Source organism: Lampetra planeri, chromosome 1 (assembly GCF_965212315.1).
Source record: "Lampetra planeri chromosome 1, kcLamPlan1.2.h2, whole genome shotgun sequence".
Lineage (NCBI taxonomy): Eukaryota > Metazoa > Chordata > Hyperoartia > Petromyzontiformes > Petromyzontidae > Lampetra > Lampetra planeri.
In genome coordinates this window covers 17,706,414-17,850,592 of record NC_136107.1, presented here as the reverse complement: position 1 = coordinate 17,850,592, position 144,179 = coordinate 17,706,414, and the positions used below count along the sequence as shown (strand labels likewise).

Below are 144,179 nucleotides of genomic sequence, written 5' to 3'. Positions count from 1 at the left end.
TTCAACTTCAAATTACATTTGAAACTCAGAATTTTTGTTCAAGTGTACGCGCAGTTGATCGCTCTAATTTGCACACCGAAAGTCATTCATGTTTTGTGCGCGTGTGTGATGCGTTCTACTGCCATTGTATTATCTGTACCGGTTGTGCCGTGACGTTGATGAAGGACCTTGCCATTCATAACTTGACCGTGTACACAGTTGTTTCTGGATTGTTTTGTTTATGTAACAGGACCCTGCGGGGTGGGCTGGTAGGAACGAATAACCAAAGAATATAAACATAATGTATTATTACACTTGTTTAGCCAGGAAAGCCCCACTGAGTCTAAAGGTTTTTGTAGGGTCCTGCCAAGTGTTTGCAGTAGGGGGCGATGTTGCTACACCGAATCGGACGATACGAAGGGAGAGTGTGAGGCCTAGTTCTAGGCTTTAGGCCTAGCTGTAGGCGTTAGGCCGATGTGAGTTAATTTGTAATTTAAATGTTTTAATTATTTATGTAAAAGCTTTAAATGTAAATGTTTCTATTTAAAAACATCAGGGAATGTAACATTGTAAAACATTAACTCACTTTCACACACGCGGGGGTACGATACGAAGGGAGAGTGATAGGTGTAGTCCGAGGCTTTAGGCCTAGCTGTAGGCTTTAGGGCGCTGTGAGTAAAATTTGAATTTAAAAGTTTTAATTATTAAAAGTTTTAATTTAAAGCTATCTCAGGGAATTATAAAGGAATGTTACACTTGTTTAGCCAGGAAAGCCTAATTAATTTAAATGTTTTAATTAAAAGCTATCTGAGGGAATTATAAGGGGATGTTACACTTGTTTAGCCAGGAAAGCGTCACTGAGTCTAAAGGTTTTTGTAGGGTCATGCCAAGTGTTTGCAGTAGGGGGCGATTTTGCTACACGGTCGGACGGATGGTCGGACGGACGGACGATATAATCTATTGTAGGCTGGTCCACTTCGTTCCTACCAGTATTATTTGTGTTGCTATAGTAACCAGGTTTCCACGGTGCCGCCAGGTTCCCAATCGAAAATTAGAATTTATTGCCCGATAGGTTTTACCTGTGCCAAAATAACCTAAACCCCAGCCTTACCCCTCACCCTATAACGACAGCACTCTAGACATATCCCCTGTCCGCTTCAAGGTGCCGATTATCTCACGAAGCGTTACTTAGACGCATCGCTAGAAGGGATGAGGCCGAGGAGGGGGTCTTGAGTTCAACGCAACGCACCCTTGTGGGGCGATTCCTCCAATGAATCGCGTGGAAAGTGGTGATCAACAACTGGGCGAACTAAGCCTTCAATTCGCGACCCGCACACCGCAAAAAAAAACAGATAGCGGGCGCTGTTGTTTCCGGCGCGATGGAGGGGTTGAAAACGCTCCCCCGTTATGTAACAGCGCTGGGCAGCCCGTTCTACGGTTGGGGGTGACGTCACCATCGTGCCGCACGTGCTGCGCTCGCCACTCAACCGGTTGATTGGATTATAATGGGAAGGCCGTCCTACAGACGGGGTCACGTGACGCTCGCCTGACCCTCGTCGGCCATCAACTCACGTTGACCCTCACCACTCACCGGTCATCAACTCACCTCACCCTCACCACTCACCGGTCATCAACTCATCTCACCCTCACCACTCACCGGTCATCAACTCACCTCACCCTCACCACTCACCGGTCATCAACTCATCTCACCCTCACCACTCACCGGTCATCAACTCACCTCACCCTCACCACTCACCAGGCATCAACTCACCTCACCCTCACCACTCACCAACTCACCTCACCCTCACCACTCACCGGTCATCAACTCACCTCACCCTCACCACTCACCAGTCATCAAGTCACCTCACCCTCAACACTCACCAGTCATCAACTCACCTCACCCTCACCACTCACCCGTCACCAACTCACCTCACCCTCACCACTCACCAGTCATCAACTCACCTCACCCTCACCACTCACCAACTCACCTCACCCTCACCACTCACCAGTCATCAACTCACCTCACCCTCACCACTCACCACTCACCACTCACCAACTCACCTCACCCTCACCACTCACCAGTCATCAACTCACCTCACCCTCACCACTCACCAACTCACCTCACCCTCACCACTCACCAGTCATCAACTCACCTCACCCTCACCACTCACAAACTCACCTCACCCTCACCACTCACCACTCACCAACTCACCTCACCACTCACCAGTCATCAACTCACCTCACCCTCACCACTCACCGGTCATCAACTCACCTCAGCCTCACCACTCACCTGTCATCAACTCACCTTACCCTCACCACTCACCACTCACCAACTCACCTCACCCTCATCCCTCACCACTCATCAACTCACCTCACCCTCACCACTCACCAACTCACCTCACCACTCACCACTCACCAACTCACCTCGCCCTCACCACTCATCAACTCACCTCACCCTCACCACTCACCCGTCATCAACTCACCTCACCCTCACCCTCACCACTCACCACTCACCAACTCACCTCACCACTCACCACTCACCAACTCACCTCACCCTCATCACTCACCACTCATCAACTCACCTCACCACTCACCAACTCACCTCACCACTCACCACTCACCAACTCACCTCGCCCTCACCACTCATCAACTCACCTCACCCTCACTACTCACCCGTCATCAACTCACCTCACCCTCACCACTCACCACTCACCAACTCACCTCACCCTCATCACTCACCACTCATCAACTCACCCTCACCACTCACCAACTCACCTCACCACTCACCACTCAGCAACTCACCTCACCACTCACCACTCACCAACTCACCCTCACCACTCACCACTCACCAACTCACCTCACCCTCACCACTCACCACTCACCAACTCACCTCACCCTCACCACTCACCACTCACCAACTCACCTCACCCTCACCACTCACCGACCATCAACTCACCTGATGAGACAATGAATGTGGTATCCGGTGCAGGAGTTTTTGCTTTGTGTTGAACCGATGCAGCTATCGAAATAGAAGATCCAATTGTCAACGACACTCGAGGGGAGAATAGTGTTCGGTTCTTACCCGACGGACAATTCACTAGACAAATGGGTTAAAATGGTGGCCCAAAAATCTTGAGAACCAATGCAGAGCGACACGCTATTTGCAAATATATGCAGAGTGCCACTGCAGATTAACATCGCGTGCCAGGCCGCTACGTCGAACGCGCACTTTGTTGGATGTCGTTACATAATCCGTGTGTGTGCATGAATTTTTTTTCCCCAACTGCCTTTTTACAAGACGGATCACGAGAAATCGCCGCTGTGAGGAACGAGCGACGAGCGATGTGTGCGAGGATTTGCATTCTGGCGGCGAATCTCCTGTTCAATGGACACGAGCCATTCTGAGGATTTTCCACATTCCTATGGGGGGGGGGGACAAGTTTATCCACAGGGCCACCACGTTTGACTTCCCCCGTCAAAAGTGGTACTTATTGTAATGTTCCTGGAGGAAGAGGAATAATTTAACAGTAAGTAATCATGTAATAACAGTCATAATTTTATGATATGAATTATTTGATTTGTAACGCGCCTCCTCCGCATAGCATTCGCCCACTCTCCAAGATGAAGAACGACTCAGAAGAGCGAGAAGGAACCATGGCAGGTGCCCAAGTTCACCCTAAGTTCGGCGGTTCTTTACATATTAAGGTGTTATCAGCACAATTAAATAAGTGTTAACGTGTGACCAGATGGAGCTCAGTCCACACTTGTCGCTGCACCATCTCGTGCTCAGCCAGGGTAGGGCAATCTCGACTCCCACGGGAAAAGAGTTGCGTGACATTTGTGTGATCCACCAACCCTAACTGCCACCACAATGCTAAATTAATGGCGCAAACCACCACCGCCCCGAGACATCGTTGATGGATTGAGTCAACCCCACACCAGGATGTGACCTCGAAACTTTCCGATTGAGAGCCACTCGCCCTATAGCTGAATACCCCCCACCCCCCCATCACACATTTTTTATAATTGGCAGAGGCAGCGAGCAATCGATCCAAGTGCTCAGACATATACATTCAGGACCTGACCTCAACAATATTAAATACATCTTCAATTAAGCGGTAGGCTTGAAGGCGGGGGTAATGGTGGGGGGCGGGTCAGAATATTGAGCCGGCACCCATGAGAACTTGGGTTCAAATATGGGTCTAAGCCACCCGTGATTAAGCCCGGTTTTGTATGTATATGCAGTGTATCAATTTGGATGAACTAAGAGTTGGAGGCACATCCTTTATTCCGTTCCATATAGTCACAGGGGATAGCTACACGTGGTACGTACGCTACCCGACCAGCAACGCCGGGGAGGTGAAGACGAGGACGGCGGCAGCACGACGAGTTCCTTTCCCAGACAACAGCCCTGACTGAGTGTCTGGGCTGTCTGAGCCTCCCTTTTATCCTCCGCCTTCAGCCACGCCCCCTTCTCGTATGGACGATTTGTTGGATGCTCTGGCGGGCGCGTGGTTCTTATCCACCCTTGACCTTTTGTCGGGTTTTTGGCAGTTTCCGCTTGACGAGGCCTCAAGGCCCAAGATGGCTTTTCGAACACCGCAAGGGTTGTTCGAGTTTAACCGGCTCCCGATGGGGCTCCATTCCGCGCCGGCCACTTTTCAGAGGTTCATGGAATTGGTTTTGGCTGGCCTCTAGTGGGATTCCTGCCTCATCTACTTGGATGACGTCATTGTTTTCGGCCGCACGTTCGATAAGCATTTGGATTGCCTGCGGGCTGTTTTCGTTAAGATGCGTGCGACCAATCTAAAATTCAAGCCCCAAAAATGTCATCTGCTCCAACAATCTGTTCGATACTTGGGCCACATAGTCAGCGAATCGGGTATCGCAACAGACCCCGAGAAAACTGCTTGCATTCTCGGACGTGGCCGACCCCCACCTCGGGCCAGCGAGGTGCGCAGTTTTACCGGCTTTGCCTCTTATTATCACCGATTTGTCATGGGGTTCACGGCTATAGATAAACTTCTCCACGCCCTGACAGCAAAGGGCCAAACATTTCATTGGGGGGAGGAAGAGGAGGCTGTGTTCCATTCTATTGGGCTGGTTAACGCCCCTCCTCTGCGTTATCCCGAATTTTCGTTGCCGTTCATTTTGGACACAGACGCCAGTAATACCGGCATTGGTGCGGTGTTATCCAAAGTCGTAAATGGCGTGGAGCACATGGTTGCATATGGCAGCAGGGTGCTATCTCCGGCTGAGCAGCGGTACTGCGTAACGCGCTGGGAACTGTTGGCCATTGTAGTTTTTGTGCAACAATATCGGCCATACTTGTATGGGCGACACTTCGAGGTGCGCTCCGATCACGCGGCGCTCCAATACGCGCTGCGTGTGGATCAGCCCTCCAGTCAATTGTCACGCTGGCTCGAAATCCTGCAGGATTTTTCATTAAATGTCACATCGTAAGGGTTCTCGCCATACTAACGCCGATGCCCTATCGCGATTGCCAGCGGCCGGAGAGTGCGCTTGTTTTTCTGGCTCGGGTCGTTGTCGACCGGCCGGCTCGACCTCCCCCTCCCCTCTCGTTGCGTCTGCCACGGACGCGATGGGGGGGACGGGCGACGTCCTTGTTGCACGGGATGCAACTTTGGGGCTGGACTATGAGTTATGGGGACGCCGGCGTGTCAAGGAGTCCGCCGATGGCATGGCTCCGCGGGGTGTTAACTCGTTTGTGCTGCGGGGAGGGTTGCTCATGTACTGGGACAGAGGATTGCGCCGCTATGCAATTGTTGTCCCTACCACCCTGCGTGGCGAGGTTGTGTGAGCTGTGCATAAACGGCTGTTACACCTCGGAGTGCAGAAGACGCTGGTAGCTCTTAAATTAGATTTTTATTGGCCAGCCATGGCCTCCGACGTCGAGAATCTACTTAAAGGCTGCGTGCAATGTGCCCGGCGGAAGCCACCGGCGAGATCCTGTTGCCCTCCAATGCAATCCATCCAGGTGTCACGGGTAAATTAAATTGTTGCCCTCGATATTCTCGGGCCGTTTCCTACTTCCGCACATTCCATTCCAACAAACAGCCTCGATCGGCTCTCGGGACCTTTCTTTTATGCCCCTGAGTGTGGCCTGGCTCCGCCCTCGGTCACGCTCCCTTCTAGATCCTACTAGAAGGGTCTGGGCCACACATCACGTGACCCTCTTACCACCTTTTGGCCCCCCTCATTATCCTGTCCTGGTCACGTGCCCTCTCGGGTTCACCTAGACTCTGACGTCCTCAACTGCCCTCTCTTTGACTGTCACTAGAACCATGCCCCCTAGGGCCCCTTCCATGCCATACATACTCCGGTGCCAGAGAGAGGCTCTAACACGCACAGTTGCACTCTTCTCTCAGTAGCTGGCGCTAAACGCCATAGTGACCCAATATACGTCACTACATCACCCCCCCCCTCTTTATTAACACAGCCATCCCGGCTGATCACTGTCCCTCAATTAACAGAAATCTGCCTCCAAAAATTTTCAGTGGAACAATAAACAACCAACAACCGTCGACCGAACAATATATACAATTACAGAAACGGGACACGAAAACATGTTCTGTGAATGTACAAGAACTGACCCAACCTCCAGACAATATGTACAACCCTACCCCTGTATCTCTCCACAACTGCACCATCACCAATTGAGAGTCGTGGGGGTAGAGTGTCTGATGGTACAAAATACCCAGGCAGATGCTTAGTTTTGGTGGGGCTGATGGTAAGGCCCCACCTCTTAGGGGCACTCTCCAGGTTCAGCAGCAGCACCTCCAACTCCTCCTCTGAGTGAGTAGCAATCACCAGATCATTGGCATACGTAACATGGTTGACCAATAGGGAGCCATCCCTTGCCCACACCCAGGCATCGATCAGCCTCCCATTGTATCTGTACCGTCGAAGGCTTCACGAACAAAGTGGTCTAAATATATTTTAAATAATGTGGGACCCGGAAGACATCCCTGTTGCACCCCCAGGTAAACAGGGAATGGCTCCGACTCAGGGCCACGTAGTTTTACCCGGGCCTGCCCACCATCATGAAGGTCCTTAATGATTGTGAGCAGAGTCAGGGACTCCGAAAGCACGAAGAGCAACCCAGAGCCCAGGCCTACTAATGATATCATAGGCCTTGAACAGGTCAATAAAGCAGAGGTGTAGGTCTTTTTGGAATTCTCTACACCTCTGCTGTAGCAGACAGACAGGAAATATGGCATCTGTGCAGGACCGCCCTTTCCTGAAACCACATTGGGGCTCCGCAAGCATCTCCTCAGCGTAATTGGCAAGGCGATGTTGAATAAGCCTTGCCTGGGCCTTTCCCGGCACACTGAGGAGGGAGATGCCCCTGTAGTTGTATAGCATCAGAAACGCGTATGCACACACCGCCTGTATCCACTTACCTGCAGTTGCAGCCAGAGGTCTGTAGGGTGTGCTAGCCTGTACAAGGGGATAGAGAGAGAGCCGGACCCTAGTGAGGCTGGGTTCCCCTGCCCTACCCCAGGTGGGGGGCTGGGGGGGGCCCTTCCAGGATCCTCTGGAAGGTTCCAGAAAGGGGGCGGTACCGGGGGCAGAGAGTCCCCGGGAGGTGTATAAAAGGGGCACCTCAAGCACAGCTCGGGGCAGTGCTACGGAAGACGAAGACAGAAGACCAGCTAGGACCCTGGGACCGCGAGCTCGATGTCCTTGTAAGGACCGGGCCGAGCTTGGACCAGTGTTCGAGACCCGTACCTTGGCTGGGTCGGGTCAGTTAGCCTCCCCTAGGGTACAGTTAGCAGGAGGGCTGAGAGCCAGGGTTACTAAGTGTGAGGGCACGCTTTCCCGGAGGCTGTACCTCCCGAGATAGAGCTCGGGGCAAGCATCTACACTATAGTGTAGATGCTCTCATACTCTGATGGTGCATTGTCTTTGAGTTGTGCGCCTTTTGGCGTCTTCTGGTCCAACCCATATGAGACTAGGCTCTAAGGAAAGCTGTCTCGGGTGTGGATCAATCAACTTTAAGGACAGTGCACATTATCAGAGTTATGTTCTTTTGTTTGTATTATGACTGCAGGTATTGCGGTCTATGCAAACCTGACTCCTTGTAAAAAGGTGTCAGTTTTGTTGCCAGATAGAAGGGTAAAGAACCAATTATCATATTTTTACTGGCAAATGAGGTTCCCATAGTGTATCACAACTCATCATGATGATTGGCTCTGCCGGTCCTGGTTTATAGCCAATGGGGGGAAGCCTAGGGGCGTGGCCCTGACGTAATGGAAAGGTGACAGCTGTAAGTAGGGGATTGGTTCTGCTGGCCTGGGCCACAGCCAATGGGGAGACGAGTCAGGGGCGTGGTCCCGGCAGCTTACGAGGGGGCCTGGAATATTCCATGCGAGGCTAACCAGGATTGGGGGAAACGTACCACGTGACCCGGGTATTAAATATAGGTGGAGACGAACGACACGTGATCAGAACGGGAACGAACAGAGGAAGGGGGCCACGCGGGAGCGGGGCTCCGGGTTGCCACGTGGCGGTGCGTCTCTCTCTATCTATCCCTCTCACGCTGCCTGCCAGCAGTGTGAAGGAAAGCTGTAATACAAGTTCAAAAAAGTCAAAGTCAAAAGTCACTTTATTGTCAAGTGTGTTACATGCATAACATACAACACAGATGAAATTACAGTCCTCTCTCTTGGTCCCACGGTGCAACCAAGCAATAAAAAAATGAATCACAATTAACAGACATAAATAAACAATAAACAATCGGCGATCAACACAAGATAAATAATCAAAAATGTAATAGACTTAAAATAAACAACAGTCAAGAATAATAAAATGTAAAATATTATTTAAATAAAGTATTTAAAGAAATAAGATATTTAAACCGGTGTCGTAGTGCGATGTAGTGCAATGTGCAGTCCAGAGATCAGGATGTACGAGTGAATGTGTGTGTGGGGGTTGGGGTCAGGGGGCAAAGGGGGGAGGGTAGGCAGAGGGGGGGAGTGATGGTAGAGCAGGGAGGGAGTTGAGTCTCCTGACAGCCTGGTCAAAGAAACTGTCTTTGAGCCTGCTGGTCTTGGCCCGAAGACTCCGCAATCTCCTCCCTGACGGCAGCAGGCTGAAGAGGCTGTGAGATCGGTGGGTGGGATCACCTGCAATCTTGATTACTTTGCTGGTGATGCGGGTGTTATAAATGTCCAGAAGAGGGGGGAGAGAGACACCAATGATCCTCTCAGCTGCTCTCACTATACGCTGCAGAGTATTGCAGCAGGACACGGTGCAGGTGCCGTACCACACGGTGATGCAGCTCGTCAAGATGCTCTCAACGGTGCCTCTGTAGAAGGTGTGCATGATGGGGGGCAGGGCTCCTGCTCTTCTCAGTTTGCGGAGAAAGTACAGGCGCTGTTGGCCTTTTTTGGCCAGTGATGCAGTGTTGTGACTCCACGACAGTTGAATAAAAGACGGATTCCAGAAGTCGCCTCAACGACCTTTATTACATATAGATAAACACATTCTTGCCGAGGGAGCTGGTAGGAACGTTGGGTTGCTCGGTCAATGGCCAGGGTCAACGACGGCGTGGTGTATTCCACAAATATGGCCGACTGTCAGGGCGGGCACAAGCCGGCGTGAGTAGGTTAAACGTTGAGTTTTATAAGGGCACCACGGGGTGACCAGCCCCTTCCCACCCAGCCCCTCCCCACCCAGCCCAACCCCTCCCACCCCCCACCCTCCCCACCCATCCCCTCCCCACCCTCCCCTCCCCACCCATCCCCTCCCCACCTTCCCCACCCAGCCCCTCCCCACCCTCCCCTCTCCACCCAGCCCCACCCCTCCCATTTGTGGATGCACGACGGACGGACGGACACAATAATCCCCTGTAGACTGGTGGAACCAGGTGGTTCCTACCAGTATAAGGCGATATATATTAAAGAGATGACATGTTTGGAGGTGTAAATGCAACTACTCTTTTGATATCGCGTTCGCACGCAAAACAAACGCACTCTTCAATGTGTAATAAACGACTGGACCACGATGTCTGGCTCAGTGTCCTTTATTATTCGGTTCGTGCTGTACACCCACACGGCTGTCTTTACTCTGTAGCTTCTCCACGGTGCTGACTCCAATGTCGGCCCGATCCACAACAGCAGCTCCGCTGCTGTTTCTCTCACACAGCCCCCCTTGGCTGTACTCTCTGCTGCTCTTCTCCCTCCGCAGCTCTCACAGCTTCTTGCTGTCTCTCTCTCTCTCCGCAGCTCCTCCTGGCAGCCACACCGCTGCCTCTAACACGCAGCCCTCTCTCTCTCTCTCTCCGCAGCTCCTCCTGGCAGCCACACCGCTGCCTCTAACACGCAGCCCTTCTGGCTGTCTCCTCTGCAGCTGCACACCACTCCGCAGCTTCCTCTTCTCTTCGGGGTTGGCTCCCGATGGCCGTCGGCGCCCCCCCTCTTCTCACTCTTGCCCGCGTGGCCTCACTCTTTCCGCTCACACCCCGACTGCCTTCCCCTTCCGGTTTACCCGCTTAAGGCTCCGAACCTTCCCCCCACGTCACATGACTCCACCCCCCGTGACGTCACCTCCGGAAGGTCGCTTACGCCCGCATTACAAATGTATAGAGAGCGCCTTTTAATCAAGGTGCTTTGCAAAATTTAAACGGTTCTTCTAAAAGCGCATGTTTTCATAACGCGAATTGGATAGAACGCGATGGAGTGCACAGAACTTCGTCGCACGAGTAGGAACAAGTGTAGCATCACACAAGGCGGGGATGCTGCTGGATGCTTCGAGATGCCTGCGTACGCATCCCACCTCTTTTCGCGGACTGTGCTTTACCCTCTATTATTATATATGATTTATTATAACGCGATTTTTCCACAACACGGTGTTCTTCGGGAACGCAACTACCGCGTTTATAGGAGAACACACTGTACTCGATCTGCATGGGAGTTGAGTGCAAGGCATGAGGAATGTGTGGCCGCGATAGAGGGGTGCGTAGGGGTTTAGAAAAGGGGAGGGAAGACGTGGAGGGGCGGGTAGAGGGAAGAAGACGATAATGGGCGATGGAGAAGAGGTGAGCTTTGAGCGAGAAACGGAATGAGGCTAAGGAGGGCGGACTGCGTAATAGACACGGAACGTTCACAGGCTGCATGGTGGACAACAGAGGACGGTGCAGCAACAATTCCTCGTCGTTCTTGTACTGCACTGCTCCCGGCGCTCTGCTCTCTCCCCGGCGTTCACCAAACCACACTGGCTATCGTAGCGGGCACAAGACGAGGGCGATGACGCATTGCCCCCCCCCCTCCACTGAATGCCCGGGCCGTGGCACGTGCCCGTAAGCGCGCACGTGGCACGTGCTCTGCGGCCTTGCGGCTCGGCGGTTAAAACGCGCTTTCCAGATCCTTCACTAGATATCCCTGTACGCTCCATTAGCGTAAACAAAACATGGACGACGTCCGCACCCACAGGGGCGTTAGATGTCGAGTGTGCAGGCGGTGCAGCTGCACCTGGGGGTTCACGGTTTCCGAGGAGCCTGGAGGGCTGGGTCGGGGGGTTCGAATTCGCGTCTCCACCGTCTCTTGACTTCCAGAAATGTATACTCTTAGGTTTTTTCGGTAAAGTCACGTAGGTAAAAAATTAAATTAAAATTAATAAAAGTGTAATGCGGGCGTAAGCGACCTTCCGGATGTGACGTCACGGGGAGGCGGAGCCAGGTGACGTGGGTGAAAAGGTTGGGGTCCTTAAGTGGGTAAACCGGAAGGAGAAGTCAGTCGGGGTGTGAATGGAAAAGAGTGGGGCCGCGAGGGCGAACGTGAGGAGGGGGCACCGTTGGCCAGCGGGAGCCAACCCCGGAGAATAGCAGGGAGCTAAAGGGTGGTGAGAAGCTGCGGAGAGTACAGCCAGGAAGGCTGTGTGTTAGAGGCAGCGGTGTGGCTGCAGAGAGTCGCAGGAGCAGGAAGGCTGTGTGTCGGAGGCAACGGTGTGGCTGCAGAGAGTCGCAGGAGCGACGAAGAGAGAGAGAGAGAGACAGCACGAGGCTGTCAGCGCTGCGGAGTAAGCAAGAGGGAGAAGAGCAGCAGCGATTACAGCCAGGGGGGCTGAGAGTGAGTAACAGCAGCGGAGCTGCTGTGGGGGCTACAGGAGCGACAGAGGCCAACAGAGGGGCTGCTGGTGGAGAAGAGAGAGACATCGGAGTCAGCACTGTGGGGACTGAGCAAAGAGGAGACAGCCGTGTGGGTAATACAGTACGGACCAAATAAAGGACACTGAGCCAGAGATCGTGGTCAAGTCTTTTATTACAAAAGTAAAAAAAACACGACGTTTCGGAGGCAACACAGTCTTCAGGTGGAACCGTCACAGCACGATTGCTGTATCAAGTAAAGAGAAATTCCAAGAGCATCTCTTGAGGAAGGCCAGCGTCTCGAGAAGCTGTGACTTCTTGTCTCGTCCGTAAAAACTCTAACAGATAGGTGAAATTCCTCCCCGTAGAGGGTATTAATTCTAGATTTGAAGCTTTCGTGACTGCAAGGATTCATACTCTTAGGTTGTTTCTTCCACCTGAAGACGGAAGCTTGTGTTACCTCCGAAACGTCGTGATATTTTTTTACTTTTATTAATTTTAATTTTATTTTTTACCTACGTGACTTTACCGATAAAACCTAAGAGTATGAATCCTTTCAGTCACGAAAGCTTCAAATTCCAGAAATGTGGTCGCGTATTTGTTTGCTTAATAGATTAAGATCAAATTGGTGTTTTCATTTTGAATCGATCAATCCACATATGCATTTTAAATCAATAGAGGCGTCATTATCATTAGCAGCAGCAGCCATGATCAGTCCGCTGCTGGATGAAGGCCCTCTTCCCCAAGCCGTCCCCATCACTCACAGTTCCCCTATGCGACGACAATCCACCTTGCGCAACGACACGAGAGGTGATCTCATCGCTCCATCTCAGCGGAGGACGCCCTCTCAGGCGTGTTTCCCTTCCTTTGGTAACCACTCCGTGGTTAGTCTCGAACACCGGCCGTCATTCCTTCGAGCTTGATTTCCTGTCCAAGCTGACTCATGTGTATTAACAGTCAATAATTGTGTCTACAACGTGTGCAAGTTTTCTCATCCACGTGTTTCTCTTCCTGCCTCTCAACGTAATTCCAAGCATGCACACATCATGCTTATGCAACTTTCACTTTGTCAACCATTGCCTTTCTCCGTCTGCACGCTTCTGCTCCGTTCTTCCGAAATACCATTGAGGCCTGCGTCTGGAAACCACCCAGAGCACCACGTCATAAAGAGCGCCACGTCAGCAATACGTCATGAAGAGCAACACGTCAAGAAGAGTAATACGTCATGAGCAACACGTCAAAAGAGCAAAACGATTGTGTAGAAGATGGGCATGCTAACCAAAACTTTAACACGTACAATAAGCCACACAAAACAAACACACAACTTTAGCAAACGGCAATTGAACGGTAAAGTATAACGGATGAATTTACGTGGACGTTAGTGTTCACGAGCGCTCTTCATTAACATTGTCCAAGTGTAATTAATAGACGACTCAGGCGTAGAGAACTTGGATTGGAGGTATCTTTAGGGGACATTACACAAGCGATGAGCGCTTTGGCCCCGTCACAGTGCAAAAAAGCGCGTGTTCTCTAACTTGGCACGCAAATCCATACATGTGCGTGTCAACCCTCTGTGCGATTATCTTTCCTAGAAAGCGAAGCGCCAGCGAGGTTCTCTCAACCTGCTTCAATCCAAACCATGTCTGTCTCTTGGTATTTCGTGGCTTCTACGTAGATGACCCGTGTTCAGTTCGAGTCCGCCTGCCCAATACAGGCGTGGACGGACGCTCATTCCTCCTGGACGGCTCCGAGCCCAACATTGAACGCGTGTGTCGAGTTTGTTTTGCTGCTGTTGTTGTTGTTTATGGTGTTTGTGCACCACAGCAGCAGCATCACCAGATAATTAGTTTGAACTATTTCCAGTGTGATTCTGCGTTAGTAGTGGCGCACAGGCACAATCAATGAGGTCCCAAACACGTTCGTCAATTACACCGCCATCAAGAGATCCGCTCTGAACAAGTGCCATTGTTTTAAAGCTTTCGTGACTGCAGGACAAACACCTCGGCCGTGGCAGATCACTGTTACAATTCAGTGGGCTCACATGACATTGACTTCTCCAAGACAGAGGTTCTCTGCAAGCCATCTGGCTATCATGAGAGATTCGTTCATGAGGCGATCCACATATACAAACACAGAGACAATTTCAACCGTGAAGATGGATTCTGGCTTAGCAATCATTGGAAGGACGTAATAAACCATTTCGGATCTTAACTGATTGTGTTCACGTTTATGGTGACTTTCAGACCGCGTTCCACTCACTGGCATTGTATTCTCCGCAGGGAATGGATTCTTTGCTCCGCTGCAAGTTTCCGTCACCACTCACCCACTGACACGACGGTCAATGGTACAATGTATAGTGGCAGATGGTTTGGCATTTGTGTGCTTGGTGCAGTGTGCAGAGTGATGTATGGTGTCGTAATTATATAGTAGATGTGCAGCAGTGTGATGCACGTTGGGGTGGGTAGAGTGATACATGGTGTTATATTAAAATGGATAAGGCAGTAACTGCAGCAGCAGCAACTGCGGCAGCAGCAGCAACTGCAGCAGCAGCAGTAACTGCAGCAGCAGCTGCTGCAGCAGCAGCAGTAACTGCAGCAGCAGCAGCAACTGCATAAGCAGCAGCAACTGCAGCAGCAAGTGCAGCTCCCTTTCATGCTGTTAATCCTGCATAATGCACATGCATATGTAGTACTAATCACATTCCTGCATTTCCCATAAATATGCTAAATTCCACTTGATATGCAAATTCCTTTGTCTAGGCGCCCAGCTTATATATGTAATGTAGTAACTCCACGGGAGACGACTTCACGGGTAACACACTCTTTATTTTCTCAAACTTGGTTACAGGTGACTAACACCTACTTCGTATCTCGGGTGACAAACACCCACTTCGCTACTTGGCGACTAACGCCCACTGAGTTACTCGGATGACCAACATCCACTTAGTACTCGGGTGACAAACACCCACTTAGCTACTTGGCGACTAACGCCCACTGAGTTACTCGGATGACCAACATCCACTTAGTACTCGGGTGACAAACACCCACTTAGCTACTTGGCGACTAACGCCCACTGAGCTACTCGGATGACCAACATCCTCTTAGCTACTTGGCGACTAACGCCACTGAGCTACTCGGATGACCAACATCCACTTAGTACTCGGGTGACAAACACCCACTTAGCTACTTGGCGACTAACGCCCACTGAGCTACTCGGATGACCAACATCCACTTAGCTACTCGGCGACTAACGCCACTGAGCTACTCGGATGACCAACATCCACTTAGCTACTCGGCGACTAACGCCCACTGAGTTACTCGGCTTCACTAGGTCTTCAGCTCCGTCTTCGGGTCTTCAACTGGGTAACTCTCCCCGAGTGCTCTCGCGCGTCCCCCTTTATACCCCACCTGCGGACGTCGCTGCGAGCACCCACTTATTCGACCAATCGCCGGGTGCTGGCTACGATCCTCTTTTCCCACATCTCATCGTGCCTCACCACTCACTCCGCGCCGCCTCGTCATCTGTCACTCCCGGCGCGCGCGTCCACACCACGCCCACAACGCGTGCCCAACCCCGCACCCCGCGCCGCCCCGTGATCCATCACTGTCACAGTCGGCGCACGTCAATACCACCACTGAGCTACTCGGATGACCAACATCCACTTAGCTACTCGGCGACTAACGCCCACTGAGTTACTCGGCTTCACTAGGTCTTCAGCTCCGTCTTCGGGTCTTCAACTGGGTAACTCTCCCCGAGTGCTCTCGCGCGTCCCCCTTTATACCCCACCTGCGGACGTCGCTGCGAGCACCCACTTATTCGACCAATCGCCGGGTGCTGGCTACGATCCTCTTTTCCCACATCTCATCGTGCCTCACCACTCACTCCGCGCCGCCTCGTCATCTGTCACTCCCGGCGCGCGCGTCCACACCACGCCCACAACGTGTGCCCAACCCCGCACCCCGCGCCGCCCCGTGATCCATCACTGTCACAGTCGGCGCACGTCAATACCACCACTACATATATATGCTCCAAGCTCGTGTGCTGTTTCATTCAGACTCTGTCGCCTCGACGGACCTGGTTTTCACCTGAGGACGGCTGCTTGCGTTGTGGCCGAAACGTCATGAGAATTGTTTTATTATGTTTTATTTTTATTATTTTATTACTTGCCTTCTACGTGACTTTACCGAAAGAACCAAGAAGAAGTGCCATTGTCCGAAACGTCGCCCACAATACATTATTTTACTCTTATGCGGCGGGGGGGGGGCGACATTGTGGGTGAATTGTCATTCTTCAAAGCGGGCCTCTTTGGAATGAAGAAGGGTCATTGCACCGAAACGTCGCCTTTTTACCGACGTTCCCTGAAGTGGCAGTGCTATTGACGAACGTCGAGCGAGAGCGACACCTGGCGGTGGAGTTGGAGCTCTGCGGTTCAACAGCGCAGGGGGAGTCGCGGATAACGGGAGCGCCACGTGGCAGCCCGTACCTGCGACAACGTGGCAGGACCCTCCTGAAAACGAGTCTTGAGACTCGGTACGTTTCCCCACCGCCCCCCGTGAGTGAACAACCCTAATAATTTGTTATTTTCTTTCAACCTCTCTACGTGACTTTATTGAAAGACCTAAAGAATACGAACCCTAATAATGACAACAAACAAGACCATGATTTCATTTGAGAATCGACTTTATGTTCATCATTTTGGTGAATGGTGGCGCCTCCGGTGGTAAAATAACTAATTACTTTTCAATTTTTTTTCTAATCACGCCATGGGTTTATCTGACTACTTTATACCAGGCTGGTCAGTCCGCTGTTCAAGGAGAGGTCCAAGACCGGTTTACAAGAGGAATCGGAACTTGAGATCGCCGGGTTCATAGCGCAGTGCACGAACCACTCCGCCACCGCTCCTCACTACATCACAACGCATACAAAGACCCTCCGCATAGCCTTAACATACTTTTGGGTAAAGTGCTGTTCGTGACCACCTATGAAGGTCGACATCACACGAAGGGGTGGGTGGCTAGCACCACGCGAGTCTCGATGTTTACACGGCGCACCAGGTACTTATTTGTGGCTGAGTCAACCTCGGGGTGGCCCAGGGCCGGTGCAAATAGTCGTCACTGGCGTTGGTGGCCGTGAACGGGAATCAAAAACCTGGTCGCGGGGTCCGTAGCGCAGCGCGCAAACCGCTACGCCACCGCTCCCCACACTCCGTCAATAATCCACACACAACATTGACTCGTGCACACGTGATTCGATGCATGTTCCACGAGCGTAATGATTAATCGGTTAAGTGTTCGCCTATTAATCGGTGCATCGTTCCAAGCTAAGGTTGTTCATATTATCGGCATGATTGGTAAACGAATAAAACAAACGGTTACCGGTTTCCGCACACGTAGAAATGTACTGCGATAAACATTAAGTGTTAACTTTTTATTTTTACTGAGAAACGAGTGGAGAGCTGTCACAGTGGTGTAACGGTTAGAACACCAAGGTCGGCAGTTCGATTCCATCTCCCGGAGCTGAAGTTGAAACAATGTGCCACGTTTCTTTAATCCACCCAGCAGTCCACCGCAGTTTCGTGGTCTGGTGAGGCAGAGTGGTGGGGTACGTCCCCGTCTTATCCGAGATGTCTGGTCAGCGTGGAAGAGTAGACCAAAGGCCCTGCTTAGAACTCCCTCTGGTGGAGGCCGTTCCGCCAGCAGGGGTCGTGAGCGCGACATTTTAACGGAAGAACGAGAGGGCAAATGTGTTGAGTTCGCCGTGTGGCTTGTACGATCGCGCGCGCCATTCAGCGCGTTCATTCCTAAAATTCCGCTCGAAACGATTATAACCGGTTACTAACTTTCGGAACCGGTTACAACCCCAAATACAACCCCCACGAGTCCACGTGGCACGGCGTTGGCAATAGAATTCCGCGGAATTCCCCGCCGTTCTCCGTGCTCATCGTGGGGTTGTCGAGTTCGATCGGGCTGCACGCGCCATTCGACGCTGTCCAGACGTCTCGGAAGAGGTGGGAGTTACCCACACTTAGTCCCCACCAAACGAGACCTGCCGATCAACTAACCGTGGTTGTGCCCATTTGTACTGCGAGGTCATTGGAGCTTGAACATATTAAAGGATTTTCCGTAAATATAATGTATTGAATATTTGCAGGGAATGGGTCACTGCGGAATGTCCTGGTGACGACAAAATGTGCGGTCAAACTGTAATTTTAAAGAATAACTTGGAGGGGGGGGGGATAAACTAAATAGATGCAGTTTATTCCATCACCTGTTTTGTTTATTTAAATAAAAATGTGTTTGTCATCTGCTGTTACCTGTTGCTGCTGCTATGCGTGTACAAGTAGCCCTGCGTGTGATGCGGCCCTCGAACTATTTTGGTCAAAGACAAAAACAAAACAAAAACGGCTCTACTTCTTCTTCTTTGAAAGGTTTCCGACCCCTGTGCTCGGTGGACAGACACGGAGGGCTTTAATAAACGTGAACGTTGTTTCAACTGCCGCGCCCAGAGGTCGAAACGAGCCGGCGACCTCGGTGTGCTAACGAATACCCTAACACCCCACCGTCGTTCACCACCAAGTGGCGGTGACGTCACCATGCCAGGCTAGGTGCACGCTACCGCTACAGTTGGAGGCGGTCACCCCACCAGCAACAACGGAGGGCGGAGGAGCGACGCTCGTGATAACGAACGGGGTGCCGGGCAGGTGGTGCCAGCACATGTGGTGCATCTGTCAGTCATCTCGGTAAGTCAACCCATGGCACCTGGGCTCTGTTCCGTGATCTCCTGCCAGCGGGCCTTCACACGCTTCACGTGGCCTCAAGGTGCAAACTAGCCTTCTGTGGGCAACCACACATTAACACACACACACACCTCGGCCAATTCTGTAACTTCAAAAGAAGCATTAGCAGTGCCAAAAGTGGATGTACGCGCTAGAATTATAAACACGGTGTTTGGTCGAACATTTCCTTTTATATGACCTCATTTTTTTTTATGTAAACCCCACTGAGCCAAATTGCTCTTTTTCAGAAGCGACCTGGCCACAAATGATAGCGCAACGAAGTGGCTTATCCTGTGGACATCTATAGCAGCCAAATACTCTCGACGCATGTTTCTAAATGTGGAGGGAAAAACCCGCGGACCCGGATAAAAATCCACGCGACCACGGGAGAGAGAGAGAGAGATACGCACACTCCAAATATACAGCAGGCGTCACGGTCGGGATTAAACACACGACGTCCTGTACACCAGGCGAGGTAGTTGACATATCGTCACCGTGGCGCACCTTAGTGCGATTATGACGATAAATATAACTTGCATGGTTTGGTTCGAAAGGGGTCGAAGGAGGGGGGGGGGCATGGCTCACGTGGCTGTGGATCGTTTAAAATGACGTTAAAGTATATGTGTCAATGATCAGATATCTCACGCATTCAGGTTACCCGCCTCGAGCCACTAGATGTCGCTACGTTCAACGCAGTGGTTTTTAAAACAAATTACTACGTACCAGACTGAATTTGATTTTGAAATCGAATCGCCTATCTAATTCGCGACAATGCGCGCCGAATCGTTACACCGCTAAGTGGACACCAACACAACTCAACAAGTGCGTCAACAACAACATCAACACAACGCAACACGTGTTTCAACAACACTGCCTTTAATGGAAAACGACATGCAGTAGATATTTAATAGTTGACGTTTCGGCACATTCACCCCCTCCCACCTCCCATGTATTGCAGTGTAATTGACGAATGTGTTGAGTCGTCTGGTTAATTGTGCTTGGGCACAACTGCCAACGCAGCAGCAGCAGCATCTGGACATTTGTGAAAAAGGGCTTCATAGCTCGTCGGATTTCCCCCCAGGTTACATACACACCATGATTCTGATCTCCAAGCAATTTGTTGAACTTCCAAAGTGCGGTTCGTTCGTATTATTCGTCCAGGCGCTGTGTTGTTTTGGCTCTTCTTCGTTCGTTCTGTCACTGTTGAGTCACGTACCCAAACGTACACAATTGCAAAAAAAAACGAAATGTGCACGTGCAGATCGAGTGTCACATTTATTCTTCCGCACGAGATGGGTAACTGAACATACTTCACCGCGCTGGTCAGGGCGGGTTTGTGAAGGCAGCGAGCGTAGCAAAGAGGTGCAATAATGACTCTGAAAAATTGCTTCATAGCTAATCGGATTTCTCCAGGATACATAACGATTCTGATGTACACAGTATTTATTTATTTACGACACTTCCCATGACAAAGTAGGCCCCGTATAGTCCCGCATACATCGCTAAGCACGATTACCCAAACTTACACGCACGATCCAGTGCTTGTATCGCGTGCCTCTGAATCCCCTCTAATTGTCAATCGGTGCCTTCAACGCGCTGGATCACAGCCAATAATAACAACGATCATAATGACGACACTAATGTGAGCAGCACCCGTTGAGCCTCTTTGGAAGCACACTCAATACTGTTGACGTGATTCCGAGCCGAGGGACGCTTTTAGATCGTTTTGATGTGCCTGATGTGACGTGTCATTGTCGCGTGCACTCGATAACATTGCCCAAGAACCAAGGCCAACGCGGCTCTGCCAACATTTTCCTGCCAGAGTGAAACCCCGAAAGGACATCTGGTCGCTAGGAGGTGCTCTCACCCTCCGTTGCCTTGGGCACGTTGAGCGCACGATAAGCATCACGATCGTGAGACGCGCAGCCATGGTCTATCCTCTGCTGGATGAAAGCCTACCAACGATATCCGCACTTGCCCGAACAATCTGCTTTCGGCTACACGCGGGAGGGGGGGACTTTGTACACCACTGCCAAACGCAGCAGCAGCAGCACCCATCACCAAATTCATTTCTGGGCACATCTCTGCCCCGGTTTGAGCACGTGGACCTGACAGCAGTTGTCACCGTTGCGGCACACACAGCAGCAGCAGCTGCTGTCAATACCGCCGCGAGCCGTGCGGACTCCCCCCTCCCCCCCCGCTGACAGACGAACACGAAGCTCCGGAAACCAGGTGATGGACAGGAGTTAGTGACACCTGTAATTGTTTATCCGCGCGCAAGGCGCTGCGTCTTTCAAAGGGACTCAATGAAAAGTGATCCCACGTGGCCTTTCGGGCTCTGCCACTCCCCACCCCTTCCGCCCCATCGTGCGTGTATCGGTGTACGTGCAAGGCACATATCGAGGCTCGCCCAGTGGTGGGTGTAGGGGAGGGAGCAGAAGGGACGGTTGCACCCCCGCCCCCAACCCCCACTCTCATCAAGACAAAGATCCTCCGTATAGCTTTCACAGACTTTTAGGGCAAATGCCGTGAGCGAGTAGAACATGTGAAGGCCGGCATGGCACACGAAGGGGTGGCCGGCCAGAACAACGCGCGACCGCCTTTGTCTCCCCAGTGGCGATGTTTACACACAGCACCCGGTACTCATTTGATGCTGAGCTGACCTAAGCGAGGTCCCAGGGCCGGTTCAGATACTCGTCACTGGTGTTGGTGGCCGTGAGCGGAAAGCGAACTCGGGTCTCCCGGTTCACCCACCACCCCTCACCCCACCCGCCCCACTCTCCCTAAATGTTTTGTTGAGCGTTTATTTCATTAATTTAGATGTGTTCCATAAAACTATTTGAAAGTAAATGATTATTGATGGGGATTTTTTACTTGATGTAAAATTCGGTGGCGCAACGCCGTCTTACAGTGAGCTTTGGAGGAAAGGGTTGGTGGGTTACGTAGAGATTCGAAAGAATCCAACACCCACAGTTGCGTGTGCTGCGAAATGGTCAGGAGACGGTCATGCATAAAGTTAGTTCGTGAACCCGCCTGTTAGGACCTTACAGAATTAGCTCTTCTTACGCGTAGTGCATTTTTCTCTGGACACTCCAGTTTCCTCCGAAGGCTAAACACTCCTTAAATGGAATTGACCAAACATCCAATACAAACATATACAAAGGAAAGGGACTATTGAGACTAATCCAGGCTTTCCTTAGTAAATAAACGATATTTTTTTTGTATGGACCTGTCCTGACCTCCGCTTCACCGACCCGCACTGACTCAGCGTGGTGAAGTATGGTCGAACAAAACCAATCGGCATGGAGAGGCCTACATCCAGCAGTGGATTGACAAATTAAAGTAAATTATTACAATGTTATCGCTGAACTTAAGAACAACCGAGGTTAAGCGAAGGGAACCTCGTGTGGTAGATGAAGGCGAGTCAGCATCATCAGCCATGAGCCATTCACTGGCAGATGAAGGCATCAGCGATGAACAATCATTATCTAAAACAATCAATAAAATAAAATAAGTGAAAAGAACTAACAACTAAATTAAATCATGATTTAATTTAATTGTTTTCATTTATTTTATTTCATTGATTGTTTTACCTACGTGACTTTACCGAAAAAACCAAAGCGTATGAATCCTTGCAGTCACGAAAGCTTCAAATCTAGAATAATTATCTAACCGTATTGTGGACGTCTTTCTTAAACTCTTTGGCAATGCATACTAACGCTGCGAATATTGACGCAGCCATCCAAATGCTGCCAAACAAAGAAGCCACAAGACCGCGTGCCAGAGATGTTCAGGTTGGCGTACCGCGTGACCGCGAGGGATGGCGACGGCCTCTGGAGGCCTTCGACCAGCAGTGGATAGACCATGGCTGATGATGATATTGATGATGTTGATAATGTGGAAAATGGTAAGCACGCATGCACAGTAGTGGGTGACGCGGAAGATGGATATTGAAACTCTGGTGTGCACGTTGTGGGAGGGTACGTTGTATCTGTGCCTCGTTTGTTACGCGTAAGAAGGGTGGCGGTGAAACGGGGTCGTAGTGGTGAGTGGCACTGCTCTTTGCTCGTGGCGAACTCAAATCGAACTCAAGTCGCTGGATTCTATAGGCCTTGCGGATCCCTTTATGATTGTTGTCGTCATTATTATTAAGCATGAGTCAGTCACGTGTGGTGTGTTGAGGGCTTCATTGTGCGCTGACAGAATTGCACGACCTTTTAGACCGGACACGTAATACTCCGGTATCATAAAGCTCGACGCAGACTGAAAAAACATTGCGGGCGAGTTCGTTGTGTAATTAGTGTCAACGCTGTCTCGAGGTGCATGCGTGATATTCCTCCACCATTGTGCTTCAAAGAGGAACACACCCTGCCTCTGCCCTATGTATACACAGTATAAAAGGTAATGGCATTTGGAGGTATGTGTGTGTGTAATTACGCTCACTACCAACGAGATCGGCGAATATTGAAACCGGTCCTGTGCCTCCCCTAGGTCGACTTAGTCGTAGACTAGAACCTAGTGCGGTGTGTAAATATCAGCGCTGGGGCGACAAAAGCGTCGGGGCGTGGTGCTGGCTACCCACCCCGCCGTGTGCCGTTCCTGCCTTCATAGACGCTCGCTAACAGCACTTGCCCCAACAGTCTGCGTGGGCTACACGGAACACCTTTGTTTTATGCAATTGGGCGTGAGGCTGGCCCAACCACACCGTTCCAAACGTTATAGGTCCTCGATAACAGCACATGCCCCAACAGCCTGTGTAGGTTATATGGAAGACCTTTGTTTTTTTTAATGAACACGCGCGTGTAACAAAGTGCGTGCAAAAACCACGTGTGTATGTATCATGCATGTGCGTGTGTGTAATTACGTGTGTGGTATTGTAGTGGTTAGCGCGCTGCACTACGAACTCAGCGGCCCGAGTTCGGTTCACAGCCACGAACAGTGACGATGATCTGAACCGGTCCTGGGCCTTCCCTAGGTCGACTCAACCTCAAATGAGTACCTGGAGTACCTGGTGCGGTGTGTAAACATCGCCACTAGAGAGACAAAAGCGGACGGGCGTGGTGCTGGCCACCCACCCCTTCGTGTGCCGTGCCGGACTTCATAGGTGCTCGCTAACAGCACTTGCCCCAATAGTCTGTTAAGGCTATACGGTGGATGTTTGTCTTTGTGTTATACTCTGTACGTTAATTTGCAATTATACCCCTTGCATCCGCGTGTATGTACGAGTGTGAATGTGCTCGTGAAGGACGCGACTGGACAGTTGGAAGCAGTCGCCCTCCAACAAAAACGGAGGGCGGCAGAACAACGCTCACAACAACGAACAGAGCCCTGGACGGTTAAAACGCAGACATTTGGCATAATGAGGAGCACAGGTGGTGCATCTGTAGTAAGTATTCAGGAGGTTTTGACGACGGGGTCGGAGGCACACTTATTTATTAACACCAACTTGTGTACAGTAACGGGTACACACAGTACTTAAGGGGTTATCGTCCCCTTTACTCGGCTAACAGGGAGACACAACATCTAACCCCGCTAACCTAAGCCCAAGTCCTCCACTACGGAGCTAGGGGAGGCTACCTATCCCAGCCCTGGTCAAGCTGGGATCCCGGCACCCTGAGTCTCCAGACCGGCTCTTATAAGGACGTCCGTCTGGGCTCTCGGGGCCACGCCACCGGCTTGCCCTGGTCGGCCCTGACAAGGACAGCGAGCCAGGGGAGCTCCGGGGCCTATTCTAGCGGGTCTTCAGTCTTCGCTGGTTTAAGCTGATACTCGACCTCGAGCACTCCGGCTCACCACCTTTTATAGTACTCGGCCCCCGGGAGGGGCCCGTGGGGGATGCAGGTGCGGACGTCGGTGTGAGCACCTCCTCTCTGTACGGCCCTAACCACGCCCCTTGTGTTTGTTAGCCATCCGCTCCCATACACAATTACACCTCTACACATCTGCCAGTCATCTCAGTTGGTCAACCCATGGCACATGGATCTGTTCCCGTGACCTCCTGCCAGCGAGCCTTCGGCACTTCACGTGGCCTCAATGTCTGTCCACCGAGCCTGGCACAAGTGCTGTGGTGACGTCACCACCAATTTGTTCCGAACGGCGGCTGACCCGGTATATGTTTACGTACTCGAATGTAATGCCCAGTTAGCTATGGATTTAATACAAATGTAATGCGGGCGTAAGCGACCTTCCGGATGTGACGTCACGGGGGGTGGAGCCATGTGACGTGGGTGGAAGGTTCGGGTCCTTAAGCGGGTAAACCGGAAGGGGAAGTCAGTCGGGATGTGAGCGGAAAAGAGAGAGGCCACGCGGGCGAGAGAGAGAAGGGGGGGCACCGACGGCCATCGGGAGCCAACCCCGAAGAGAGGCGGAAGCTACGGAGTGGTGTGCAGCTGCGGAGAAGACAGCCAGAAGAGCTGCGTGTTAGAGGCAGCGGTGTGGCTGCCAGGTGTGGCGGGAGAGAAGAGGGAGAGACAGCACGAGGCTGTCAGAGCTGCAGAGAGGACGAAGGAGAGAGGAGTTGCAGCGAGTACAGCCAAGGGGGGCTGTGTGAGAGTAACAGCAGCGGGGCTGCTGTTGTGGATCGGGCCGACATCGGAGTCAGCACCGTGGAGAAGCTACAGAGTAGAGACAGCCGTGTGGGAGTACAGTACGAACCGAATAAAGGACACTGAGCCAGACATCGTGGTCCAGTCGTTTATTACACTGGTGTCGGAAGTGCAACGGCATGTCGAAACAAGTGAGGAAGAAAGTTAATCCGGCGCCTGCATCGGCTTCTTCGTCCGACGACGACGAACTCCCTCCAACCACGGATTCTGTTGGGGTGGTGGAGGAGAGCCCTGCTGGGGCGAGCACGGGAACGGGAGTGGAGGATGTCGGCGCGGTGGCGGGTCCGTCGACATCATCAGACGCTGATCAACGATGGCAAGAGATGGCGGTACAACTGGAGGCACTTAAGGACGTCCTGACGCATTTATGCCATCTCGTCGCGCCAGGGACGATGGAGGATGCAGTTGGTGCTCCGCGGGCCGCCACGTTGCCTGTCCTGCCGCCGCCATTGGCCACGCGGCAAGAAGCCGCCATCTTGCACGCTCCGCGGCGCCAAACCGCCATCTTGGCCACGCCGCGGGCCGACGCCATTTTGAATTTGCCACCACAACCACCACCATTGGAAGACGGCGGGAAGAGGAGTCGGAGTCCCCACCTTACCACGGTTAAAGAATTTTCCGTCGGTGGGGACTGGAGCGCGTTCGCCTGCCGCTTCTTGGCGGCGGTACGCACAGCAAGATGGACCGATGCGGAGGCTTTGGAGGTGTTGCCGACTCTCCTGGACGACGAATCTGTCCGATTTTTTCGTTCCATAACGACCGATAAGAAGGCAACTTTATGTGGTGTTTTTCAAGAAATGGCCGACGCTTATGAGCCACCAGATGATGCGCATCGGCGATTCGCTCAACGACAACGAGCACCAGAGGAGTCGCCCGTGGCGTTCAGGGGTGCGGTGCTGGAGCTGGCCATGGCAGCTTATCCTGAGACGCCACAGGACCTGCTCGAGCCTCTCATATTAGGGAAAATGTTGGAGCTGTCTCAGGATCTAGGGATCCCCATGTCTGTGTGTGGGCATGAGAAGCTAACTTCCCGGACGGCCGCTAAGTGTCTCGATGCGCAATTCAATCTCCGTCGCTGGAAACAAGTGACGGCGTGGACGGGGGGGCCCGTCAAAGAAGGGGATGCGCTGGGGTGGAACCCTGCGCAGGCTGTCTACGTTCCGGATGACCGGGGCCCTCAACAGCTGACGGCCACCTCCGCTCCATGGACGGGACGCGGCGGGCCGAGGCCGCGCGCGGCGCTACCGGAACGGGGCCGTCAGGAGGCAAGGCCTGCGCTTCGGCGCAACGATGCCGAATTATTTTCCGCTGCGGGCGTAGGGGCCACTACGCCAGAGACTGCTGGGCCCGCTTCCCAGCTCCGCCGCAGCAGGAGGCCTCGGTACCGGACAAGTCGACTAAAGATCCTCCGAAACAGGCATGTCGGCACGCACCAGACACCCGGCAAGGCTTTACACCTCACCCATCGCCTTCGTTGCGCCATCCTAATGTTGTTGTTAAAGAAAGCCCTTCGACGGGGCCTTGTCGCTCGGTCACGCAATGGCGCAAGTTGGCACGGAGAGTCGTCGCGGCCGCTACGGGTTCGTCCACTGTACCGGGGTCTATACAAGGGGTGGACGTACGCATTTTGGTCGACTCCGGCGCGTCTGCGACTATTATTTCGGATGTCATTTTCCATCTGTTGGGCATCCCGCCGGGGGCTGTGCGTCCGGTTTATGGGTCGTGCGTCGCTGCGAACGGGGGTAGCATGGGTATCGTGGGCCAGGTGGATGCTAAGATATCTATTGGGGATGTGTCGGCCTCGGGCGTTGTGTTAATATCGAGATCTTTGGCGGTTCCTTGTTTGTTAGGCACCGATTTTTTAGCTAAGATGCCCATTTTGATCAAAATCAATGAGAATTGTATTGAACTGCCGGGGGCCGTCAAATCTCGTTTCTGCCGTCGCCCTGGGGGCGACCTGCTTCGGCCGTACAAGTGCAGGCGCTGTCCGTCGCATCTGTGGACATCCCACCTGGTACACAGATGCTTATACCCTTGCGGTATCGGAAGCCCCTGCCTGATCGGCTAGGAGCAGTAGGGGTCTTGTTGTCACCGTCCGCCACGATAACAACCGGGTTGGCGTTAGTGGGGGCACAGACCATCGTCCGGCCGGATCAATTACCGTTTTTGCAGGTGCTTAATGCGGGGGGGGAAAACGTCCGTGTTCCGGCCGGTACGGTTGTGGAACATGCCACTACGGCGTTTGCGACGCATGATTGTCCGCATAGCTGCGGAGTGGTTGCTGGGGTTTCCGAGCCAAGGGGTTCGGATAATCGTTGGGTTGCTGACTTATGTGACGGAAATTCTTCCCTGTCCATGGAGCAACGTGGTGCGCTGCGTAAAATTGTTGTTGACATATTCCGATGTGTTCAGCTCCGATGATTTGGATTTGGGCCGCACATCGTTGCTTTACCATCACATTGAGACGGGCGATGCTGCCCCTATTCGATTAAATTCGCATCGGATGAGTCCTGCGGAGCGAGAACACGTGCGGGGGGCAGTGGAAGACATGTTGGCTGCGGACATTATATCGCCATCTAACAGCCCATGGGGCGCTCCGGTCGTCTTGGTTAAGAAGAAGGATGGCAAATTGCGATTTTGTGTTGATTTCCGGAAATTGAATAAGATATCGGTGGCAGATGCGTACCCCCTGCCGCGTATGGATGACTCCCTCGACGCATTGTCAGGGGCTAAGTTCTTTTCCACACTGGACCTCTCTTCGGGATTTTGGCAGCTTCCCCTTTACGAGCCCTCACGGGAGAAAACCGCATTCCGTACGCCGCAGGGGTTATTTCAATTCAACTGTCTCCCGATGGGATTGAATGCGGCCCCTGTTACATTTCAAAGATTGATGGAGCTCGTTTTGTCGGGGTTGCAGTGGGAGACGTGTCTTATATATTTGGATGATATTATTGTCTTCAGCCGCACATTTGATGAACATTTGACGCGGCTGGAGACAGTGTTCACGAGGATGCGTTCTGCCAAATTGAAATTCAAACCAAAGAAATGTCACCTACTGCAACGGTCCGTCCGCTATTTGGGGCACATTGTGAGTGCTGAGGGGGTGTCCACGGATCCGGAAAAGACGGCGTGCGTCCGGGATTGGCCGACTCCGGCCACCGTGGGGGATGTTCGGCGGTTTTTGGGATTTGCCTCGTATTATCGAAGATTTGTGCCGGGTTTTGCGACGATTGCGAGGCCCTTGCATCTCCTTACGGGTAAAGGACGGAAGTTTGGTTGGGAACAGCCGGAGGAGGCGGCCTTTCGGAGTCTGCGTGATCTATTGGCCACGGCCCCAACATTGGATTATCCCGATTTCGATCACCCATTCATTCTTGATACGGACGCGAGTGACACGGGTATTGGGGCGGTATTATCACAGTCTAAAGGGGGTGTAGAGCGTGTCATGGCGTATGGTAGCCGAGTCTTGTCTCCTGCGGAAACCCGCTACTGTGTCACTCGCAGAGAACTATTGGCGGTTGTTTTTTTCCTACGGCAATTTCGACCATACCTCTACGGTCGTTCTTTTATTGTGCGTACGGATCATGCGGCCTTGCAATATGCCCTTAAAATTGACCAGCCATCCGGACAGTTGGCACGTTGGTTGGACACGCTACAGGAATTTTCCTTCCAAATTCAACATCGGAAGGGAGTGCGCCATGCGAACGCTGACGCACTTTCCAGATTACCGCGGCGCGCCCCTTGTAAATGTGAGTCGGGGACGCATAGGTGTTCGCCGATTCCAAACCCCCCTCAGCCGCTTACGTTGGCCGTCGAGAAGTCGGATACTCCGATGGAACCGGGACCGGCTGACGGGGTTTTGAATCTGCCGCGGTCTGTCTGGATCCGGGAACAGATGATGGATGAGTCGTTGGTGTCCTTGCGGAAGCGGTCTGCTAGGGACAATGGGAGTCCGAGTACGGCTGTGGGGCCGCAAACCGCTCTCCGAGATGGTCTGCTTATGTGGCGGGAGGGGTTCCAGGAACGTTGGCGCCTGGTGGTACCAACGTCCTTGTGATTCGAGTTGATTAGAACTCTCCATTGTGACACTCTCTTACATTTAGGGGTGCAGAAGACCTTGTTGACGTTGCAATGTCATTATTTTTGGCACGGCATGGCGACAGATGTCGTAGGGCACGTGCGCACGTGCCCTGCGTGTGCACGACGTAAGCCGCCGAAACATCCTTACGTGCCGCCTCTCCAGTCGATTCAGGTGTCTCGAGTCAATGAATTGGTGGCACTGGACATATTGGGACCTTTTCCACCATCGGCGAGGGGTAATAAATATTTGCTGGTAGGGGTTGAGTACCTCTCCCGTTGGCCGATGGCCTGGCCGTTGCCCGATCAGTCGGCCGCGGCCATTACCGACGCCTTTTTGTTTGGGTATATTATGGACAAGGGGGCGCCTGAGAGACTCCTCACGGACCAGGGCAGGAATTTCTCTTCTAAATTATTGGCAGAAGTGTGCGCGGGCCTTGGGACTAAGAAAGTACGGACATCCCCATACCATCCGCAGACGGATGGCATGGTTGAACGGCTGAACAGGACATTGTCTGCCATGCTTTGCCATACCGTGAGTGAACAACAATCAGATTGGGATCTGCACATCCCCGGAGTGCTTTCGGCGTACAGGATGACGCCTCATGCGGCTACAGGGTATTCGCCGTTTTACCTTATGTATGGTCGGGAAAACGTACCGCCGGTGGATGTGCAATTGGGAACTGGGGTGAAGGGACCTCGTAAACCACTTCCTGAATACATTCAGGACACGGTTCGCCGAGTCACGGAGGCGCGGGGGAATGCCCGCGTGGCTACGGCCAAAGCCCAGGCCCGGAACGAGCGATATGCGCGACGGTCCGAGGGGGAGTGCCCCTGGAAGGTTGGGGACCTAGCCTGGCTTCATTGTCCACAGGTACGTCCGGGAACCTCGCCGAAATTGCACAAACCCTGGCATGGTCCCGTACGCCTCATTGCGGTTCCCAACCCACAGTCAGCACGCGTCCAAATTGGGTCTCGTCGCTGGGTTGTGCATACGTCGCGCTTGAAACCATATGTTGCTCCCTTACATGATGCGTCATCCCCCAATGTTGCCTTGCCGGGGTCTGTTGCTGCTGACTCTCCCCTGCCTGCGTCCATTGATCTTGCTAGAGCGCCTGTCGTACCTGTTCCAGACAGGCCGGCCGTGACATTGCGGGGGACGAGGGGCCCTGCTCGGAGGACGCCTGCCAGGTCTGCGGGACCTTCGAGCCCTGCAGCCCTTCCGACCCAGCTGCGGGCACGGTCACAGGACAAGCCCAAGACTAATTCTTTAGGGACACGGGACGTTGGTGGACTTCCAGCTGCGGCAGGGGGATTACCCCCTGTCATTCCTCGACTTTCATTGCGTTCCCGTTCTGCAAGTGGGCCGCCGACCGTCCGGGACGGGCCGGCGACCCGCACACGTTTCAAATCGCTTACGTTTCGTTGATTGTTGCTGTGTTTTATCTTTTTCTTACAGTTGTATTTATTGCATGCTTTTTGTACGTTCGTTGATGTTAATTGCGTTGTTGTTGTTGTTCTTGCTGTTACATTGTATGCTTAGTGTCCTTTAGGGGGGTAGGTCGATTCGCCGCATTACGATTGCTATTGGTCAGCCGAGGTCGGCTGGGATTTTTCTACGGGGGAGGGTGGTGTAATGCGGGCGTAAGCGACCTTCCGGATGTGACGTCACGGGGGGTGGAGCCATGTGACGTGGGTGGAAGGTTCGGGTCCTTAAGCGGGTAAACCGGAAGGGGAAGTCAGTCGGGGTGTGAGCGGAAAAGTGAGAGGCCACGCGGGCGAGAGAGAGAAGGGGGGGCACCGACGGCCATCGGGAGCCAACCCCGAAGAGAGGCGAAAGCTACGGAGTGGTGTGCAGCTGCGGAGAAGACAGCCAGAAGAGCTGCGTGTTAGAGGCAGCGGTGTGGCTGCCAGGTGTGGCGGGAGAGAAGAGGGAGAGACAGCACGAGGCTGTCAGAGCTGCAGAGAGGACGAAGGAGAGAGGAGTTGCAGCGAGTACAGCCAAGGGGGGCTGTGTGAGAGTAACAGCAGCGGGGCTGCTGTTGTGGATCGGGCCGACATCGGAGTCAGCACCGTGGAGAAGCTACAGAGTAGAGACAGCCGTGTGGGAGTACAGTACGAACCGAATAAAGGACACTGAGCCAGACATCGTGGTCCAGTCGTTTATTACACAAATATGCCGAATTTGCCAAGTTCGACAGATTGCTCGCAAATCACTAAATTGGGATTACAGAGAGCTGCATCGCCCCCCGACTGTAAAACGACTGCATGCTATGTCTGTGGAACACGGAGCCTTCGTTCGTGATAGCGCTATTAGAATGACGCAAATACCTGCTCGTGTACGTGTGTGTGTGTTTATTGCGTAGGGAGCGGTAATGTCACGGTTAGCGCGCTGCGCTATGAACCCAGCGACACGAGTTCGATTCCCGCTCACGGCCGACACCAGTGACGATTATCTGAACCGGTCCTGGGCCTCCCCTAGGTCAACTCAGCCTCAAATGAGTACCGGGTGCGGTGTGTAGTAAACATCGCCACTAGGGAGACAAAGGCGGTCGGGCGTGGTGCTGGCCACCCACCCCATCGTGTACCGTTCTGGCCTTCATAGGTGCTCGCTAACAGCACTTGCCCCTACAGTCTGTTAAGGCTATATGGAGGATCTTTGATCTTTGTTTATTGCGTAACACCGTGAATATTTGTGTCTATGTGTGTTTTTACCTTGCGTAAGTGTGTGCGTTTGCATTACCCTGTATCAATATTTATGATACCCGATGTGTGTTTACGTGTGCGTGTGTGATACCTTGTGTGTTTGTACTACGTGGGGGAACGGTAGTGTTGTGGTTAGCGCGTCACGGTCAACATCAGTGACGAATATCTGAACCGGTCCTGGGCCTCCCTTAGGTCGACTCAGCCTTAAATGAGTACCTGGTGCGGTGGTATAAACATCCCCGTTTGGGAGACAAATTTAGTCGGGCGTGGTGCTGACCACCCCCCCCCCCCCACCCCGTGTACCGTGCAGGCCTTAATAGATGCTCGTTTACAGCACTTGCCCCCAAATGACGTTAAGGCTACACAGGGTATCTTTGTCTTTGTCTGGGTGTATGAGTGGGAGTGGGGGTGTGTGTTCATTTTTACTCGGAGCCGCAGAGTTCCGCCCGCACGGAGCGTGTTTTGAGAGCCGCGCTCCACGGATCCGCAATAAAAGCGACGCGCTGCCTCCCCGTGCCACACAGACGCCGCGTGTGTTGTGGTTGCGCGGTTCCGCCTCACCACCACCACCGCTAACACCACCGCCGCTACCACCACCGAGACCACGAGCAATATCACTTGCACCACCAGCATTGCCTCCGCTAACATCACCACCACCATCACCGCTAACATCACCACCACCAATATCGCTATCACCACCAAGACCACGACCAATATCACTTGCACCACCACCATTACCTCCGCTAACATCACCACCAACTGATGATGCTACTGCCGACGCTGCTGCTGCTGCTGCCTCCGTGCGCTCTTGCGGCTGGGCTCGCCTCCTCCGCTGCCCACCACCAGCACCACCTCTCCAACGGCGCTGCCCCTGCTGCCCCACCCCAGCCTCCTGCTGCTGCTGCTGTCTCTTCTGCGGGACTCAAGAGCTCTTCCTCGGCTGCCCGCGTCGCCGTCGGCTCCCTGCTCAACATCACCGATAACCGGGCGAGCCACGGGGCGAGGCGCGGTGCTCTGCACGATTTCGGTGAGCGCATGGAGGAGCACTGCCGTCAGGATGGATGGAGCGCATAGGCGGAGTTTGATTTCTAAATTTTAGGGGGGGGCAGGGGTTCGATTTGTCCCTCACATTAGCATTCAAGGGTGCGTATAACGTGTTTTATTTTAATTACAAGCTGCTGAAAATAAATTAATAAAGGTGTCTAGTTTTGGTGGAGGATTGGCCCCCCGTGTCCCCCCCCCCCTCAAACTCTGTCCATGATGGGGCGGCTGATGCGGCTCGGACGGCCGTCCCGAGAACCCCTCCCGAGAATATGTAGCCGAATATCTGGAAACGAAGCAAGCTGTGGAGGCTGATGGTTCGTGATCATCTTTTTGGTAAGGTGGTGCAGACCGTCCGAGGAACGTGGTGGCTTTTTTTTGTTTCGTTTCTTCTGCAAACCCAAACACCAATCTTGCGTGAGACGAGATTGCCATTGATACGTTCGTTGCCGTCAAAAAGATATCGGAAGCTCAGCAGGTTCCATACGGCTTCGTACGTGGGGGGGGGGGGGGCTGAATCCTGGTGGATTGCAAGGTGTTGTCGGGCGTGCGACTGCACGGTGGCCAGGAGACGTCAATGAAACCAATGGGTTCAGCGGTAATATAGACTGAATGCACGCACGCATTGGAGCTGTATATTGAACATATACTGTGTCTGTGAGCAGACTTTGAGTGTCACTTCATTCGTGTGCGTGGCTGTTTTTTTTCTATCTATGGGTACCCCCCCCCTATCCCTCTTGCATGCCAGCTACTCGTTAATGATATTGGTCAGAAATCCGACCAAACCTGTGAATGCAGGACTCTCTTGAAAAATAGTCCTTCAGACTCGGTGTGAAAAACTGGCATCGTAATTGTTACTTGAAACTACATTGCACTGGATTTGATTTTCAGCCAAGTATCACTTTGGCCCACCATCACCCAGTCAACTCGTGTCCTCTTGTGGCGCTGTGATAGCAGCATCGATTGCATGTCGGTCACGATTTATTTGACCATCGGACCTTGCTTTCTTCCAGTCAAAATGAACCTCCTCTTTGACACTGTACGACGCAAATCGTTGAAGTGCATGCTGTAACTGCAGTACAATCGAAGTTGTATCCTTATGTATGTATATTTATATTCCAGTGTTTTCCCAAACTCCATGCCTCGTGACACACCGCGATAGAAGTGTATTCGATCTACTCAAACTTGTGTTTACACGCTACACGCGTCCGATGATTGCTCAGCAGGGCTCACGTGGCGTAGGTAACGCCGATTAAAATGAATGTCGACATCACGCGTGCACGTGTGTGTTCCATGTGACGCGGATAAAGAGTTAATTCAAGCTCTACGTCACGCGGGGCGTATTTAGCAATCATCGAGCGTGTGCAGAATTTAGCGACTCGATTTGTATCTGAACAGAAGTAAACAAATTATATTGCGATGCTTCTGCGTTGGCAGTGGTGCACAAGCACAATGAAGAAACTCAACAAAGTCGCCAATAACACTGTGGCATTAAAAGAAACATATATTTAAGAGGCACCGTTTGAGGCAATGGTCCTTCTTCATAGCACGTCAAGTGTAAGTAATCACCGTCGTAAATTCATTTGAAACGTGTGAAGTTATTTTAAAAATATATATAACAACTTCTAATTGACGTTTAATGTCCTCGTGCGATTACCGTGGGGACGGTAAGAGCGGCATTGGCTCTGCAATGACGTCGCTGTAGTCACCAGAGCGTGCCCTGAAGTCACTGGAAAGTGACTTTTCCCTTCTCATGAACAAAGCCATCAAACAGGTGACGGGCAGCCCGCCGCAGTGAGGTCACGAAGAGAGTCACGGTGGCTAGGAGATGTTCACTACCTCTCCTGGTATACAGCAGGTCGTGAGTTCGACCCCGACCCTGACGCCTCTATATATTCAGTTTGCATATTCTACCCGTGGTTGAATGGATTTTTCTCCACATTTAGAAACAACGTGCGTTTAGAGTATTTGACAACGATACATTTCCACATGGTAAGCCACGTCGTTTAGCTATCATTGTGGCTAGGTGGCTTCTGAATAGCTCAGTAGGCCTCACCGCACCATCAACGCAGCGCCAAACGCAACTGAACACCCACAAAACACGCGCTTGGGGTAACAAGGAACGTGCACAACGGAAAATCGACGGAAACTCCTCTATGTATGTTTGTGTTTAAAAAAAGAAACCCACACACACATCAACTATGATATCGCAAGAGAGAAATCTAAAGCAAAGAGTTTTTGTAAGCACGGAATTTATACCCAATGGCTGCGAATAGGTAAACCATTAACATATCAATTTAAACAACGGTCGTCAGAAAATAAAAAAATAAAGTAAATTATTTTCAGGCCCCTTGGTGTAAACAAGTACAGTCTCCAACTTTTACTATTCGCTTTGTCTCTCGGGGCTATCTATTCACGTGCTATGAAGAAGGGCTATTGCCCGAAACGTTGCCTATTATATTTATATTATTAGCTCTGCCTGAAAGTCACTTTACAGTAACTGTCGTCAGTTGTTGTCTGTCGAAACCAAAATGTACCCTCGAGAGGAGAGGCTGTCTGGGGTTCCCTCTTAGCAGCGGCCCTTCCACCAGCAGTGGCGCAAGCCAGCAGTTGCAGGGCTGTACCTTTACCTCGCGCGTGTGCGCGCGTGTGTACGTACCCTGTTTGCAAACGTCTTTAACGTCACGCACGAGTTGTGGTTACATCCGCCGCTGTTGTGCATTACTCCGCAAGGGACGACCGCGACAACTCGAGTTCGCAAAGCCTTATGACCGGATCACCCGGAATGCGCGCCTCATCGTCAGGTCTAGGAAGCTAAGCGGACTCTTTGTACAATGATTTGGTCGGACGACCACCATGTACACAAAGATCGTCGTAGGCGGTTTCGGGGCTATGCGGTGGGCAGCAGCAGAGGGCAGCCCAGAAATATCAACTGTTGCGCTGTACTGCTATGCTCCCGGGTGGGATTATGCACCCCCTGCCTTCACGAACCCGCACTGATCCGCGCGGAGAGGTTTGCCCAAACGACCCATCATGAACGACGCGGCGTGGGTAGGTCTCCATCCACTTCTTAGGTTTTTTCGGTAAAGTCACGTAGGTAAAACATCAAAATGAATGAAAATAAAATAAAATCAAAAATCACGACGTTTCGGAGGCAACACAAGTCTCCGTCATCAGGTGGGACCGTCACAGCCAGATTAGCTGCATCAAGTGAGGCAATGATTCAAGATGTAATCCCTTAAAAGCGAGTTGAGGGGGGGAGGAGAGGGAGGGGGGAGCTCATCAGACTATGGTAGCCAATGAATGGAACGTATCGGGAGGGAGGGGGGGCGAGGCCAAAAGGGTGGGCGACGGCGTGCAAGCGATTGTGCGCAAGCGGCTAATTACTGCACACGCCAACACAATGGAGCGATTATGCGCAAGCGGCCAACTGCCGCACACGCCAACACAATGGGCAGAGAGGGGGAGGGAAGCTCTAATACACATGATAGACAAAAGAACGAAAATGCCCATGTTAATACCAATGCTGGCTGAACAATGAAGAGAGTACTGTTAAAAAATAACTGGGGATGTTAACACTCGGTAAAGTAAAGTAAAATAGTGCCTGTCAGATAAGATGGTCCAAAAAATTGTAATTAAGTCTTTTTTGCGTGGTTGATAACATATTTCCAATGATTACTAAGTTTGTACCCATCATCACGGTTGAAATTATGTCTGTGTTTGTATATTTGTATGGCTTCGTGTACAAACCTTTGATGGTAGCCGGGAGGTTTGCAGAGAACCTTGGTCTCGGAAAAGACAATTTCATGAGAGCCCACCGAGTTGTAGCAATGATCGGCAACGGCAGAAGAATCAGTTCTGCCGTGTTTCAGATCTGACTTGTGCTCGCGGACACGATCAGATACATGACGTTTCGTTTCTCCAATGTAGCAATCACCACAAATGCAACTCAATTTGTAGACTCCAGGATACTGTAAGTCAGGAACGACATCCTTCACAGATGGAATCAGATCACGGATTTTATGCACTGTACTGAATCGGACTTGGATCTTATATTTGTTTAGAATTTTGGAGATCTTTTTGGTCACGCCAGCTATGTATGGTAACGTGATGGTTTTGGTCGGAGTTTCATGTGGCTGTTTCTGTGTGGTGGGAGAGACAGCTTGGCTGATAGTACGGTCAGAGTATCCGTTCATCCTGAGGGCCCGATGTACATGTCTTAATTCACCAGTCAGGTGGTGTTTGTCAGAAATGCCATGGGCTCTGTGGTATAGCGTTTTGATGAGAGAATTCTTTTGAGATGGGTGGTGGTGGGAATCCGGTTTCAAGTAGGAATCTGTGTGGGTGGCTTTTCTGTAGACAGAATGTCCCAAGGATCCGTCAGGCCTCCTCTCAAACAGAATATCCAAGAATGGTAGTTTCCCGTCTTTCTCCACTTCCATGGTGAATCTGATGGATGGGTGTCTGGAATTGATGTGGTCCAAGAAGTGGTTCAATGCTGGGAGGCCATGTGGCCAGATGACGAAAGTGTCATCCACATACCTCTTCCACAGGGAAGGACGTAGGGTGGATGTCTGGATGGCGTCTGATTCAAACTTTTCCATGAACATGTTGGCTATAACTGGTGACAAAGGGGAACCCATAGGGGTCTCCATCCAGCAGTGGAGCGATTTAAGTCGACAGTGCAGGGCAGGTCGTTGCTGGGCTGCTTTTCTTCGGTCTTCCTCTCACGTTAGCTGTAGAGGAACACGCCTTCCTTCGACTATTGAGAGGGGGGGTGGGACGTGGGCTTGGCAAGGGTACGTCGCTAGAAAAGGATGGGCGGCAGATGGTCGAGACTAACGTTAGAGTGGCAGTCAAAGGAGGGAAACGCGCCAGAAGCCACTTCTACCGTGACGGCAAAGCGATGGAATCAGCAGGTCGTGTGCAGCGGAAGCGGCGATGGTTTTTGCATCGAAAAATCGTTACAGTTGGCCCTGGTTGGGAAAGATGTTAGGGGGGGGGGGGCTTCATCCAGCAGTAGAGTGATAATGGCTGCTGCTGCCGCTGATGATGATTATGACCACGTATAAGACACGTGCAGTCGTACGAACATTTCATGAGCCAACGCTCTAAACAAAAACTCCCAACACGTTCGTTCCTAACGCTGCCTCGCAAAATATATAATGCTATCACTTGTTATTTTAAGTTGCTATAATGTCGACAGGCCATTGCCAGAAATGTCGCCGATTATACGTATTTCGCGTTAAGGCCACACCGCGTTATTGACGAATGTGTTGACCTCATTTTCGTTCGTTAGCCGTGCTTGCGGCGCCACTGCCAAACGCAGCAGCATCAGCTGCGCCAGATAAGTCGTTTTACGTCCAATGACGACGTACAGCCCCACACGTTGCGGATCGGCGTGAACAGAATCTCACGTCGAAAGTGCAGACGACGTCGAGCGAGTTCAACGGACGTGCGTGAAGTTTGCGACAGTCATCGGCGATTCCGCGGTAACGGACATTGTCCAAGAACTAACGCCGTGACGTTTGACTCGGCGTAGACATATTCACGACAAATGACGCACGTGCGTAGTCGCGTGTGTGAACGCGTTGCGACTATCAGTATCTGAATTATGTTCTGGATAAGCCTGCGTATCATCGCTGATGATGTGTTCCGGTGTCGTTCTGTGACCGTGGAATTGGCCCTATGTCCAGATAGAGTATATTTGCATGACGTGCGGTGTGCATATACCCAGGGAAGCTTCGCTGGCATGTTTGGATAAATATACGAATTAGTATTTGGCTTCCCAGTTAAAATGAAACGCTGAGCCAACGTTTGCATATTGTAGGAACTATGGGACCAACGTTCCACGTTTACTGAATTTCGGAAGGAAACTGGAGTCCATTCATCTTAGCGCAATGCACAAATGAATATGCACGGAGCGTGACTGAACAATACTGACCATGCTCCCCACACCTCCTGCAACCCCCACCACCCCCCACCCCCGCCACTCCCCTACTTAGACAAAGCCCATCTCGGCTGCCGGGAACTGCGCTCCACCAAGTACGTATCCGACGGCGACTGCACGAGCGTGACTCCGGTGAAGGAGGTGGTGTGCGCCGGGGAGTGCCTGCCCACGGCCCTGCTGCCCAACTGGGCTGGCAGCAGGCACTTCTGGAGGCGGCGAGGGGGCGAGGACGGCTCCGCGTGGCGCTGCGTGGCGGAGCGCTCCCGCACGCAGCGGGTCCGACTGATGTGCGGCAACGGCGAGACGCGCACCTACCGCATTCAGGTGGTGGCCTCGTGCAAGTGCAAGCGCATGGGGCGACAGCAGAACGCGTCCGGCGAGCCCGTGGGCCAGCAGTCATCAGCATCATCATCGTCGTCTTCTTCTTCGTCGTCGTCTTCCCCGTCGTCATCGTCGTCTGCCAATGAGCCTCCCTCGGGGCGACCGGCTCCGGGCAAGAAGGCGAGAAGTTTACTGTCTGGCAGCAGTAATGCGGCTATCGCGTGGGAGGCGCCCGGATAAAATGCGATCGTGGCGGCGGAGCCGACAAACGAACTATTGATTTTGTTGGTAATACCGGGGATGGTAGTTGTGATTGGCGCAGTAGGGGGCACAGGTGGTGCATCTGCCAGTCACGTCAAGTCAGTCAAACCATGGCACCTGGGTCTGTCCAGTGACCTCCTGCCAGTAGCGAGCCTTCGACATTTCGCGTGGCCTCAAAGTGCACATAGCCTGGCATAGTGGTGAACGGCTGTTGGTGGTGGTGATGATGATGATGGTTGCGTTGGAGAGAGAGAAGCTCGCTGCGACGGATGGAGCCGAATAAAATGAGAAGAAAATGTTTTATCAGAACTTTTCCTACGCACTTTTATAATTTAAGGAATCTTTCGACAGATGTATTTAGAGGTTTATCTTCTTGGTTCTTTCGGTAAAGTAACGTAGAAGGGAAATAATAAAATAATAAAAATAAAACATAATTAAATAATTAATGGTATATTATTATATTATTTTATTCTATTATTGTATTATATTTTTTTTATTATATTATTATGTTATTTTATTATGTTTTATTTTTATTATTTTATTATTTCCCTTCTACGTGACTTTACCGAAAGAACCAAGAAGATGAATCCCTGCAGTCACGAAAGCTTTAAATCGATATTTAGAGGTTTGTTGAGCTTTTCGTAATGTGTGATTTATGGTACTGAGAGGTTTTGTACATCTATATGTATTTCTGTATGTATACCGCATGTATGATAATGTTGTTATATATTATAAAACTACATTATAGACCAGTGTTCATGTTCTGTAGGTAAGTCACTGCATTATACACAGCGTTCATGCCATTAAATCTGTAATCAGTAAATAAAGTGTGGGTGATGATGGAATTTCTTCTACATATGTTATTACTTACTCCGTACTGGTGAAGTATGGTCAAACAACCCCGAAAATATGCACGGTGCGTGGGGCGGCACCTCATCCAGCAGTGGATAGAGAACAGAGTTGCACGTGTACACACGTACATTCGAGTCTGTGAAATCTTAAGTTAGCGGGGCTTAGATGAGCCACTTTGTGAGATCATATGGTGGCTGACGATGCAAAAGCCCGGTGATGGAGTGACAGCCAAAAGGAAAGGAGAGATTGCGCCCCCGAGATCGTGACCACTACGGAGACGGAGCAATAAGTTGAATTCATGCGCAGGAGTCAGATGGATTGTGTAATTCACATGACCGTGAGGAGAGCAAGGCGATAACGTAGCGTTCATCCAGCAGTGGATCGCGTCAATAGATCATGGCTTGTAATGATGATGGCGTGGGGAAGTCTTCGTCCAGCACTTGACAATGATGATGATTACGACGAAGAGATTGGCGTAGGGATGTTTTCATCCAACAGTGGATTGACAAATGGTTCATTGGTCAAATCACGCAGTCAACCACGTGTAGAGGTGTAGTGGGTGACATCACGTCACGCGCGACCGAGGAGAGAGTGGCGTCGCGGGACGTGACGTCAGGCGGGCCGTGGAGGACGATGACGTCATGCCCCAGGGGGGTATTTAAAGGGGGACCCGGGATGGAACAGGGGTAAGTCGGGGGTAGGAGTGGGGACTCGGGGAGTTGATCCTCACACGAGGCTAGGGGTGGCTGCTCCGCCCGACCAGCCGAGGTTGGGGGTGGTCCCGGGCCGGGGCAGGGTGGAGAGGCGAGTTAGCCGGGGTGGAGGGATCCCAGTACCTTGTCCCCTGGGGGAGTTATTGGCTAGGGGGGTGCTGGTTCGGCGTAAGCCTTATCCACCTGGCGTAAGCCCTGAACAACTTGGCGTAAGCCCTTAAATAAACGTGGCGTGAGCCCCTAACAGCAACCTGCCTCGGAGTCATAAATTGCACCTCAACACACTGACTAATAAGCTTCTCACCAAGACCTGACGCACATCCACCGAATGATCAGCAAGTCCATGGCACACGAACCAATGGGTCAGTCATCAGGTGACCAGTAGGCTCGTCACATCCTAACCAACGTGTCAATAAACCACTGACCACTGGGCCGGTCACCCAAACCAGTAACTCGTTGACCAGTAATCCGGTCAGCAAGGATAACACCAATGACTCATAACACACTTTATTTAACCGGAGACTCATTTTCAAGAGGATCCTATATTTGGAGGTCTCTTTGAGAGTTTATTGGTTTATATGCTCAGTAATTAATGATTATATATGTCGATGTTTGAGTATCTGGCTCTGTGTGTAAATATATGCGAGTTGATGGCACTCTGCATTTAGCAAACCCAGAGAATAAGTGATAGTCACGAATTCGTGTTCGGCAAAACGCGTGATTGAGTACCATACCGCCAAACCCAGTTTCATTTCATTTATTTGGTATAGCCCTGTGAGCCATTCGGCTCTTGAATCGGGTGCAACCGCAACAAACAAAAAACAAATACATCCAGCAATGGATCGCGTCTGCTTGAAGCGTACCTATATACACCGGAGTAAAATAATATTCACTAATACCCCGGTTTACGTCTGAGGTGCGTTCCTGAAAGATGCAACAAATATCGAAACAACATGAATCAAATCAATTTACGGGGTATAGGTGGAGACGAAAGCCGATGCGACGAATACGAGAAAGGACGGACGATGCTGTTAGCGATGTAAATGTGGGTTGAGGTGACGCAAATCAGGTAGCGGTGTTAATAAAGTGACGACGTGTTTGAGAAACCACGTTAAAGGGGAGACGTAAATCAGGGTATGCCCGTTCAAGCAGAACTCAATTCTGTCTCCACATACACGTGGCCGCCGATGAGAGACAACTCCCTATTGGTTGGAAGTCACGGGTTTTGTTTCAACTGTGATCAGTAAACATCTTCCTTCTCACCGTCAAGTGCTACATCTCCTCCTACTCGTGCTGCGGCCGCCTTTGCGTGTCTCTCAATGCTCAGAAGTTCAAGTTATCGACCATGGTGTATGCACTGCTGAATGAAGGCCTCTCAACGGTAAGTCAGTCATGGGGGTTGTATGGCCATACTTCACGACTCTGGTTTGTGCGGGCTGGAGAATAGGGAGAGAAGAAGGAGAGGCATGCATTAAAATATCACTTGCCAATGATGTGAGCCGTGGCTGAGAATCAAACTCAGAATTTTCTTTATTCAATCAAATTCCTTCCATTTTTAGAGACAAATGAATCCACAGATAGCCATTGCACAATAACAGCATTTTAATAAGTCACTTTATTTAACCAGTTACACAGTGTATAAGCAAACAATACGCCTCATTTCCATATTTGTCCCTCCACGTAAAACATAAGTCTAATATATTTTGAACACATCCATTCAGTTTAACTGACTTTTAGAACCTCTTCTTGGTTCTTTCGGTAAAATCACGTAGAAGGGAAGTAATAAAATAATAAAAATAAAACATAATAAAACAATTCTCACGACGTTTCGGCCACAACGCAAGCAGCCGTCCTCAGGTGAAGAATGAAACACCACCAAGCTTGGAGCGTATATTTAAGCTGGGTTGGAGGGGGGAGGTGGGAAGAAGAGCGCCTTAACAAAATTATTTGCATATCAAGAGGAATTTAGCATATGGAAAATGCGTAGGAGGTGGGCGGGGGGGTTTCAAATTAATCTTATGCCCGTGCATTGTGCAGGATTAGCAGCATTATACACTGTACCATTGACCGTCAATGGTACAGTGTCTAATAACAAATAGTATAACATTTATATGCTTAATACAATGTACAAAGTAATATATAGTATCGTAATTGTATAGTAAACATATAGCAGTGTGATACACATTAGGGTGGGTAGAATAATACATAGTGTTATATTAAAATGTATAAGGGTGGTTTATAGCAATACAGTATATAATTTAATGTTGGGTTTGTCTATGGCAGTATATTGTACGGTGTAGACTCGTGTGATGTAAGAGAATAAAGTTTAGATGGAAGCATATTATATAATTTTTACGACGTAGAATTGTAATGTATTACTTACTGTTAGTAACTCAGCTTATTGTAGAGTATAGTAAGTATACTGATGATGCTATGTAGTTTATACTTTAGTTGTTTATGTAGTTTATACTTTAGTCTTTTACTTGGTTGTTTAGTAACTGCAGCTACATACTATTAACATTCCTTTCCTTGGTTAATGCTACCCCCCTTCCCCCTCCCTTTGATGCTGCTAATCCTGCACAATGCACGGGCATAAGATTAATTTGAAACCCCCCCGCCCACCTCCTACGCATTTTCCATATGCTAAATTCCTCTTGATATGCAAATAATTTTGTTAAGGCGCTCTTCTTCCCACCTCCCCCCTCCAACCCAGCTTAAATATACGCTCCAAGCTTGGTGGTGTTTCATTCTTCACCTGAGGACGGCTGCTTGCGTTGTGGCCGAAACGTCGTGAGAATTGTTTTATTATGTTTTATTTTTATTATTTTATTACTTCCCTTCTACGTGACTTTACCGAAAGAACCAAGAAGATGAATCCCTGCAGTCACGAAAGCTTTAAATCGGGCTTTTAGAAGTCACAATTTCAGCAGCATTAGTTCAACAAAAGTATAATCAGGATCGGTTTAAAAATCCAGTGTCTCATCAGCAGTCAGGCTCGCTTGAACCATGCATCAAAAGGGTTAGCCTCCATTAGTTTTCAGACGCATTTTCAGTAGGGTGCTGTATTGGTTGTAGGCGTTTGAAACGTGGGGGGAAATCGGAGTTCTCCACGCATACGAGGGGAGGCGCACGCTCAAAGCTGCGCACAAATAGATTCAAGAATCCATGTCTGTACGCCTAACAACTCCACGCCGACAATGCATGGCTATTCCCAGGAAGTCTTCCACCTTTGTACCAACCAGGCTCAAACACTGCTCGGCTTACGTGGTCTGGCGTTGATGGTGGGTAATGGATGCTTTGGTGGTGGTGGTAGGAGCCTTTGATGACATAGGAGGTGGTGACGGTGGACAGGTACATAGTATAAACTAATGTTGGTAGTGGGAAGCCAGGGATGATGATGGTGGTAATTTGTAGTCATTGTGTTGGTTGGTGGTGGTGAGAGATAATGATGATGTAGTAAGTGGTGATGGTAGTGGTGGTTGAGATGTTGGGTCCGCTCCTTGGGTTGGGTCATGTATGTATGTACAGCACCCAACCCAAGGAGCGGGAAAGGGAATCGAGTAGATTAGAGACTAATCCGTCATCTCTTGCAGTCATCATCAACAATGAAAACTGGTAGTGTTCTGCCCTACGGCAGATATGGGGTGTGTTTACACAGGAACTTCCTGATATGATGGTGTTGAGTTTGGTCACGTGACCAGGAAGTTACGAGTTAAGGGTCTCTAAGTCACAAGGCCAGGCAGGGGTGTCGGCCATTACACAGAGTACAAAATGGAGGCACAATTAGCGTCTCAGTGAAGATGGGTGCATCTGTTCATTGCGGAACTTTAAGAAGCATTGTCTGTAAGTTCATGTATGTTCTTATAATACTGGGAATGATGTTATAATGCTGTAAATGCCTTTATAATGCTGTTAAATTGTTACGAGGAATATGGGCCTAGTTAACAACGAAGCCTGCCACATGCATTATTGTGAATGTTATTTGTAGTTGGATAAGTCGAGCCAGATTTATCCCCATGTAACTTTAATGCATTCTTGAGAGCAAGGATGAAGAAGTATCTCTTCCACAGGTCAGTGTTATATGCAGCACTGTACATTTAGGCTGCAGTCTGGTAAATACATAAAGTGACCTTATTTAACACATTAGCTTATTCTCTTGTATAGCCATTCAGTGCTAATGTAGGTGCCTGGTCCATCCACGACCTATTGTTGAGATTCATATTATCTAAGACAATGTTATGATGCTGCAGGGTTCATTAATTGTATTGATATTGTAAGTATTAACAGTTGCTGTATTTTGTGTTGTGTTTTTCCATCAGTTTTACCTCGTTTTATTCATAAAATACGTTGGAGTTGGATGTTCACCCTAGCTCTGAAGGTTTATTGAATGCGAGGTTAACTATTCGGAAAGTAGTGCAACACAGCGCAAAGTGAGGCCAAGACAGGTAGACTTGGCAATGACGAGAAACTGATCAATGTGCCGCTGCATGAGTTGATCTCTACAGACAACCTTCCTATCTTAAGTTGCTCTGTAAGTGAAGGAATGTTCGGATTTTCTCTAACTTGTGAGGCCCGTTTGGTCAAAGCATCTCCCGTTTCCTCGTCGATGATGCATGGGAATACAAGAAACGGCGCGAAGATGACAAAATAAACACAACCGCGTACACGCCGAGGGTTATAATACTAGGGCCGCACGAATCTTCCTCTGTAGGCCATGTATGTAAGTAGTAGTTGTGCGTATGTGTAACAGGTTCCGGAGACACTTGTAGAGGTAACTTCTTTATTACAATACAACACTCCAACAGTCCAACAGTCCTGATACTCTGTTACAGCCTAGCTACACAGCCTAGCTACACAGCCTAGATACTCTACTCTGGCTACGCTCCGGAACTCGCCCTCACAAGGTCGTAGAGTCGGGAGTTCCAGAGTCCCAGCGCTGGCTCTCACAAGGTCGTAGAGTCGGGAGTTCCAGAGTCCCAGCGCTGGCTCTCACAGCATCCCAGGGTCTTCAGATGGCTGGTCGTGGGTCTTGGGTCTTGAGTTACAACTGGGCCCCGATCGTCCAGGGAGCTCTCCTTTTATGCCTGGTCCAACGAGGGATGGGGCCGTGTGCGCCCTCAGATATCCCACAGAGCACACACAGCCCCCCCCTTTGGCGGCGCCAAGGGGATTAAGCGTCTGGACCCCCTGGGAACTCAACGCCTGGCGCCCAGAGGCTTAAGCGTCTGGACCCACCTGGGAACCCAGAGCCCCCAGCAGCCCCTCCCTTCTTATCTCACTACATTACCCCCCTCTACGTAGCCTCCAGCCGACCCGGCTGTCAAAAAAAATACAATTGTACAAGAAATTATTTGTTAACCATCAGAATGAGTGTGTGACAAATCAAGAAAAAAAAAATGAGAAGAAAGCGCCTCTCACCCTCCTGTGGTCACCGATGTAGAACAACACTGTATAAACACATATATGCAGGATGAACGCACGCCGCAATCGCCCACTATACATGATGGCAAGGTGAGTGGCGTCGCGTTGGGACGAGAGTTCGTGGGCGGGGGTCATGAAAATCGTTTGAGTTTTGAGCGAGTCCGAGTGGCAGGTCCATCGGTCGCGACGGAGGCGGGAGGGGACCGACGACCCGCTGTTGCGCTTGTGTCCTGGGTCGCTGATCCCACGGGCAAGCTTGTTCCCGCTGGGTCGGCCGTGGCGGATTTCATTCCCAAGGCACCTGAGGGCGGGGCAGCGGGACCTGCCCGAGAGTTAGAAGCAGCATCATCGCGGCACGGCTCGTCAGACATGTCGCGCTCTCGGCCCCGGAGATGTGAAGGAGGTGTGTAAGGTTGAATGTAAGGTTTTAGACATGACGGGTGCATGAACCAACGTCGCTTGCCATGCTGGATCCTGACACACTGCGGGCGGAGAACGCGAATAATAACCACCGGCCCTCTCCAAGGCTTAAGCAGTTTTGAGGAAGTAGCCAATGGTACCTGTGGGCAGTGGAGCCAGGCGCGGTCCCCTTCTACCCAAACGTGGCGGGATGTGCGGAGATTCCGTAACCGCTCGTTGGCAAGCTGACGGGCTTCTGAGTTATTTTGAGCAGCCTCCCGGGCATCTACGAGACGACGCACATTAGCACGGATGTGGTCGGCAATCTTAGCCTTAGGTGCGGGCTGTTTAATGTGCAATTGTATGTCGATTGGGGGGCAAACCTCCCTACCATACATAAGATAGAATGGCGAGTACCCCGTGGCAGCATGGGGCACCATTCTATAGGCGGCCAAGACACCAGGTATGTGGAGATCCCAATCAGTCTGTGACTCAGACACCTGGTGGCTTAGCATGGAGGTAAGTGTCCTATGTAATCGCTCGACCATACCGTCAGTCTGGGGGTGATATGGCGAGGTGCGAATTTTGTGTGTCCCTAGCAGGTTGCACACATCCCGCAACAGGGTGGAAGAGAAATTTTTCCCTTGGTCAGTCAGCAAGCGTTCGGGAGCACCCTTGTCCAGGACGTAGCCCTGGAAAAAGGCCTCCGTAATGGCTGCTGCAGACTGGTTGGGGAGTGGCCAGGCCATGGCCCATCGGGTAAAATATTCGACCCCAACCAAAAGGTACTTACTACCCCGAGGAGTAGCGGGAAACGGACCCAAAATATCCAATGCGACGATCTCATTGACCCGGGAAACTTTAATGGATTGGAGCGGCGGGCAGGACGGCCTAGCAGGTGGTTTCCGCCGTGCACATTCTGTGCAACCTTACACAAGGTCAGCCACATCGTTTGCCATGCCCGGCCAGAAAAATTCCAATTGGATTTTAGCTAGTGTTTTCTGAACACCCTAAGTGCAAGAGGCGACTGTGGGTTTCCCACACAAGCCGCCCCCGCAGGGAGGTGGGCACCACCAATGTGTGGGATTGGGACCCCCCATCCCAATGCATGAGGACGCCTTCCCGGATGACATATGATATGGGGCCCCCCTGCCCCCTGTGACCCTCGGCATCCCTAGCGCGGCGTCTCAATTTGAGGAGGGAGACGTCTTCCATCTGAAGACGTCCCCAGTCCAACCCGAGGCCCAGCAATGCGTCCTGCGGAACCTGCGTGGAGGGAGCCCCGTGGTCCCCGACCCCATCCCCGGCTGCGGCCGCAAGGGATGGGGGCGGTACCCCGTCAGGCTGCCTACAACGCCCCGCACCCAAAAAACAAGCACAGCGCTCATTGTTCGGCAGTCGCGACAACCCGTCGGCATTCCCGTGTTGAATCCCTTTGCGGTAAATGACAGTGAACGCAAAGTCCTGGAGGATCTCGAGCCAACGCGAGAGCTGTCCAGATGGTTGGTCCACTCGCAAGGCGTATTGTAGCGCCGCGTGGTCGGAGCGTACTGTGAAATGCCTGCCATACACGTATGGCCTGTACTGCTTTATGAAAAAAACGATAGCAAGCAATTCGCGGCGCGTCACGCAGTAACGTTGCTCCGCGGGCGACAGCACCCTGCTGCCATAGGCGACGACGCGCTCCACTCCATTGACAATTTGCGACAGCACCTCCAATTCCGGTGTTGCTAGCGTCTGTATCCAGAATGAACGGAGTGGTAAAATCTGGATAAGACAGGGTAGGAGCATCGACCAGTGCTTTTCGGACGGCATTGAACGATGCCTGTTCTAACTCTCCCCAGCGGAATTTGACCCTTTTGGCCGTTAATGCGTGGAGGGGCTTCGCGATGGATGCGAATCCTGCAACAAATCGTCGATAATATGAGGCGAAGCCGATAAAACTCCGCACCTCCCCAACAGAGGTAGGAGTTGGCCATGAGCGCACGCAATTTGTCTTTTCGGGGTCCGTGGCAATTCCCGAGCGGCTGACAATATGGCCCAAATAACGAACCGAATCCCTCATGAGGTGGCACTTTTGCGGTTTGAATTTGAGGTTAGCCGCTCGCATTTTAAGGAAAACTGCCTTCAATCGCGTGAGGTGTTCATCAAAAGTTTTGCTGAACACGATTACATCGTCGAGGTAGATTAGGCAAGAATCCCACTGGAGCCCAGCGAGGACCAGCTCCATCAGGCGCTGGAACGTCGCCGGGGCCGAGTGAAGACCCATGGGAAGTCTGTTGAATTGGAACAGTCCCTGCGGCGTGCGAAAGGCCGTCTTTGGTTTGGATGCGTCATCAAGGGGTAGCTGCCAAAACCCCGAGAGGAGATCCAAGGTGGAGAAGTAATGCACACCTGCTAAGGCATCGAGCGACTCGTCCATCCTGGGAAGCGGGTAGGCGTCGGCCACAGAAATCTTATTAAGTTTCCTGAAGTCAACACAAAAGCGGAGGCTCCCGTCGTGCTTCTTAACAAGAACGATCGGCGCCCCCCATGGGCTATTTGATGGCGCAATGACATCGGCCGCCAACATATCGTTGACGGCCACCCGTACATGTTCCTTTTCGGCCGGGCTCAACCGGAATGGGTTTTGACGAATTGGAGCGGCATCACCCGTGTCGATGTGGTGGCTTAGCAATTTAGTGCAGCCAATGTCGAATTTGCTTTGACTGAAAACGTCGGCGAAATCGCTCAGCAGCGTGCGTAATTTAGCATGCTGTAATGGTGACAAATCGGCAGAAGTGGAGCAAAGCGCGTCGAGCCATCCTGTGTCAGGACCTGGCTTGGCAACGGAAGAGAACTCGCCCCCTACGTGACCCACGATCACATCTTCTGGCGGGGCTGGCGTCGCGTGAGCAAGCACCATTCCCTGACAGATAACGGCCGTTTCCAATCCCGCGTTAAGGACCTGGATAAAGGGGTCGTGGTCGCTTCGCACGAGCGTTTGTGCACACACGAGGTCCGACACCCGCTCAGCTGAACGCGAAGGCCCGATCACAGCACCCCCCATGAACGCGTCGTAATCAAGGGGTTTACGAAACCGGAGGGGAACTAACATCTGAGAGCCAGGAGGAATGTGAATTGTGCACGCCACCAACGCCTGCACCGTCGTAGATGCGGAGTGCAACCGAGTGGGTGTGGGTAGGAAGGCCATGCGTCGGCCGGAGGGGAGCTCAATACACCCTTTGTTAATGAGAATTTTAATGGGCATCTTCCCCAAGAAATCTGTTCCGAGGAGGCACGGAACGGCGAGGGTTGATGAGACCAAAATGGGCCCAACTAATTGGACGTCAGCAATGCGGATCTGAGCATTGATCCGTCCGGTGATGCCCAACGAACCCCCATTTGCGGCATAGCATGGCACATCAACTGGCTGCAAGGGACGGCATGTATTGGGCAAAATGTTATAAATTATGTCTGAAATGATGGTCGCCGACGCACCCGTATCGATCAACATACGAACATCAACACCCTCGATGGAACCCACTACGGCAGAGGACCCTGCCGCAGCGGCAACGACCCTATGGGCCAACTCGGACCATTGACCCGGTCCGAGCGCCCGGTTGTTCAATGATGGGCCCGAATCCCCCTCCTCCGAAGCATGACCCCCCTGTGTGGTGTGAGGGTGCGTGCTTGTTGTAAGTGGGGGCCGAGAGTGCGAGGTGTCGTGACTCGCCTGGGTATGCCGAGGATACGGTGGTGGCCGAGGCGCCGGAGGTCCTGAAGTCCGGCGTCGGGGGACCCGGCAGCCGGACGCCACATGGCCCCAAAGGCCACAGTTGTGGCAGACGATGGACGCTCCGTCCTGGCGCGAGGTTGGCCGGTCCCGCTGGTGGTGATCTCGCTGGGATCGCCAGTTGGACGATCCGCGATTTTCTGTTGCTGCGAAGGCCTGATGAGGCCCCGAATGCACGTCATAGGCTTGTGCATCAGGTGGGCCTGCGCAGGCGGCGATGGTCGTGTCCTCATCGCAATGTAGGTGTGCTTGGATGCACCTGGCAGCACGTAGCGACGTGAAGTCGTCGTCGTCGTCGGCTGTCGGCATGGCAACTCGAAGCTGGCGGGCCAAGTTCATGAGCTTCTGCAGCACGAGTGACTCCACAGCGTCTTCATCCATGCGAGGGTAGGCAACCTTCGCCATGGCCAGCAGCGCGCTGCAGTACCCCATCGCCGACTCAGAGGCCTTCTTCCTCCTCGCATCGAAGCGGTGACGTGCTTCGGATGGGGGTCCATAAATCAGCCGCATCTGATGAAGGGCATCCGTGAGCGTGGCACGTTTCGCGCGTGGCACAGCAAGGAGTGCTGCGAGGGAGTCGTCGTCGAGCATGGCCGGGAGGCCCTGGAGTGCTTCATACTCCGACCAGCCGGACGTCTCTATAAGAGAGACGAACCGGCGTTCGAACGCTGCCCACTCACCCCCCTCTGAAGAAAATGCCTTGAGTGCCGGCAGGCGTTGGTGGACGTGAGCCAAGCTTTCATTGCCTGGCAACCCGGCTGAAGCTGGCTTCGCGTTCGCAGCGCTGTCACTCGGCGGTGAGGGACGCAGCGCTGATGACGCGGCGTTGCTAGGTCGCAAACAGCTGTCACCCGGCGGTGAGGGACGCAGCGCTGATGACGCGGCGTCATCGGGTTGGCCCACGCTGGGCCCGGAAGTGACGTCGCTCCCAGCGGCCACTGCTCCCCCCGCAGAAGTGACGACACACCCGGATGTATTTGCGGCGGGAACGGCCGCCATTTTTGTGTGGGAGCCGGCGGGATGGCGCGGCCGCTGCGCCGCCTCTCTCCCTGCTGTCTCCGCCTGTGAGCGACGCATGTCGTCCAGGATGGAGACGGTGCCGTGGAGCAGCTCGGTGAGGCGAAGCAGCGTTTCCTCCATTGCTGCTCCCAACGCTGGAGGAGGATCGGCAGGTATGGTGGACGACTGCTGAGCCGGCGGTGCAGCGTCGCTGTCGGCCCGAGTTGGCTGCCCTGTCGCCGCTTGGTCCTCAACATCGCCGTCAGGACTGAAGGTACGTGGCTTACTTCTTGTCTCCATTGCCACTTCTGACGCCAAATGTAACAGGTTCCGGAGACACTTGTAGAGGTAACTTCTTTATTACAATACAACACTCCAACAGTCCAACAGTCCTGATACTCTGTTACAGCCTAGCTACACAGCCTAGCTACACAGCCTAGATACTCTACTCTGGCTACGCTCCGGAACTCGCCCTCACAAGGTCGTAGAGTCGGGAGTTCCAGAGTCCCAGCGCTGGCTCTCACAAGGTCGTAGAGTCGGGAGTTCCAGAGTCCCAGCGCTGGCTCTCACAGCATCCCAGGGTCTTCAGATGGCTGGTCGTGGGTCTTGGGTCTTGAGTTACAACTGGGCCCCGATCGTCCAGGGAGCTCTCCTTTTATGCCTGGTCCAACGAGGGGTGGGGCCGTGTGCGCCCCCAGATATCCCACAGAGCACACACAGCCCCCCCCTTTGGCGGCGCCAAGGGGATTAAGCGTCTGGACCCCCTGGGAACTCAACGCCTGGCGCCCAGAGGCTTAAGCGTCTGGACCCACCTGGGAACCCAGAGCCCCCAGCAGCCCCTCCCTTCTTATGTCACTACATATGCATGTGAGTATTTGGCAGCGAGTGAGAGTGCGTCCAAGAGGACGACCATAGCAGAGATGGAGCGATGAGATCAGCAGCTCACGTGCAGGAAGGAGTGAGATGGGAGGGAACGGAGGGGGGATGGCGGACGGGCATCAGATGTCCTTCATCCAGCAGTGGATAGACCATGGATAATAATGATAAGTCGTGGGTAGTTAGCACACCGGCCACCCAAGTTCGATTCCTGACCATTTAAAATGGCCCTGATCCCATTCCCTAACCCTTTCACCCGCACTGACCAGCGTCCGTGGTGAGGCGTCGTTCAAACAACCCCAATAGCCGAGCTGGCATGGGGAAGCCCTCATTCCAGCAGTGGAACGCATGAACCATAACTTCACAACCAATTGGTTTCAATTATTAAATTGTAAGCGAACTTCCTCTGCTTTCTGTTAATTTCAGCATGGTACTCTTCCAAAAATCTTAAACGTTTGATTTGCTGATAATTTTTTTATTGTTGGAATATTTGGATTCGGAAACATTTTTAAACATCCATTCAGAGGCTAAGGTTAAATACTAACCGTTCGAAAAGCCCCCCTCTCAATTATATATATGTTGGGGGTGTGGCGGAGGGGGGTAAAATAAATTAATAATTAAATTTGTATCTATAGTTATAAGCAGACTCAACGATGCACATGTACACTGCTTTGTCAATCCACTGTTGGACCTAGGTTTCCGTGTCCGTTGCAATGCGCTAACCACACCACCGATCCTCACACACGCACATAAAGACAAACGTATCCTGTGCACCCTATCGAGACTGGTAGGGTAAGAGCTGTTTGCAAGCACCTGTTAAAGCTGGAACGACAGACGAGCGGGTGTGTCGAACGAATACATCATAAGGTCGCACTCATTACACACAAAGTGCTTTCCACATGGAACCACATATAACAGTCCCTCCAGAAAAACGCGGAGTTGTTTGGTGATTGTTGCGGGCAAAAATCGTTGATTATGCGGCACGTTTTCTTAAAAAATGCGATGGAATATGCGGGATATTTATGCAATTTTATGCGATTAAATTGCGGGAACTTGCAAAAATTGCGGGAACTTGCAAAAACTGCGGTTTGATGAAAAAGAGAAAAAAAAAGTGATTCCCCCAACACCCTATTCACTAGGCTACTACTTTAATGTAAAGAGTCATTTCTTATTACTTCCTATGATAAGCAAGCATACTACATCACAGAAAGTGCTGGGAATATTTAAGTTCTCATCTTGTTTTATTTCAGACCTTAACAAACAGATGGCTCAAACTTACAAAACATTGAGTCGAACATGTTCTGTAGCTTTACAAAATGAATATGCTACAACTTCTGTAAAAATGAATAAATAAAATATAAAAAAATTAAATGTGTGCTTCCTGTTTTACAGAGGTAGCTATACAAAACAGACATCTTCTGTTAAAATACGTGTTTTCAGTGCACAGTAACGTAAGCAATACAGTAACAGTACAGTCTTACAGTAATGTAAATTTACATACTACTAACAAAAAAGTGCAATCTTACAACTGTAAAGTTGCATAAACTCTTCATCATGGTTTCATTGGCATCGCGGGGTTTGCAGCTTTTCAATGATGTCGCGTAATGAGTGACGTCACTTCATAACGTTCCCATGGCAACAGGGGAAATGGCTGCGCTTGTGTGAAGTAAACGCAACATTTTTCAACTTTCTGCTAAGATATATGTGACTTTTTGCAACGAAAATGCGTGGATTATGAAATCATGCAAGCCCGCATATTTTGCGCGCGGAAATCTGCAATTTATGCGGCGAAAGTGTGGCGTATTTGAAAAAACGCGCCCCCCGCATAAATATGCGGACTTTGGCTGATTTTGCATGGAATCATGCGATCGCATAATCGCGTTTTTTGGAGGGACTGATACAACAACAAATCCAGGACCTTCCTAATGATGGCAGTTACACCAAAATTAACAAGGATCCTACCAACCGCCTGGCTACAAAAACCAACAATATCATCAACAATTCAACTTCTTTAATCGAACCATTCAAGCGGCTCTCCCTACAACCCTCTGCTGCTAGACCACACAGATTCTATGGTCTTCCAAAAATCCATAAAGAAGGTACTCCACTTCGGCCCATCGTTTCCACTATCAACTCACCTACCTACAAACTGGCCCGATTTCTGTCTGAGACCTTGCTTCCATTCACGGGCAAGACTACCTCAGCAGTACATAACTCAGCTAACTTGGTCTCTCTAATCAAGGACATCTCACTGTCTCCAGATGATTTGCTTGTCAGCTTTGATGTAGTATCTCTGTTCACCAAGGTTCCTGTACCTGACACCTTAGCAATAATTGAAGACTTGGTCCAACATGGACTGAATCCTGATCTACCAACTTTGGTTAGGCATTGCCTTACCAACACTTACTTCACTTGGAATTGTACTTTATACAAACAAAATGAAGGTACCCCCATGGGTTCCCCCTTATTACCAGTGATAGCGAATGTTTTCATGGATAAATTTGAAACAGATGCCATCCAGACATCCACCCTACGTCCTTCCTTGTGGAAGAGATACGTAGATGACACTTTCGTCATTTGGCCACATGGCCTGCCAGCATGGAACCAATTTCTCAGCCACATCAATTCCATACACCCATCAATCACATTCACCATAGAAGTGGAGAAGGATGGTAAGCTACCATTCCTGGATGTTCTGTTTGAGAAGAGGCCTGACGGCTCGTTGAGGCACTCTGTCCACAGGAAAGCCACCCACAGATTCCTATCTAAAACCTGATTCCCACCACCATCCGGCACAGAAGAATTCCCTCATCAAAACACTACACCATAGGGCCCACTGCATCTCCAACCAATGCCACCTAGTCAATGAACTGAAACACGTACACCAAGCCCTCAAGATGAATGGGTACTCGGATCGCATTATTCGCAAAGCTGTTTCTCCAACCATGGAGAAACAATCTCCTGAGAATCCAATCAAAACCATCACTTTACCATACATAGCAGGTGTTACCAAAAAGATTTCCAAAATCTTAAACAAACACAAGATCCAGGTCTGATTCAATACAGTACACAAAATCCGTGATCTAATCCCATCTGTGAAGGAGGTCATTCCTGACATGCAATACCCTGTAGTCTACAAACTGAGTTGTACCTGCGGTAGCAGTTACATTGGAGAAACGAAACGACATGTCTCGGACCGTGTTCGTGAACACAAGGCAGATCTGAAACATGGCAGAACTAATACCTCTGCCATAGCTGACCATTGTTATAATGCTGTGGGCTCGCATGATATTGTTTTTTTCCGAGACCAAGGTACTCTACAAACCCTCGGGCTACTGTCAAAGGTTTGTTCATGAAGCCATCCAGATATATAAACATAGACAAAACTTCAACCGAGAAGATGTATACAAATTGAACAATCATTGGAAGGATGTTGTCAACCAGGTAATGCCTTAACTTGTTGTTGTATCCATCATTACCTGCCGGTTTACTGCTAGCCCCGCCCACGCCCCCCCCCCCCCCCAGCCTCACGTCCTCTATCTGTTCTTCCACCACCTTCCCACTTCTAGCCCCACCCACTTTCCCCCCTCCCAGCCTCACGTCCTCTTCCCCTAGCGCTCACGCCCCCCCTACCCCGTACCCCCCCCCCCTTCTCTCTCTCCCCCCTCGCCTCGTCTCCCCTCTCTTACTTAATAATAACCTCTTGCCACGGCAGCTCTCCCGCCAACTTCAGCATTTTCTTGCTGTGGTTGTCCCACCTGATGAAGATCGCTTGTGTTGCGATAGAAACGTCGTGATTTGTTTTATTTTATTTCTACCTACGTGACTTTACCGAAATAACCAAAGAGTACAGTATGAACCGCAATACTTTGCTGATCTCGTCAAGTTGCATAAGCCATCACTCGAACCCCGTTCATCCTCGCAGCAGCGACTTTTGGTGTCTATCAAACAAAGACGGTCACTGCATCGCACGCTTTCAGATGCGCTTCTGCGACCGTCTGGAACGCTCTTCCTTCTGATTTTAGGAAACCACTGGAGCTATGCACTTTTATGTCAAGTAGATTGAAAACTAATTTCTTTAGAACTGCTGTTTGCGTTTAGTTTGCTGTCCTTCCCCCGCACCTCCGAATAGCACAAAGGGTTAGTACGGGGTAAAATAATTCAACATGCATACATACATGTTACGTCTCAATTAAAGTCTATGGAGACCTAGGGATGGCCCAGCACCGATTCATATATTCGTCGCTGATATTAGCCATGGCCGGGAATGGAACCCAGGTCATAGTACAATGCGCTAACGAATACACTACAGCTCCCCAATGATACATTCACACACAAAAGGCAAAGACACATACAAAAACAAACTTCCTCTGTAAAGTCTTTAACATACTGATGGGGCAAGTGCTGTTCACGAGCACCTATGAAGCCTGGCACGGCACACTAGGGGGTAGATGGCCAGCCACACGCCTGGCCACCTTTGTCTCCCTTGTGGCGATATTTACACACCACACGAGGTACTTATTTGAGGTTGAGTCGACCTATGGGAGGCCCAGGACCGGTTTAAGTTAATCGTCACTGGTGTTGGCCGTGAGCAGGAATCGAACTCGGATCGCCGGGTTTGTAGCGCAGTGTGCAAACATCGACACTGGGGAGACAAAGGCGGTCGCACGTGGTGCTGGCCACCCACCCCCTCGTGTGCCGTGCCGTATAGCCTTAATCGACTGTTGGGACAAGTGCTGTTAGGGAGCACCTACGTTCACATACACACACATCCACACACACAAGGATATCAACACACGTTCACACACACACGCACGACCGCGCGCCGAGCTCGAGGGCAGAGGAAGCGAGCTGCGGCAAGCTTTGTGTGCGGGATGAGATCACCTGCGGGCCCGTTACCTGAGCCGGCCGTGCTTGACAAAAGGCGACACTGGGGATGTAACTTATACAGACAGGGCCGAGCGTGGCGCCTCGCCCCGAGATCGAGGCAGAGCGGCCAGAGCCACAAAGGACAATGCGCATTCTTGGAACCCCTGCTTTCTCATCTGTGGCCCAGCGCTCCAGCTCCGGCGGAAAGTGATTATGGAAACGCAAACCTTCCGACTGCCCGGCTGAAAGCGGCGGGGGGGGGGGGGACGAGGCTCGCGGCTGGATGGGGGGTTTGTGTTGTGTTTTTTGTGTTCAGCTCAACCAATTTTTTTTCTTTCTTCATCCACTCTTCCGTGGCCTCATGACATCCCCCCAATGTCCATGCCAAATAATTAAAGACCGTAGATCACCTCCACCACCACCACCACCCAACTCGACCCCTTACCACTCCACATTCCCCTGCGCTGTCTCCCCACTCAGTAATCAGTGGCGCAGCTCTCCCCGATGCGTCTTCGGGTTGTACCGCGTGTTGTTCGGCGTGAAGTCCGACGTTTCGCTCCACGTGGTAGGTGGAACCTTGTTTTATCTCTTCCAACGGCACGTGCAGCGAAACGTCTGTTGATGTCATAGCAAACAACAAGCGGTGCATACCCGAAGATTGCACACAACCACAACTACGTCACTGCCCTAACATCAAGTGTGCAGGCAGTGCAACTGGGCTCAGGTGGTGGGCTATGAAGAACGGTAGTGGGCGTGAGGGAAGGGGGAGAGTTCTTGGACAAGGGCACCCCATGTAATTCCTTGCACGAGGGCCTATTAAATGGGGCCCCTGTAAAAATGTCCTCTTCGTAGCTCTGGGTCTGGGCCCTTCTGGACCGTGGGTCTGGGCGCACACTCGACAGCTATGCCACTGAGCCGCACTGGCCAGTACCTGGGTTTGAATACAAGTTTTAGTCGCCGAGATTGCATCGGGTTTTCTATCATAGCGAGTTAATGGTGTCGACCAAATCACCCACGACGAAAAATAAGAATAGGTTTTACACTTCATGGCAATAAAACACGAGGTGTTAAGATGTTCACACACCAAATAGATACCATTTGCAAGGCATCAAGTCTGCATTGACCACACGTACTTGTGGCAAAAACATGCAAACAAACATGCAAACAAACGGGGTCTGTGTCTCGGGGGTAACTCTCGGGGGAAAAGTTTTCATTCCTCGATATTTTCCGGAACGTTGCTAGGCTTGACTTGGAGGAAGGGGTTATCGTGTTAAGGCACCATCAGCACAAGGTACGCCTATTTATATAATAATCATCCTATGTTATTTAACTATTACTATAACCAAGCTATGAACAAGTTTAGAAAATGAACGAGGACAAAATGAAGTGAGATAGGTGTGGCCTGTCAAAATAATTCATGGAACAGCGTTCCGGACTGTTCCGGCTGAAATTACTGATTATGAATATTATTGAAACGGTAGTTTTGGAATTGGTATGTTGATTGCATTATTTATTCATGCGTATACACAACCTTGGGGTGTTTGTGTCCCACTTGATTAGAGCATTAGGCATCTTCTGAAAGTTGCTGTCTTTGGGAGGCTTATTGGGTGTCACGGTTCGCCTGTCACTTTCCCCAATTCCTTTATCCGATTGATGTTTGAAACAATAAGAATATAATAACAATAGGTAACGTTTTGGGCAATTGCCCTTCTTCACAGATACAAGGAACATCCCCCGAAACGTCGCCTATTATATACTGTATTTTTCACAGTCCATTCTCTGATCACGCGTGTTTTCGTAACACGAATTGGATATAATGCGATAAATGTATTTGGGAACACTTTTTTTTAGAACGCAGATGCGAATTGGATATAACGCGATTGCTATGCATCACACAACGTGGGATTATTAAACAGACTGGAACTTTAAGGCAGTGTTATTGACGAACGTGTTGAGATTTTTTTATTTGTGCTTTTGCTTTTGCACCACTGCCGACACATGATAACCAAGTAATATGCATCTTGTGACAGAGAATTTGTGAAAGCAAACGCAGAAAGCATAATCCCTTTTTCAACGAGGCAAAGGATCAGTCATTCAATTGCTTGCTTACATCCATGCTGGGAGAAGGGCCTCCACTTGAGGGAGCTGTAGAGAGGACATCTTAGGGGATATTTGATTCACTATTACACGCTTGTCAGACTTCTTGGAAGACATGAGAGTCCCACAGTTTACCACACCACACGGGACCCGCAAATCTATCCACCGGGGTGTGTGTCCACTTATACCGCCGCACTAGGAGATGGAATCGAACCGGCGACCTCTGGAATACAAGTCCATTGTGCTCACCATTACACTGCGGTAGGATCCCTACAGTCCCTTGTGTTTTATAACCGACTAGCGGGAAGTACCTGGCGTTGACCAGGCGAAAAAGACACACACACACATCGATTTATACACACACCGACATCGACCCACACACAAACACACATGGAGTTACACACACGCATCGACTCACACACACACACATAGACTTACACACACACATCGACTCACACACAAATGCATAGACTCACACACACATCGTCCTACACACACACATATGGACTTACACACGCACATATCGACTAAAACACACACACATGGACTTACACACACACATGGAGCCACGCACACACATCGACTTACACACACACATCAACTCACACACATACATAGACTCACACACGCATTGACCTACACAAACACACACATATGTACTTATACACAAACATATCGACTAACACACACATATCGACTTACACACATCGACTGCCACTCACACATCGACTCATACACACATATCGATACACACACATCGACTTACGCACACACACATAGACGTACACAGACACACTGACTTATCGACTCACATGCACACACATCGACTTACACACTCACATATCGACGCACACACACACAGACTCACACACACATGGAACTACACACACACAAACATATGGACAGACACACACACATATGGACTAACACACACACACACATGGACTCATACAAACACACATGGACGTACACACACACATCGTCTCAGACACACACGCAGATCGACGCACACAAACACATCGACTTACACACACGCACATGGACTTACACACACATCGACTTACACACACATATCGACTTACACACACACAAACATCGACACACACAAACACATTGACTTACACACACACAAATGCATCGACCCACACACACACATGTCGACTTGCACGCACAAACATCGACTTACACAAACACATATGGACTTACACACACACATCGATCTACACACACACACATCGACTCACACACACATGGAATTACACATCGACTCACACACACATCAACTGACACACACACATGGACTCACACACAACACATCGACCAACACACACACACATCGACTTACACACACAAGTACATGGACACACACACATCGACTTGCACACACAGAGACAAACAGCTACTCACACGCACACATGGACGTACACACGCACACTCTAACTTTGATATAGACTAAATAAGTTTGTAAATAATAGTTTTGTATGTACGTGACTTTAGCGAAAGAAGCAAGGGAGAGGGGAAATGCACGCGTGTATAATAAGTAAGTAATTCGGAGCGACTACGAGGGTGTTCCGCCATTTTGGTGCAAACATTTGCCGCGAGCAAGAGCGGAAAATAAATGAAAGTCAACTAATCCAAAATGAACCTAACCTACCTGTAACTCTGAGCAGATGCGTACCAATCAAGCATAATTGACGTAACGTCACTGCTCAACCCCCTCTACTGAGGGGGCAAGTGTAAATATGATAGAATTAAGATGTACTAGCAATGAGTATATTTATTGGTTTGCCCCTGCGCAGTAAGTGATATTACGTGGCTGGTACTGGTAGGAACCACCTGGTTCCACCAGCCCACAGGGGATTATTGTGTCCGTCCATCGTGCATCCAAAAATGGGAGGGGTGGGGCTGGGTGGAGAGGGGAGGGTGGGGCTGGATGGGGAAGGGCTGGGTGGGGAGGGGAGGGTGGGAGGGGTGGGGCTAGTTGGAGAGCGGCTGGTCACCCCGTGGTGCCCTTATAAAACTCAACGTTTAACCTACTCACGCCGGCTTGTGCCCGCCCTCACAGTCGGCCATATTTGTGGAATACACCACGCCGCCGTTGACCCTGGCCATTGACCGAGCAACCCAACGTTCCTTCCAGGTCCCTCCGTAGGAATGTGTTTATGCCTCAAGAGTACAGAAAAAGGCTATTATTCCCCTCAAACTTGTTTTTGTGAGCAGGACAGTGATATTTAGAAATATACCTATTTGCAAACAGAAAACATGTGCATAAGTGTCATGCCCTGATGGAAAGACGTGGTCGCTAAAGCAAAGATAGTGGAGAACAATAGGCATTTTGTATATAACAATTTAAAAGTAGCGCTTAGTAGTCGGGGAGAAAAATCTTGTTACTTAGGGTAACTGTCGGAAAACATTTGTTGATCCCTGTCATAAAATCTAACCGATAAAATGCAATTTGTAATGAGTAAACAGTCATGGTAACAAATGTTTGAACGGAGATGTAAACACATTCCTGCGGAGGGAGCTGGTAGGAACGTTGGGTTGCTTGATCAATGGCCAGGGTCAACGGCGGCGTGGTGTATTCCGCAAATACGACTGTGAGGGCGGGCACAAGCCGGCGTGAGTAGGTTAAACGTTGAGTTTTATAAGGGCACCACGGGGTGACCAGCCCCTCCCCACCCAGCCCCACCCCCCACCCAGCCCCACCCCCCACCCAGCCCCACCCTCCCCACCCAGCCCCTCCCCACCCTCCACACCCAGCCCCTCCCCACCCTCCCCACCCAGCCCTTCACCACCCTCCCCTCCCCACCCAGCCCCACCCTCCCCACCCTCCCCTCCCCACCCAGCCCCTCCCTCCCCACCCAGCCCCTCCCTGCACGACGGACGGACGGACACAATAATTCCCTGTGGGCTGGTGTAACCAGGAGGTTCCTACCAGTAATATGTGTGTTACTTTGAGCAGTGTCCACACGAAAGAGAATTCCCTTCTCACCCCCACCGAACGCGTGTGAGTTGGTAGGGTCGAGCATGCGCTATGTAATAAATAAGTAACCGAAAACAGCACTAAATCGCTAATTGAACTACTTTAAAGGTCAGTTTAACACGTAGGCTTTAGCGACCAATATTATTCATAATAAGCATTTTTGGGTTAGATCGCGTTATTTATAAATGTGTCGTAACCCTCCACCACCCGACGCGGCCAATCAGTAAAAATAGTGTCACGTTGTGTTGAAGAGTGAATCCACAACATTTACAATTTTTGAGTACGACGTTTCGCTGCTAATTCACCAGAATACTTTAAAGGTGACGGACGCGAAATCGGAATAGCGCTGGCTCAGCATATGGCTTTTGGCGTGCAACCTGGTTACTTTTTTTCAACATTAACCCCACGGTTTGCGAGCATAATCCTTCGCAAATTTCGGCCACACACGCGCAGACGCACAGACAGACATACAAAAAATGACATGTATAGGTAAGACGGCATAGAACACAATTAAACGATTTCCTTCTATCAGGAAGGGATAGTGTGATGAACGCGAATTTGATCCGCGTGTAAAACATCCCCTAGGGGGTCGTCTTTCTGTAATACCCCTGTAAATGAAGGTGGGCGGTGGGGGTAGGGATGAATGACCCCGGGTCTCTTCCGTTCACCCCCTTCACTCCCTCCCTGTAATTCCACAACACCTCCACAGCCCAGGCTCCTGTCTGGCGCCGCCTTTGTGGAGCGGTCATAAACGACGAACGCTTCATTCAGTCGGTGGATGAATTGGCAGAGAGATACATCAAGCGGTGGGCTAGGAGCGTGTCGGGTTCACGGTGCGTGCCGTGCCGTGCCACGCCGCGCTGCCGTTGTGTTGTGAAGCGACTTTTGTTAGAGCCCCTCGCTCAGAGCAAAGCCATTGACAAGCGAGCACTGACGTGCACGTTTACTGATGGCGGCTACTGATGTGCTCCGGGCGCGATGGTGATGGCGATGACGACACGGCACCTTGTGTGAAAGCCTTGCTCTGTTGCACAACCCCAAACCCCCCCCCCCCCCATGTCCAGTGGAAAAAAACATTGGCCGTGAAGGCTCTGTGAACACATTGGGTTTATTGTTGTTGTTAACGCTTTCCAAATAATTGTAAAAGCGTCTGTGCATTCGCTCTGTTCACCCGTTTGCATGCCCGTCTGTAATGGGAGAGGGCACGATAACTCTTGTAAGAGTTGTCAAAACTGAATTAAACTTGTGTGTACACGTGTGCTGTTGCAAGGGACTAACACGAGAGATGGACAACGATGCAGCACTACGCTACTCCTGACGCAATCATCTTCGATGTAAAATAGAATCACTGCAGAAGACTGGTCAAATCGCTCAAAGGTGCTACGCGAAGCTTGGAGACGCAATCCAGCACTCAAGGGACTCAGAGTTACGGTTATTACGTCTGTAAAATATTGTCGGACATATACATTGCATCGTTATTGTTATTATTGTTGTTGTTACTTGGGCGACCCCGCCCCGCCGGGAACGGCTAGTAGGGGTTAACCCGGCAGAGCCTCTCTCTCTCTCATCGTGGACGAAGGGGCTTCATAATGAATGTGTGTTTGGAAAGCCTACGTGTTAAACTAAGGAGCTGTTGTATGTGCGCCTGGCGTAAGCGCTATGCCATTACTGCCGATCATGCAATGCTTCAGAGCACACAGACGCATGTTGGAAAGCGTTACATAATCCGTGGTGGGTAGGCATGGTTATCTTCCTTGGGCGAATTTTCTGTTTGTTTTATTCCAGGTTTTAATATTAGTACACCCATTTCGTAAATACACTGCTGGAGGAGGGCCGTTACGTCATAGATTCGGATTAATGTGACCGTTCTCCACCACGCTGGTCATTCATTAATTATGCCATTAATAACCAATATTAATTCAGTCCACATTGTACCCTGTATCGTACACAAACTAACCATCAGACTCTTTATTTGTCGTGGGCACAGATGTTACTAGTGCGCATATTACAGCACTCTGCTTGATGTTGCGGAGGCAGTGGCTGGCGTAGCTGTGTAGTGTGCAGGCGGTGCAACTGCACCACAGCCCATGGGCCACAGTGGCTCCATGGGCTCTGGGCTACGTAGAGGGCCCATACTGGTGGGAGATCCTTTGTTAAATAAGCAACGACCATCCCCTAAATTGCCCATTGCCTTGCTGCTAATACATACACACAGTGCCGTATTATAAAATACTTTCCCCATCACTCACTCCAAGTCTGCTAGACCCCCGGGGCTAACAGGTTTCTATTGCGAGGAGCCAGTCTGCTTGACAGAGTGGAAATTGACTCGAAAATAAGTCGGCTTAATTTACTCGCCCGCGGCCCAATGCCCGAGTCCTCATGGTCTCTGTCTGAACGGACGTCCTCCCTGCCTGTTTGCGGGAACCATCTTTCCTTCGGCAATGACCCCGACAAAGCTTATTGTCAGCAAGACTGTGGGGAGGGCTGTATCACACTGATCATTCCTAATGAAAGGCGAAACTTATTATGATTGCGCTTGCTTACCCAGGAAAGTTTCACTGGGTCTCAAGACTCTCTTTGAGGGGGGGTTTTGCCAAATGATCGCAGTTGCCGGTGATGTTCTTTTGTTATCCCAATTGAATAATTTGCAGGTAATTGTTCAGCATTGAGGTGTTTGGCCAATGCCAGTCACATTGTGTTACTAGGGGAATGCATACCTCAAGATCAAGGTGTAAGTATGTGACCTGGCTTATATACGTTTGTAATGAATATGGTAATCATCATCATCATCAAGGTATGGTATTAGGGATACGTAGCACTGATGATTCCTACAGATGGCTAAACTGTATTTTGATGGAAAGGACAACGTGGCAGAGACATATATAATGACGCTAATAATTATTTTGTGCCATGTATTTATCATATGTTGCGTTGATCAATGACTCATATCTTTAAGGACTCATATCTTTAAGATATAACATCCTGCAATTGACCGGTATTAATTCAAGCAAGCCTGACTGCATGAGACACTGAATGTAACAATCGGTTTTGGGGAAACATTTTTTTTTCATTACGTGGAGAGACATGATAGATTAATCTATCTATTTTGCTATTTATTATTTTTCACAGCGATGCTAATTATTCTGTTGTGTTACTTATGACCCGGCTTATTTAAGGTTGTCATGTATGGCTGTCCAGCACGGACGATTCACAATCGTATTGAAACGGACTCGTAACGTAATGGATAATGCGACAGATCGCGTGGCAGAGCGATATTGCACTCATGATACCTTAACGAGCATATACAGGATGTGTATCCAGCGCTGAGCAAAGTCAAGTACGGTCAAATAACAACCACGACCCCGCACGGGGAGCAGCTCATCCAGCAGTGGCATTGACAAAGGGGCTTCTCTGCTTGTACTTCACTAAGGTGGCAGATCTGCACGATACGGTCGATCCCGAATAGAGACAACACACATCAAGCCATGATTCAGGCCGAATTAAGTTTCGAGTGATGGAGTGGTTCCCAGGTACCGATTGAGGCCGCGAAAACGCCCTTATTTTAGCCGGCACTGTTGCCCCCTTTGGATCTAATTTACTCTGGAATAACTGCGTCGTGGCGAGCATAGTTTCTTTCAGTGTTCTTCAATTATTTTCTCCGATAAGACATCTTCAGTGTGAGGTTCTAACACACATTTGAAAACATTGTGGGTTTGACAGCACGATGATTGGCGGGGCGGGGGGGTGTTTCACATTTGTGTACTGTCGGGGGTCCGCACTAAAGGCCACCTTGCAATGAATGCAGAATTTTATAATTGCGGAGTGCAGCTGTCGACTGCCGTTCGCTGCGAACAGCGGGCGTGGAACACGGAATCACGACGGCGAATGAGCCGCCACCCGTGAGAGCCCGCGACTCCGAATGAGCCGCTCGGCGAACAAAGCCGACAACTTCAGCGGCCATCGCTTCTTCTCGGTCGGCTCTCGGCAGGAATCGCCCCCTTCGCTTGCACCGCCTCCTCTTGCCTTTTTTTTGCCCGGGAATCTCGAGGCGCCTTTGCGCCTGGCGAGAAGTGAGTGTCCTAAACGTCAACCAATTCATTCCCCGGGGTCGCTTCCAGCTCGGCGTGGCCACACGCGGCCCTCCCATCCCCCACTTGGCATGAAGTGTGGGGGGGGGGGCCAAAGTCACGTCCCTTCACGGGACTTTGGGGACCCCGGTGGGGGGAGGAGGGCGGGGAAGGGGGGTGCATGTGGGGGGAGGGCGAGCGGGGTGGGGGGGAGGGCGAGCGGGGGGAGGGGCGAGCGGGGGTGCATGTGGGGGGAGGGCGAGTGGGGGGGCCGAGCGGGGGGTGCATGTGGGGGAGGGCGAGCGGGGTGGGGGGGAGGGCGAGCGGGGGCGAGGGGGGGGGAGCGCGAGCGGGGGGGGAGGGGCTGAGCGGGGGGGGAGGGGGCTGAGCGGGGGGGGAGGGGGCTGAGCGGGGGGGGGAGGGGGCTGAGCGGGGGGGGTGGCTTGCGCGCGGGGGGGGGGGTCCCGAGAGGCCCCCCACAGTAAAGTCTGTAACAACCCAAGTACTGTGTTAAACTGATGTGTTAAAAGTATCGGGGGCTGGATCGCACATTTCACACCGACCACTGCCCGCAAAAATCCCCTTAAGAGAAGGAACTGTTGGGGCAAGTGCTGTTAGCGAGCACCTATGAAGGCCGAAACGGTACACGAGGGGGGTGGGTGGCCAGCACCACACCCGACCGCCTTTGTCTCCCCAAGTGGCGATGTTTGCACACCGCGCCGGGTACTCATTTGAGGCCGAGTTGACCTAGAGGAGGAGGCCCGGGACCAGTTAAAATAATCGGTCACAGATGTTGCGGGATTCGAACTCGTGTAGCCGCGCTAGTCGCAGACAGCAGCTGTTGACACGAGCACCGTTACATTTTGATTTAAAGCTTTCGTGACTGCAGGGATTCATATTCTTGGTTCTTTCGGTAAAGTCACGTAGAAGGGAAATAATAAAATTATTTTATTGTTTTCTATTTTAATTATTTTATTGCTTTATAATTTCATTATTTTATTTCCCTTCTATGTGATTTTTCGGTAAAGTCACGTAGAAGGGAAATTGTATTATTTTATGATTTCCCTTCTACGTGACTTTACCGAAAAAACCAAGAATACGAGCACTTTTGTTGTGTTCCACGCCTACTAACTACGCACAGAAGCCGCGGTCCACTGCCAGCTGAACCAGACAAGACAGCGACCCCGTGACCGCAGACAGAAGCGATGGGCGAGAGCGGGCCGGAGCCTGCGGCCTTGCGCGCCTGGGCTGTGCTTCCGGCGGCGGGGAGCGGTGAGCGCCTGGGTGGCGGCGCTCCCAAGCAGTACCGCGCCGCTCTCGGCCGGCCCCTCATCGCGCGCACGCTTATCGCCTTCCTCAGGTCTGAGCTTGCTTTTTTGGCGCCTTGATTTTGTTTATATAAAAAAAATGTCTCGGGAAATGACGTCACCCTGACGCGTAGGGTCTTTCGCCGTGTTGGTGACGTCACCGTAGTCAGGATTTTGTTGCGAGATTTAAGGTGACGTCATTGATTTTCTGGTCTCCTTTATGCGTGACGTCACAATTCCCTTTTGCGTTACGTCATAGATTGGTGTGTGGCGTCTAAGATTTCCGTTATGAGGCCAAACCAATCGACGACCAAATTAAAAAGCGGGGTTACGGAAAGGTTTCTCTACCATCGGCAACGTTATCAACCAGATTCCGGAAAACACTCGTGAATTTCATTTACCACTGCGCTTGGCTTTTGTAAAAAAAAAACATTCGTAAATAACAATGCCATAATATAGTTTTTTTTGGGTTCGATCGCGTATATATACATTTTATATACATTTGAGTTAGATCACGTAAATATAAATTTTATATAAATTTATGCCATCTAACCCAAAATCACCTATATTATGGCAGTGTTAATTTATATAAAATGTATATTTACGCGATCTAACCCAAAAAACCTATCTTATGGATTATATTGGTCGCGAAAGCCTACGTGTTAAACTAAATAACACTGGCCTGAAAATTTAAATATATATATCGGCGACGTTTCAGGCAGTGGCTCTTCTCCAAAGCACAATTGTGCTTTTGCACTGCTGCCAACGCAGAATCACAATAATTAGATTAGTTTTTGTTGTCTGTCTAAATTCATTTTACTCTGGGGAAATTAATTTAGTCATCAACACTTATAAAAGCAAGACCTCAGTTGAAATCGAAATCATACATTCGTTTTGAAACAAATAGACTGATTGATACCAAATAAATATGAGAACAGTTACACTTTAGTTCTTTTGGTAAAGTCACGTAGGTATTTATTTTATTTTCTACCTACGTGACTTTACCGAAAGAACCAAAGAGTATGGATTCATGCAGCCACGAAAGCTTCAGATCAACAATGAGAACAGTTGTCGAGCACATGGACCCGCGCACTCCGCTGCAGTAACGAAGGCTTTTTGTCGAAGCCCCTAGTGAAATGTTCTTCGTTCATTTCTTGTAAAACAGCTTCAGGCCGAAATATTCTTTCCCAAATAAACAAAATCAATACTAAAAACATTCTTCCTTGTCAATGACTGACTGCTGCTTTCACTCTTCAAAATAAATATGCTCATCGATCTGTGTAGACTGGAGATGCGTTTGCATTTAATTCTCAATGTGAATCCGTATTGCTCTGCATTCGGTGGATTAATTTTGCGTGCACTTTTTGGCCATTGCGAGACTAACTAAACTAAATGGCGACGGCTTGAGAGATGGTGACGGCTTGTGGAAGCCATCATCCAGCAGTGGATTGATCATGGCTGATAATGCTGTTTGTGGTTATGAGAGATGGCACTGACCTGCAGGTCACCCTTGAAAAAAAGCTTTTTAGCTCAAAGGGCCTATCCAGGGTGAGCAAAAATAAGCAAATTAATGAAGAGGTCTTCATCCAGCAGTGAATTGAAAATGGTGGATAATGATAATGATGTTGGTTATTGTGAGAGATTGCAATGGATTGGTTAGGCATGCATCCGAACGTGTATTAATCATAGCTAACGATGGTGTATACACGCGGTTGACCGTGTGCATATATACCAATTTGTGTGTGTGTGCAAATCCGTGTGTTTGTGTATGCGTGAATTTGTTGTGGTGGCTGATGACGATCGATGTGCTTGTGGTGTCTGTGTGTGTCTCCTTGCGGGGCCCCCCCAACCCCCCTCCCCAACATCTCCTCCCCAATCCCCCCCAAACCCGCCGCCGCAGCACGCCGTGGATCGAGCACGTGGTGGTCGTGGTCGCAGCAGACCACATGGAGACCCTGAGTTCGTTCCTGGAGCGTGATGGCCTGACGTGCGAGGGCCGCGTGACGCTCACGCAGGGAGGCACCACGCGCCACCGCTCCATCAGGGCCGGCCTGCACGCGCTGGCCCGCCGGCCCGGCACGCGGCCGCACGTGGTGATCTTGCATGACGCCGTGAGGCCCTTCGTGGACGTGGAAACGCTGCTGTCAGTGGCGCAGGCCGGGCGGGATGTCGGGGTGGGTGGCACTAGTCTCCGGAGTGGTGCGGTGCGACGTGTCGTGGTGCGACGAATCTCACTGTGACCCAATGATCCTGTAGCAAAGGAATCAACTCACTTGAAATGTGGTGAGTTCAAATCGTATTCATAAACTCGGCTTCTAATCCCTCCAGGGTCAATCAAATATAAACTATTTTAAAACTATAAAAAATAAATTCCCTTCAACGTGACTTTACCGAAAGAACCAAGAAGATATAAAAAAAAATTTTTATCCAGTAAGGCCCACTGAGCTACATAGCTCTTTTTCAAAGCGACCTGGCCACAAATGTTAGCTGAACGAAAAGTGGCTTATGTGAAAATGTATACCAGCCAAATTCTCTAAACACACGTTTCTAAATGTGGAAGGAAAAACCAGAGGACCCAGAGAAAAATAAACGCGACCACGGGGAGAACATGCAAACTCCAAATATACAGGCATCAGGCTCAGGATTTAACCCACGACCTCCTGTATACCAGGCGAGGTAGTTAACATCTTGCCACCGTGGTGTTCTGGAAAGTCAATTGTATGGGCTTTGGACAAACATGTCTGTTATTGGAATATGGAAGTTATACCACTGGCTGAGGACTACCATGGAACTTGAGGCAGCTTAATGCTTGATTGAGCATTGAAATACTTTAAAATTACTGCCATTGGATTCTCGCCGCCCGACTAAAGCACTTCAACATGTTAAAGTACATGTTAAAGGATAATAGCGGATTATGTTTATTTTGGTTGCGGAAAAGACAGACTAACATATAGGTTTGCTGTATTTAGCTGGCGAGCCAAAACGCTTGTGGGTTTTAAATCCTCAAGCTGTGTAATTGAGGCAGTGTGAGATCACTAAAGTAGCAAAAAAAAAACATTTGTTTTATTATCAGTTTGTAAATATTTGGATAAGCCATGATAAATGCCCTGGGGTGGTGGGTGTTGGCACAGTGGTTAGAATGTTGCTGCGCTATGAGCTCAGCATTCTGAGTTTGATTCCCAGCCAAGGCTAGTGGCAGGTTATACATCAACCAGTCTTCGCAGCTACCCCTGAGCTTATTTGCACTGACCAGCATGGTGAAATGTGGTCAAATATTGCCCATGACTAACTTGGTTTGGAGAGCCTATGGTCCAATTGTATGAGAGGCCATGATGTTCAATGCAAGTGGTGCAATTGGATACATTTACTTAATGTACAAAAATCTGATTACCCGGGCATTATTCCTTCTAATCCAGGGCTATACACACTTAACAAAATGCAAAATCTACCAAAACAGCTTTTCATTAACTAAAAACCAGGACAGTGACTCAATAATAAAACAAAAAGTCCAAAAAGATTCTGACAAACAACAATGAACCCCACGGATTATGGTGTTCATGAAACCGGGGAGCAGAGGAGACTTATCAGTAGTAAAAGATGCGCACCCCCGATGTGCAATTGCTCTCACTGGGGAGAAAAGCAGAAACATTGTCCCAATTTGCTAGCAACAAACTGCTCCCAATTTCTCAGACATCAAATAACAGACGTGACAAGCCATAATCAAGCCGCAGCTCCAGCGCACCTGCCGAGATAAGATGCGGCGATAAGCGGTGCAGGCGTATTCATTAACACGTCGAGAGAGCCGTCTTTCTGGCGACGCAGAACTGACTGATACGCCCACACACATGCACTCTGCGTGCGTACAAAAGGAATGGAGAGAGATTACCTTGGCCACCATTGATTCTCTGTGGGGTTTTTTGTGGCTTTTTTTCTGCCACTGCCGTCGCACCACAAGCATCACGGCGATTATGTAAAAGGTCAGACCGTGGAGTTTGTGAATTTAATCTTGACGAATCGGGCACAGGGCAATGCACATCCTTTAATTGCAGGCCTCCGTGATTCCAGAAATGCTTTCATGGGACTGTGTTATCTGCTCCCGCGTTGCTCCGCAGATGACGCAGTCTGACATGGGTGAATAAATTGTGATTTGGAGATCGTATTGTCTGCAAATAATGCAGCCCTAATTGCGTTTGTTGACAGGTGCGATATGACTGTGGTAATTCACTGGAGGGGTTCATATTTACCCAGCATAGGGTGTTTTTTTTTAAGTTACACGCTGCTTTACGGACACGTTCGTTACCATTCCTCCCACGCCGTCATAAGTCGCGGGAAAACAACTGCACGTTGCAGTAAACAATTTTGTCAGAAATTGGGAATGCCCATGAGAAAAAGGTCTGTACATTCCGTAGCCACTTGAGTGATCGCATGTTTATATCGTTGAAAGCCTTAATCCACCGAACAGCGAGATTAAGTTGACCTGGCACAAGCCTTGGTTTATTGGTGTTTATTCCATCTTTGACGGCTGTTTGTTTTCAGGGCCGATGTTCATTTGTCTTCAGGGTTTCTTGCACTTGCTTTATAATTATGGTCGTTTGTTGTATGTTTTAAGGCAAAGTTTAAAGGAAATATTGTGCAAATCCACTTGGTCCTGGCTGAATATTAACGACACCAGAGCAGAATTTTCAGTCGCCTTCTCGATGCATCGCAATCTTTGTAACAAAAATTTTACTTATCTATTCACGTTTTCAAATAATATTTGATTTCCGCGACTAAAGATTTTGGGAGAATATGAATACGTGCATGATATAGTCTTAAGTAAAAACTTGGGATTTAAGTTTATCGTCCGCTTATTATAGATGCTCACATTGCATGGAGGAATCCACACAGGCACACGGACATAAGCAAGCCAATGTTATCTCGAAGGAGCGGAAAAGGGAATCAAGTAGATTAGAGACTAATCCGTCATCTCTTGCAGTCATCGTCAACAATGAAAACTGGTGGACTTGGTCAGGATGCGTGGCTTACGTAATTTAATTGGCAATCGGATTGACGCATCAGGAGATTAATTGCTGTAAGAGAGAGCGCGCAAGGGAAGCACTGAGATTTTTTGGAGAGGTGACATCATAGCATGCAGCATTGAGATGGGTGGTGTTATCAGCATTGGGATGCCTTGTATATATGTTGAACTTCCTTTGCACCGTACTTAGCCAACCGTGCTAATTGGAGGTGCGGGTGAAGGACAACAAACTGAACATAAAAAAAAACAGGTCTAAGGAAATAAGTTTTAAATTTTGATTTAAAAGTACATAGCTCCAGTGGCTTCCTAATATCGGAAGGAAGATCATTCCAGACGGCCACAGAAGTGCATCTGAACGCGTTCCTTCATCAATAGATGATAGTTGTTTTTTTTGTAGAGACTTCTGTCAATCCGCTGATGGATGGGGGCCTTCCCATGCTAGATTAGTCATGGGGAATGTTTAACCATACTTTGCCACGCTGGTCAGTATGGTTTGGTGAAGATGTTTAGGGGCGTGGGCGGAAAAGAGGGGTGGGGGGGAGGGGCACGCAGGAGCAGTTTAGAGATGACTCGCCAGCAATGATTCGGACTCGGTTTGGGGATTTTATAGCGAAGTGTGCCAACCACTGTGCTATCGCTGCCTCACCCCATTTGTTTAAGTTATTGCATCACAAAATATGTTAATCGTGATTTTGTGACCACAATGTGATGAATTGCATCTCTATTTCCTGTTTGTAAGAGGTTTGCAGTGGTGGGAGACAGCTAGTTAATGTAGCTGTGTTGGTTCTGCATCAGCTGCAAGCAATTTGGCTTTCTTTCAGCAATAGAATGGCTTCTTGTGGCTTGTTTTTTTTTAAATCACCTCCAGAAAGTGTAGAACATTCCTTGCAGACGGAAACCAGGCAGTTTGATTTCTGGAGCAAACGACAGTAGTGGTGCGGCGGTTAGCACACTGCGCTATGAATCCGGCGAGATTAGTTTTATTCCTGACCACGGCTGGCATCAGTGGTGAGTGATATCTGAATCGTGCCTGCCCCAAACCAACCAATCTAAACTGACCGGCGTGGTGAAGTATGGTCAAACAACCCCCCCCCCCATTCACTAATACACATTGACCAGACTGGCCTGGTCAAGGTTGATCAAACAACCCTCATAATCGACACAGTGTGGAAAGGTCTTCATCCACCATTGAGCTGACAAGGGCTGTACGTAAAATTAGCAGGCACCTTATCGATGTGTCAGCTCATCGATTAAGCACAATGTTCACTGTCACCATATGTGCATAGGTCTGTTCATGTAAGTAAGACTTGATTGTTTAAGGTGTATGGAAATTATCACGTGTACATTTTTATATTAAGGCTAACGGTGGAGATTAAACTGCACAAACGTGGCCGAACAAATGAGAAGCAACGAACAACTCGGTACAGGGAGGCCTTCATCCAGCAGTGGATCGACACATAGCCGTAAATTATAATTTGAAATACAAAGGTGTGTCTCTGACCACACCACGTCCTCGTGTGCTGTACCTGCCTTAATAGATCCTTGCTCATGGCACTTGACCCAACAGTGGGTAAAACTACACAGTGAATCTTTGTCTCTTTGTGTATCAAGGACTGGCATTGAGTCTTGGTGTGATGACGCACACGCATACGCACGCACGCACACATGCATGCCACACATGCCACACGTACGGTCACAAACGCACACAGCACAAAACTGAATTCTGGCAGGCAGAGTTCTGCCATCAGCGATGTAACGGAGTGCAATAATGCATATTTTGATGTGGTATACTTGACGGTAAATTTGTGTGTATTTATTTATTTTGTGATTTATGCGTATACACGGGATGTTTCTGTGCACATACTTCTTTTTTCTTTGTGCATGCACGATAGCGGACGTGCATTCAGTTTCCGCGCACTCTTTTCGCGTGTCTTTGGGGAGTGATGGCGCAGTGGTTAGCGTAATGCTTTATGAGCGTGACCGAAGGTTGCATTGTATTCCTGTGTGTAAGTGGGTCTGTGTGTGTGGGGAGTGGTAGTGTTGTGGTTAGCCTGCTGCGCTACTAACCCAGCGACCCAGCCATCACTAGTGACAATTGTCTAAACTGGTCCTGGGCCTCCTCCAAGTCGACTCAGCCATAAATGGGTACCTGTTGCGGTGTGTAAACATCGCCGCTAGGGAGACAAAGGTGGCCAGGCGTTCTGGCCACCCACCCGCTCATGCGCCGTACTGGCCTTAATAGGTGCTCGCAAATAGCACTTGGCCCGACAGTCTGTTTAGGCTATACAGGGGATCTTTGTCTTTGTGCGCACAGGCGGCCGGCATGGTGCGACCGCTTGTGTCCACGGTGGTGAGCGTCTCGACGGATGGCACGCTGGACCACGTGCTCAAGAGGTCACACTACCGCGCCAGTGAGATGCCCCAGGCGTTCCGCTTCGACGTCATCTACGACGCCTACGAGAAGGTGGGGTGTCCGGGCCACGTGCCGCTCAGTAAAGAAATAACTGCCGAACATCATCATCATCGTCGTCATCATTTTGATCAGCCATGACCTGTCTCATGTGGATGGGAGGCTTCCCAAAGGCATCGCCATTTCTCGCAGTCCTTTGACGTAACAATTCACTCGGTACCTCCATGTGAGATAATATTATCACTCCATCTCTGTGATGGACGTCCTCTTGAACGCATTCCCACCCTTGGCTGCCATATTGTCGTTAGTTCCGACCACCGGCCATTGTGCCTTATAGCCATGACGTGCTCTGTCCAAGGCCACTTACTTTCTCAACAGTCAACATGATTTCTTTATAACACTGTGCTCTCTAATCCGCGTGTTCCTCGTTCTATCTGTCAATGTAATTCCAGTCATGCCTCTGTCCATATTTCTTTGTGCACTGTTCAACTTTCGTTCCGTTTTCTCTACCACCGTCCGTGTTTCTGATCCATGGCACAGCAGATAGTACGCACCGACATGGTGCTCTTTAGCACGTCACTTTTTATGATCAGATTCAATTTTCCTTCTTCGGGACCTTTATTTGGTTAAATTCGTCTGTTGTTAGCAGTGTCAGTGGCTTCATCATGAGCGCTAGAGACACATAAACTCACACAGAGACCCATATACTCACACAGACACCAATAGACTCACACAGAGACCTATAGACTCGCACAGAGACCTATAGACTTACACAAACACCTACTGAGAAACTATAATGCACTGGCAGTGGCTTCATCACCATCATTATCAGCGCTTACTCCAGCAGGTGGGCGCATGCAGCCCATGTAGCTCCCAGGAGAACTGGTCTGGTGGAGCCCAGCGATGGTGGTGCATCGTCATCCCATGTTGCCTTTGGGTTCTATCCATCAGTTATTCCTCCTGCACGCTTTATCACCCGAGGCTGATCACTTTACGTGGGGTTTATAGCTACCCCAAAGTGTCGCCATGTGATTCATACAGACAACTTCATAAGAAGTCGTCTGTTTATAAATGTGTTGTCTGGTTAACGGTGTTTGTGTTGAACATGACAGGCACTGGCGGTCATTTTGAACGTTAGGTTAATGTGACCATTGGTTTTGGTCATTTAAATGACAGCAGTGGATGAGGAATGCATTTCGCAGTTAAATACAGCATCATACGTTTTACAAGGGGATATGAAGGCACCTGAGTGGAATGTTTCTCTTTGTGCGTTTGTGTATTCATGTTTAACAATAGACTGCTGTTTACAAAGGCTTTTGTCCCAAACGTAACTTGTTAAAATGCAAAGCAGACTTTTGTAATGTTCCTAAACTGCCAATCAATCAATCTTGATGCCGGATAGTTCAGCTTACATTCCTTTGAGATTTCACAACTGCTTCGAAATGTAAAAGGAACAGAGCTTAAATACTCCGTATCATATGTTTGCAAAGCTTTAATGCCGTAAAGATAAACCCGAGAAAATATCTTGACTACGCGGCCAGGAAAGCAGCACATTTGGCTTTGTTACAATACCAAACGGAGCCCTTTCGCAGCTTGGACACAGTTTCAAGTTTTTGTTTTGTGATGTAACACAGGAATTTTTTTAAAGAACAACCAAAAAAAAAGTCTAAAATAACTTCCTGTTCTCGGCTATACGGCCCCGTGTGTTTGTTTTGACGCAGAGATCTGAGCATCGAATCAAGCAGGTGGAAAGTTCCTTGGGTGTTTGCCACCAATAATTCCGCAACGATTCGCCTCGCCGATATCACTGCCGACGTTCATGACCCCCTATCGCTGGCCTGCTTTGTGGTGCATTTCAAATCATTTGTCTAGCGGCCATGCAATCACAGCCGCTCCTTTGTGTCGCCTCGTGAATATGGCTTGCCATTGTACGACAACAGTAGCCCCTTGTGTGCGTGGGTGTGTGTGCATGCGTGCGTACGTGTGGCGTGAAATACGATGTATTTTTTGCCGTCTTTTTTTGTGTTCGTAATTTTATTTTTTTTGTTTGCATTATCAAAGTTATCTTTATTTTCGTTCTGATAGTACCCTACATTTCTCACAGAGTGTCTGCCCTCGAGAATAAGGGACTTATCAGCCATCAAGGCAGGCTCCAATTGCAGGTCATGCAGTAGTTAAAACAAAAACAAAATACGATCGTTCTAACGGTGATATAAGATATTTATTTCTTGGCGTGCTCTTTACATGTTTTCAAAATCTCATTCAGGATCAACAAAATACAATGTTTATTGCTTATTTATCAAATTTTTCTTCATTTAAATAAATATGATGATATGAAAGCTTCAGGCTGCATCTACAACTTTCTTGCATATCCTTATAGAACAGCAGTTTAAGATTCCATATATCATGTATACAGGATGGAGCATTGGCACAGTGGTTAGATGGCTGCGATTTAAACTCACTAGCTGAGTTCTATTTCTGGCCATGGTGGGGTGATTGAGATGTATATATATTTGGCAGGCAAACGCATTGGCTTAAATAATTTGGCGTGACTGAAAAAAAACATCACAAAGATAATTAAGGCTTACCTTTGTATTCAGACTGCAAATATAACAAACACAGTGTCTCAATATGGTTCCCTCTAGTACCCAATTAGTGCAGCAAAGATGCTTGCCAGTGATGAATAAATATCGTTTGCTCGCCATTTCTGAGTGGTAGAGGAAGCGTCGACATCTCTAATTGCAGTTCGAGTGAGAATGCCGCCGTGGGTTTGTTTTAAGATAAAGCTGTCTTTCAATTGCTCAATGGAAGGTAATTACGAAGCTCCGCGACTGTGACAATATTATTCTGGAGTGAAACGCGCAGACGCCTTCCTTCGGGGGAAAAAAAAACGGTTTCAAGATGCACACGGGCCCCGACGGCCTGCGTTGCAGTTCCTCTCCGCGCCAGCCGTGCATCATGGATCAACTCGTCAACCTTGATGAAAGCAGCGGCAGCAGCAGCGCCACACTCAGACCTATGCCAATAGTGCCATTCGCAAATGTACATCTCCACTGTAGAACTTGAGCCATTGGTGAAAAATCCACATTCCCCTTGCAGGGACGGTCTATCAGTAGGATAACCACAGTTAATTTCCCAAAAAGCGGTGATCATTTTATAGATCCCCCCGAGGCAGGATGGGTTGATTCGAGACCAACAATTCAGGATTATTAAAAAAAACTCACTCTCTTCCAGTGCTCTATGAGAGGGATGGGACCTTTTCTAATGATGCTGCAGGTCTTGGGAACTCACCGCACTCTTTCACGTTCGCCAGTTGAGTGCCCAGTTTTTTTTATCCCGCCTGAAAACATATGAACAAGAAGGCTTTCAGGAGCATTCAACTTTAGACCAATGATATATTTATCGGATTTTAATCTCCTAATTGTTGTTTTTTACAGTAACTATCGATCACGGATGTGGTTTTGATCCTGGGAGGTGCTACGTAAATGGGATGGTGTCGTTGTTGATTATTTTTCAGTTTTTAAAATATATTTCTGTATATAGTCAATGGTGATCGGACTGAGACTATCAGCTCACACTACTTGAGATCCCGGTTTTGTCAGGCTACCTGGATTTTCAGCAGACCCGTCGGTGCGGTAATAGTCCCCGTGCATAACTCGTGCTGCGAGTAGCGGTATTCACGCCAACTGGAATTAGTCGATAACCATTGTAAGCAAGGGGAGGGCGGTTGTGTAGTGGTTCACGCACTGCTGTACAATCCCAGCGACCTGAATTTGTTTCCTGCTCATGGCTATAACATCAGTGAACCAGTCCTGGGTCCATCCCCCAACCCCTTCACTAACCCTTCATTACCAGAGTGGTGACGTATGCTCAAACAACCCCGATAGCTTCGCACGGACGGCTGTGAATTAATGAAAGAGGCAATTTTTTCCACGTTTACTCAAATCCTTTGTAGCTTACTCCGGTGCATGGTGACGATGCGCTGTTAGTGCAGCTGCACTCCTGTCAGTGCGTTCGGCCGATCGGTTACGGCGAGATTGGCGCTCGGTGAATAAATAAGCGTTTGCTCTCCTGATGTTTCAGAGGCATGGAAAAAACCCCAAGAAAATACATTTTCATCGTTTGATGCCAAGGTCGCGCAAATGGGGCCCTCCACTTAAACGTGTGACGCAAGCGGAGAGACACGTTCGTGTGACGTGCTGATTGTCACATGCCAGCTCGAGAGGCAAGATAGTGCAACATAATGGGGGCTTCTGGAGAGAGCTCACCACCCACGTGGGGCCAGATAAAGGGCATTCTTGTTAATGTCATAAAATCAGCGAGCGATCTGGCCGCCGTACTCACATTCTGTGTATTGTGTAGGTGGGAAAAGTGAAAAAAATATCCGTAGATTTCACGGCCAACGCGATTGCAAAGATAAAGAATTGATTTAATTTGAGAAATTGTTTGGGGTGTGGGGGCTATTAATTTGTGTTTCAGCAAACAACGTTTGGATTGGACTTTGTTGAATAAGGGCTAGCGAATTGAGAGATAAACAGTGAAATGACCCATTCCTCTTCCCAGACTTCCCTTGCTCGCTCAGTATTTTTGACAAGTTTAAAGCAAAAGCATCCCAGTAGTTATTGTATTTTGCGGTATACTGATCTGTGTTACAATGCTCCCAGTTTGATCATTATCCTGTATCAAACGTCAACGTTAAGTCCCCAATCAGTATAAGTGTAGTGAGTCCAGCTGAGTCGCAGACGTTGTCTGAGGAGCAACACGCTTATTAACTATTTGCACAACATACTCCAGGGCTATTAACACAACATACCCGTGGGTAGTGACCGCCCAACTAACCACGCTACGGCGGAACTAGACTTGGTTTTACTATCCCGGTCCGGACCACAAGCTGGTTTCCGGACCGCGTGGCTGGAGGCTTCTTCAAGCTTGACGTGGATCTCCTGCCTCTCCAACAGTAAGAACCCCGAGCCCCTCACAGGGCCTCCCTTATATCGGGCGGGCTGGGGCTGGCTCCGCCTCTCGCCCCGCCCACCTTCTCGATCTCTCACCCTTGCCCGAAGGCTCTCGAGAGTTCTTCCCGGACCACGTGACCACCCATTGGCCCCCTCCACCGTTGGATCCCCTCCAGTATCATCCGGTCACCTGCCCCCAGGTCAGCCAGAGTATCATGCCCCCAACGTAATCCTAGCTCTTTCTCAACGGGAGCCCGCACCGCACGCTGTGCGTGGTGCCACCGCGCTTAACCAGCGTTCACCCAAGCCCCCACTGGGACTGGTACTACACCCCGTGTCCGGGGTGTACACACAACAGTATACATCCCGCCGTGGCCTCGCAGGCCCGGCACCACACAGTGACATTCCCAGTCATTACATAAGTACAAGAATGCACTTCTCCATACTACTGAGGCAGAAAGAGGAACACGTTGATCAACGATCATACACAAGTTAGAGACATCAATGTTGACCGTTAAGAACTGTAACTGGGCTTGGGCAGGACATGTCGCTTAACGAAACGGTGGCCATTGGCCGCGACTAACGATGGAATGACATTCAAAGAAGGAAATCACATGCGAGAGGACATCCACCGCGGAGATGAAGTGAAGATAATGTTTCTTGTGCAGATGCTAGATGAATCATTGCATCGCAAGACTGAGAGACGGCCGCAGCTTAGCGAGGACTTCATCCAGCAGTGGCTCGACCATGGCCGATGATAATGACTTACTACATCACTACATTCCCTGATTTACCATTTCCTCCAAGTCTAACATTGAATTTTGCTGGTCCGCTGTACATAATTGACGTTTCACCGTATACGGGCCAAGATATCTGCTGTGTTAAATCTTAATGACACTTTTTTTTCTTCACATAAACCACTTCTTCTTGTGAATACAAGGCACTTATATAATGTGCACCCTCGCAATTGTTAGTCAAGAGTGTGCAAATACAATGCAATGAATACAAATAAAGAGTGGCGGAGCAGTGGCGCAGTGATTAGCGCACTGCACTACAAACCCAGTAACTTCAGTCTGATTACCGGTCATGGATAACGTCAGTCGCGAGTGATATCGTAGCTGGTCCAGTGCAGCCTCCTTTACCAACCCGCACTGACCAGCATGGTGAAGTATGATCAAACAACCTCCATAACTGACACGAGGTGGGGAGGCCCATCATCTAGTAGTGGATTGAATAACGGACTGCCAATTATCATTAAGTAATTATGAATAGGAACGAAATCAATGTACGGCCCATGAAAAAACATGCTTTGGCCCAACGCGACTATTTAGTTCCGTAGGTTTACCACTCTTGCTTTCCTAGCTCCGGTGCACCCTGCCAAATGTATTTGCCTTTCACTCCACCACTCTGCGGAAGTCTTCAAGACAAATTGATTGTATCCAGCTGCTGTTTGATTCCTCTATTTGAGTCCTGTATCCGGCCAGGTGGTGCTGTAGCAGAGGACTCAACTCGCACCCGGAAGGTTACGAGTAATCATCATGGGCACAGTTCAGCCTGGTCCGTCGTCCCCCGTTGTGTGTAACATATGGACCATAGGAATGTGGAATTTCCACTGCCGGATCTCGTGACCACTAGTTCAAATGAGCACCGGCCTAAAGTCGTTTTGAGCTGGGAGACGCTTTCACTTTTGAGTTGGATTTGAGGATTCGAATCATCTCCACAACTTTCAGGGAAGATGCCACATATACGTTACCTTTTGAAAATACTAATCATAATCGAATTAATGTCACGCTAATTTGTGTGACACCTCTCAGTGCTGTAGCACCTTTTCGCACAAAATTAAATGTCCATTTAAAAAAAAAGTTCAGGCTCTTCATATTTGTTGGCCAAGTTTCTGCAGCTGTGATCAAATTAGCCTGAATGCTCCAAGTCTCATCATGTCTCAGCAGTCAAGGCCGGTTAGTACTCTGGAAGGTTAGTCTGGTTAGTATTTTCTGAAGCTTTAGCCCAGTTTGTACTGTGGAAGATTGGACCTGTTCGTACTCTGGAATATAGGCCTGGATAGTGAATGGAGGAGACTGCCTGGGAATTGCAGGTATCGTAGTCTCGAGGATGTGGAATGTGCTAGCAATGGAAGTTAATGAATAGATGCTGTAATCTCTTTGTGCAGAGTTTCACCTCCCAGCATGCATGGGTGTTCTCCGAGTGCTCCAATTTTTTCCCACAAACCAAACTCTCGTAAAAAAAATGTTAGCGAAACATCTCAATGCAGGAAGGACCTTTATAAAAAAAACACTGTTGAGACTCGATGAGGTGTTCCTGTGCAAATGAAGTAACTATAATTTATGATAAAATTATATATACTTTTATCAATCTGCTGTGGGCCAAAGGCCTCCTCCCTATGCCATGTCAGTCGTGGGTGTTGTGTAAGCTTCACTTCCCGTTGATTGGTATGTTAGCTGCGCCCAGAAATCTAACCCAGGCCGTCGGTTTCAGAATTCAGTGTGCAAACTACTGTCCCACCTACATTAAAATAATAGTTATGATGATGATGGTGATGAGTTAATTGTCTCCCGTGCCATGTGTCCTGTCAGTGCTCGGAAGAGGAGCTGGACGTCGGCACGGAGTGTCTGCACGTGGCTCTGCACTACGGGGGCACACGCGCTCGCCTGCTGGATGGCCCCGACAACCTGTGGAAGGTACAAAAGCCCTCTCTACCCCCTCCTCTACCCCCTCCTCTACCCATCCTGGCCAGTCAGCTTTTCCTCGCTCGACCACTTCTCCCTCCCGTGCCACCACAAAACGAGGCTTCTGCCCCTAGCCAGCCTAGCACGGCTGACGGACAGTTTTGTCTCATCCCCTTTAGCCGAGCTTACAAGGCTCCTTTTGACCTCTTGACCCTTTTGCTCTGCAATCCCCCCCCCCCAATGCTTGCCCCCACCCCCCTCGACTGCGTAGCACACTAAACCCGCTCCTGGCTTCTCGCTTCCCCATAAAACCTGGAACACAGCGAACCATCGATCGCTTTCGGACATCGCATCCCCCGACATGCTCGCCGATCTCCCACGCAAGACAGCTCCACCTGCGACCGCAGAGCAGAACAAACAACGGGGCTCACGTGGCCACCTACCGCGCGCCCATCAAGAGCACTGAGCGGTGGCAATCCAGTGCCGTCAGAAGGCTAAGGGGATTCGAGACATCGCTTCTATAGCTTTCGTTTCCATTCGAAAAGTCGCTGGCTTATCTCTGCGACGTGCCGTACGACAGAAGACGATGCACAGTGCAAGTTGGGTAAACGCAACGAGACTTTTAGGAACGCCCGAGGCTAATGCTGTGCTTGTAATTGACTTTTCAGCAGCCGTTCTCACTTAAAGGCCCACTCTCGATGTCACTCGGCAGCGCAGAGTATATTTTATGAGGCTCATCTTTACGAGACGTCTGCAAAGGCCTCTTGTGCTGTTTCATTTCGTCTTTGGGTTGCTTATTACCCTGGACTAACGGGCATGCTTTAGTGAGGTATTTTTCCGGTCCTTTATTAAATAACCGTTTGTTTTAAAAAGGAACTTGTGGTGAAAGTCGGTGTGTTTTCTGTCCAGGTAACTTATAAAAAGGATCTGTACGCTGCGGAAGCCATCATGAAAGGTATGCAGCGACACGCGCGTTCCAGACTTTATGTCGTGTGCCGTGGTCATCAATGCTGTACAGAGACAAAGATCCCCCGTATAGCCTTCACAGAGAGCATCTATGAAGGCCGGCACGGCACACGATGGGGTGGGTTGTCAGAACCATGTCCGGCCGCCTTTGTCTCCTGAGTGGTAATGTTTAGGCACCGCACATGGTAGTTATTTCAGTCTGAGTCGACCTAGAGGAGGCCCAGCACCGATTCAGATCATTGTCACAGTTGTTGGTGTCTGTGAGTGCTAATCAAACTCGGATCACCGGGTTCATAGTGCAGCACACTAACTGCTATACTACCGGTCCCCCAATGTCGTACACACACACATCGTGCACACTTTGTATGTACAATGCACACATGCTCAAAAAAACACACACACAGAGGCGATTTATCAATTTTCCTCGGTTTATTTAACGTCATGAAAACGCCCGAGTGCTGGTGAAAAGAATCCCCGCTGTAATTGGCGGCTCTGCGGAATTGCATTCCAGCGCAGATTGGATTAGTGGTTCATATGTAGGATGTGTTGCTGCTTTGGAAGAGCGTGACACAGGAAATAGCACACTTTGAAAGCGGCAATCTGTAACATTTGCCGGGGGGGGGGGCGGGGCGGAGGGGTGCCAGCTGAGTTGAGGTCATTAATGCATTCTGGGTCACGACACATTTATCGGGGTTAGGGTCAACCAGTCTGTTGCCTATGACCAAAATCGTTCGGAATTAACCCGGTCTGGTTGGATCTTATAAGCTAAGGTGGTTTGAACCTGGACAGCGCTTGGATGGGCGACCACCGTACATGAAGCAGGCGCTGGAAGCTGCTGATGGGCTCGGTTGTCAGCAGAAGGGAGTCCAGCAAAATCCAGTGGCATTATTACTCTGCTGCCCATTTACACCCAGGAAAGGCTCACAACTCTTTTTCAGGTGGTTCTTCTGCCAAGTATTTTGCAGGACCCTTGCTATGGAGACTTCTATTGAGTGATTTGCAGGTAATTTTTCAAATTTGGAAAAATTTGGACAGTGACGCCAGCGCACGATGGCCTCCTCTTGTCACTGGCGTCCCGAGAAGCAGACCACGTGTATTTTCACGGTTGCTTCGCCCGCAGTACTGATTGGAGTGGCCGCTGGATTCGAATTATGAACATCTGCGACAAGCGACGAACGTGCTACCACTGGGCCATGTCGCTGCCCTCGACAGTGTTGTACTGTACTATGCTCCGACGTCTACGCTGTCTGCCTATACCAACCCGTACTGACCAGCTTGATAAAGCATGGTCACGATAACCCCCGCTCCCATGACTTAAGCGGTGTCGAACGGCCCTCATCCAGCAGTGGATTGACAAGGGGCTGTACGCGTAGTCAATCAAACCAAACCCCAGTGGTTTCATATCGAGCAACCCATTTTTTTGTTTCCCGTCACGAGAACGTTAAATAGGGGCTTGCATTGTTCTGCGGTGAAGGGGCACGAAGTCGAGGTGCCACGCTTTACTTTAAAGTCACTCATGGGTATTCTTAGGGCTCAAGCCGTGACTGATGGAGTAAGAGAGTACTTAGCGTTTGGCGCAGCGTCAAGAAGTATTATATTGCCGGTGCATTACAGTAATGTGCTACGTAGGAAAATGAAACAATAGAAACACCGGCTTATGTTATATTTATCTTCTTCTTCTTGAATTCTCTGCCGAAGGGCAGGTTCTATGTGTCACGTTCACTCCCCCACTATTTGATCGAGCGCTCTCCTTTTTATTCGGCATAGGCACCGCCTGTGCATAAATCACCGAGCGGCATCTGCCTCTTTCTACCTCCTGGCCTGTCTCCCAACATCCCGAGCAGAGCTTGAAATTCAGCCAATTTAAGTGCAGAATAAAATTTGACGTGATGGGGTTTTTGTTGTTGTGCGCAGACCATCAACTTGCTACACTTGAGAACCCGATTTATTTTGTCACAGATGACTGAAATCTGGATTTGAACCCAGGGTCTCTGCAGTGGCAGCTCAGTGCTTTGCCCTCTGAGCCACGTGACCTTTTCTAGACGTCAGCACTTCTGAACCGAAAATATAAAATAAACTATTATTATTTTACCATTTAAGGCACACTGAGCTATATATCTCTTTTTCAGAAGCGACCTGGCCACAAATGATAGCTCTACGGAGTGGCTTATCATGTGAAGATGCATTGCAGTCAAGTACTCGAAACACATGTTTCTAAATGAGCAGGGAAAAAAACAGAGGACCCACAGAAAAATCAACACGACCACGGGGAGAGAGAGAGACACATGCAAACTCCAAATATACAGGCTTCAGGGTCGACATCGAACCCACGACCTCCTGTGTACCAGGCGAGGTAGTTAATATCTCGCCCCTCTAGTGCCCTGAACCTGCTCTGGCACTCTGCACATTTACCGTTGGCTTTTATCGAGGGTATTTTTTTCCATTTGCCGTGATATCCACATCCCAAAACTTGTTTACGGTCTAATTCAGTTATTTATCAACACAATTCAAGTCGTCCTGTTTTGTCAACATGCGTAACGGAAATGTGACTTCAAAAGTATTTGGAATATTTGGGTTTCACTGCATACGTCCTTTGCCACATGATGCTCACGATGGGCAGCAGGATGATGCACTGTTGGCTCTTGTGCCTCACAGCAAGAAAGCCGTGGGTTCGATTCCCGACTCGTGTGCCTTCTGCGTGCAGATTGTAGGTTCTCCCCCTGTCCTGCATGGCGTTTCCTCCTGAACTCTTCGGTGGTTTCCTCTCGTCGCTAAATAATCAGAATCTTTGTTTAGACTGGAGGAATCCGATGAGTTATGAAGCTCTTTTTCACAGGTTTCCTGCAAATATCTTGCTTCATTGTCCCGCTTGTTCACCATTCCCTCGAAGCGGGCGCGAGTCACCCCGACCATTCGTCTCTCACTGTCCACAGGATAGGCAAGCGGCCTTCTCTACCACCGCAGTTCCAACATCTGCGCGCCCATTTAAGGTCCTTGCAAAACCAATAAAAACCACCAAGGGATGGGGAAGGAAACGGGGAGAGAAAGCATTGGGGAAGGAAAGAGGCGTTTATTCAACCGTTCGGACGTTGGAGTCGCGCTCGCCGCTTGAAAGCAAGCCGAGGCTGCAGGCAGACGTGGCCCTCCGCTGGCATTTCCAGGCACATCGCCGCCGATGCCCTTCTCGCACGCGCCATCATCTCGCGGGACGCAGATCCTATCGTCGGCCGATTTTAGTTTTCTGTTTTTGCCGCTGTTATGTCGTGCAGCGGAGCGAGGCACGGCAACGAAGTTTGAAGGGGGTGGGCGGGTTGGCTGCGCAGTTGGGGGGGGCGGGGGCATTGGGGAGGGGAAGTCTTAGGGGGTGCGCCGGGGGGGCTTCGTTTGTCGGGAGAGGCGACAGCCGTGCCCGTTTGGGGGATGGCGGAGACATCGCGGTAGAGGACGAGGCGCTGGTCGGATGCGCGCCGATGCAATACGCGGGGGTGGGTGACAGGAGTGAGTGCGTGCGTGTGCCGTGAAGGAGGAAACAAAAGCACAAACATAAAGACTCGGCAGAGAGAGAGAGATGGTCGCATGTCACTCGAGGTGCGACATTGGCGCTTTGGTTTGGTTGGTTTCGTTTGTGAACAATCTTGAGGCTAAATCCATCCCAACAATTTCACGAAATGCAATGGCAAACTCATCCGAGGGCAAAGTGCATTCAGGCTTGGGAACACATCGGACTAACGATGCATGCGAAAGGCTTCGTGCGACATACAAGATGAAGCTAGTTGTAACTACTGGCGAAACTTCGTACTCAGATTTTTATGTTGTGGCTTGGCTCTCCAACACATCGGTGTGCTGTACTAGCGACGAATTGGCACGTTCTATTTACGTGACAAACCTTAATAATTGGCTGTGTCGGGTGGTGGTGGGTTTTAACGACACATATATATTTACGCGATCTAACCCAAAACAACCTGAATTATGGATACACGAGTCTCGGTCACAATCGCGCCTTCTGCCATCTAGAAGACACCCCTTGTGGGTATTGCTGCAGCTGTGGCTGAGAGAGGGGGCTTCAGTCTCCCCACGGTGAGACTGCAATCGCTTCATCACCGTTCTTGCCCATTCGTCAAACAATCCCGCACATCAGCGTTTTGCCACACGCTTCGAAGAAGCGATGTCTTGTAACAGGACAAGCATGCGCTCAGGAATAGGCGACGACAAGCTTTGTTCAAATGTTGCTTGGTCAGTGTGGCCATACTGTCGCTCATACGCTGCGATGTAATATGGTAAAGTAATGATAACAATGATAATGTACAGCCCTTTGTATGTATGTATGTGCAACTTATTTTGCACCGTGCGTAGCCAACCGTGCTAATCAAAGGTGTGGGAGAAGGACAACAGACAAACGTGTCAGATTACTGCTGGATGAAGGCCTCCCTACGCCGTGTCAGTAATGGGATTTGTTTGGTTAGTGTGGGTTGATGAGATGATCGTGGGCCTGGGGGTTGGGGGGGGAGGCAGCAGGGCCTGTTCAGATATCACCCGCCACTGATGTTAGCCGTGTATGGCTAGGAATAAGACTGAGGTTTATGGCACGGTGGGCACACCACTGCGTCACAGCACACCCGTTCATCGTAAAAGAGAATACAGTTCGGAGTTAGAGGTGATAAAAATCCAGCTGCGCATTATGGTGCCGTACAAATTACAAGTAGAACATGCACAGCTGGAGAGAAGAGGGGATTTTTAAGTGTTCTTTTTAGAGCAGGTTATCGTACGTGGGTTGTGTTTTTAATGAGCTTTCATGAGGTGTTTATGTGCTGAAGAAGGGCTATTGTCCGAAACGTCATCTCTTGTACATGTTTTCCTGTTAAGGCCCACGGTGCAATTGGCGGACGTGTTGGGTGTTGTTTTTTTTTGTGCAGGGAAAGATGAGGCGTACGATGCTTATAGGCCACCGAGGGAGTGAAGTCAACATTGTTGGCGAAGCGCGAATGAAGACGCTTCGTAGAGAGGGAGACGGTCATAGGCAGATGGGAGCAGGAAAACACTCGGCCGAGTGTTTGGACTCGCAAAGCGTTTGACGGTTGGCGGCCGATGCGTGACTGCTGCACTTGTCGGTGCAGGTTGTTAAAAGGGATTATGATGGTTGGAGGAGGCCTTCATCCAGCAGCGGATAAATCATGGCTGATGATGATGATGGTAGAATCTTAATGCGAGCGCTTTGCAAGATGCTCTACGAATAGGGGTAAAGCCACGGACGGGTATGTGGGAAGTGTTCGAGAGGAGGCGAATATTTTTTATCTCTCAAGCAAAAGTTAAGGGTCTCATTTTGGCTCAACTCCAGTTGGTTAAAGCCACTTCTCTGCATCGGGTCGCCACTTCTGCCTTCCTGCCGAGCGATAGCTTGTGCACTCGTTTCACCAAGCCTCAGAGGAGGGATTCTGAATGAAGTTGATTCTCAACCGCGATTTGACCTCTCGGCATTCCAATTGTGTGAGTCGCTCGCTTCGACCGCTGCGCCACCCGCCCAGTTCCTCCCATGGAGACGAACGATTTCCCATGGTCGCGTGTCGGCGCGTGCGTGCGTGCGTACCCCCTCAATCTGGCCAAATTGCCCTTTGATCTGCGATTCGGATTAGCCTTGCTCCGAGCAGAGGTTACTTCCTGCGACTCGCGCCACCACCCGTCGTCCTCGCTTCCGCGGTTATCGCTGTTCCTCTGGGCACGAGTAACCGCGACCGGAGCAGGCACGAGCGAATGAGCCGGCGTTTGTTTACTCGCAGGTCACTCCTAAACAAAATACAATAACAGGAAGTGTTTTGTTGCTTAACCCATGCGACACCCCTCAATTGCCCTTCCTGTGTTGGAAGCACTCGTGTAATTAAACTCATTTCGACGTGGGCTTTTTCTCTCATTAAGTTTTCGTGGCAACAGTGACACGGCAGAAAAATTAATAACCTCCGTAGGTTTTTTTTATGACGAACGCGGTGGGAGGGAGGGGGGAGGGACCCAGGACGGTTTCAGATATCACTCACTACTTATGGTTAGCAGTGGCCGGGAATCCAACTCAGGTCATAGCGCAGTGCAAAGACCACTGCGGCAGTGCTACATTTGAATAATATTCGTGTAACAATGTATCAGTGGTGAGATGGCGTTTCCCTTGCTTCTTGGTATGCAGGAGGGTGTAGGTTTAAGCCTCTCATCGTGGTGGACAGAGTGGATTTTCTCCACATTTATAAACATGCGTTCAAATTATTTCGCTGCTACTATAAATGCGCACGTACGAGTGAGCTGTCATGTGTGGGCCAGTCGCCTTGGAAAAAGAGCTAATAGGTCAGTGAGCTTTACCTGGTTGAAAAAAAAAGGTTTTGTTTTAGCGTTCATTCATTCAATTACCCTTCACCTATTAAAAGAGAAACACTGAATATATCAGTTATGTAATTGTGCATACTACGGGTAATTGCGGCTTCGCTAATCCAGCAGTGGATCACCGGAGGGCGGTAAGTTATAATTTAACACGCTGCTGCTGCTGCTGCGATGTTTCGCCACTTGTGGTAACACTCAACGTGTTAAGACGCTGCTGGCAGGCCTCTGACGCAGACGTTGCGTTCATTACCCCAGATGAGGCGTGGGCGAGGGGGGAGTTTTTCGTACTTGTAGTCAAAGGGAAAATATTCGTGACCAATTAGGGCTCGGTTGTCTTGCACAGGGGTCAAGGTGCAAATGAGCGGGAGGGTGGGTGAAAAACTCCCATTCTTGTAGAATCTAACAACAATAAGCATTTAAATGTGTGCAGTTGCTCAACACAAAACTACGTGTGCAGTGTGATTATTATTTATGTCAAGGGTTTCAGCCCCATGCATCCTACGAGATGTTGGGGTCATGATTTGCTGTTGTTACCGTACAGGTTGGTGAACGTAGCACTTCCTGTGCACTTGTCACGAATGAACCACAATACCCTGCTGATCTCGTCAAGGAGCACAAACCATCACGCGAACTCCGATCAGCCTCTCCAGCAGCGGCTGCTTTTGGCTTGCCATCGAACAAAGATAGTCACCGCATCGCGCGCTTTCAGATGCGCTTCTGTGGCTATCTGGAACGCTCTTCCTTCTGATAGAGGAAGCCACTGGAGCTATGCATTCTAGATTTGAAGCTTTCGTGACGGCAAGGATTCATACTCTTAGGTTTTTTCGGTAAAGCAACGTAGGTAAAAATGAATAATAATAATAAAATAATAGAAATAATAAGAATTTTATTTCTATTATTTTATTTTTATTATTAATTTTTCCTACGTGACTTTACCGAAAAAACCTAAGAGTATGGAGCTATGCACTTTTAAATGTAAATTAAAAACTGATTTCTTTAGAACTGGTTTTTGTATTTCATTTGTTGTCCTTCCCCCCAACCTCCGATTAGCGCGGTTGGCTACATACGCTGCGAAAGAAGTTCAACATACATACAAACCTCGAGTGGGCTGCTGAAGTGATGTGAAACATATTCCAATACTAAATGCACCAATGGGAAACAGTCAATCCGTACCCGCGCGAGCGTAAGGGCCGAATTAATCCTCTAATTGACACGTTGTTACATGCCCGGTAAATCGAGTGCTTTTTAAATAAAAAACCTGCATGAACTTAAAACGTGGCCTACGATCGTAATCCTAAGAAATCTACACGACTGCAAAGCACACACTTATGTTGCTCTCGCACTGGTATATGTAAGGCTTACACATGTTAAACGGTGTTCACACTCGGAGGAAACACAGAGTGCAATGGCTCCAATTACTCTATGATCCCGTCATGCAATGTGCCCATAAAATATCGTTTATCTGCGATCGCCTAGCCATTGCGAGATGCACTTCGCACAAGCGGTGGCGCCGTATGAAACGGAGCATATTATTTGGTGGTGACGCTGCTGCTGCTGCATTCACAGTGGTGCAGAAGCACAATTATCAAACAAAAAACCTCAACACATTCGTCAATAACACTCTGGCCTTAAAGGGAAAACTACATAATAGGTGACGTTCGGGTCAAAGGCCCTTCTTCATAGCACGCAAATGTATGCTTTGAAGAATGACTAAAATGTCATCCTTCTTTAAAGGCCATGGTGTTATTGACGAATGTGTTGAGTTCAGTGGCGATTGATGGCTGCTGTTGTTGATGCTGATGGTAATGATGCTGATGGTTATGGAAGCGATGCTGATAACAGAGTGGTGCTGATGGCGACGATGATGCTGTGTGCTCTGTGCCCGTCGCCTCTCCGTGCAGAGTCTCTGCACCGTCGCGCCGGCTGGGTGTCCGCAGGGGACGTGCCGCTCTCTGACGCCGCCCTGCAGTTTCGCTCTGCCCTGGACGACTCTGTGGTGCTGGTACGGTAGGGGAGGGGATGGGGGCAGGGTGATGGGGGAGGGTCACGACCCTGACTGCCTGATTCCTGGGGTGACAGGCTTACCCTGGCATGCTGCCTCCAGGCGGGATGATGCGTAGACGACTTAGCAGTTGATCAGTGTCTACCCAGTGTGGTTATTAGAGTAGTAAATGTCATTTGTTGTGATACAGTTTAAGAGAAGAATATATTACATGGGTCACGTGTCTCATTGGGAATCACCTGCCCGCTAGCCTGCCTGTGGTTTCTTCTACCTGCCTGCTTAGTTGCATACCTACTTCTATACCTGCCTACCTACACACATTTTCACTAATCTCCCTATCCGCCTATCCTGCCAATCACCCACCAACGGACCTGTCTACGTATTTGCGTAACTAACTGCCTGCCTGCCCACCTACCCAACCGCCTCCCAGCTACCTACCTCCTTATCACCGCACCCACTTGCATGCCTGCTTACCAACCGACTCACTCGCCTCCTCGCCATGTATAAAACGACGACTCCTAAGAACCGCCTTGCGAACTCTCGGCGGCAATTCTGTGGGTGCGAAGAATACCGCGACGACGGCTAGTGGGGGGTGGGGGGACGGAAGCGACGCCTTCGTCCGACACGTCTAAGGCTCCGTCGGCTGCTCCGTCGAGCGTCGTGTTTTTCCGCGAATGGCCAATCGTGACGTAGATGAAAGGCGCGGCGGGAGCGGCGGCAGGGACGGCCCTCGAGGAAACCTCCCTACCTACGACGGGGTGCCGCCCTTAGGATCGGGGCGCATTGACAGACTCACAATGGACGTGCCTTTTCTTTAGGAGCCACGAAACCACTGTGCGTTTTGTGAAAAGGAGTTGGGCGGGCGGGCAGGCGGGCACGTGGGAGCCTGCGTACTCGCGCGCACGCGAGCATCCCGAGCCCGGGCGAAACGTGACGCCGTCGTTCTGGCAGCTCGGCTCCTTTTGCCTGCTGCATTCCAACTCGTGTTGACCAAACAGGGGCGCGCTTCAAGCCGGGGCAGCTTGGCTTCCCTAATTGCCGCTCGCCAACGTTTAGTCCGATCACCCATCTCACTTGACACCGCGTTCGTGTCGCGTTCTCATCGCGTTCGTAAAGCATCGTCTTCGCAAAGGCAGGCCGCACGCGCGCGCGTGTGCATGCGCACGCAACAATAAACAACTTTAACAAACGCACACGCGCACGCACAGACCCACGCCGTTCGGTCACGTGAGCGTGCATGCAAAATCAAAACAAATAATTACCAAGCAAGGGAAAAGAGAGACTAAGACACAGTTTGATAAAAGCTCAGTCTTGGAATAGGGGATTTGTGTGCCTGTGTTTTGAAGTCACCCGGAGCGAACTTGTAACCCCGAGCGGGCTAGCGTCTCCGGAAGGGGTTGGCGTTGGAGCGCGATCTCCCCTTTCATGTGGCGCCGTGCGGGTACCTGCGGGTTCCAGCGTCCCTGTCCTTCTCGCTTACACCACCACCGGCACGGCCCCCCCCACAACCTCCCCCCTACCGACTCGCACGGACCCCCCCTATTGTGCCGCGCCGCTGTTTGCGACCCCCGGCTTCCTGTCCGATAGGGATCTAGGCCACGACAACTGCCGGCAGCACGTGGGGACTGAATACACCGGCGGATCGGCTTACCTCCCGGAGACAGGGAGAAAAAAAGCAAAGCGAGGGGTTCAGAGACGATGGGAGGGTGGGAGATGAGCGGTCACTGCTGCGTGTGTTTACATCGGGGCCTTCGTTTTCACCCGGCTTTGTGATTGTGTAAAGGAGACGTGTGTTTAAGTGCGCATGCCGTGCAGGATTTCAGCGCGCGGAACTCCGCACTTGGTTTTCACGTCTCGCGGCGCAGGTAATTGCCGATTTTAGGCGCATCCCGTTACACCCGAGTACGTGACAGTGATTGATGCCTTAACGAGAATGTAAATTTAAATGATTACGGTCACTTTCTCACGCGCGTATCTGTGCTATCTGAAGCTTGTGTTTCAGCCGGAAAAAGGCGGGAAGGTGTCGTGTTTTGATCAACGTGGAACAGAAGAAAAATAGCTGTGCGGTTACGTCAGGCTTAACCCCGTTGCCTCCCAAGGGGTCACTTCAGAAAGCCCCCCCCCCACCCAACCAGAAAAACCCAACTGATAATTGTAACTTGAATAAAAAATTCTATATATATCAAAAATAAACGGGTAGTAACGTAATCACGATTGATTTAAAAGTCGTTTGTGGAACTTCCTTGAGTTAATTTTTGTTTGCCCCCCCCTCCCCCCTCTCTGTCGTCAGGTGAAACGGGACATTGCCGTGGCGACGCACAACGGCCAGGGGACGTCGCTGCTGCAGGAGGAGGAGGAGGACCTCCACAGCTACATCTGTGTGCGGGTGAGCAAGCACAGCGCGCGCTCGCCGCACACCGAGCACCTTCACACCTGGTAGGGGATTGGATATTATGCTGAGCTTCTTTCGCAGCGTACGTAGCCAGCCGTGCTCATCTTGCGCTGTGCAAGGCCCTCATATGCAATCCAATAACTTTCGATTTAAAGCTTTCGTGACTGCAGGGATTCATCTTGTTGGTTCTTTCGGTAAAGTCACGTAGAAGGGAAATAATAAAAATGAAACATAATAAAATTCTCAGGACGTTTCGGCCACAATACAAGCAGCCGTCCTCAGGTGAAGAAACGGAGCTGTCGGAAAGACAGCGCTCCCTTCTACGTGACTTTACCGAAAGAACCAAGAAGAACAATGCAATAACGTTTTGATTTTACATGGGGTCTCAACGTCATCGCATCTCAAGACGCTGGAAAGAAACAGGCGGTGTATAGTTATTTTGTCAAGCGACGCGGTCGGTCTTAGTCGGAGAGAAAGGAATGGAAGGTCATGAGGCTGGACTTGGCCAGGGAGGTCCATGGTATGGATCGTTGGGTGAAGGGAGTTCCAGACCGTGGGGACAGCAGAGGAGCATGAGTGACCTTCCGCTGAGCCAAAGTTGACCGCGGGTGGTGGGCGGTGGGGGGTGGGGGGGGTTCGACTGTCATGTTCTCATGGTGGTGAAAGTCCAAGTTGTATCGAGGTGGCTGGGTGGCTCAAAGATAATAAATCCTGGGTTTGAATCCGGTGTAACCGGCTAAAATAACCCCTGCCCCGATTAAACCCAGGTATAGTTTGGCCCAGGCCAGAATATACCCGGGGGGATAAAGTGTCCTCGGCTAAACTATACCCCCTGGGGGTTTAAACTCGACTGGGCCAGACCATACCCCTCCAGGCAAGAAGATGCCCCATGTGAAAGATCAAACGAACTTCAATCGATATCTAAAAAGCGTGTCAATTGAATTAAGAATCTCAATTTGATCAATTAAAGCATTTTTAGGGTTAGGGATAGGGTTAGGGATAGGGATATGGTTAATGTTAGGGTTAGGGATAGGGTTAGGGATAGGGTTAAGGTTATTATTAAAGTTTTTATGGTTGAAGCAATCAAAGTCTACGTGTTTACAGTTTTAAATAAAATGTTGGAAAAATGTAGTAATTCATGTGTATATCGCTCAACACTATTACTATCATGGGGGTATGATTTGGCCTAGAGGGGTATGATTTGGCCTAGGCCATAATATACCCCAGAGTATAAATTGGCCTAGGCCATAATATACCCGGGTATAATCTAGCCTAGGCCGTTTTAACCCTGGATATGCTACGGCCTGGGGGTATACTACGGCCTGTTACACCGGGTTTCCACCACCTGTGATTAAAATGGGTTCTCAAGTGTAGTAAGCCGATGGTCCCAGCCCAGTCAGTGATGAATTATACGGAGGGGAAATATAATAAAAATTGGGGTTTTCACTTAATTTGGCAAGATTTACCTTGATCTCAAAATAACGCATATTGGTTTGGTTGCCATGTGATGAACATCCCCTATCACGAGCAATGTGGGAAATTGTAGCACTTCTGGTGTGGGTGAAAGATCACTTAAAGGTTATCTCAGAAGTGGTTCTGGGATGGCACCTTCTGCATAACTTTCTCGAATGCTTGGCATGATGTGTTGATCTTAGAATTTCAACTTGAAATTTCTCTGAACAATATATTAACTAAAAAAATTATTGCACCTATATTCCAAGCAATCTGAATGGAAATTGAATGTCACGTACTTGGCTTTGGACAAACGAATTGCCTGTTTTCCTTCGGCATCATGAGATGTTTTGCAGAACTATGCTTAAAACGATTCCTGTCGCTCAATAATACGGCCGCCGGGCAAATACAAGCAGTGCATTTGGCTGCATGCAATCTGCACCGCCGGCAAGATGGGCAAGCTGTAGGGCGATGAGCCCGGGTGTTTAGGAGTGGCCCCGGGAGTGAGGTAATTGCAGGAATGTGCGAGTGCTGATTGGAGGCACACGAGGCCAAGGCACCTGCACAGAGGGGAGCCACTTCTCTCCTTCTCCGAGCTCGCGCCGCCATCGGATACTTTGAGAGCCAGCAAGCGAGAACACATCACCCCCCGGAGAACCGCTTTCTTCTCATCATCATCGTCGTTGTCGTCTTCATCAACGTCCCACAACGGATGGCCGGACGGGCTAACGTGGGGGCTAGTGCGGGGGCTGTCTCCAGCCGATTTGTCTGTAGCTCGCTCTTTTTGTAAATCGTTAAGCGAAACTATGCACTGCTCTGAGCATGCGTGTGTGTGTGTGTGCGCCTGTATGGGTGTGCGCTGTAAGCGGTGGTGCAGGGGTTAGTGCCGCTGCACTACAAACCCGGCGACCCGAGTTCGATTCCCGCTCTCGGCCAATATCGGTGGCGATTATCTGAACCTGTTCCTAGGCCTCCAGCCTATGTCGACTCAGCCTCAAATGAGTACGTGGTGCGGTGTGTAAACATCGCCGCTGGGGAGACAAAGGCGGCCGACTGTGGTGCTGGCCACCCACCCCCTCGTGTGCTGTGCCGGCCTTCATAGGTGCTACTCGCTAACAGCACTTGCCCCAACAGTATGTGAAAGCTATACGGGTGGGATTGTTTTTGTTGTGCGTGAGATGGTGTCAGTGGGATAGATTTTCACGTCGGGGATTTTGTACGAATGTTTTGTTCATTAAAATCAATACTTGCCTTGCGTCGTTCCGGTGGGCGTTTGGTGCCCGCTGGTTTTGTTTTCTGCTGTCAGTGCCCAGAGAGCGCCTCGCTGGCCATTCTGCTGCGCTGCCTGCTGCAGGAAGTGGAGGCGCGGAGCATGCGCCTCCGAGAGCCCGTGGCGATCGTCGCGGTGAGACGCACGGCGAGGGCCGTCTGGCTGGCCCTCGCCCACCTCACCGCTAGTGCGCCTCGCTAGCGCCAGTGTGTCTCGCTAGCGCCAGTTTATCTCGCTTGCGCGAGTTTGTCTTGGTAGCGCCAGTGTGTCTCCCTAGCGCGAGTATGTATCGCTATTGCTCACGCGTGCTTTTGGTCTATTGTTGCCTTTTTTACGTTCACGTAATTATTAATCTACTTATTTAACAAATGCTAAAAGGTTGGGTATTTTTTTTGGCCCATTTTTGTTTTGTAGTTTCTTCCCTTTTGAGAAGTGCTGGCTCCGACTCGTGCAATCAGTGACGGTTTAGCGAGGAGTCAAAACACGGCGCATGAACAGAAAACAAGTTTTGTCATTTTTCTCGCTTTCGCCAAAAACGGCAGCGAGCGTGCTTTTTTTGCGTGCCGCATGAAGAGGCTCCGGGAGATGAGGCCCTGCGACACTAACAAACGACCTACGAAAAAAAAAAACTCTTTAAAAGAAGAGCCGTTAACAGGCGGTGCGCGGGCCGTGTCCGGCAGCTGCTCAATGAGGCTGTCCCAAGTTCATCAGCCGTAAATGTTCAACTCTGAGGGGCTCATCAAAACACGTCAGTCTCTGTGCCGGCCCGCGATGATTGTCCCTTGGCCGTGTTTACTGAGGGCCTCACGCCCGCCTTTCAGCACGGGCTCAAGGCCTGACGAGCGATGGAGAATAAGAGCCGACGGGGTGGGGGAGAGGAGGACGGGGGAGGGGGCAGGGTAGGGGCAGCGGATGTCATGAGATCACCACTTTCGAAAACTTACGACAAACCCTTTTGTCCCTCTTTCGACAAATTTGCAGAGGAACCTTTGGCGAGGTATCGCCATGTTATGGTGGTTCTATTTTTTTTTCATGTTTGACAGGGGGGAATGGACCAGGTCTGATCTTTTTTCAATGTTTTTATTTATTATTTAGCTGACTTTGCGACTGCCTTTGGTGGCGGTGGTGTATTATTACAGTTCGTCTTGATAACATCGCGTTCATGGCCAACTTGTAGCGCAGCGCTTCAAAGGACGTTTCCTTTTGTTGTTGAAAATTTTAACAAAATAGCGAATCCGCATCATTTACAATGCAGCAGGGAGACTTAAACTGACATCCAGCATATGCATTGACCTCGACGACCACCTCACAATTGAGCCGCGCGTGACCTTGTTCCGCGGGTTGGGTGTGTGAGTTCGCGCTGAACGACGCCTGCGCTTTTTTGCCGCCATGTTCCCTGGCCCAGGTGAGTTTCAGGGACGGCGAGGTGCTCTCTCCTCCCGGGACCGCGGACGATGAATTCCTGGAGCTGCGAGGGATCGCCTCTGAGAGCCGGCAGAGAAATGTTTTGATTTACGGGCTGCTGGTAAACCGTCCGGAGGTACGCCGCGCCGCGTTTCTCTCGCAGTGAAAACGCTAACCACGCCACCGTCCTATGTTTACCTCCTCGCTAAGCTGCACACGAGGACGTCAGCGCTCGCGAACGCGTCCTTACGATTCCCTTCCAATGCGATAATCAATTACAAGTGTTTCAAGCTTTCGTGACTGCAGGGATTCATCTTCTTGGTTCTTTCGGTAGAGTCACGTAGAAGGGAAATAATAAAATAATAAAAATAAATCATAATCAAATAAAAAGTTCTCACGACGTTTCGGCCACAACACAAGCAGCCGTCCTCCGACACAGCTTAAATATACGCTGCCAAGCTTGGCGGTGTTCATTGGGACGTTGTCTTTCCGACAGCTCTGTTTCTTCACCTGAGGACGGCTGCTTGCGTTGTGGCCGAAACGTCGTGAGAATTGTATTTTATTATGTTTTATTTTTATCATTTTCCTTCTACGTGACTTTTACCGAAAAAAACAAGAAGATTAATCCCTTCCAATGCGTTTTCGCTTCGTGCGATTTCATCCCGACGTTTTCATTTCGCTCCACGTTGCCAGGAGCTTCCTTTGGAAAGTGAATTGGATATTGAATTGAGGAAGAAACATGCGGAGTGAAACGTCGGACATCGCGGTACAACCTGCAAAGGTGTCGGAGTGGCACAACCGTGAAAACCCTACATGGTCAGGTCCCATTCCCAACCACCATTTGTCCGGAATTTTGCACGTCAAAGCCAATAGTTGGCCGTCTAGTCGAGATACTGTTGAATTTCCACAATTTAATGGGATTTCTTTAGAAAATACGGATGCGAGATTGAAGCATTTTTTCCCCTTCATTCCCCCTGCCCCAGACGAGAGAAGTCTGTCATCGCGAGCTCACAGCCGCACGCCCCCACCTGCCCCCTGTGGCGCATACGGCGCGGCTTTAATGAGTGGTCTGGGACTCCGGGGGGGGGGAGGGGGGTCTGGGAACGAGGGGGCGTAAAGGGTACGTGGGAGTCCCCACCGCACACCACCACCACCCATCCCGCGCTGGGATTCTCCCATTTTGCGTGTCGCGCCGCGACGAGCCCAGACTTCCTGCCGGGCCCGCTGCTTGTTATGGCTGCATGCTTGGCGGAGGAGGAGGCGTTTACGAGCTCTGCAGGGCCGCGGCATGGGCCGGGGCCCCCCGGTCTCGGGCGCCGAACTGGTAAAGTGGCAGTGAGCAATGCCGCAGCCGACGAGCGAAAGCGTCTCGTAGAGGAGATGGAGGCAGGCAAGCGCGCAGCGTCTGCGTGCGACTATCGGATGCAAAAAAGAACTCGAGCGGCCGCGTGTTCGTAGTTCGTGCATGGGCGTTGTAACGAGTCGCGCGCCCCAGTGATGTGCGTGAACTTCTTTCACGCCTTACGTAGCCAACCGTGCTTATTGGAGGTGCAGGGGAAGGACAGCAAACTTAACACAGAAAGCAGTTCTAAAGAAATGGGATTTCAATCTAAATTTCAAAGGGCATAGCTCCAGTGGCTTCCTAATATTGGAAGTAAGAGCGTTCCAGACAGCTGTAGAAGCGCCTCTGAAAGCGCGCATTGCAGTGACCGTCTTTGTTTGATGGCTTAGCCAAAAGCTGCTGTGAGGATGACCCGAGATCGCGTGATTGGTTTGTGTTCCTTGACGAGATCAGCAAGGTATTGTGGTTTATTTGTGGGAAGCGCTTTCTGTGTAATGAGTGCAATGCCTTGAATTGTCCTGATTCTGGGCCACACGGTTAAGATTCCAGAAACCCACGCCGGTCATTCCACACCTCCACAAAGCGCCTCTTAGTAATCTACTGAAACCAAGATCGTAGGCGTGTAACGATTTGCCCTCCCCAGTGAATCGATGGGTTCACTCACTGTGAGATTGTGTAATCGGTTTTAGCATCTCTTGGTATAATTTGGTCTTGTTTGGAGCGGAGTTTTTCTCAGTTTTGAGCGTTCTTTTTCTCAGTCTTTTTCTTTTTTGGTGTTGTTAACATTCGCACCGATCGTAAAGGGTTGGTTGACTCGTGAGCATGTATCGGTGAGTGCAAGATCTCAAACTTTATTTTCAGTATAGTCTCCTTCACAATAAAGTTGTCACAGAGCTCTTCAAAGATGGACACATTAAAATATATGTAACATAACATGAATCAACATTTAAATGATGCAACACACGTAAGTTAAACTTAAAAAAAAACAGAACATCAGCTCACTCCCCCGTGCAAGTAAACAGGCCCCATAAACCGACCAGCAAATATAGTGGTGTCAAGCTGACAGATAGATGAACCAACAGGGATTTGTGTCAGACTGAAGAGATGGCTCTTCAGCTTTAATCAACGAATCGATGCCTCGCGCTAGTAGCGTGATAACGAATTGGCCGGTTCGGGTCAGTGAGCAGGGCAGAGCGCTCGCCGCTGTTGTTGGAGGGCTGCCGAGTTGTAACCGTTGCAGTCACGTTTCCCGTCCCTGCGGGCAGACGCGGCATCTTCCGTGCGCGCCATCCGTCGGAAGGAACGCTAGCGATCCTGTTCCCTCCTGCTATTCAAGGATCGCGTCACCAGCACACACCATCAATGAATCCACGCAAAGTCATTGCACGGGTGAAGGGTAAACATCTACGTTATTTGGCATTTTCAGCCAATAGCATTGGGTTCATGAGTTCCGCCCCCCCCACCTCCCTATATTGTGTTGGTCATGGTTGTTTTTGACCATACTTCACCGCAGCGGAATCGGTGAAGGAGGTGCTGGGAGGCCAAGGACAGTTTCAGATATCACTCGCCACCGACGTTTGCCATGGCCGGAATTCTAACTTGGACGGCCGGATTCGTAGTGCAGTGTGCAAGCCACTGCATTGACGCTCCAACCAAAGCGTGAACATTAGTCTCATTTAAAATATTCATGCAAGGCCTCCTTATGCTCAAACCCCTGGAACATTTATTTTATTAGCTGTAAAATTATTGCAATAAGATTTTTTTTTAATTTGTCATTTAAGGGTCAACAGTACTATAGTGTCAGTGTAGGCGAGTCTTGGACGTCCCCAACGCTTGGCCACATTGCAAGATGTCGACAGTTCCACTCACGCTCCAAGAGAGTATTTTGTGTGCAGGGTGTCGGTAATAGTGTGCCGTTTTCTGTGGACATTAAGGACCCTGTTAAAGACCTTGTAAAAGCGCCCGTAAGAGTCAGCTTTCATGGGATGGTCTTGTAGGTCAGAGTACAAACCTGAAACTTAATTTCCAAAAAAACAGATTTGAGGACCGATCTGAATTCATATTGACAGTAAACACGGGAAATTCACGTGCGCTCACTCAATCCGGGCGGCCCCGTCACTCAGCGCCTTTAATCGTCGTGTTATTCAATCACATTCCCAGTTTTACTCATTCACTATCCGCACTGTGTGGGCACGGTGCACAACGATGTTGGAAAATGTTTTACCGGCCTTAAGAGCGTGACCTGCAGCCCCATGTGGTCTGTGGATTTCTCTTGCCTTAACCCCAGACCACCCAGCAGTATTTGTTTAGCAGGACACCGTTCAGTGTTGGCGGTTTTTTTCTGTAGGATAATTTAAGGGCGGGGCATGTGTTCCCCCTTAATGAACAGCAGTTCGTTATGTGTGTCCCCCCCCCCTCATCATCACCACCACCCAATCGGAGGCAGCTCCTCGGGCTGACTGGAAGCCCTTGAGGTCAAGTTTAAAAGGTCGCCTTGGCCAGCACTGGCACTGTTAATGTCACCACCACACCTCGTTTGCTTACTTCCTTGTGCCAGATCTGACAGCAGTGGCCCAGGTGATGCCCGATCATCATGATCTGCTCTCAAATTGTGGAGGTATACACGGAGGGTGTGGACGTCCTTCCCACCTGTATTTGGCAGTGCCACCCCCTCCCCTCCGTTGGTTCCTCCCTGTTTACTGTGTCCACTGTTGCTGATGAAATTCAGACAAGTCAAATCCAGTCTAGGCCCTGTCTTGCCTAAACAGTAATATTGTTACAGTTACAGCCCTTGTTCAACCCACCGCTAACTGAAGGCTTTCCCACGCCATGTCAGTTATGGAGACTGTTTGACCATATTGTACCATGCTGGTCAGTGTGAGTTGGTAAGGGGACGGGGGAGCAGGGATTATGGGGGGGGCGGTGCAGGATTGGTTCAGATATCACTCGCCACTGATGTTAGCTGTGTTCGGGAATCAAACTCAGCTCTGCGAGTTTGATAGTGCATTCCGTAACCCACAGCCCCTCCGCGACCCCCCACCACCACCACCCTCTTTAAACAAACACTTCTGGAAATCATTGGTGCTGATGACGCTTGTCTCGGTGGTCCTAAATGCTCTCGTATTTTTTTTGGACGATGAATCAGGCGCCTTCCGTTATATGGCTGAATTTCCCGGCACGAGGCTTGCTGGGAATATATCAGGGCCCGGGGAATCGTCCCCCGATAATATAATATCCGCCACAAATCATAGCGCCAGTGCGGGGATTCGCGGGGAGGGGGCGGGCAGCGAAAGCATCGAGATCTGCCCCATGTGCCGACGAGCGCCTGTGAAACTACTGGACATATATGAAGAAGAGCTTTATAGCTCATCGGATTCCTCCAGCATAAATAAATATTCAGATTTTGAGCAGCAGGGCCCGCCCATCACGGTGCCGCCGCCGTGAGACGGCCGGCCTCTGTTTCGCTGGGGCCGTTGGCACGCTCCGGACACAGCGCAGGTCTGATGGTCGGTGTCGGCGGTGCTAAATGGCCCAGTGCACTGTTTGTAAACGTGTCTGATTGTAACCAGAGCAGACACCCAGACTCTCGTCGACTGTTCGCTAAGCAATGAGGCCCATAAAGCATAATTGCATAAACACAGGCATGGGGATGCAAGGAGGGCAGAGGCAGCCACTAAAGCAAACACCGTTTTCGTGTCTGGTGCCGTTTTCATTGTGAATCTTGAAACCTCGCGACATAACATGTTGGGTGTTTTAATATTAACGCCTGCCAGCTAAGGTTGTAAGCATTTATCCACTAGTTCGGCCCGTGCCCTCTGTGCATCTGTTGTTCTGTCCTCCTGTCTGTCCGCCCAAAACAGGGCGCAGAATAATTATCGTAAAGATGATTCAATTTGAAAAAAACGTTTAGTACAGAGTTGCGATGCTATTAGAGACTTGCTATAAAGTATGCCGGCCACATCGGTAAGAGCTTTTCCCAAAACTTGACGACACAAACTCGCGCTGAGAGGTCTCGCCTTGGTGTCCTGGACCTACAGGCCACGGCGCGCCGTCCCCAGCAGAGCTACTATCCAAGCCCCACTTTGTCATCGCTGCCTATAGGCATACTGCTTCCATCCGCTCCTGTTGCAAGCGTTACCATTATCATTCATACTCTATTATAAAAAAAAGTTTGGCCGGCTGGATGGGCGGTGGGAGGGAGGGAGCGACAGACGGTCGTGTCCAAAGAATGTGCATGTTGCTAGTTGTCACTGATTAGATACTTCTGAGGACAAGTGCATTTTGGAAAGCGTTAGAGAATCCACGCGTGTGCATGATCTTTCTTCCTCTACCACAACCCGCACATCTGGAATGTATCCCGCCATAATCAATTATAACTGTAGTCCATTATCCAGGAAAGACGCTGTGAGACTCAAGACTCGTTTTCAGGAGGGTACTGCCGGTCCGTGTGTGGACATTTTCTGTCAGTATGTGTGCACATGGAAAGCGGGAGCGGTAGCGTAACGTTTAGCGTGCTGCGCTGCGAACCCGGCGACCCAAGTTCGATTCCCGTTCAGGACCAACACCGGTGACTATCATTTGAACCGGTTTTGGGTCTCCCCTAGGTCGACTCAGCCTGAAATTAGTACCTGCTGCGGTGCGTAAAAACATCGCCACCGGGGAAACAAAGTTGGCCGGGTGTAGTGCTGGCCACCCACCCCAACAGTCTGGTAAGGCTACACGGGTGATTTTTGTCTTTGCACATAGAAGGAAACCAGAGTACATGTAGAAAACACACACAAAGAGGAACGGTCCACGACAAGGAATTGTTCCAAAGTATAAACGATTGCCACGGATATTTTATTCTCCCAATGTATTCTCCTGTGTTGTCAACAACATGTCATGAGATGAAATATCCAAGTGGAACTCTCTCAGAGCAGTGCAACACCCCACGTTCGTGAACAGTCCAAAGAAGGGGGTATCACAGAGCTATATCTTAGAGATCCCTTACAGTTACCACTTTCATCCATATAACAGGGACGTTGCCATTTTCCTCACGATTCCGTGACGGTTATTGCTCGTCATATGGTAGCCAAACTGATATGTTTAAATTCCGAGCTGTAATTTATCCAAATTAAGTGAAAAGCAAGATTTCTGTTTTTGTGTGCGCAGGCCAAGTTGGTCTAACCATTTACACTTCAGACCGCGGTTTTCATCACGGGTGGCTGAAATCCGGATTCGAACCCAGGGCCTCAGTGGCATATATTTTTATGACATTTTACTAGTTGTTTCCTGTGTCACCTGGCCACCTCACAATTCTGTTTGTACACGGCTTGCATCATTTTTTACCCTGGGTGGGGTGGTAGCACAGTGGTTAGCCCACTGCACTACGAACCCTTCCAGCTGCCAATGCCAGATCACACGGTGCTGATTGTAGATTGCTCCATTGTGAGTTCACATCGTCGTAACACAGCACTTGTACCGCGTACATTTTCGCAGTTGGTTCGGTGCAAGCGCTCGGTCCGATGCATTCTTTGGTGTTTCTGCGTGTTGTTTGACATGCTGAGAAAAAAATATATCAATTATTTAGGTTCATAATAGAGGTCTTTTGGGTTAGATCGTGTAAATATATAAATGCGTCATTAAACCCACCACCCCCCTACACAGCCAACTAGTAAGGGTTTTCACGTAAACAGAACGTGGCCAATTCGTACAGCACACTGGTGTATTGGAGAGCCAAGCCACAACATTTAAAATCTGAGTATGACGTTTCGCCAGTAATCACAACTAGCTTCGTTTAACACGTAGGCTTTCGCGACCAATATTATTCATAATCAACGTTTTTGGGTTTAGATCGCGTTATTTATAAATGTGTCGTAACCCTCCACCACCCGACATGGCCAATCAACACACCGGTGGGCTAAAGCAGTGAACTATTTGTCTTTTGTCAACGTGACACTTTTTTACTGATTGGCCATGTCGGGTGGTAGAGGGTTACGACACATTTATAAATAACGCGATCTAAACCCAAAAACGTTGATTATGGACAACTAGCTTCATCAGGCGACAGCCTTTACAAGCTCCCAAGACGCCAAATATAATGGCGAGCAAACCCGAAAGCGAAGCGAAGAACTTGAAACAGCACTGCCTGATGAACAGCGTACCTGGCCGTGGTAATAGAGACACGAACGCAACTTGACCGGAGTTTTCTCCGCTCGTTTGGAGAGTGACTCCTTCTCTCAAGGCCGTATGGTTTGCAAGTGACCATAACTATGTTTATTTAGGGTCGAGCACCAATTTTCCTTTTTGTAATTGGCAGATGGGGTGGGGCAGCGTATTGCGTCAAAAGTGACATTTGCGTAAAAACGGACCTTTGATGGGAAATTGCCCTGGGAGTGTCGCAAGAAAATAATAAATACACCCCCGGCTAAATTTATGGAGTTTGTAGTAACTCGTAAAAATTATGTAAACAGCACCAAAGAGAGCTAAAGGACCTGTGCCGTACTTGCTACAACAACTTGGACATACACGTTACACGAATCTGGTCATGACGCTCGCGCGTTCAAAATAAGCCATTAATGAGGACCATGAATATTGGATTCTTTGGGTCTTTCGGTAAAGTCACGTAGATAGATTCAAAGAAAATAACAAAAACTACGACGTTTCGATCACAACACAAGTGGTCGTCATCAGGAAAAGGAATATTAACCTAAGTTATGGGATGCAATTCAACAAAACCATCAGGTGGCCCGACAAATGTGCGTTGTACGCATCACTTGAACATGCGTGACTGTGAGTTATGGGGGAGGGCATAGCAATCGGAACGTTTCGTTTGAGAGAGACAGACTGAGAAACGCACACAGATCACGGGAGAGGTACAAGTTGGGACGATATATCCACCAAGTGAAGTGAAGCCTTGGACAGGACTCGCCGCTAAACGGGGATGATGGCCACAGTTGAGACTGACGGCGGAGCTAAACTAAACTCCACAATACAGGTTTTACGGGGTTAGATCGCGTAAATATACAAGAGTGTCGTTAAACCCGCCACTACCCGACACAGCCAATTATTAAGGTTTTTCACGTAAACAGAACGTGCGTAAATCCATTACTAGTACAGCAGTGTGTTGGAGAGCAAATCCACACCATTTACAATCTGAGTACGACGTTTCACCAGTAATTACAACTAGCTTCATCAGGCAACAGCCAGATTTGTGGATAAATTCTTAAATAGAGGGAGAGGTGTGATGACGTCACTCGTGTGGGGGGGGGGGGTGGGATTAATGAATGCATATGAATGACTATGGGTATCCATTGCCGTTTGGGTTATTTATATGGTAATCGACCAACATTATGCATGCGCGTTATGCAAGCCCATTATTCTTGTACCTCCTCTCGATGGTGTGCTAAAAATAGCCGTACCAACGGTGATCTCTATTGATTAACGTTAGTAAACCCTATTAATTGGCTGTGTCGGGTGTTGGCGGGTTTAACGACACTTGTATATCTTCTTGGTTCTTTCGGTAAAGTCACGTATAATGGCAATAATAAAATAATAAAAATAAAGCATATTATTTTTTATTTTTATTATTTTATTATGTTTTATTTTTATTATTTTATTATTTCCATTCTACGTGACTTTACCGAAAGAACCAAGAAGATGAATCCCTGCAGTCACAAAAGCTTTAAATCGAGACACTTGTATATATTTTCGCGATCTAACCCAATAAAAACTATATTACGGATGATATTGATCGCGAAAGCTTACGTGTTAAACTGACTAAACTAAGCTATTTTTTTCTTTTAGCGGGGCAGCTGGCTTAACGGGATCGTCTGTGTAGCAAATCTAAGGAGCTCAAACTCATCATGACTGGTGACTCCACTCTATCACGAGCCTTCAGTGACCCCTGCTGGTAGAGCATTCACCTCCACCCTCATCACAACCGTGCCCATCACCACAACAACCGTTCCCTTCACCTCCAGCACAACTGTGCCTATCACCACCACCACAACAACCGTGCCCATCATCACCACCACCACAACCGTGCCCATCATCACCACCACCACCACACCCGTGCCCTTCACCACAACCACCACCACAACCGTGCCCATCACCACCACCACCCCTGCTGGTGGCGGCACAATTGGGAGAACGCAAACATTGTCCCAAATCAGCACCTCATCGAGCTTCCCACCTTCCAGCCATGAGTATCAAAACTAGCTAAGGCAGGTACCATCACGGATGAGAAATATGGAAACTAAACGAATCGCCCAAATGTGATTGCGACAAACCGCAACAAACAGTCGAACACTTTGTGAGTCTATGGCCCTTTGTATGAGTCTATGGTCCTCTATGTGAGTCTATGGTCCTGTATGTGAGTCTATGGTCCTCTATGTGAATCGATTTCCCTCCATGAATCTGCGATCCTCTGTGTAAGTCTTTTGTCCTCTTTGCGAGTGTATGTCCATATATGTGAGTCTATGTTCATCTATGTGAGTCTGTGGGCCTCTGTGTGTGTGTCCGTCCCCACGTAACATGGCCAGGCCGATTAAAATTCACCACATCACCTAGGACGTGCTTGGCAATCATCAGGCGTGTGAAGTTTGCAACCACTTAATTTGTACTTGAACGGAGATAATTTCAGTGAAAATTTAATTGACAATCAAGGTCAAGTAAAACAAAAAAGAGGCTAAGACAATGCCACTTGATACCACCGCGTAATACCATTGGTACTTCTGATAAATGTCGTTGATGTTGACACTCGACCCCTAAAGTCCAAGGTCCACTCACAAGATCACCCATCATCACCACCAGCACCAACATCACGTGACTTTGGGACTTCCCCTTGGTCCACCGAGCTCTGGGTGCCACCGGTTTTCTCTCCAATAGTTTTAGTAGCAGATGTAATGTGTAGACCTTCTCCCAGCAGATGGCGGTGTTGACTTACTTGTGGTGCTGCAGTAGAGTTGGTACTCGTGGTCCACCCAAAACCGCACTAAACCACGGCAGTGGATGCGGATACCTGATGCACACTCAATGAAAAACTCTCCAGTGTGCGACTGTGGTCATCCAGAACAGACTGTACAGCATATAACGACGCAATTCCGATCCACAATTACGAAGGAGACACATCACGGCCATTCACTACGCTGCTCTTGACTCGGTCATCTGGCTTGACCACCTGAATGTGAAATTGTAGTTGCTGCTCTGCATCTACATAAGCCGTATGAAAGAAGAAGAAGGGGTCTTTGTAGTAACTTCCTGGGTTTCTCACATTGAGCACTGCAGTTGAATCTCACGACTCCAGTTGCTGCATCTACCCAAACCTATCCTCCCTTGAGCAAACACGTAACTTCGCCTTAAATAGAACAAAGTGAAACATTGACATTTGGGGTGATATCACTTATTCACAGCACCATGGCCTTTCTTTTGCTGTAAAGAAAGGCCAGTGACAGAAATGTCACCTTTGATATTGGCGAATGTGTTGAGTCTGTCTTTAATTGTGCCTGTGCACCACTGCCAAAGCAGCAGTCGCAGCATCATCACTAGATATATTGTTTACGCCATTTAACGAGTGTTTCAGTTAGAGGAGTTGCATGCCTTGTGAATGGGTAGGTTGGTAAAACAAATTGAGTTTGTGAACCTCGGACTATCGCTCGTCGAACCAAACTAAGGCATCGTAACTTTTTTTTGTGTCATTTTATTGGCTTGGCATTGGCAGTGCCTTGCGGCGTTTCATCGAGTAAGTGGTGTGGGTGATGTCGTGTCCGCAGTGTGTTGTGTGACATGTAACTGGTGGACATGAGCGTGTCAATGGAAGTGGTGTTCACGTGGTGTGTATGTGTTGTTTGTGTTAGGTACTACATAAGGTTATGCATATATACCATATGGGTGTGTATGTACTGTGTTGAATGGAAACTTAAGTGGTGCAACTTTGTACATGGTTTGTGTGTTGTGTGTTATGTGCTGCGCCGTATGCGCTCTCGCGAGTGGTATTTATGTGTTGCGGTGTGTGGTACATCTTGAACTGTGTTGTATATGTCCTGCACTGTGCAGTATATTTTCTGTGTTGTCTACCTCATGTTCTATAGTATGTGGTAATAATCCTCTGGTCTATAGGTCTGTATTGTGTGCTGTGCGGTATATGCCATGTGCTGTATTGTGTACATTCTCGATTGTGTGTGCTGTAGTGTGTGGTATTTGTCCTGAGGTGCGTACTGCGCACTCCATGCTGTGTGTTGTGGTGTACAGTGTACACGCTGCGGTGCGTTGTGTACACACTGTGGTGCACAGTGCACACGCCGGGGTGCATAGTGTACACTCCGTGCTGTTGTGTGCTCGCCAGCAGGATGGTTCTGATCCGTCAAGCGCGGCACGCCAAGGTGCCGACATCGTGATGTCTCTACTGAGGGATCGGAGTGCGGCCCTCGCCGGACAGGTCCTGGTGGTGTGAGACCGTCGCTTGTGCGGGGACAGCAGGGTCAGGACACTGCGAGAACGCGGGACACTGTAGCAAAGACTGCAAGACCACAGGAGTCACGGACAGAGGAAAAACATTAGCATCCCACTTTTTCACAAATGATACTTGCAAGCCGGTGCTGCGGACACCTTGTACCACGAAGGGACACTTGCCACTGGGTATTCCCTAGGCTGGTTAGACAGCCTTTTGGCAAATGGACTGGTCGAGATGACCAGTGAGGCAAGGCACATTTTTGAGGAATTTAAATGCCCTATGAATGTAAATCCATGTTATTCCTTCAATGAGTAAATGCACATGCTCTGTGTCCCCCCCCCCCCCCACATTGATATGCTTCAAGGCCCCCCTTAGCCACCCGACATCATAAAGCGATGTAACATTGACTTCTAACGACGATTCGATTCGAGAATCACATTAACTGCATTTGTATCGTAGGGACTTTTAGCGTCTCTAGCGGTCGCAGAATTTACGTGAAACGTTCACCACGTGCGACGCGCACGAATGGGAAACAACAACACGGTCGGCTGTGCGTGTTGTGAGTGTGACGATCATGTTTTAAGTGTTTAATTACTGCATGCCTAACACACCTGCGTCCCTGCGATAGCTTCCCAGCCCCTTTGCACCTCCACCGCCAAACACCTCAACATCATCTCCATGAGTCTTTAAATTATGTTATTTTTTTGGCCCACGGATTGGTGTGCAGCGGAATGCCTTCCTGCTTGTTCACAGTTGAGAATTCTCAAGGCCATCGACAGTATTAAACTATTTCACCATGGGGACCATGTGCTAAGTGAGTTGGGGTTTTTTTGTTGTTGCGTTGTGGTTAAGTCACGTTCACTGAAGTGACTTCATTGAGAATAACCAAGTGTTTGAGGTGCATCTGAGAAAAAAACTTGATAACGCACAACAACTCATTGTCACGAAAGTAAGATTAAGTGGACGGAAACAAGTGGTTAATGGCAATAGCAACTATGAGGAATGTTTTAATTTAAAGCTTTCGTGACTGCAAGGATTCATATTCTTGGTTCTTTCGGTAAAGTCACATAGAAGGGAAATAATAAAATAATACAACATTTTTTTTTTTTACAAATATAAAACAAAAAAAAATGTGTTTTATATTTGTATTTTATTATTTCCCTTCTACTTGACTACCGAAAGATCCAAGAATATGAGGAATGTATTTTACAGTCGTAACAACAATATAAATGGGGATTGTCAAGTTGTTTCAGGAAAGCCCTCTGCTGACGTTTTACACCATTTTACCACAGACTGGGCACTAAGTGAAACGTTTTTTACATTTGAAAAGAATATTCACTTCAGTGACTACTATAAATTTTGAATAGCTGCGCATACTAGTACACTACATTACCTTGGGGCTGAACAGCAAGTAATTTTATATTTATATATACGGTAGAAAGTCACAGTCACTGACGTAATCGTTCACTTTGAAAGCCAAGCAGGGTCGCCATCTCTCCCCGTTTCACAACTCCTCCAGCTACGTTATCTCCCCATCTGGCAGATCTTCTTCGGCATCTCCGCAATGCACCAACACCGATCCAAGCAGGAGTAGCTAGCCCCCCCCCCCCGGCTTCCAGCGCCCCTTCCACCACTGTAAATATCTGTCTTCCACCGCAGAGAGAGATTTACAGCGACTGACTTTCGTTTGGCATTGTCCAATGTTTTCAAAAGTTGGCTCTCAACGGCCGCAAGTGCCCCCCCACCCCCCACTCTGTGTGTGTCAGACTGCCGTTGGCTCCATTGCTGAAAGCTCAGCACTGAGAGTTTCACAATGTGCCGGACGGTTGACTTTTTTGTAGTTTGTATCGTGAGCACCAAGGCATATGTGGTACTGTTTCCGTCTCTTTTATATCATCATCACTGGTATTACTACTACTATGATGATGCACTACTTAAAAGTGTTGTATATGCCAATAGACCCGACTTTGAATGGTACGCCATAATAGGTCCTCTGTTGATAAATAGTACTTAACAGGGTTCAATTTGGTGCATTGTGTATTAGGCATGTGGCGATGCTTCGATTAGTCGTTTAGCATCGATTTCCACGCTCACCATATGCTCATGCAAGAATCGATGTTTTATCAATATATAAAATCACCTGGATAACATATTTTATATGGAACATCTCGTTTGCAAGTGTGTCCTGGGTGTCAGTTGACACATGGCACTCGTGTAACGACACGAATACAAACATCGTTCGCTTATAGCGATTTATTCAAATTATGATAAATACATGTATAGCCAATCGCTTACTCCGGCTGCTTTGTTCTAAACGAATGCACAAGCGAGACACCAAAACAATGCAAACGAGATGGTACAAATTGTACAAGGGGACATTGATCCTTGAATCGAATTATGACGATCAATCACGAGGGAAACATGGGGGTGGTTTTGAGTGGTTGGTGTCAATGGTTATATGCCTATTATGCATACTCTGCACGAGATTAAAGCGAGGGTTTGTGGAGGTGGGGTACGGGCAGGAAGAAAATCGTTCACACTTGTGCATGAAATGTGTCCAATGATGCGGAACATCCACGTCGGTGGGGAATGCATGTGAATGACCGCGTCTTGCCTCTGCCATACGGAAGCGCAGTGGATTTGCACTCGGGGGTGAAAAAGAAACTGGGAGCCGTCTGTGATGAAGTGGGCACTCAGGAATACAAAACGGTCCGTGACTTGAAAAAAAATCTGGCTGTCAACATAGATTGACTGGCGTAGGAGGTACATTGCTATCAGTGGGTGTTGATTCTGAGTAGTTGCATATACACTACTGACGTGCACGCGTGCAAAAGCGACTTGCGTGCAAAGGCACCGCTGGTTGACTTGGCCAACTTGCAACGGTGAGCGCCTCGCGCTGAATTGGAGCCATGTTGCACGCGGCGTGAACGTCTGTTCCTACTGTACGTTTCTCACTTGAATCCTTGTTTTTGCATCGTTTGCATTACACCTCAATAAAGGTTCTGTTGTGTCCGCCACTCGAGGTCCTGCTGCTGCACTGAACGCCGAAACAAGTTGGCGTATTGCAAATTCTCGTCGAAGTATGAATGGCTCGGTGCGCATGTATTTTGGAAAGTCGACTCGTTTTAAGTGGTGTTGCTCAGCTCGATTTACGTACATCTCGGAGTGTGCGTTCCTCCACAGGTTTGTGAGTGTTGGTTTGCATGACACATTTATGGTTAGTTTGTCCCCAGGAATGGGCAGTCTGATGTTCAGAAAGGAGAGGCTGTCTTTTGTTATTAACCAAAGTCAATGTTATCGTTGGGTGACAATTGTGAACGAGTTGAAATGAAGGCATGCCGTTCCTCTTTGGAGCAAGAGGCAACGCCCGCGCACGTCATCGATGTTTTTTTACGAAGAAGTCGGCGTCCGTGCCTTATACTATTGAAAGATGTATTGTTCCAAATGCCCCACAACTGGTTGGAATAGCTAGGGCCCATGCGTGTGCCCATGGCCACAACGTGGCTGTAGTGTCGGCCACTGGCGGTGAAATGATTGTGTGAGCACGAGTTTGGCCAACCGCAACAGTGATGTCGTTGACCCGGGGTCTGTTCAGCCCAGGTGTTGAAGGATTGTGTACGTTGCCTTTAAGCCGTCATGATTTGGAATGACGGTGTACAGCGAACTTAAGTCCATTGTGAAAACCAAACGTTGAGGACCTGTGAATCTAAGGTTGCTTGAAGAGCTGTAGGTTTCATGGTTGGTTTCTTTAACGTAGGTTGTAATGTACGTACAAACGGAATAATTGTCCAAATAGCTAGATATTAGCCCAGTAGGACAACTTCATGCTGATACAGTCGAGCGGCCTGGGTTCTTTGCTTTGTTTACTTTCGGTATAAAATAGATGGTTGATGTCCAAGGAATTTGAATGATGAGGTTATTGGCAGTCTCGGATAGGGCACCCTCACTCACAAGTGAATCAGAATCTTTATTTAGGCTGGAGGAATCTGTTGAGATGTGAAGCTCTTTTTCAAATATGTCCAGTAACAAAGTGTCTTGAGTGCTTGCGGGTGGCTCGCTGCAAAGTCATGGTCGATTTTGGGGGGTAAGAGGAAGTGTCACTCGGTTATTGGAATTCTTCCTCCCGATGTAGATCGGTCCACCAGAGCACTGTTGAGCCCCTTCAGCCGATTTCATAACGATGTCATCACTTGATTTGAGAGTTGTGGAGAGCTTTTATCTCAGCGCGGGTTAGGTTGAATGTTGGCCATCGTGTTGCATTGTAACGAGGCAACTAGCAGCTGTATTCGGTGAAGGAGGCTACTGAACTCTCCAGCCAGAGCGTTCACAGAGAGGCATTTTACGGCGGAGTCTGTGGACGGGTGCAGCGAAGTCGGGGTGGTCCATAACTTGAGGTCCGTGTAACGTCGTAAAAAGGTCATTGAATGGGTTTGGGATGTCTAGATTGGCTCGAATATAACTTGGGGCCTGAAACAAAAACATAAAAATGTTCCGCTTTGTTAGAAATGTCAAATTTGTGTTGTACACATAAAATATTCCGCCCGGTATTCCAAAATAAACATTGCACCATGTTTCTGTAGAATATTATGTATCCAGACTCAAAAATATCGTCAATGCCAACATTTTAAAGCAAATGATCTTATTCCAAAAAGGGCAGAATTAAGTATATAGAGGCGAGGCTAGGGTTAGGGCTAACGCTAGGTGCTGGTTGGTGAGTTAGGGTTAAGGTTGACACTGTGGTGCTGGTTGGTTATGGCAGGACTAGTGTTTGGTTTGCTGTTGTGCGTCACACCTGAACATGGAGGGTGGGTTGAGCCCCCTCCCCTGCTGAAGACTCGCCCCCCCCCTTCTAAAACTTAATTCTGTAAACTCTAAAATGTGAGGTTCGTGCTCGCACACAATTCATGTTAAACACAAGCAGGTCACATCCATACTCGTTCTGTTGAACGTTGAACGTTATTTTAGAGGTTTAACATTCACCGTGCCGGTGCCCCCACGCCCTTGAGTTTATATATGCCCCACCCTCTCTCAATTGGCAAATTACTGTATGGCCCTTTCACTCATTTAATGTTGAGAGGGTCGTGCCAGTGGTGCTGACCGGTCAGAGGGTGTTGGACCACGAGAGAGGCTGATGAGAGGGGGAAGACGGTTACCGTAGAAGTTTTGAGCTGGCCGAGTAGAATCCTGAGTGGATCGATTTTCCAAAGATCGAGCAGCGGAGAGAAATAATACTGGAAGATAAATCAGCGGGTGGAAAAGGTACAGGAGAAAAGACTGCAATAGTTTGGACATAATCCTAATTTACATTCGTTAGGGTGGTTTTTTTTCGTCCTTAGATCTCAATGCCCCACCTTAAATGGAAAGCAGGAAATTAACAGAACCAGGGTAAATGGCCAGAACTTGATTGCCTTGTTAGCAAAGGTAAATCATTGGAAAGCCTGGCAGCTGCACCGCCAAAAGCCCGATCACCCCAAGAACAGAGCCTTCACCTTGGGAGTACTTATGTAATAACAGCCATAGAGGGTTCACGTGGGGATTGGCTTGCCGGTCCTGCTTTGTAGCCAATAAGGGTTGAGATAGGGAGCATGGCCTCGGCGTGATCACGGCATGTCATCAGGGGTGATTGGCCTGGCCATTCGGGGCCCCAGCTAATGGGGAGCCGGATCAGAGGCGTGGTCCCGGGATTGACAGGGAACCATCGAGAACGGTCAAGGCTGTCCATGGAGGATTGGTTGGGGGGACCACGTGACGAAGGGATTAAGAGAGAGAGAGAGAATGATCGGGAGCAGACTTGGGAACGACAAGAGCAGGGTCACGCGCGGACGGGGGCTCTGGGTGCCACGTACGCGGTGGGGACTTGGTGTGAAGTCTACCCTCTCTCCGTTGTCTGCCAGCAACGGAGTGTGTGAGTAAAGTGTATTTGTGGAAGTGGAAATAAAAAGGACTGATTCCGAAGCCGTCTCAAGAAGGATTATTACACTGGTGTCAGAAGTGCTTCTGCGACTGTTTGGACAATCGTCAAGATGTCTAAACACCCCAGAAAAAAGAACCTGCCCGTGCCTCTATCGGAGGAAGAGGTCGAGACGGATGAAGATGAGCTGTTGGGAGCTACAGCCCCTATGCCGCCTGCTGATGATACTCTCCTCGACGCCTCTCAGCGTCGACCGGGGGAAGATGCGACCACCGCAGGAACAAAAGACGAATGGCGGCTGATGGCGGAGCAGATCGAGTCGTTACGCGCCATTCTGCTAAGCCTGGTGACCGCGGTGGCGTCCTCACCAGCCGTGGGTCGCCAGATCGCCGATCAGCTGGACGCCGCGGGAAGGGGTCCTGCAAAGGAATCTGAGTCCGCCATTGCTCCTGCCACGTGGGAGGATGCCGTCGTCTTGGGTGGGGCGGCTGCGCCAGAGTCGTCGGCCGCCATTTTTGGCGCGCCTACTACCACGCGGCCGCCGGACGCCATTTTGCCTGCAACGGGTGGAGAGCGGGAACGGCAGTCGGAGACGCCCGCGGCGCGCGCTTGCCACCACGGACATCGCCTTCCACAAATTAAAGAATTTATCGCCGGGGGCGATTGGAGTGCTTTTACGTGGCGCTTCGAGTCAGCTTTTAGATCCGTGAACTGGACGGAGGAAGAAGCGCTGGGAGCGCTACCTACACTGCTCGATGATGTGTCTCTGGGAGTCTTCCGCTCCATCCCGGCGTCCAAGAAGAAGACACTGCGGGATGCGTTCGCAGAGATGGCGGAATTTTATGACCCACCGATGTCAGCCACCAGAAAATTTATGTCGCGTCGCCGAGCACCGGAGGAATCGCCATTGGCTTATCGGGGGGCGTTGATGGCGCTGGCCATGGCTGCCTACCCCGACGCGACGGCCGATCATTTGGATCCACTCATCCTTTCCCGTATGCTGGAGTTGTCTCAGGAGCTCAACATTTCTCTACCAGTGTGCGGCCACGAACCGCTTTCATCGCGATGGGTGGCGCGCTGCCTGGACGCTAAGTTTAATATCAAGCGTTGGGATCAGATGGCGGCGTGGACGGGGAAACCCGATATCGACGGGCCGCCTTTGGGGTGGTCTCCGCGACTGGTTGTCCACAGCTCCGACGACTCGGGCGACGACGACATGCTGGCTGCTGCTGTCCCGCATAAGATTCCGGGACGGCGGCTGCGCGACCAGCGGGGCGACTACACGGGCCGTCCGCGCGCAAGGGCCGGGTCGTCCGGCCGACGTCGGCCGCATGTTTCAAGTGCGGCAGACGGGGCCACTTCGCCCGTGACTGCCGCTGCCGACCTCTGCTGTCGCCTCTTCCGCCAAGGGGACCTCCATCTCCTCCACCTGCTGCGGAGCTGCAACAACCTCGGGCAAGTCGGCACAAATCGGACACCTGGCAGGTCTTGTCACATCACTCATCCACTCGCACTCATTCTTACACTCCTAAGGATAATTTTTCTTCTCCTGCTCCATTGATATGCTCTGCTACACAGTGGAAGAAATTGGCTCGCAGGGTTGTGGCTGCGGCGTCGGGCTCGTCGACGGTACGGGGTACCATCGACGGCGTAGACGTCCGTATCTTGGTAGACACGGGCGCGTCTGCTACCATCATTTCAGATGTTATTTTTCATTTGTTGTCCATTCCTACGTCGCGGATACGCAGGGTTAATGATGCGTGTGTTGCCGCAAATGGGGGAAGCATGGGTATCTGTGGTCAGGTAGATGTGAGCATTGCTATCGGAAATATTACCGCCGCAGGACCTGTGTTAATCTCTCGCTCGCTACCAAGCAAGCATGTTCCATGTTCCATGCTTGCTTGGTACTGATTTCCTGCGCCGGATGCCGCTGAGAATACGGGTCGACCAGGACTGTTTGGAAATGCCGGGGGATCGTAGGATGGCGTTCCTGCCTTCCCTGCTGGCCAATGCGCCTAAAGGTAACGCAGTTACTGCCGTAGTTGCTGCTACGGTGGAGGTTCCGTCGGGAGCGCAAATGCTCATCCCGCTGCGTTACCGAAAACCCCTTCAAATGGGAAGGGATGCGAAGGGCGTGCTATTATCCACATCGAATTCGGTATCTAAATCTTTTTCTTTGGCGGCGGCACAAACGATCGTGCGACCAGGTCAGGCACCTTTCATACAGGTGTTGAATGGGGGACCTGACCGCGTTGTTGTTCCGGAGGGATCGGTGCTGGCTCACGCCACTACCGATTTCGCCTCTTGTGACAAAACGCCGCGCGCTCGGATGCCCGCGGGTGGGCCTCCGCACGATCGTTCACAAGAACGCTGGATCGCAGATTTATGCGGAGAGAATTCTTCCTTGTCAAATGAACATAGGAACGCCCTGCGTTCACTATTGCTACGGTACGCTGATGTTTTCAGCAGAAATGATTTGGACCTCGGCCGCACGTCGCTTTTGTCACACCATATTGACACCGGTGCGGCACCTCCCGTCTGTATGCACCCTCACCGCATGAGCCCGGCGGAAAGGGAACACGTGCGCGGGGCAGTAGATGAATCGCTGGCGGCGGATATTATTTCGCCGTCCAACAGCCCTTGGGGCGCGCCCGTCGTTCTGGTTAAGAAAAAGATGGTGGTACGAGGTTTTGCGTTGATTTCCGCCGGTTGAACAAAATTTCGGTAGCGGACGCGTACCCCTTACCGAGGATGGATGACTCATTGGATGCTTTATCGGGTGCTAAATTCTTTTCCACCCTTGACCTGTCCTCTGGCTTCTGGCAGCTTCCCTTCGATGACAAGTCTAAAGCCAAAACGGCATTCCGCACGCCGCAAGGTCTCTTTGAATGTAATCGGTTGCCTATGGGCCTGAACGCGGCTCCGGCGACGTTTCAGCGGCTCATGGAATTGGTGTTGGCGGGACTACAGTGGGAAACGTGCCTCATATATCTAGACGATATAATTGTCTTTAGCCGCACGTTCGAGGAACACCTCCAACGCCTAGAGACAGTTTTTCAAAGAATGCGCGCGGCTGACCTTAAGTTTAAACCTAAGAAATGCCACCTTCGGCAACACTCCGTCCGTTACTTGGGTCATATTGTCAGTTCGGACAGTGTATCCACTGACCTACTGAAAACCAAATGTGTACGTGAGTGGCCCACACCCACTTCGGTGGGTGATGTTCGGCGGTTTATTGGATTCGCTTCCTATTATCGCCGCTTCGTTAAGAACTTTGCGACGTTGGCAAAACCATTACACGTTCTAACTGGCAAAAATCAAAGGTTTAAATGGGGAGCGGAGGAAGAAAGTTATTTTAGGGCACTTCGGGACCACCTCGCCACGGCGCCTACGCTAGATTACCCAGACTTCTCACAGCCGTTCATCCTTGATACGGATGCTAGTGATATCGGCATTGGGGCCGTTTTGTCGCAACGCAAGGACGGGGTTGAGCGAGTGGTGGCGTACGGCAGCAGGGTTCTATCGCTTGCGGAAACGCGATATTGCGTGACAAGGCGGGAACTTTTGGCAATTGTCCATTTTGTTCGATTATACCGGCCGTACCTGTATGGACGGAAATTCCTGGTTCGCACTGATCATGGGGCTTTGCAATATTCCCTGAAATTGGATCAGCCGTCAGGCCAATTGGCCCGGTGGTTGGAATCGTTACAGGGATTTTCCTTCGATATAACATACCGAAAGGGGGCCCGTCACGCGAACGCTGATGCGCTCTCAAGGCTGCCGCCCATTCCTCCGTGCACTTGCCTGACGGGCACGCACCGCTGCGCAGCACCGCCCACGTCGCCCTGCCCGGTTATGGGGGCGATAGCGAATGAGGACGACGCAGGGGCGAAAGCGAAAGAGGATGACCAGCAGGTGTCGGTGGACACCGATGATACCTTATGGCTGCCGCACGCGGTCTGGTTACGCGAGCAGGAGGCCGATGCCTCGCTATCTCCGCTACGGAAATTGGTAGGGAAACAAAAATCTCAATTGGCGGGCTGGAAGTAGCAGATGTTCCGAGGCAAGTCGGGATTGTTAATGTGTACCGACGGGTTGTCTGACCGACCACGCTTGGTAGTGCCTACTTCGCTTTGCTACGACCTGCTCCGTGCTCTGCACGCTGATAAGTTGATGCACCTCGGCGTCCAAAAGACTTTGGCCGCGATGCAAAAGGATTTTTTCTGGGCCGGTATGACGGCAGACGTCAATGACTTTTCCGCTCGTGCCATGATTGTGCGAAGAGGAAGCCACCTCGGAACCACTATGTACCACCGTTGCGTTCCATTGAGGTGTCCCGTATCAACGAATTAGTTGCTCTCGACATTCTGGGGCCGTTTCCCCCGTCGGCTAGGGGCAATAAATACCTTCTGGTCGGGGTGGAATATTTTTCTCGATGGCCGATGGCCTGGCCTCTGCCCGACCAAACGGCAGCGTCCATCACCGACGCTTTCTTGAACGGGTTTGTCATGGACAAGGGGGCACCTGAGAGGCTGCTCACAGATCAAGGGCGGAATTTCTCCTCTAAATTGCTTAGGGAAGTTTGTGACACGCTGGGTACAAAAAAAGTTCGCACCTCCCCATACCATCCACAAAGCTATGCTTTGTCACACGGTCAGTGAAAAGCAAACCGATTGGGACCTGCACATACCAGGCATCTTAGCAGCATACCGCATGCTTCCGCACACGTCCACGGGATACTCACCATTTTTTTTTATGTATGGCCATGAAAATGTTCCACCCATCGATGTGCAACTGGGTAAGCCGAGTAAACGACCGTCCCGCTCCTTGCCTGACCATGTGCGTGACTCGCTTGAACGAGTAACGGAGGCGCGAGAGGCTGCCCGGTGTGCGACGGCCCGTGCCCAGGCAAGGAACGAACGGTATGCGCGTCGATCGCATACTCGCATGCCTTGGTCAGTGGGAGACCTGGCGTGGCTCCACTGCCCCCAGGTACCGGCGGGCACATCCCCCAAATTGCACAGGCCGTGGCGGGGGCCTGTGATGCTGGTAGATGTTCGGAACTCGCAAAGTATCCGCGTTCAGTACGGAAAACGTCGGTGGTATGTTCATTCCTCGCGACTTAAACCCTATGTTGACGCGCGTGTCAGTCCTTCATCCCCACTAGCTGACCTGCCGGGTTCTGCCGAGCCGTCTACGCCGCTTGCCACGTCCGTTGATCCCAGGGGGGACTGTGTTGTGCCTCCTACAGATGAACAGGTTCTGAGGGCTGAGGAAGCCCCCGCTGCCCCCCCTCCAATGGGGCCTGCCCTGGACGTGACCAAGCACCAACAACCTACTTCTTCTTCGAGCCTACCACCTCCTGTCCATCCGGAAGCAAAGCGACCATGCGCTGGAAGCGGAGAGGGTCCCGCGTCGCGTACGCGGTCGAAATCTCTTCCGTTTCGTTAACGTTTGATCGTTTCGCTAATTTCCCTGTCGTTACTGTGCTGCAGGGGCGCCCTAATGTATGTCGGGGTTTTTCATGGGTGACTGTTTTAAATGTTGTTAGGCGCGGGGACACCGTTTCACCCTCTACTGTTAAACGCACCTCGGTGCCCTAATAAGATGTTTTTCGGAATTGGTTCATCACCCTTTTCCCAGCCGAGACGGCAATTTTTTTTCACCGGGGGGGGGGGGGGTGATGTAATTACAGCCATAGAGGGTTCACGTGGGGATTGGCTTGCCGGTCCCAATAAGGGTTGAGATAGGGAGCATGGCCTCGGCGTGATCACGGCATGTCATCAGGGGTGATTGGCCTGGCCATTCGGGGCCCCAGCTAATGGGGAGCCGGATCAGAGGCGTGGTCCCGGGATTGACAGGGAACCATCGAGAACGGTCAAGGCTGTCCATGGAGGATTGGCTGGGGGGACCACGTGACGAAGGGATTAAGAGAGAGAGAGAGAGAATGATCGGGAACAGACTTGGGAACGACAAGAGCAGGGGAACGACAAGAGCAGGGTCACGCGCGGAAGGGGGCTCTCGGTGCCACGTGCGCGGTGGGGACTTGGTGTGAAGTCTGCCCTCTCTCCGTTGTCTGCCAGCAACGGAGAGTGTGTGAGTAAAGTGTATTTGTGGAAGTGGAAATAAAAAGGACTGATTCCGAAGCCGTCTCAAGAAGGATTATTACACTTAGAAGAAGGCAATCCGAACATCTCAGGGACCTCATTGGAGCGTAAAAATGTATCGGTTCCTGCAAATATTTTGGGGCTAACCGATTGAGTGGACCAGACACCGGGCTGCACAGGAACTGCGCTGTGACAAAGGGGCTCTACAATAACCACGGGCTGTGAAAGCATTTCCCTCGTTATTCACGAACTTGCTGTCCGCGATTTTAGCAATCCGCGAATCGCATCTTGAGCACGACACGACTGCATCGAGAAAGCGATGAGATTAAAGAGATGAGAGGGATACGTGATTTTAATGTATTAGCTTGGTTAAGTATTTATGGTCATTCATTAACAAGATCGGTTTTCGTAGGCCAATAACATTATCCGCAAAATTTTCTATTCACGAGCATCTCCGAAATGTATCCCTCGCGAATAACGAGGGTATACTTGCACATGCATACATAGCCGTCGTCCACCCCCGATACACCGACGCCCTGTGTCGCCGGGTAGCGGTGATTAATCTAAAGTTTTGCGAATTCAAATCCGAGGTGGCCCTTCGTAAGTAATCCTGTGAGTCTTGAGACTGAGAAGATAGAACAAAAAAACCCTGGGGCCAGCAGGAGACGTTGGTCCAAGAGATGCAACGCAACACGCGCGCGCACACAGAGAAGTCTTCGGTTTGGACTTGCCAATAGAATGGAACGCCAACAAAATTACCGTCCGTGGTGGCCTTGAGCACTGCCACGTGGATGTAACGGGAAGTTCTAGTGGTGGCCGCGCAGGCGCAAGTGGCGGATTGACGGCGTAACCGAGAAACTTTAAAGAGAGAAATGTTGGCCTTCGGGAGGCGATCGCTGTGACCAGAGGAAGGCAGGAGAGGAAGTATTCCATCCAGCCCCATAGTCAGCTGCCTTGTTACGTCTGACAGGAGAGATATATATAATATTTGTTTAGGGTGAATGTGTCGCTATGTACATATTTACATTTTATTGATTTTTTTTATCTTGGTTGCTCTGCTTTGTTATTTTGTCATCTTGATAGATTTTAAATATATTCATACTTTCTCTACGCTAATATTTTGCGGGGTACTTTACTTTCGTCTTGCGGGCCTTCTTCGCCTGGTTATAAATAAAGTTTACGTGCGCGCACGTGCATTTCGGGTCAGGGCACACAGAGAGCACGTCCCCCCCCCCCCTGCAAACCCAGCACGGTGCCCAGCTGGCATCCTGAAGCGTGGCCTGCAGGTGGGCTCAAGCGAGTGGGAGATGGAGGGGGGGGGGTGAGATGGGGGGGGGGTACCCAGCGGGGCGGTAATGAGTGCGGCTTGTCTAATGCTTTTAGTCTGAAAAGAGGAAATAAGATCCTCGAGTAGGGAAAGTGCCACTTACACGCATTGCTTCTAGCCGAGACTTTCTCCTATAGCAGGAGGTGGGGGGGCGCGGTGGGGATGGAGTGGTTGCGTGTGTGTGAGTGTGTGGGGATATGGATGGGGAGCGGTGGTGTAGCGGTTAGCGCGCTGCGCTACGAACCTAACGACCCGGGTTTAATTTCCGCTCACGGCCATCACCAGTGACGATTGTTTTAACCATTCCTGGGCCTCCCCTAGGTCGACTCAGCCTCAAATGAGTACCTGGTGCGGTGTGTAAACATCGCCACTGGGGATACAAAGGCGGCCGGGCGTAGTGCTGGCCACCCACCCCGTCGTGTGCCGTGCTGGTCTTCATTGGTGCTCGCTAACAGCACTTGCCCCAACAGTCTGTTCAGGCTATGCGGATGTGGTGTGGAACAGGAGGATTCGTTATGCGATGATCGCGCCTTTTTACATTTTAGTGTCGAATTTTTTGTTCGAATAACTATTGTGATCTTTTTTTCAAAAGCACGTGATGCATGCATGCAACACATCGCGGGTTTTATTTATTTAATGTAACGTTTATTTTGATTTATTACACGGATGATAGTGATGATGATTCCGTTTAACTAGATGCCCGGTTCTTTTACAAGAGAGATAGGTGACAGCCACAACAAAACGAGAATGTCAAAATTGCAGAGAACGATTGCAGGGCCCGGGAGGATGTTTGCACAACTATTGTGCATGCGAACGATGCGCTAATGTTACATTCAGCAAAATGGACTGAGGGGAAAAAAACCCTCAGAATCCGAATATTTATCCTGGAGAAAACCGATGAGCGATATGTCCAACTAACTACGCAAACGAAAGAGAAATACGATGGGAGACAATACAAACGAGAGGGTAAAACGTGAACATTATTTATTGATAATTCGGTGTGGGACGGGGGTGAGGATGAATTGCTAAAATCCCGATGAGGAAGGAGTCTCACTCAGATGTCACAGACTTTTACTCATTAGACGCACAGAGTGATTTCTGAACGGCAGAAAGCGCGACTGTGGCCATAGATTCGCATTTGCTGTCCATAAATCAGCGGCCAGGTGGTTATATGCAGGCGTTCGTACTTCAAATCATCGCTACCTAATACATTTGCTACTCTGCCATTCCGATAGAGCAAGACTTCCGCGAAGGCGCTACGTTTCGAAGACACCCTGCCACTAGGTTCGCAGTTCGGGGTGCGGGGGCGATGTCTCACTTTGGTTTCCCACGTGAGAAATGTGCGGGTATTTTTGATCTTCTTAATTTCAAAACTTGGCCCATGGACGCCGGCACACGCGATCCACTCGTGATCACTAACGCCACTGGATTACGCGTCGTCGTCCACCCGTGCGACAGACGGAGCCATAGCTGTCCATAGGGTACGGAAAATCTGGGCAACCGCCCCGTGCCCCGCGCTTTGGGGTGGGGGGGGGGGCGTACTTCGACGTTAGATGTAATACTCGGAATCGCGGGGCCCACAAAGTGTGGTTTGTCCAAGGTCCGCCATGTATGGAGCAGTAGATGTGATTCATAACCCTGCGTTATTCAAAGCATGCAATGCACTTTTCAGTTTTCATGGGTTTCTCATCATTTACGGAAAGTGTTGAAATTGCATTCTTGTCGTCATAGTCTCGTAATGTTCCTCCTCCCCACGTCTGCTCCTTCCCCCGTCTCTCCACTGTTACTCCATCTGGCTCCCTGTGTTCCCCTGCACTGCTCACTGCCAGGCAGGGAGGTGATGCCTGGGTGGAAAATGTGGGAGACGAGACAGCTGCTCCATAACTTCCATTCGCTTTGCTCCGCCGCGGTCTGGACGCCCCGCACACGTGGGCGTTATGACGACACTCCTCTGCCGCCGTGCGCCCCGAGTGTGAAGAGTGCGTGACGGCAAAGGAGAGCGAGCGGTGGCACAGCGGTTTAGCGCGCTGTGCTTACGAACCCGGCGACCCGAGTTCGGCTCTCGCTCACGGCCACCAAACACCAGCGTTGATTAATCTGACCCGTTCCCTGGGCATCCTCTAGGTCGACTCGGCCTCAAAGGAGTACCTGGTGCGTTGTGTAAACATCGCCGCGAGGGGGACAAAGGTGGCCGGGCGTGGCGGTGCCGAAGCCACCCACCCCCTCGTGTGACGTGCCCGAAATCATACGTGCTCGCTCCCATCACATGCCCCAAAAGTCTGTTAAAGCTATACGGGAGAGCTTTGTCTTTGGGGGTGTTCTGAAACGCGAACATGTGTGCGCCATTATCTATAGGTGCATCGTTGTATAGGGTTAGGAACCGTTCTGAGATGTTCTGGGAAATACAGGACACGTGTTGGGCGTGCTTGGGAGGTGCCATTGTGTGACATGCCATCGTATACCGGCACTCACTGTGTGATTTCATCAAATCTGTACATGATGAGAAAAAAAACATCACAGCAGAGACATATTGCAGGCCGCAAAACCATCAGTTTCAAACAACACAAGAGCAGACGTGTACAACACACAGCACTCGGCCTTGTGCATTCTGAAAAAGTGATCAATAATTCCTTAAGAATTGCATGCGTTATGAGTCATTTTGTCTCAATGCAAAACCACAATTATTTGGCACCGTGAACAAACTGCTAAATATTTCACCACGCGCTTACAGCGGAATTACGGCTTCTGGGTTAGAAAGATTCTGGTACTTCGAACAACTACTGTACTTGAAAAGTGGTACGTTGTTTAACATTTTCCGTTATAACCGGCGGTGGAATTTGCTCGCAAATTTAAACCAAACTTAAGCCCTGCGCACAAGACCATTGCTAAACTAAAAGTCTTTCAAGAAGTAGAGCAATTGGAAAAAAAACACTCCTCCTCCACTCGTAACCCTGCCCCAGAAAAATGGTAAAAGTTTGAAAACATCCCACCCGTCCACCCTTAATATGAGGTGTCTTGATCTATTGTGTCTTAGATGTGAGCTAATGGAGCATTTTTTTTCAAACCGTGCACATGTGCAATAGCTTACACAATCTCATATATATACTTTGACATGACGTATACAGAGAGACAGAAAAACATAACGTTCTTTCTAGCGATTGAAATAAAACAGATTTTCAAGATGAATGTGTAATAAGTGGCTCCGACACGGTAAGTAACTTCGGTATATTTATTAAGTTTCCCGCACCACGTGGCGCTCACCCCGCTCGCTACCGCGCCACTGCTGGCAGCGCGCTATGGAGCAGCTGAGCGGCTGGAGGTCGAACCGCCACGTGGCAGGTGGAGATGGCGGGGCAGCAGCGACGGGGAGCCCCTCTTCGATCTTCAAACACCGACCCCTAACGTTGCTGTACCCCCGGCTTATATTCTCGTCTCCGAGGCTAAGCCCCGCCTCTGGCCACGCCCCACTAGGAACTTTAGAGAATGCTCCAGAGTCTTCTATGCCAGATCTGCCCATTCACCTTTCCTCCAGATAGAATCCCTACTACTCATAATGCGTGGACTACATGACAGTATGTAAATGTAACCCCACAATAATACAGGAGATGGCTCTAGATTATTACACATGTGTAGAGGTGTTATTCTGCACTCCCCATGTCAGCGGGTAGCATCACTATTGGGTCAATCGGGCGGAAGAGTGGCTACACCTATGTTAAAGAACTAGGGCCAAAGGGGCCAAGGGTGATCTCTGGGATAAGGGATCCTGGGACACAATCCACAAACCCTGGGAGGGGGGTTTGGAGGATGACGTCACCCTTCCAGGACCTGGTGGAAGGTTCTGAAAGGAAGGCAGGGCCGGGGCGGAGCAAGCACCGGACCTGTATATAAGGCGGACCTCTAAACGATAGAGTCAGTCTCCTCCACTCCGAAGACCAAAGACCTGGGCTTAAGCTAGGACCCTGGACCCCAAGCTCCGTCGTCCTTGTAAGGGCCGGAGCTCAGTGAGGCCCCTGGTTTCTGACCCACTACAACTGGTGTCAGGAGTGGCCAAATTACGGAAACCAGGAGTAGAAATCATACCTTGTGCCCGGGCGAAGACGTCGACGGCTCAGCTGCTGCCCTGGCGTTCGCTGCGGAGGAGGGCGGAGCCCTACAACCCGCCCAGCTGCCGCCCCAGCTGGCGGACAGCTCGCCGGTGCCGGGAAGTGCGCTCCGAGCTGCGCATTCCCACCTCGCTGAACTGCTCCATGCCGCGGCCTCCATTCTGGAGGTGATAAATCGCGGGGGGACAGCAGTGGAGGTGGTGGATGGAGGAGGGACGCCGTCAATGGCCGTTTCCGCCGGTGGCCTGGCCGCACAATTTTAAAATGCTGCCATTGACGGCAGAGTTTCTGCGGGAACCGGAAGTCGGCTACATGACGTGGGGAGCCCAGACCAACCAGGGAATGCCACGTCATCGGCAGCGGACATGCATGGGGCTGACCAACCGGCAGCTGCTGCGTCATTAGCCGGGCAACCGGCTGCAGAGGACGCCATTATGCCAATGACCGGGAGGGAGCTGTTGGACGCCGGACTGCTAAACACGGGACGCGCACCGTCTTTTTAGCAGCGCCTGCCCGTCCTCAAGGAGTTTGTGGCGTCTGGAGGCGACTGGGCGGCGTTCCACAGGCGGTTCCTTGCACATTTAGAGATGGCAGCATGGACTGAGGCAGAGGCGCTGCGCGCGCTCCCAGCCGCCATGGATGATGATGCTCTCGGGGCCTTTATCACCATTCCCAAGGCGGACCGGTCGATTCTGCACTCGGCGCTCCGACACATGTCGGACATTTACGGGCCCCCATCGGCCAGTCGCTATCGCTTCGAGGAATGGCGGCGGGTGAAGTCGGAGCCACCACTCGCTTTTCAGAGTGCCTTGCTATGGCAAGAGCTGCTTTTCCTCATATGGATGACGAGGCCATCGACGCCCTCGTCCTCCAGAAGCTGTTGGCGTTGGTCCGCGAACTCTGCTTCGTCGTCCAAGCGGCGGACGACGACGACATGTCCTCCCTGCGTGCCGCAAAAGCCATCAACGGGCACTTACTGCTCCACCGCGACTCCGCTGTCACTGCCTGCGCTTCGCCACGTCGGCACCACTCCGAGGTCCCAACCGCGCTCAGACCTGGATGACAGGTGGTTAGACGCGTTATGCTCAGGGGCTGGAAACTTGTCTGGACCGCAGCGGGAAAAGCTGTGCCCACTTCCGCTAGAATATGGCGACATTTTCAGGAAGGGTAAATTTGATATCGGGTGCACTGATTTGTTACGCCACCATATTGACATCGGTGACACTGCTCCCATCTGCCAGAACCCGTTTCGGCTTGGCCCGGCCGAAAAGGAGCATGTCAAATTGCTGGCCGCGGATATTATCGACCAGCCCTTGGGGTGCTCCAATTGTGCTTGTTAAAAAGCACGACAGCACTTTACGATTCTGTGTGGATTTTACACAAAATTTCTATGGTCGACGCTTACCCGCTCCCGCCTATGGATGAGTCATTAGATGCCCTGGCAGGGGCTCATTATTTCTCTACGCTGGACCTGTTGTCGGGGTTTTAGCAACTTCCCCTCGACGACGCGTAAAAACCTAAGACGGCCTTTCGGACTCCTCAGGGACTTTTAAAATTCAATAGATTGCCCATGGGCCTCCACTTGGCCCCAGCGACGTTCCAGCGACTCATTGAGCTAGTCCTAGCTGGGCTCCAGTGGGATTCGTGTCTAATTTATTTGGACGATATCATCATCTTCAGCCGTACGTTCGATGAACACCTCAATCGATTGTGGCCTTTCTTCCTGAAAATGTGCGCCGCAAACTGCCGAAGTGCCACCTTTTGCGGGAGTCAGTACAGTATCTGGGGCATATCGTCAGCCGCTCGGGCATCTCCACCGATCCTGAAAAAACCAGGAGTTTTAGCTCGTGGCCGACTCCCACCTCGGTGAAGGAGGTCCGAAGCTTCATCGGTTTTGCCTCTTACTATCGTCGGTTTGTCGCTGACTTCAAGTCGATCGCGAAGCCCCTCCAAGCCCTGATGGCAAAGGGCGTGAAATTTCACTGGGGTGAGGCTGAGCAGTCTGTGTTTGACACGCTGCGTAATGCCCTGGTGAAAGCACCTCCATTGAGCTACCCCGATTTTTCCAGACCGTTCCTTCTGTACACCGAAGCCACTAACACCGGTCTAGGTGGAGTGCTCTCCCAGGTTGTTGATGGCGTGGAACGCGTTGTTGCATACGGCAGCAGGGTGTTGTCCTCTACGGAACAACGCTACTTCGTGACTCGTCGCGAGTTATTGGCTATTGTCTTTTTTTATTCAACAATATCGGCCGTATTAATATGGGCGCCACTTCACCGTGCGATCCGATCACTCGGCATTACAGTATGCCCTGCACGTTGACCAGCCATCGGGTCCTCCAGGATTTTGATTTCACCGTCACTTACCGTAAGGGTACCTACCATACAAACGCCGATGCGTTGTCGCGGCTCCCTCCTGCCAACAAGTGCATGTGTTTTCTGGGGTCGGGTCGCTGCAAACCCCCGGTCGTTGCCTCAGTTCCTCCCCTGTTGGCGGCTGCCGATGGGTCTGCTCATGACCCGGACTACGGGGTGGAGCCCGCTGACCCAGCAGGTCGTGATGACCTGTTAGGCCTGACCACGGCTGAATGGGGTCGCCTTCAAATGGAAGACGTGTCCCTACTTGCCTTGCGGCGCCGCGGGGGTAACGCGGCTGTGGATGGGGACAGACGTGCACCTTTTGTCTTCCTGAAGAGTCTTCTTATGCAGTGGGACGGTGACTCGTGCCGCCGCAGGATTGTTGTGCACTCTGCCTTGCGGGGTAGAGCTGTTTGGGCAGCACATGAGCACTTGTTACACCTCGGTGTTCACAAAACTCTCAGGTTGCTCCAACTCCATTTTTTCTGGCCCGGCCTGTGTGATGTTTCCGACCTCCTCAAAAGCTGCACACAGTGTGCACGGTGGAAGCCACTGGCTAGGCCATCCTGCCCGCCATTACAATCCATCACGGTGTCTCGCGTTAATGAGTTGGTGGCTTTGGATATTTTGGGGCCCTTTCCTACCACTCCTAGGGGTAACAAGTACCTGCTGGTTGGGGTGGAATACCTCACGCGTTGGCCCATGGCCTGGCCCCTCCCCAACCAGTCAGCGGCAGCTGTTGCTGAGGCCTTTGTCCACGGCTACGTCATGGACAAGGGTGCTCCGGAACGGCTGTTGACCGACCAGGGAAATAATTTCTCGAGCACCTTGTTGTGTGATGTCTGCGCTTTGCTGGGAACTAAAAAAGTCCATACTTCCCCATACCATCCACAAACTGATGGTATGGTGGAGCGTCTCCACAGGACGCTGACATCAATGTTGTGCTACCAGGTTAGCGACTTCCAGCTTGATTGGGACCTCTAAATTTCCGGGGTCTTGGCCGCGTATCGACTGGCTCCTCACGCCGCTACCAGCTTCTCGCCGTCTTTCTTGATGTCGACCCCCCTGTGGATGTTCGCCTACACGTTGACTCGCCCTCGTCGAAATCCAAAATCTCAGACCACTTGCGGTTCAACATCAGAAGATTGGCTGAGGCGCGGGAGGCCTCCATCGTCAATTCGGGGTCCCGACAGAAGGCTAATGAGCGGCTGCCTAACCCTAAGTCGGCCACGCACGCGTGGACCACAGGGGATAGAGCATGGCTTCACTGTCCCCAGTGAAGCCATGCTTAAGCCCTGGAGGGGTCTCGTCGACATCGTCCAGGTCGTCCGTCCCCAATGCGTCAAGGTTAAATAGGGTAGACGATGCTGGTTCGTTCGCCCCTCACGTCTTAAGCCTTTCGTCGCGCCGCACACTCCTATGCCACTTACACACCGCGGGGGCGGACTTGTGACGTGTCCGACGAGCCAGTGCTGACTAACCCTCAGATGGATCACGCCGTTGCCCTTCCAGATGACGCGGGATTGACGGGCCCGGGTCCGTCCACAACATCCACACCTGCCAATGGTCGGCCACGCGTCCTGCCTGACGTGTCCTCCGGGGAACCCGTCTAGCCCGCACCACCTCCTCGGACCCCTGTTCCCTACGACGTACCAGCTAGGCACACATGCCCAAAGACCTTGCGGCTCTCTGAAGATCGCTCTGTATTCCCCGCGCATGCACACTACTCGACTCATCTGCTTCGGGACCACTGGCTCGCCTTGTGTTATGCCCCTTGTCATGCCATGTCGCGAGATGGTTGTTTTCTTGCCACGAGCCGGCTGTGTTCATCGCGGGTCGTGGGGGGTGCTAGTGTGCGATCTGGTGTATGCATGTATATAGTGCGTATTTGTGTTGCGCAATAACAAGGCGCTGTAAGCAGCTTACCTGCCAGCACGCTCACGGGCCGACAGGGGGCAGCCGAGAGAGAGCAAGGTGTGTAGGGGTTGACCGAAGGTCAAACCCCTTCCCCCTGGGGGGCCCGTGACCGGAGGTTGATACCCCAGACCCCTAGGGGCTGGCAGCTGAGGGGGATGGGCTCCCCTACCCCTTCCTAAGACCCCTTAAGATTTAAGACCCTCCAAGACCTTCCAGAAGGTTCTGGAGGGGGGGTCATGAGGTGAGGAGTAAGCCCGACCTGGGGATAAAAAGCCGACCCTCTGAACGGGTCCAGCAGTGTTCGCCAACTCAAGCTTGAAGACATCTGAAGACCTGAAGACTGGGCCAGCACCCGGGGACCCTCAACTGAGGCTCTCATTAGAGCCGGGGTGTAGCGGACCTGGGGTGAGCCCCATACCCTGCCTGGGACGGGTCGGTCCAGTCTTCCCTTAGCTGCCGTGGCAAGGGACCGGTGTGTAAAGTAGCCCGGAGTGTGTAGGACGCGCTTAGGCTATCGGGTTGAAGGGGCCATACCCCTTCGTGTTACAGTTACGATTAATAGAGTTGTTATAATAAACGCGTTGCCTCCAGTAGACATCTCCGTGTGGTTAGTTATAGACACAACATTTGTACAGGGGGTTGGGGTATTTATGTCGGGTTCATGTTACATTGGTTTTTTTATGAGGCACACGCGTTCTGTTGTTATTTCTGCCTTTTATTGAAGATTTTGTTACAGCCGGGACGGCTGGGTGCTACGAAGGGGTGGGGTGGGTGATGTAGAGGTGTTATTCTGCACTCCCCATGTTGTCAGCGGGTAACATCACTATTGGGTCAACAGGGGGCGGAAAAGTGGCTATGCCTATGTTAAAAAACTAGGGCCAAAGGGGCCAAGGGTGATCTCTGGGATAACAAATCCTGGGACACAATCCACAAACCCCGGGAGGGGGGATTGGGGGATGACGTCACCCTTCAAGGACCTGGTGGAAGGTTCTGGAAGGAAGGTGGGGCCGGGGCAGAGCAAGCCCCGGACCTGTATATAAGGCGGACCTCTAAACGATAGAGTCAGTCTCCTCCACTCCGAAGACCTGGGCTGAAGCTAGGACCCTGGACCCCAAGCTCCATCGTCCTTCTAAGGGCCGGAGCTCAGGGAGGCCAGTGGTCAGGGGCACATAGGTCCCTGGAAGATAGGACCCTGGACCCCAAGCTCCGTCGTCCTTCTAAGGGCCGGAGCTCAGTGAAGCCAGTGGTCAGGGCCCCAGCCGGATGTTGGGGAAATTATCAGGGTTGCCAGTGTTCGGGCAGTGTAGCCCGGAGACTGTACCTACCCAGTCTTGGGGCAGTGTAGCCCGGAGGCAATACCTCCCCAGGTATCGGGTAAAGGGGCTGCTACCCCTTTGTGTTAGGGACCCTGTAGGAAAAGAGTAATAAATATTGTGTTGTCTCAACTAGTGTCTCCCCTGGTTTCTGACCCACTACAAACATAATTCCTCTCCCTGTTGAAACTACACAGAGCGAAAGAAATACACTCAGCGTCTTTCCGTTCCACACACGAGGCGCTCGGAACTGAGTCGACGTGGAACCACCCTGTCTGTCACCCACGCTTATGCCTATGGTTGCCACGATATACTATTTTTTTCCCACGATACAATATACATTTCCACGATATGACAATAATCGCAAAATCACTTTCCCATAACTCTCGAATCGTGTACGTATGTCACATTTTCTATAAAGTAAAACTCCACAAATCCCCACGTGCTCATATCTGCGAGAACTCATATATTCCGCGGGGACATAACTCCTAAAATTCCCATTTTTTTCGCCAAACATCCCAATGCTTAAACAAAACATTTATCCGCAAGTTACTCATTTGGGATTACACTGAGCTAAATCTCGTCCTCTACTGTGAAAACTTAGCATGATTCTTCTGAACAGGAGCCTTGAGACTCGATAAGGCTCTTCCCGGGTAAAAAAGTAGTGTCATGATAATATTGAGATCATTATTACGTTAATGTTGATCATGATTACGATTGTCAATGACCACTACAGGCACGCCACTAATACATAATGCGTGTCTCTCTCGCGTGGTCATATAGATTTTCCCTCCACATTCAGAAACATTCGTTTCGTTGAGCTATAATTTGTGGCCAAGTCGATTCTGAAAAAAGAGCTAAATATCTCAGTGGGCCGTACCTCGTGAAATAAAAGAAAATAGTTCGTAGTTTTATTCATTTATCGATTTACCATTTCAATCTCACGCTTATGTGTTTAAGAATCGTTTATTAACGACGTATGCAAATTGTATGCCTTGAAACTAACTAGCGAATAGGAAAAACGAGACACAAGCAAAGGAGGCAGACAACAATACGAACGGGACACTTAAAATAGAGACAAAAATCGATTCTTGAATCAAATCGCGACTGTTAATTCGTGACAATCGAGTCTCCTGGCTGTGGTTGGCGGGTAGTTCCATTGTCAGGAGCCTGGTAATTAGCACTAATTATGGGGTGGCGGCTTGTAACTAAATATTGAACGAATAATAATGTCACTCATTGGCATTGTCCCAGATTATTGGAATAGGTTAAAACAACCCCCCTAACACATGCGGCGTGAGGAGGCCTTCAACCTGCAGCAGTGGAATGCCCAACGACTATAAATCAATATATATTTTTAAAATTGTATATAAAAAGCAAACAACATTAAACACCCCCCGCGCCCCACCACCGCGATTCCTCCATCTCCCCCCCCCCCCCAGTTGGCATTGCAAAGAAGCCGAAAATAAAAAGATTACTCAATTTCTCGTAACATCGCTTTTGGACACGCTCCGTTTGAAATTCCGACATTTACAGCCGTTGCAGCACGAGGCGGTCTCGCCGCCGTGTGGCGTTGAGTAACGGCCCAGGGCCCAGAGGCCCCCTGCCGCCTCACGGATCCCACCACCGCCTTGGAGAGCCTCAAAAGAGAACGCGGAATTATATTCTTGGTTCTTTCAATAAAGTCACGAAGATATAAAAAATTTTTTTATAAAAAAATAAAAGCAAAAAACCCACGACGTTTCCATCGCTTGTGTTGTAATCGAAACGTGGTGGGTGTTTTGTTTTTTTATTTTAAATTTAATTTATTTTAACTTTTATTTTCTATTTACGTGACTTTACCGAAAGAACCAAGAATATGAATTCCTGCAGTCACGAAAGTTTTAAGACGCGAAATCATCTTCTTTTGGGGGGGGGCGGGGGGGTTGTGGTGGGGGGGGGGGTGTCTGCAGGGTGAGGCGCCAATAAGTGGAGTCAAAATTATTGTTGAAGGAGGAGACAAGCGGGATTGATCGGGACCGGGAACGGTTGATGGGGAGGTTAAAGTGGAAGTGGAGTAAATAGTGGAGTGAATTGTGGGTGGGGGTGGGGGGCTTGTTCAGGATGAGGGGGGGGGGATGTTGTAGGGGAATTAGGGGAGGGAGACAAAGCGTGCCGGCAATGGGTGGTGGGGGGGGGTCAGAAATAGGTGAGAGGGTATCCCGCAAATTGGAGTAAAACGTGGAGTAGGTAGTAGGGAATTGAGGAGGTATAGGAGAGGACCTGCTGGCTAGACGGACAGGGGGAGAGGGGCTGGTTGTGTGTGTGTGGATGAGCGCTCGGCGCTGGTGCTACAGCGCTAATGGGAACGGCATCGCGTTCCTTTGCGCGGCGCGGTGGCGAGGCCCTCACTCACTCGCGACGTGTTTATGCGCCGCGCTTTGAGGCTTCGCCCTCAAAGCGCGCGACCTCCCGCGGAGCCGTAATGAGCCGCACGCCCCGCGCCGCGTGCCCCGAGGGCCGCCAAGGGCCGCCGATTGTCTCCGACTGAAGGAACATTTTTGCGCGATGCAGTGATGTGTGTGCCTGCAACTTTTACGGCGTTGGACTTCTGCGTGCCGTATTAGAGGCGAACACCTCTCGCTCGATATTTAACTACACTAAACTTTTTTTGGTAAAAAAAATGTTTACCAGGTAAGGCCCACTGAGCTATATAGCACTTTATTCAGAAGCGACCTGGCCACAAATGATAGCTCAACGAAGTGGCTTATTGTGTGGAAATCTCTATCAGCCAAATACTCTAAACACATGTTGACTAAATGTAGTGGGAGAAACCGAAAGAGCTGGAGAAAAGTCTACGCGACCACGGGGAGAGAGAAATGTAAACTCCAAGCATACAGGGGTCAGGGACGGGATCGACCTCCTGCATACCAGGCGAGGTAGTTAACATCTCACCACCGTGGCACCGCTCTCTATCTCTCTGTGATAATATAATACGTTTACAGCTATTTTTGTATTAATTCACTGCTGGATGAAGTAGCTGGTTGTTTGACTCTACTGTACCACGCCGGTCTCTTTAGTTTGGTTGGGTTGGGGCAGTCACGATTCAGATATCACTCGTCACTGATGTTAACCGTGGCCGGGAATCGAATCCATCGGGCAGTGCACTGACCACTGCGCCACCGCTCCTCCGCTGCATATATGTAATGATTTACTCACAGCCCCCTGCCAAGCCACTGATAGATGAAGACCTCCACGCGCCGTGTCGGGCATGGGGTTTGTTTCTACCATACTTCACCACGCTGGTGAGTGCGGGTAATAAAATGAGGGACGCAACGATCGTTTCAGGCGTCGCTCGTCGGCGATGCTAGCCGCCGCCAGGGAATCGAACTCGGTGCTCGTTGCTGAAGGCGGTCGGGGAAGGGTGGTGCGTTGGCCGTGGCCGGGATTCGAATTCGAGTGGCCTGGTGGTTCTACGGACGAGACAGCTGCTAATGCAGGTCATGTTAATTGTTGTCATAGGCGCCCAGCATTTGGTTTGAAGAAGGCCGTTACTCGTGGGGGAGAAACAACGAGGAGAAGGAGGAGGACGAGGAGTGATATTAGCACGGCAGCATGTAAAGCACTCAATCGCATCAGATATCAGAAGCTAATCAGGTTTTGAGCCTGGCTAGTACTTAGATGGGCTTGGGCTACGAGGTTGCCAGGAGATAGCGGTACAGCATTGGATTCTTGACTCTATCTGTGCGAAGCTTTGAGTGTTTCCCTGTCGGATACTCCCGATTTTCTCCCAGACATGCCAATCCACTCATGGATACAATTGACCAAACAACCCTCCTTAAGACCCACTGAGTGAGGCTTTCGTGTGTAAATAATGGAGGCCTTATTGTTATTAATGGCAAATAGAAGATCAGTCAGTCAACACACTGACTTCGATCTCAGCCGCGCATGTGTAAGCGCGCATGCAGTATACATATATACAGTATATATTGATGATGATTCAATTGTCGTGCAATGAATGGTCATCAACCGAGAGGCCGAAAGCGTGCCGGGTACACAACCACGGTTCAATCTCTCAATGGACAGGTTGCGTGGCTTTGGGCTAAAGCGTGGGTAACGTCCACCTCTTCCGAGACATCTGGCGAGCGTGAAAGAGTAGGCCAAAAACTAGACGGTAGAGGGCATCTTTCAGATCACCTTCCAGTGGAGTTCCCTTCTGCCCGTCAGCAGTGGCGTGAGCGAGCGATTGCAGGACTGCGCCTTTGCTGTTCGGCATCTTCTTGTATTGGCCGAGTGCGTTTAATTGGCGACACGCAAGTGGGCATTGAGCGATGATGCACATCGCCAAGAATGCGTTTGAACCGCGGAACATTTTATTGCACTGGTGTGGATTTCGTATCCGCACAGACACAAACCTCCCGGATCTTTCAAGACCTTTGTTACACGCAAAAAAAAAGGACTCGAGAAATAAAATATAAAAATACGATACATATATATATTTTTTAAACCAGCTATACTTTTGGCAGTTCTTTATGGAAAAAAAACCACCCCGGAGGATCGATTTCCCAGTAAACATTTGTCTGGGGCTTTTTCCGAATAATGTGTTTATTTTCGTGTTTCATAAGCCGAGGCGTTAAGCTAAATACTGCACTTTATACGCGTGTTTGTATATGTAAGCGTGTCTGAGTGTGTACGAGTGTGATCTTTGCGCTGCGGTGGGGCTCGTGTCGCGGTTAGTAGGCTGCGCTACGAAGCCGCGCCTCCTCTAGGTCGACTCAGCCTTCAAATGAGTACCCGATGCGATGCCTAAACATCGCCACTGGCCGGAGGTGGTGCTGGCCCCTCACAGCCTCGTGTGCCGTGCTGCCGGCCTTCATAGCCGCTCGCTAACAGCACTTGTCCCATCGGTCCGTTAAAGGCTACATCATATACGGTGTGGGTGGGGGGCATTTTGTCTTTGACCGGATTTACATAACGGGATCGACACCGGCGCCTGTTGACAATTTTTTCTCGGCGTCTTATAATCCAGAGAATACGGTAACGACTCCAGCGCGTGCTGCCGCTGCTGCTGTGCAGGTGTGGGGGAACCGGACACCGCACAGGAGGTCCTCGCTCCCTCGTGAGAGACGCCGCCGCCGCGTGTTTTGATTTTAGCACTGCAAACGGAGCGCGGCTGGGGTTTACCCGGGAAGCGAAAGCGGCTGTTGTCGAAGGAGCCCCCCCGCATCGACGTTTCTTTTCAAGTCTCCCGTGGGACTGCGCTCCCCTCGAACGCGCCCGTTCAATGTTGGTTTTCACGGGGCTCGCGGTTGTACGGAGTTGCAGCGCGGATAACGTGGCCAACGGGCATTCCACGCGCGACACAGTGGCCCGACACGCGCGTCACACACGTCTGGCACTCGTGCCAAGGAGGGTGGTAGGTTACCACCTGGGATGGCAAAAGCTATCAGTGTCCACCACGAGCAGTGTCCACCACGAGCAGTGTCCACCATAGGCCGTGTCCACCACGAGCAGTGTCCACCACGAGCAGTGTCCACTACGGGCAGTGTCCACCACGGGCAGTGTCCACCATAGGCCGTGTCCACCACGAGCAGTGTCCACCACGAACAGTGTCCACTACGGGCAGTGTCCACCACGGGCAGTGTCCACCATAGGCCGTGTCCACCACGAGCAGTGTCCACCACGAGCAGTGTCCACTACGGGCAGTGTCCACCACGGGCAGTGTCCACCATAGGCCGTGTCCACCATATGCCGTGTCCACCACGAGCAGTGTCCACCACAGGCAGTGTCCACCACAGGCAGTGTCCACCATAGGCCGTGTCCACCACGGGCAGTGTCCACCACGAGCAGTGTCCACCACGAGCAGTGTCCACCACAGGCAGTGTCCACCACGAGCAGTGTCCACTACGGGCAGTGTCCACCACGAGCAGTGTCCACTACGGGCAGTGTCCACCACGAGCAGTGTCCACTACGGGCAGTGTCCACTACGGGCAGTGTCCACTACGGGCAGTGTCCACCACGAGCAGTGTCCAATACGGGCAGTGTCCACCACGAGCAGTGTCCACCACGAGCAGTGTCCACCACAGGCAGTGTCCACTACGGGCAGTGTCCACCACAGGCCGTGTCCACCACAGGCAGTGTCCACCACAGGCCGTGTCCACCACAGGCAGTGTCCACCACGAGCAGTGTCCACAGTGAAACTGTCCAATTTTTTATGGACACACTTCTGATGTATTTCCATCATACGTAGACGTTTCGAGTCAATGTCTTCTTCCCAGAACGATTTTCACACAATATAAAATAAAAAATCATAAGCTACAACGTTGACCCTGCTCTCATTCATATTTGTGATCTACAGAAGAAAAAAATTTGAACAATAATGTTATGAGCACTTGCCACCATGTATGAGTGGGAGCGATAAGCCGTTATTTCTTGAGTGACTAGTGTGTTCCGAAAGAGCTACAATGTTACATATTTTTCACAAATATAGCCGCACATTGTGGTGGTAAGAGCACTCACTGCATTATGAACCCGGCGACTTGAATTCAATTCCTGGCCGAGGCTAACGTTCATTGGCGAGTGATAGCTTTCTGGACCGGTCATGCTGACGCTTCACGAAATTTGCGCGCATAAATCGGCCTCATTATAATTCATCTTAGCCCTCTTCATCAAATCGCCGTACACAAACACACCAGCGTGGCGAAGTAGGGTCACACAACAACCGCCAAGACCATGACGCGGCGTGGCGAGGCCCTCAACCCAGCAGTGGATCGATAAAGTGACTGCAAATTATTATTGTTATTGTACACTCCACGTCACGAGTGAGGAAGTCAGTTGAGAGATGTAGGAAACGTGGATCCAACCCAGAGGTCCACACGGAACGCAAGCCACTCGCCATTACGTCACCCCCGAGAGAGTGTGGGGAGAAAGGCGTGTAGCCCTCATGCTCCATCAACCCCACAGCAGCCCCCCCGCCCCCCTTCCTGCCCCCCCCCCCTTGCCCAGAGTGGAATGACCCGCAGCTAATTACCAACACGTGCTTCGTAAAGGGGTCTGCTGCAATAAATCATCGCGTTGCAGCTCAACTTAAAGAGACTCTAACGAACCACCTGGGTGAGCACATGCCTCCACGCCGCACGTGTCTGACTCTGCGCGTGTCGGTCCGTGTGCCTGTGCGTTGTACGCATGGGTGTGCTTGATGTTGTGTGTGTTTGTATGCTGGCCACTCACCCCCTAATGTGCTGTGCCGGCCTTCATAGGTGCTCGCTAACAACACTTGCCCCAACGGTCTGTTAAGGCTATAAATGGGAGATACAATATTTGTTTGTGTGTGTATGTTAGGAGCGGTGGCGCTGTTGTTCGACTGTCGGCCAGGATTGGCATCAAACAAGGGCATTTGTTTTTGTACATACAGTATGTTAACGTGTCTGCATGTGTCTGTGTGTGTGTCGGTGTGCCTAAATGTGTTAGCGTTTGTGTGTACACGGCACCTGTGCTAAGGTTCTGTCGAGGATTTGATGGACTAACGATGATGATGTTGGCGTGAGAATGATGAGAAGGACAAGGAAGGAATGGGGGTAGGAGGTGAGCTAAAATGAAACCCACCCCTCCCCGGCTCCCATGCCGTCTCCTCCAGATGGTCGCTCCCATCACCGCTCCAGCCGCACGTGCGGTGGCGCAGCGCTCCACGTGCGTCCGCGAATTTGATACGGAATGCGTCGAGTGGCCGGCTCATAGCGCCTGCCACCCCACACCTTTCGTCCCTTCCATCACCCCCCCAGCGCCTCCATCCCTCTTGCCACCACCTCTGCCCTCGTAGCGTCGTTTGCGGGGAGTAGAGAGGAGCTGGATGGGCCTGAGAACACCCCCCCACCACCACTCCCTGCGAAATGCTCAGGCCCCCTTTTAAATTCGTAAAGTTTGGTCGCACAACGTTGGTACAATATTCTTGCGTCTTTCGGTAAAGTCACGTAGATAGGTTCAAAGAAAATAACAAAAAAATACTAAAAAATAATTTTCTTTCAACCTACCTACGTGACTTTACCGAAATACCCAAGAATATGAATTCCTGCAGTCACGAAAGCTTTAAGTTGGTACAATGTTTAACCCTGGTGGCGGGTCTTATTCCAAGCTCACCAGCCTCGGCGAACGCCGACTGACCCGCTGCGCTGCGATATCCTCCTTCTGTGTGTCGCAAGCTTCACGCGATATGCAAACTGTCTGCTTAGCGTTCAACGTTTTGTTGAAAGTTTGTTTAACATTGACTGTGTCGTGCCCCCAATCTGAGTTTGTGTTTGCCCCCCCCCCACCCGCCACCTTTAAGCGAGGTCACGCTACAGGTTTGGAGGTTAACCCCTGCTCCCATCGCAACCCCTCCCCGCAACTCCTCTTCAAATTCCACCCACAGCCACTCGCGCCCTCACACCACGGGGAGGCGTTGGGTCCATCCTTTCGGATGCATTTTAAGCGAATGTGTCACAAGGGAGTGGGGGGGGGCGTCATCGCCTGCGTTTCTCGTGGCTTCGTTTAGTGCAAAATAAGAAGAGCCGCAATGCACTCTGGGGAATGCGAGACGTCGGTCCTTAATAAATAACGTCGCGAAGCAGTCCTTAAAGAGCCACATGCGGCTCAGGTTGGTTTCCGACCCCTGGTGTAGCAAGCGTGAGGGTCGCCAGTTCGATCTCCGGGCGCGGCGCGGCGAAGCTGAAACATTGGGCACGTGTCTGAAGTTTCACCCACAGCGGTATAAGGGGTCGCCACCACAGACAGTTGATCGGTGCAGGCAGGTCGCGCGCAGTGGGGTAAAGTGTGGGTACTCCGCCACCTCTTCCAAAACGTCTGGCGAGTGTGGAAGAGTAGGCCAAAGCATCTGCTCGACGAGAGGGGGGGAGCTCTATAAATCTCGCTGTAGTGGAGGCCCTTGTGCCAGCAAGTGGCGTGAACAAGCACTTGCAGGGCTGCGCCTTCACCTCCTAGCGAGTACCCAACGCTCTGCAGAGCGGGCCACTCCCCCGGTTCGAACCAACTCACGCGGCTCTCAAGTGGACCGATACCTTAGACCGTACGGTAAACCGTACTTTGACTACACCACATGCAAGTGACCGTCAGCGTTGTGTAAAATGTATACGAGTTAGGCCCGTATATAAAACACATTGCCTCTCTGTGACGGCCGACCAATATACTCGCACGGGTAATGGAGGTTAATCTTATTGCATCGCTTCATATATGAGTCTGTGATCGATATCATGTCATGTAATGTGATTATTTCATACGCTCCGCTATACACATCGATACACTCCGCTGCCCCTGACGCGGTTATTTGGCTTGACCACCACCCCCTGAATGGCAACAAATCTGGCTGTGACGGTCCCACCTGATGACGGAGACTTGTGTTGCCTCCGAAACGTCGTGATTTTTATTTTATTTTTTATTAATTTTAATTTCATTTTTTACCTACGTGACTTTACCGAAAGAACTAAGAGTATGGCAACTTGTATTTGTCGCAGTAGCCCGTTGTTGTGCATTGCGGTCGCTTATCCTGACACTGCCCTGGGCTCGTTCCCAGCTTGACTTTGCGAGGTCGGATGAGATCGGGCGCATTCCCGGATGATTTGGTGGCAGGCAAATCGTGCGGTTGAGTAGAGAGCGGGTGAAAAAGCAAAGTCAACAAGTAACATAATCTTTATTGACACTGGGGGAATCCGACGAGCTATGAAGCTCTGTTTTTCACGGGTGTCCAGTAGGGGCGGGTCAGAAAGTTACAACAAACAACACAAAAACCGATAAGAGTGCAATGTATTAATTCTAGATTTGAAGCTTTCGTGACTGCAATGATTCATATTCTCAGGTTTTTTCGGTAAAGTCACGTAGGTAAAACATTAAAAGTAATGAAAGTAAAATAAAACAAAACAAAAATAAAAATAAAATTCACGACGTTTCGGAGGCAACACAAGTCTCCGTCATCAGGTGGGACCGTCACAGCCAGATTAGCTGCATCAAGTGAAGCAATGATTCAAAATGTAATCCCTTATAAGCAAGTTGAAGGGGGGGAGGAGAGGGGGGGGGAGTTCATCAGAATGTGGTAGCCAATGAATGGAACGTATCGGGAGGGAGGGGGGTGGGAGGGGGAGGGAGCCAACAAAACATTTGGCGACGGCTTGGACGCGGCTGCTGCGCACGCCAACACAATGGGCAGAAAGGGGGGAGGGGAGGTCTGATACACATGATGGAACAAAGGAACGAAAATGCCCATGTTTATACCAATGCAGGCTGAAAAATGAAGAGAGTACTGTTAAAA

General features: G+C 50.3%; 2 protein-coding genes across 4 annotated transcripts; both read left to right on the top strand.

The window, feature by feature from the left end:
- The first annotated feature begins 32,769 nt into the window (after positions 1-32,769).
- Positions 32,770-40,669, top strand: SOSTDC1 (sclerostin domain containing 1). Its single transcript, XM_078602185.1, has 2 exons — positions 32,770-33,278; positions 39,298-40,669. The coding sequence occupies exons 1-2, from the start codon at positions 33,014-33,016 to the stop codon at positions 39,801-39,803; spliced, it is 771 nt and encodes a 256-aa protein (XP_078458311.1). The 5' UTR covers positions 32,770-33,013; the 3' UTR covers positions 39,804-40,669.
- A 26,028-nt stretch (positions 40,670-66,697) lies between these two features.
- CRPPA (CDP-L-ribitol pyrophosphorylase A) lies at positions 66,698-122,478 on the top strand. 3 transcript variants are annotated; one of them, XM_078595176.1, is made up of 11 exons: positions 66,698-66,878; positions 68,017-68,235; positions 70,083-70,356; positions 75,514-75,663; positions 83,159-83,263; positions 84,161-84,206; positions 92,476-92,576; positions 94,867-94,962; positions 97,727-97,825; positions 99,096-99,230; positions 122,031-122,478. In XM_078595176.1, exons 2-11 carry the CDS (start codon positions 68,081-68,083, stop codon positions 122,043-122,045), a joined length of 1,176 nt encoding a protein of 391 aa, XP_078451302.1. In that variant the 5' UTR covers positions 66,698-66,878; positions 68,017-68,080; the 3' UTR covers positions 122,046-122,478. The 3 variants fall into 3 exon arrangements, with proteins under 3 accessions (XP_078451302.1, XP_078451284.1, XP_078451293.1); XM_078595158.1 differs by lacking the exon at positions 122,031-122,478 and adding an exon at positions 110,761-113,885 and having other exon boundaries at positions 66,699-66,878; XM_078595167.1 differs by lacking the exon at positions 122,031-122,478 and adding an exon at positions 110,764-113,885 and having other exon boundaries at positions 66,700-66,878.
- Positions 122,479-144,179: the final 21,701 nt, after the last annotated feature.

Excerpts from the sequence above, each read along its gene's own strand:
- SOSTDC1 (XM_078602185.1), top strand. The coding sequence starts at position 33,014 with ATGATGCTACTGCCGACGCTGCTGCTGCTGCTGCCTCCGTGCGCTCTT. Across the intron at positions 33,279-39,297 it reads CGGTGCTCTGCACGATTTCG|ACAAAGCCCATCTCGGCTGC; the intron begins GTGAGCGCATGG and ends TCCCCTACTTAG.
- CRPPA (XM_078595158.1), top strand. The coding sequence starts at position 68,081 with ATGGGCGAGAGCGGGCCGGAGCCTGCGGCCTTGCGCGCCTGGGCTGTG. Across the intron at positions 83,264-84,160 it reads GCCCCGACAACCTGTGGAAG|GTAACTTATAAAAAGGATCT; the intron begins GTACAAAAGCCC and ends TTTTCTGTCCAG. Across the intron at positions 97,826-99,095 it reads AGCCCGTGGCGATCGTCGCG|GTGAGTTTCAGGGACGGCGA; the intron begins GTGAGACGCACG and ends TCCCTGGCCCAG.